The sequence below is a fragment of the Dermacentor variabilis genome, chromosome 11, assembly GCF_050947875.1.
Source record: "Dermacentor variabilis isolate Ectoservices chromosome 11, ASM5094787v1, whole genome shotgun sequence".
NCBI lineage: Eukaryota > Metazoa > Arthropoda > Arachnida > Ixodida > Ixodidae > Dermacentor > Dermacentor variabilis.
In genome coordinates this window covers 41,569,938-41,691,833 of record NC_134578.1, presented here as the reverse complement: position 1 = coordinate 41,691,833, position 121,896 = coordinate 41,569,938, and the positions used below count along the sequence as shown (strand labels likewise).

The following is a 121,896-nucleotide window of genomic DNA, read 5'->3' as shown; positions in this document are numbered from 1 at the left end:
TCCTCTCTTGGACAGTGCCACAGGGATATTTGCTCAACCGTGGAGGATTTTATAATTGCTACAAAGAGATTGTCTTGAATTCTTAAACATTTTATTTTTGTTCATTTCCTCCAGTTAGCTTTACCATTTCCAGTTTTTTAATAAAGATAGCCTAATTTCATCCAAATCTTGGCCAATCCCCCACAGTGGGTGTGCGCCATCGCATAAGGAATACCATACCATACCATACCATCTATGCCCCTGCTCAGGAATGTCCACCGAAGAAACGACTACTTCGACGTTCGACGACGGGCTGGAAAACGATGGCGATGACCTCAGTGAGCTCAGCTCCCTGTTACAGAGAAGCTTCGTTCCCGAGATCACAGAGGACTTCGAGGTTTGTCATTTCCAAGGTTCGCGATCTCTGTTGTCTGGTACAGCTATAGCATGTTGATCTTATAAGCACACAAGGAGCCCCTTGATGTCAAAGCGCTGTTAATGCCACAAAGCTGACGCTTATAACGGAAGTTAACGTCTGTATGAATACGAATTCTGCGTATCGCTACTTCTGGTTTAATTACTCAAATGATATTGCGCAACAAAGAACGACACGGACGTAAGAGAGGACGACACACCAAGCGTCTCTCTTACGTCCGTGTCGTTTTTTGTTGTGCAATATCATTTGAGTAATGGATTACCAACTTGCCCGGAATTCTGCTCTCATTAAGTTTTGGTTTAAAGGAACGCCACTGAGCAACACATAGCCTAAAGTGGCAGAACATTCGCCTAAATCTTTATTTACGTTTATCGGGCAAATGTCCACTGTTAGTGTAGAAAATGGCGGAGTAAGTTCCTTTTCTTCAATTTCACGCCGAAGTCACGTCAACGGTAACGTCAGCGTGATTCCGGGTTTATCGTTCTTTCTGTTCATGTGTGGTTTATGCCTCCTTCGGAAGTGTTCCCAAGAGTTTCGAGATTTAGTACCTTCTTACAAGATGCCGTAATATAATATATCATATTGAAAAACGAATAAAAAGTTCGAAGCAGATGCTATCAAAATCCGTGACGTAACCGGGATTTGGTGTCAGACCTTAAAGGTGGATTCGTCCCTCCTTCATTGTTTCCGCATCTTCACTTGCATTTCAAGCCTTTCTTGCCTTTCTTAGTGGAAAAGCTGCACCATTAGGTATTCCAGGAACATAGGCTGTAAGCGCACCTTTCATCATCATCATCATCATCAGCCTGGTTACGCCCACTGCAGGGCAAAGGCCTCTCCCATACTTCTCCAACAACCCCGGTCATGTACTAATTGTGGCCATGCCGTCCCTGCAAACTTCTTAATCTCATCCGCCCACCTAACTTTCTGCCGCCCCCTGCTACGCTTCCCTTCCCTTGGGATCCAGTCCGTAACCCTTAATGACCATCGGTTATCTTCCCTCCTCATTACATGTCCTGCCCATGCCCATTTCTTTTTCTTGATTTCAACTAAGATGTCATTAACTCGCGTTTGTTCCCTCACCCAATCTGCTCTTTTCTTATCCCTTAACGTTACACCTATCATTCTTCTTTCCATAGCTCGTTGCATCGTCCTCAATTTGAGTAGAACCCTTTTCGTAAGCCTCCAGGTTTCTGCCCCGTAGGTGAGTACTGGTAAGACACAGCTATTATATACTTTTCTCTTCAGGCATAACGGCAACCTGCTGTTCATGATTTGGGAATGCCTGCCAAACGCACTCCAGCCATTCTTATTCTTCTGATTATTTCCGTCTCATGATCCGGATCCGCCGTGACTACCTGCCCTAAGTAGATGTATTCCCTTACGAATTCCAGTGCCTCGCTGCCTATTGTAAATTGCTGTTCTCTCCCGAGACTGTTAAGTATTACTTTAGTTTTCTGCATATTAATTTTTAGACCCACTCTTCTGCTTTGCCTCTCCAGGTCAGTGAGCATGCATTGCAATTGGTCCCCTGAGTTACTAAGCAAGGCAATATCATCAGCGAATCGCAAGTTGCTAAGGTATTCTCCATCAACTTCTATCCCCAATTCTTCCCACTCCAGGCCTCTGAATACCTCCTGTAAACATGCTGTGAATAGCATTGGAGATATCGTATCTCCCTGTCTGACGCCTTTCTTTATAGGGATTTTGTTGCTTTCTTTGTGGAGGACTACGGTGGCTGTGGAGCCGCTATAGATATCTTCCAGTATCTTTACATATTGCTCATCTACACCCTGATTCCGTAATGCCTCCATGACTGCTGAGGTTTCGACTGAATCAAACGCTTTCTCGTAATCAATGAAAGCTATATATAAGGGTTGGTTATATTCAGCACATTTCTCTATCACTTGATTGATAGTGTGAATATGGTCTATTGTTGAGTAGCCTTTACGGAATCCTGCCTGGTCCTTTGGTTGACAGAAGTCTAAGGTGTTCCTGATTCTATTTGCAATTACCTTAGTAAATACTTTGTAGGCAACGGACAGTAAGCTGATCGGTCTATAATTTTTCAAGTCTTTGGCGTCCCCTTTCTTATGGATTAGGATTATGTTAGCGTTCTTCCAAGATTCCGGTACGCTCGAGGTCATGAGGCATTGCGTATACAGGGTGGCCAGTTTCTCTAGAACAATCTGTCCACCATCCTTCAACAAATCTGCTGTTACCTGATCCTCTCCAGCTGCCTTCCCCCTTTGCATATCTCCTAAGGCTTTCTTTACTTCTTCCGGCGTTACCTTCGGGATTTCGAATTCCTCTAGACTATTTTCTCTTCCATTATCGTCGTGGGTGCCACTGGTACTGTATAAATCTCTATAGAACTCCTCAGCCACTTGAACTATCTCATCCATATTAGTAATGATATTGCCGGCTTTGTCTCTTAACGCATACATCTGATTCTTGCCAATTCCTAGTTTCTTCTTCACTGTTTTTAGGCTTCCTCCGCTCCTGAGAGCATGTTCAATTCTATCCATATTATACTTCCTTATGTCAGCTGTCTTACGCTTGTTGATTAACTTCGAAAGTTCTGCCAGTTCTATTCTAGCTGTAGGGTTAGATGCTTTCATACATTGGCGTTTCTTGATCAGATCTTTCGTCTCCTGCGATAGTTTGCTGGTATCCTGCCTAACGGAGTTACCACCGACTTCCATTGCACACTCCTTAATGATGCCCACAAGATTGTCGTTCATTGCTTCAACACTAAGGTCCTCTTCCTGAGTTAAAGCTGAATATCTGTTCTGTAGCTTGATCTGGAATTCCTCTATTTTCCCTCTTACCGCTAACTCATTGATCGGCTTCTTATGTACCAGTTTCTTCCGTTCCCTCCTCAGGTCTAGGCTAATTCGAGTTCTTACCATCCTGTGGTCACTGCAGCGCACCTTGCCGAGCACGTCCACATCTTGTATGATGCCAGGGTTAGCGCATAGTATGAAGTCTATTTCATTTCTAGTCTCGCCGTTCGGGCTCCTCCACGTCCACTTTCGGCTATCCCGCTTGCGGAAGAAGGTATTCATTATCCTCATATTATTCTGTTCCGCAAACTCTACTAATAACTCTCCCCTGCTATTCCTAGTGCCTATGCCATATTCCCCCACTGCCTTGTCTCCAGCCTGCTTCTTGCCTACCTTGGCATTAAAGTCGCCCATTAGTATAGTGTATTTAGTTTTCACTCTCCCCACCGCCGATTCCACGTCTTCATAGAAGCTTTCGACTTCCTGGTCATCATGACTGGATGTAGGGGCGTAGACCTGTACAATCTTCATTTTGTACCTCTTATTAAGTTTCACAACAAGACCTGCCACCCTCTCGTTAATGCTATAGAATTCATTTATGTTACCAGGTATATTCTTATTAATCAGGAATCCGACTCCTAGTTCTCTTCTATCCGCTAAGCCCCGGTAGCACAGGACGTGCCCGCTATTTAGCACTGTATATGCTTCTTTCGGCCTCCTAACTTCACTGAGCCCTATTATATCCCATTTACTGCCCTCTAATTCCTCCAATAGCACTGCTAGACTTGCCTCACTAGATAACGTTCTAGCGTTAAACGTTGCCAGGTTCATATTCCAATGGCGGCCTGTCCGAGGGTTAACCTCGAGATGTAACGGAAAGGTTTCACAGAATACCTAGTTCACGAATTTAAACGCAACGGTGTGCCACACAACCAACCATCAGACAAGAGTTACATATTAGGACGGCATCGGAATGTTGGAACCAATAAGACGTACTCTGAAGACGATGCCTTTCTTGGCGAATTACCCCCACTTTTCAGTGCCAGGTGTATGTCTAACCGCACTCGCGTACCGATCCCGGAGATAGTGCAGCCAGACTATAAATGCCACTAGGGTCCCTGAATATGTGCCATTGAATATGTGCAATTGGGGCCACTGGGAATTCGATGACTATCATGATAACGATGGTGACGGTTGTGATGATCATAATTACAACTTATGACAAAAATTTGGAAGGATCGCGTTTGAACCTCTACTCGACGTCGATCAAACGTTGTTGCTCCCCGGCGGCTTTCACAATGAATTACCCAGTTCGTACATCCCGTTCCGAGCCCCGAGTCGCTCACGAAGGCTTCATCTTTCGTCAATGTTAACTGGAGGTTCAATCGCCTGTCAATTTTCTATCTGTAGACTGCGAATATAACGGGTGACTTCTGTTTTTCTTTGTGTATGTGCACTTGTGCTGTCTGACAATTTAAGACCAAGACAAGCTCAGTTCACAAACTTCGTAGGCTGTGTGCGCTAGCAGAGGATACCCAGGCTGTCGTTTATTAGAGATTAGGTGACAGAGGTATAAATGTTGGCCAATGGTGCATATACAAGGTGCCCCAGGTAACTTGTGCCAACGTTTACAATTATGCAAGCTTCATGTACCTGAACCAAGGTAATGTTGTTTGTCGTCGCTTGGAGCAAGTCAGACTATTTCTGCGCATTTCGCCTAATTACACAATTAGTTATGATTAATTCAACTGCTCACATATTATAATCAGAGCAGAGGTGTCAGTGACAAAATTGCATACCGTCCTGAAAGATTCCCGACTCAGCTTTCTGTTGCTGAATACGTGCTACATAAAAGTCTTTTCCAAGCCTAAGGAACGCCCGCGAGATACGAAAAGCGCCACGCGGCAATATTCACATCGGCAATCTGTTCTATGCATATACGGTCGACCTTCTAAAGTTCACTTTACAAGCTGTATTCCCAAGTAAAACATAGCCTGCCTGGGTTTACTCGCTAATCTTGTCTCTTAGCTTTACGCCTGTAATTTCCCGTTCCGCTGCAGAATTGTTACCCAACCATTTGTTATCTTTCAAGTTCCCACTTCATCCTTTTAGTGCCGGCTCCATTTCCCAGCACTGGCAGGATTACATTCTCGTGCAACTCATTGTATATTAAAATGTGCGTAGCCTCTAATCCTTGTCGACAATAACCCACGAGCGATTACGTATATCTTTAATCCAAGATATCCAGCCAACTGCTTGCAGTGCGGAATTGTAGGACAGTAATATAATGATATTCTAGTCGACTTTCTTGCTAATAAACACTAATTGACATGACCAATTGAATGAGACAATTGTCTCATCCTAGGCGACGAAAATCACTTGTTAAGATCGTTTCCAACGTCACTACACATGCAAACGCAATATGTAGCATCCAGATGCTGACTTACGTAAGATTTTACACCCGTCATCTGTGTTTCAGGCAAAGAAAAGCTAGTTTCATGGCAGAAGAAAGCACGGCGAAGGGATTGCTTTCTTGTGCACACAATACTCAGCCACCAGCACCTACAGCGGTGATTTAACCCAAAAGTAGGAGTAACGAGAGGTTCGATTTTCACGTCCATAACATGTCAGTCGCTAACCAGAACCTAGTTGATAATCGACTATTCACCTGAGCCACCTTCGCGTTTTAGCAGGATGCAGCTATTCACTGCAGAACTGGTCACTTTTGCGTCTCGCGCAGGCACAAAGCCTCATTGACGAAGATGTCATCAGTGAGAAGACCATCGAGAGAATCATGAAGCTGGTAAAAAACAAACTTTTGTTCGGGTACGACAAGGATGACTGGTGGAAGCCGGTCTGGGTGCATTTCTCGACAGCCTACCTGCTCGCGCTGCTGCTTGGCACGATAACGCTCCTAGCCGTCTACGTGTTGGTCATCAGGCGCACGTACCCTTCGATGTTCACAGTAATGGTCAGTGCCGAAGAGTCTGCGGACCCTCCCACGGCGGCGATGTCTGACGCCAAGCACTGGACAAAGGCCAGCGGCCAGCAGCCTGCAATGGTGGCGCCTTTGTGGCACCGACTGTTTACCGAGCGCAAACCGGATGAAAGGCAACATGCCGATATGGAACCGAAGGCTAACTCGGCGAAGACTAGGTACATACCACTAATAGAGTGGTGATGGGCGCTTCATTGTCAGGTGCCCAAAGCTGTATTATATAACGATCACTGTACTTGTTACTGACCGTTGCGCCCATGGGAGAGCCCTATGCGACGTCAGAGGTAGTGAAGATTTCCTAGTCTTAACGTAATAAAGTTGCCCTGATTTGACCTTACACGATGAAGAATGGGTTGGAGAGTATTTGCTGGCGCCACTAACAGGCTATCACACGTCTTCGAACTCACGTGTAAGTGAACTCAGCCTCAGATCGACTCTGTAGTTTACGCAATCCGGTCGAGTTCAATTAAGCGTCGGTGTGAGGGAGGCTGAATAAGTATGAGTGTGTATGATTGAGTGAAGGCGATTCTGAGTGGCCGCGAGTCTCATTCTGAGTGAGTCACGGTGAATAAGTATTCTCTTTATCATGGTTCAAGAACGTTTTCGACGTTTCAAGAACGTATTTTTCGGACTGGCTATTTCGTCTTTATGATAACCGGAATAGCAAGATATCGCGACGCTTCTGTTTTCTCCTGTTGTCTACTTATACCATTGTAACACACGCACTTCTGATCGCGATCGGCGCAGATCCGGACCCGATTTTTTTTATCGTGATCAACAATGTTCGCTGCTACGTGATCCAACAATCCGGATCAAGTTATTATCGTCTGCTGATTGTCGGCAACTCTCAGAACTGCATAATACTCCTTTGGATACAAATCCAGATATATTAAATATGGTTAAATTTAGACAATATTTCCATTTTACAGCTTACTAATTATTGCTGATAAAAAAGGTTTTAAATAATGCTTATTGAGGTGCCTTCACTTTTTTTTTCGTTTTTAGCGCTTTCAAAATACTGCGCTAGATGGCGCAGACGTCAGCCTCCGGTCGCGATCAAGAGGCCTCATCGCATCTCACGGATCGCGATTGTCCGCATCCGTATTCTGCAAGATCGCTATCGCAACTGACCATGTAGCAACACTATGGAGCTTTTGTCTCTCGCGCACATATATAGCTTGACCATGTTACCAGACCGACCTGTAGCCAGGTGCCAGGTACGGAGTGCAGAGCGAAACGAAAAATACGAAACCTTTTACCCTTTCGCCGTGCGACTTTGGAGTACTAGGTTTTTTTCAACTGTGTTTATTACGCGCTGTTCCATCGTGACCCTCTCTCGTCCCGAGTGAATGACCCTGTCCATCTGCGCTTGCATAGGATGCAGCGCCACTCATGACAAAGGAACGGATTGAGCCTTTTACCATCACCTTTATTGTAATGTATTATTGCAAACGATAATAGAGCGTCACACGGTGAGCGCCGTAGTTTGATCTGAATTTGATTCACTAAGTACTGTTTGGGAATGCAACTCAAGGGTGTGGTACATCGAAGCTTTGAACGAAACATTATTGTGCTGCATAGATTTAAAAAAAAAAGCTTTTATCAACATGTAAAAACCAATCTATCTCGAATGTAGCAGCGTGGTTGCACGCATGCATGTCTCGTCTCGTCAGATAAGACGAATCCACGCAATTAACCATGCTTTATTGACAAGCTGCAATGCTTAGCATTCTGTGGTGAGCGGTGCATTTCGGAACGCAATGCAAAATAAGTTTCCCGTGTCGCTCGCCAGGTACTTCGCAACATACTGATGCCATGCTCAGATTAGAGCGACCTACATAGTCATTATAAGATACCGTGTACACTTCGGAAATCCAAAACACGACAAAGAAAAACACATCTGCCTCTTGCCAAGCAGGCGGCCGACCATGTGTAGAAAATTTATTCGCTGAGCGTCGATTCCATGCAGTACCACTCACACTGAAACAGCAGTTTTCACAATTGTCTATGTCACACTGCACTCCTCGCACAGTCCAGCCCGTCTTTCATTCTGCACAACTGTACTACGCTTAGTCAGGAGAATGCCCTCTCGCAAATTTGTTCATTCAAAGGAAGGAGCCGCACCGTTGCGAGTGTGCCGTAGCACTCGCCTCGCTTCACTCGCAGTCAGTCATTCAGAAAGTAATGACGTCGTCACTCTCTTCCGTGCTTGGCTCAACATCTTCAGCAACAGGTTCATCATCCGATGAGAAGTGGAACAGCGAAAGCGCGTCGCCGCTACTGGAACTGGCATCGCCACACCGCGAGCAGGTAGATATATTGCTCTCTGTTCCGCTCATGTTCCTAGACCTATCTGCCGATGAACTAGCCAGTGCACTACTGGCTTCAGCACCGTAACCGCTACAAGAAGCGCAACCGTCTTCCAATGCTGCCTGTAAATTCCTAGCAACTTCCGTGCTGGATAGAGCAGCTGTTTTTCCGTCTCCTGCGCTTTCTGTGGGTGACTCATCGCCGCTCCTTGTAGCAAAGCACCTTGCTGCAGCTTCGTTCTTGCCTTTCTTTTCACTACTACAGCATTTAGGGCTCAGCTCATCGTCTTCGCTACTGCTGTCACTGCAGGTAAGACTGGCGCCGAAGCGATCAGCCTTCAAGTCTGGAGTTTTAAGAAGGTTGATCGGCGTGAATAAAGCATCTGGATGATCTGGTTCTCGTTTCACTCCAGCGCGGCTAGTACTGTCAGTCTCCGTGTCACCGCTCTCCGTAACTGCGCTACTTTTCTCAACTGGAGAGGTACGACCGCTAGGCTCACTTCCATCTTTCACATTGCGTTTAGCCGGGGTACCTCTGAACCAGCCTGCGGCGGTTTTCAAGCCGTCCGAATCACTTCCTGAAGATATGTCCTCCTCTTTAGGCTGTTGCTCGCTGTCACCGGTAGTTGCAGAGCTACTAGTCGAGGGCACCGAGGACGCATCCATATCGGTGCTCGAGCTGTTACTACTCGCCGTGACACCATTATCTGACGACGATGAGGCACTTGTGCTCGAATGCACAATCGATTGTGGTTGCTTGCCCACAGCGGTGCCTTCTGGGGGACTCGTCGACGGCTTCTTTGCAGCCTGCTGTGCTCGCATAGGCACCGGACGCGATATCGAACCCTGCATTCCCGACGTGCCAGCTACGGGAGCCGTTTCAATCGCTCGGAAAGCGCTCTGATGTGACAGAGCTTGAGGGGATGGAATGCTATCATCAGAAGTATCTTGCTGCTCTCCTACACGTACTGCTTCTTCTGCACGCCTCTTTGATTCGGGAGGCCTAACAGAGGACGTCTCGTCAGTTAAGTCGGGGTTGCTACTCAAGCTACGCTTTGCGACTGCGCGTTTATGAGAAGCAGTTTCTTTTTTCGGGGAAATCTTTAGAGAAAAGTCAATACACTTCACTACCGGATGCCCTGCTTTCTTGGCCGGAGTAGGATTTTCGCGGGGAAGCTCGACGGTGGATGCGGACGCTACTGCAAGAGGCGAAGGCTTCTTTTCAAAGTCAAGCTTCCGGAAAACCGAGAAAGCCGACGCTCGGGACTGCCGAATAAGATTATAAGCTGATGCCTGCTCACTGAAAGCGGAAACTAATTGCTCCTCACCAACTTGCGCTGACGGCGGTGTAGAGTGTCGCGACCGCTTACCCTGGCGATAATCAGGAATCGTTGCAGTTGTCCTTGGAGGTACGGCACGAGACCCCACAAGAGCTGCTTCAGTTGGTCGCGGCGGCTCGTCCTGGCGGTCCTTAGGAATCGTTGCAGAAGGCCATGGCGTCTCGTCCTGGTGATCCTTAGGAATCGCTGCGGAAGTATTTGAGGACTCCCTGAGACCCGCAGTTACCAGTGAAGCGGGATGCGACAGCGTGTTCTGGCAATCCTGAGGCACTCTTGGATGGGGACGGGACGGCATGTCCTGGCAGCCAACAGGACTCGTTGGAGCGGGTCCTGGAGGAATCTCCATGAAGCCCTCAGGAATCATTGCAGTTAGCCGGGACGGCTTGTCCTCACATTTCTGCGGAACTGTTGCAGCTGCTTGTGGCTGCCCATCCTCACTTTCCTGCGGAGTCGTCGCAGCGGCTCGTGCAAGCTCTTCCTGACATTCCTGAAGAGTTTTGTGTCCAGGCACACGCAACTCGGGCAGCATTTCTTGCATGACACTGTAATTTTCTTCGTTGCGCTCTCGAGCAATGCTCTGCGCGGTCTCTTGCCTCTCTCGGAAGACTTGAAGCAGCCTCTGCCCAACCGCAGTAAGCGATAGGGGTGGCCCGGCTGCCTCTTGCGGCGGCCTTCTCCGCACGGGCATACTGAGTTCGTGAGAGATGTACTGATTCCAAGCAGACGAGCGGCCTTGCACGCTGCTTTGTTTCTCGCTCGCCTTTGATCCCAAACTTCCAGCCTCTGCATTCACCGCGTCCCCAGCACTGGCGTCAACTACTTGAACGTTTCCCACCGTACACTTACTTTTCTTATCACCCTCCATCCTGTGCCCAGTGCTGCACAGTTCGCCGCCGCTCGCGCTCTGTGCAGTTTGAGCCAAGTCATTTTTGCATCGAGCAGTAGTCTTGTCGGCGACGGGCTCCCCATCCAAGATATGTCTGGAAAGATCTCTGTCAGTCGATATCGTGAAGCACTTGTCTGCCTCTGTTCGTTTAGTACATGCTGCCATCGAGGCATTCCCTTCAGGGGTGCTCCCTTCCTGTTGCTTGCGTTCACGCTCCACTTTTGAAGCACTTTCTCGGCCGTCCTCGGACCTAGACGAGTCAGTGCGGGCAGCGCCGGTGGTTCCTACTAGTCCAGTGCCTTGACAGTCGAGAACATTTGTCCGAGCCCCTGTTCCTTCGGGTACATCGGCCGCAGCGTTCCACTCAATTCCTTCCATTTGGTAGGCGCCACCACATTCTTCTGCGTAGACCTCTGGGGACCGCGTGGTCTCCTGTCGCTCCACGCTATCCGATAACTCTGAAGGAAGCCTGCTGTCCTCCAAGCCTGACTCGGTTTCAGCGTGTTCCCTGTTATCGTCGTCCGCTCCGCGGGGAATTTTCAGATGCTGGGACTCCCGGTCCATATTAACGAATTCCTTAAATTTCGAATTTCGTTTTTGTCGCCGACAATGTCCCTGAACAGGCGGTCCAGAACGTGAGTTTGTAGGTGGCGCTGTCTGGTCGTTCCTTGTGGCGCTGAAAGAAACGTATAGAATTACCTAGCTGTAAACGAAGACATAAACTTTATTTAGGACTTTGTAATAATGTCCACAAAGTAAAATTCGAATAATGTGGGCGCAAGAGCTGCTGTTGTATTGGTCTCCTGTCTTGTTGGCTCGCTGTGTATAAAGTTCTGCTTCTGAGAAAAAAGTCTCGGGATCAATTCCCGTACGGGGTGGCTGTCTTCCCAAGGAGGCAGAATGCGATAACGCTCGTGTTCGTGGAATTCGGTGCACGTTGGAAAACACCCGATGCTCGAAAGTAAGGAGGCCACCTGTGTAATTTTCACTGCGATAATCCTTTAGCCCATGATCTTGCGCCTGAGCTTATGCACTTGAATGCTGGCAAGTGAGCGAAACGGTGGCAGTGACAATAAGCGTTATTGCTAGGCTGTATCTTTACGCTAATGTTTATGTATTGCTGCAATAAGCAGGGAAAAATTCTAGAATAGTATCAGTGACAATTGGTGGGTCACGCTGTGCTCAAGCAATGAGTTTGCACAGGAATCACTCCAATATGAGTGATAGCATTCCGGTTATCTCTTGATGTAGATGCATCGGCAGTTGTGTAATCGTCCTACAGCTGTTTCTGATACCCGCCTTCGAAAGGTTTCACTAGTTCCACGACATCACCCGCTTCAATGTTGCATCACAGCACGTGGCCGCCAGAAATGCTGCTTCCAACTACTTGTCAGCATCACGCTTATACGCTGTGCATTGCGGTATACCTTTGTCAAAATGAGCAACGCAGGAAGTTTGGCGTACGTGTTCGAAAGCGTGAGACTATAAGCACCTAAACTTGTCTGTAGCTCACACGCTACACTTATCTCTTGCACGTGCACGATGACTCACCGCATGCACAACCTGCGTTCACTTGAACGCTTCTATTGTACAATGCGTTGACAGAAAATGTTAAACTGGGCCAGCGTTCCCTATAACTGTCTTTCTTATAGAGGCACAACTATCGTTTCTGAAGCAAGAACGCCTGCGCACAGAGGCATAGCGTGAAATTTTCTCTTTTCGCTCGCTGTAGCAAGACCATTCACCCATTTCTATTCAACCATGCTGTCTACTTATAGGTTATAAATGTTCATATATTTTCTTACCATGATGGTCGCAGGAAACTATGGTTGTACATATATGATGCTTTTTTTTTCCTTTTCTCTATAAACTCAGGTGTAAACTCAGGTGTAAACTACGCTTGTCTGTCGTCTTCTTACTTGTATCCCGTTTTGCGACGTAGTAATCAATTTATTCGTAACAACTCCGCTGCTATCAACACCCTCAGCCATTTCCGTGTGCGATATTTCACATGCGTCTACGAATGGGAGTTGTATGTAGAAAGTTTCTTAGTGGGCAACGAAAGCACTAAAACGGATATTTTTTTCTCAAAATATTGTCATTTTGCTACCCCACGTGTTCAACACTACACATTTTCCGGCGAACACATTTCGCGGTCACACAAAAATACCACAAAACTGATACTTGAGGCATTAGAAAACCTAACGAGGGGCAAAAAGCAGATTCTTTTGTGAACCTGGCGCAAAGCTGTATATATATATATATATATATATATATATATATATATATATATATATATATATATATATATATATATATATATATATATATATATATGCCGCCCGGCCCACAGTGCCCGCGGCCGGTAATAGGCGCTACCATATATATATATATATATATATATATATATATATGGTAGCGCCTATTACCGGCCGCGGGCACTGTCGGCCGGGCGAAAAGTTGCCGGCAGTTCGTTCCCATTGGCTGCCCGCGATCACTTGACTTGTCTGCCGGTAAATTTCCTCGGAGGTATTGTGCCGGCCGAACCCGAACAAATTCGCAGTAACAACGTGTCATTCATTGGTCTACGGCGACTAAAGTGGCATCTACCAAATCGCCCCCTCCCTTCGCGCTGGGTCGCTCCATTCCTTTTGCAGGAAGCCTTCGTATCACACCTGGTCGCGCCTGGTGGTGAAGAATAGGAAAAGGAATATGACGGCACCTGCCTCTGAAATTCTGCCCGTAGACCCGTCACGTGGTTGCGGGCAGCCAATGGCAACGAGCTGCCGGTAACTTTTCGCCCGGCGTACTCTGTCGGCAACATCATCATCATCAGCAGCAGCAGCTGCCTAGCTACGCGCACTGCAGGGCAAAGGCCTCTACCACACTCCTGCAACTACCCCGGTCATGCGCCGATTGTGGTCATGTTGTCCCTGCAAACTTCCTAATCTCATCCGTCGACCTAACATTCTGCCGCCCCTTGCTATACGCTTCCATTCTCTTGGAATCCAGTCCGTAACCCTTAATGACGACCGGCTATCTTTCCTCCTCATTACATGCCCTGCCCATGCTCATTTCTTTTTCTTGATTTCAACTAAGATGTCATTAATTCCCGTTTGTTCCCCCACCCAATCTACTCTCTTCTTATCCCCCTTAACGATACAGCCATCATTCTTCTTTCCATAGCTCGTTGCATCGTCCACAATTTAAGTAGAACCCTTTTCGTAAGCCTCCAGGTTTCTGCCCCGTCGGTAAGTACTGGTAAGACACAGCTGTTATATACTTTTCTCTTGAGGGATAATGGCAACCTGCTGTTCATGATCTGACAATGCCTGCCATACGCACCCAAGCCGATTCTTATCCTTCTGATTATTTCAGTCTCATGATCCGGATCCGAGGTCAGTACCTGCCCTAAGTAGATGTATTCCCTTACCACTTCCAGTACCTCGCTTCCTATCTTAAACTGCTGTTCTCTTCCGAGACTATGTTGCCGGTTGTTCAACGGCCGGCAACATAGCGAATGCCAATTTATTTATTTTAGCTTCGAGTGCTCCACATAGCAATGATCGGCGTGGGCAGAGCACAGGTATTGAAACGCAGCAGCGAATATCAAACGAAGACAGCGCTCGTGATTTATTTCAATGCACGCAAGATTATGAAGCTGCACAACGTTCAGATGTGAACAAATGCGGCCATGCGTTTAATAAATGGGGAGTGGCAGAGAGCAGGAATTGAAGGGCAGCACTGAATGTCACAATAAGAAAGTGTTCACTTCATAAATTTATAATTTGGGATATTACGTGCCAACACCACAATCTGATTATAGCGCACGATGTAGTGAGTTACTCCGGAATAATTTTGTTCACATGGGGTTCTTTCACTTGCGCATAAATATTCACGCACGCGCATTCTAGCTTGTTGCCTAGTTGAAATGCGATCGGGGATCGGACCTAGGACCTCAAGCTCAGCAGCACAACGCCATTGCCGCGAAACTAACGCGGTGTATAAAAAAGAAATGTTCGCGATCTAATACAATGCGCTCAAAATAACAAAACTGCAGAGAGTTCAGGTTTAAGCAAATGTGGACACAAATTTCGAGCAGAAAAATGACGTTAAGCCTCGGGTCTCACAGCGACTCGCTGCCAGGCACTTGTGACGTCATCAAGTTTGAGTTAGATTTATTTACGAGAATGTGGCGTTAGCGGGTCGAGTTAGAATCCAGAACGAGACAGCCCCTCTCGCAGGCGCATTCGTCAAATTCCTTTACAATCATCAAGATCGCAGCTGCAATTTAAATAAATACGTTCTAACACACGAGAACATTTATTTTTCCGTAGCCTTGGTCCACAGACGCAACACAATCGCTTTAAATGTAGATCTTCGCTAGCGGGCCAGGCGCTGGTCTTGAAAAGCGTGGACCAATAGTGAGCGCCTTCAGTTACCCCAGCTGCTTTTTACAAGCCACTGACCTGCAAACTCCAGTCCCAAAACCTAAGTCAAATCGCTTAAGTTCGGTTCACGTAAGGCTCACCGAGTTGGCAAAAGCTTGAGCAAAGCAAGCAGCATCGTGCGACGAGCGCATTGGTGACGTGACCATTGCAAAGCTATGCGATATTTTATTGGTTTCGTATCATTGTTGCTGACACATTATAAGCAACTTGAACTTGCCTTTGCCCCGCTATGTCCATTACGCATTGGGTTATGAGGCTTAACTGCGCACAACCATCCTTACTACAAGTATTAGTAACCTGAACGCGCCTGGTCCTCAAGACCTAGAGCGCCAAAATACCTTCTAGCGCGAGAGTGAGCCTTGGGCAAGTGTACGGGATAGGCACAAACGTAACATTGCCGGGTCGAATAGTCAACTACGTGCACTGCCTTCTCCTAACTGTTTCCCAATCTGCCTTCGTGAATTTTGACGCGCGGAAAAGAGCCCACCGCGGTATTTCGACAGAGTTCAGGCATTTGTGACCATCCATCACCCGCAGAAAGAAAAAAAAAGACGGCTTTAATGGTTGCAAAGAACATCGACGCCAAATTGTACGTAACGGTCACTGAAGGACGCTGCGTCCACTGGTGTATGATTGGTGGAATTCAGCTCTCCTGTGACATTATATTGTAGTGGTGGTGGTGGTCTCGAAACCGGCTGGGTTTGAAAAATGAAAATTGAATTCTAGTGTTTTACGCGCCGAAACCACGATGTGATCTTGAGGCGCCATAGTGATGGACTACGGATGAATGATAACCAACTGGGTTTCCTTAACGAGCACTTAAATCGCAGTACACAAATGTTTTCGCATTCGCCACTTCGCGAAATGCGGCTGCCGTGCAGCAGGCGAGGTTAGTCCGATGTGCTTGGCCTCCGAAGTAATGCAAGCTCTTAAGTATAATATAAGTATCAAACGAAGTAACAACGGAACGTTCCCAGCGGATTCACTTCACGCCACGTACTAGACTACTAATCCATAGAAGATGCAAACAGGGCTTACCGTAAACTCGATCAGCCGTCGGAGTGCCCGGGCTTCTTTCCTCTGACAAAAAGGTTCGGCAGGCGCCTAGCGAGCAACAATTGCCCCTGCGAAAGCTTGCTTCACCAAAGTTGTGTGCAAAAGCGTTCCCGCGCTTCCAGATTAGCGCCGCTGTTTTTGCACCCGTAAATGATGTCAGTAAGTTGCTACTACACGCTGTTTTTGTTTCTATCAAAAAAGGTGAAAACTTCGATCGCTGCAACCGCAGATTGTTGTGGTATTTTTTAAAGAGTGAAGCATTTCTTGCAGCGTTGTCTATCGGGTCAGAAACATGAGTTTCACTTTTTCTTTTTTAAAAGAAGTTGTGTGTGTGGCTGAAAAATTGTGACTGCAATGGTCCAAGGCTATGACACAAGCTTATCGCGCATTTTCAACGAAATTTGCGCTTCAGCGCCAAACTGCGCATGCCTTAATCGATTTCGACACGTGTTTTCCGGCTTCTTACGACCATGGCTCTCTTTGCCAAGCGAATAAATAAAACACCCGGTTTTACGTGCCGAATTCACCGACAATTACGATACCGCCCAATGCGAAATTTGAGCGCAGCTGCATAGGTGTTTTCATTTCGCGATGTACAGCCTAACGCGAACAGTCTGTCTCGTGCGGCACGTGGCGAACGGAGCGATGTGTGGCGCGACTTCCTCGCTAATCCGGAGATCTCGAGAGGCGTTGCGTGGGTTACGCGTGGGCGCGATTCACAGCATCCACCGCGGACAGACTTCCGCTGATGGAGCGCTTTGTTTCCGTGCAGACGAGGCGCGCTACTCAGGCGCCATCTCGTAGGCATCGTCACCGCAAAGCCCGTCTTGCGCGGCACTGCGCTTTTCTCTCGCCTTCGCCATACTCTCCTCCTCCGCTTTCCACCTCGTGGTTTCGCTACACCCTCCTCCTCCGTTTTCTCCTCGCTATCGGTGGCTTTCATCTAAGGCTGCGTTCCGGGTTCGCTTCAGTCCTTCACTGTGTTCGTTCGCTCGGTTACGAGGGACGACGCAGACGCTCACAGCAGGAACGGGCGCCTAAGAGCTACGCTCTAAAACACGATCCGATTATGAGGCGCGCCCACCTGGCGTTCGCCCACCTGGGGTTCTTTATGGAGCACCAATATTATAAGCACATGAGCATTAATTCATTTAACCTTAATCAAAATGCGGCCTCCATAGGCGGGATAAGAAATGGAGGACGCTTATGCTTTGCCTTCGAGAGTGGAACGGGACAGCATTCAAAAATCCCAGACTGCTTCTCAAGCTTCCCGGCAACTGCAGCTTATGTAAACGTAATGTTTACCGGCAAACGCTGGCAGCGAACCCTACGCAAGAAGGCAAGCTTTCTGGTAGAAACACGGCCTCTTGCTTGGGCCGATCGTGGAGGTAGTGCACAGCTGCGCCAGAAAAATTACACGTTTCAGGCTTTCGTCATTCTTTCGCACATTTAATATTTCTGTCTGAGAGAGAGAGAAAAGCAAAGGAAAGACGGAGCTTAACCAGAGATTTTCTCCGGTTGGTTACCTTGTACTGAGGGGTGGGACAAAGGGATGCGATAGGAGAGAGGGAGAAAAGAATTTAAAAAAAGCAAAACACAGACACAATACGAGGCCTTCGCAGACTGCGTGACAGTCCCCACAGAAACAGTACTGTATTGTATGTACGTGTGTCGGTCTGAGAAGATTTAACATAAAGTGCATGTGCTGTCGGTGTTTTGCTTCATGACATTTGGTTGCGGGCTGTTCATTCTCAAAATTCAGAGGAACGACTTTGCCAAGAATGTAAGACAAGGTGTGAGCAAGGTTAGCGACAAAATGGTGCAGCAATATAACCCGGATGTACCGCATTTCACATGGCGAAGCGTGGCATATACATATAACTAAACATATATCGAAATTTTCGCTCATGGGCGCCGACGCAGAACGCCAGCACAGCATTTTCGTCGACACAGAGCCCTTAACGCCATCGCGTTAAGACCGCTACGTCGAAATCGGCAGCTCAATGCTATAGCCACTGGGCTATCGGCAAGTGTTTTCCTCGGCAAACAGACTGACTTGGTCGTCGCTGCAGGAGCACAGGAAGCGAACGCTCAATTTTCAGGAAAGGAGCACACCGCTTGACAAAACTATGCCCAACCAAATTTAGTTTAAAAGAACTGTCTCGATTTCCCATAACGCAGATTTCTCGCATAACACGCGCGTATCCTCACAGACTGCGATTCTTTCACAGAGACAATGAAAAAAAAAAGATATCGGACAGTGTCTGGTACCAGGGCAGATGCGCTGTGGTGACCATATATTTTGTCTGTTTAGGCGGACTGCAACCTCTTTGTTGTATTGGCGCAGCGAGGCGCTGCGCAGCTTAGGTACGTTGGGAAAAAAATATCTAGACTACATAATGCACCAATTGATAACAGTGAGCCCTGATTTCGCCTGTTTGTAGTTCAGGGCAACGCATAGCATGAAGAAAGTTATGACTGACATCTATGTTATTTAATAGCATTTTAGGCTCAAATAGAGCTAACTGTAAGCAAACAAACAAACAAAAAATTCGATAAGCTGCCCTGTATCCTTGAGCATCTCTCTAGTCGACCCTTCACCTCGACTCAATGATGATGATGATGATGATGATACGATCCTCCTATTTGGAACCGGACACTAATACATGCTACCTTGTTTGTTCATTAAAACTTCCTGGCGCATTTTAATAAACTAAGCCGCATTATTCACCGTAGAAAGTACACTCGTTGGGCATTGTACACACTAGAATTACTATGTGTGGTATCTATATAATGATGGCCATTCCCGTAGATTTTTTATTGGCGTCCTCTTCAGAACGGGCCGGTGAGAAATTGTCAGTTAACCTTCTTGAATTAATCAGGTTTTGCTACATCCATTCAGAATAGTGTGTTGCAATGGCTCTTTGATCTGTGCGGTTACCTATACCTGTATGACCCTGGCTCCAATGGTGTCTTCCCTGCTTTTTTTTTCACGAATACTTTACGTAATCGTCCTTTGCTTATCTTGATGTTTGCTGATACAGTAAATGCTTCCACGTTCTATATGTCGCAGCACTTCTGGAAAATGAACGTTCAATAGGTTCTGGCTGGGTGATGATCGTCCAATTGTAATGCGCCGAGTCGTTTCCAGACATTTGTTACGGTAGATACATGCCTCGTCCTGTGGTGAAAATTTCAACCTGTATCTCTTTTGTTCTTGGGCAGCCAGGGCGGGCCACACTTAGCAAGGCACTGTACTTCCTTTTTTTCTTTAAATTTTTTTAAAATCGCAAATCTAAAAAATCGCACCTAAGTTGCGACAGTCACCGAAATTTAGGGGCAAATGCAGTCAATACTGAGACTGAGCTTGTCCCGCTGAACGTCAGACGTCAACGCCCCGTAAAGAGAGCCGTAATTAACTGAATAATATAAAAGGTTTTCTACAACCAATTTCGGTTTTGTTTCCCAAGAGGATACCTTGTCCTGACATCACGACAAGCTATTCTCTTGGAAATAGGAAACACGGAAAGTAAGCCGAAATAGGTCGTAGAATTAATTATTTCAATTCAATTATTTACGGCGCTCTGAGGCTTGTCAGTGTTTCTTTAAGGTTCAGAGGACTACAACAGTCATTCATGGAAAAAATGTCTAGCTGAAAATTTCATGTTACTACCACTTTAGGAGAAAGCTGCATCGAGACTACAATTTCAATGCATAGAAATGAAAAAAAAATGAAAAAATCGTTTTTCTCAGCAACCACTGCACCCATATCGGTAGACTGGTGCATCTGAAAGAAAATGTTGCAGTATAGTGACTGTACAAAGCATTGTTCTTATTTTGTCTGTCATTGTTTTTTTAATTCTGGAAACACGCTTAATTTTGAAAAAGCTCCACTATCAAGTTTAAGACTATTTAACTCAGCAACAAAACTATACTCAGTCCTGCAAAACATCACCTAATGATACATCTAAAGCAATCAAAATTAATGTACTATGCACCACTACAGCGCCCTTAAATATACCTAGACAACACACTGACGTCCTTTGTATGTCCTGCTTATGAGTTGTGGGATGTCCCACACAAGTTCCCAAATCCTCCCTAATGAGAAAAAAAAACGACATCAACAGGATGTCCATTAGATGTCCTCTCCATCAGAATCTAGGATCATATCTGGATGTTACATATTCCGCTAGCTGTCCCCAGAAATTGCCGGTGCATGCACTACTTAAAGGCCACATACCCATAAATGCAAAAAAATTGTCTGTTTGAAAGTTGTACATTTCTTCGAAGAGTTAAATCGCCTTTTACATACGCTCCCCGAGGTGCAACTCACTTGTTTTTCTGCCTTTTCCCAACACTACCGGCTTATGGCGTTCAGCGGTTCTGTTGTTATCCTCTCTGTTTGCATATTTACCAGATCTTGAAATCACTGGAAAGGGTGGTGCGTGAGCAGAAGCACACACATCTACCTACACAGCGCTGAGAGCGTGCAAATTCTCAATGAATAATGGGACAACGGATCCGGTCCTCCGTGTTTCAATTCCAAACCTCAAACAACAGCTTGATGATGCTTTCAGGAGAAGCAACAAGTAGCTAATGGCAAGAGCACTGAAGGCCGCCATCCTGTAACAGTTCCAGAACAGAAGCGAGTAATAAAGAAAGAGATGGTACAAGTGCAACGCATGTTGCAGTTTTCTGGAGACGGCTAAATTTTAGAAATGTCCAGACAGAAAAATAAATTTTTCAAACATTTTTGTTATTTTTAGATTTCTTGTGAGTTCACGACTATTTTCATGTTAAACAATGTATTATAAATTAGACAATAGTTCACGACACTAACAGCTTCGGAAATGTAATTTTTTGTTGCACACTCCCCATATACAAAGTGAACACATACATAATTGGGACGAGGGGTGCGCGAGTAGTGATTTTTTAGACCGAATTCAGTCGAAGAGTGCCAGAAGCGAATCGAAACGAATACTTTTCGAATAGCTTTCGAATAATGAATAGCCGTTATCCCAATACAAAGAGATATTCACATCCCAGTATTCTTTCTGTTAGCAAGTTTCTGTCATCGCAGTGCATCATGAGGCGTTGTTTCCCGACATCACAAATGGAGCGTTCGAAGCAAGCAAATATTTTCTTCGCAAGTACAGGGCTCTCAAAAGAGCGCGAATGATCGCTGTGCAGCCTTTAAAATAAATAAGTGACGTAGCCTGTTCCACTACGCAAGTTCTCATGTTTTATACTATGCCCACGGCGGTGAAAATTTGTCGTATTTTTCTCCAAACTTATTATTTCATTATTTGGGCACAGTTGACGTGACATATTCGAAAATTATTCCAAATATATTCGCATTTACGAATAGTGAGTATTCGATTGGAACGCCGAATATGACAGCCTTCAATTCGTTATTCAAAAAATTCGAATGTTCGCACACGCCTAATTAAGACACATTCTCGTCACAGCCACTCTTAACGCAAAACTTAAATAAATCATCGTTTTTGCTCTGTTATTTCCTGCGTTTGACTGAAATGTCGCTTCCCGAAACCTAATTTCTTTACTAGTGCGCACAGCCTGCTTAACTCTCATCTAGTAGTGCAGAATTCGAAGTAGTATTTACTTTGCTAAGGTGCTTTTGTGTATATTGCTGTGAACTTTTTAAACATTGTACAATAGTGTTTCCAATTACACCAGTGATCTCTTGACCTGCCGTAGTTGCTTAGTGGCTATGGTGTTGGGCAGCTGAGCACGAGGTCGCGAGATTGAATTCCGGCCACGGGAGCTGCATTTCGATGGGGTCGAAATGCGAGAACACTCGTGTCTTAGATTTATGCGCACTTTAAAAAACCCCAGGTTGTCCAAATTTCTGGAATCCCCCACAATGGCGTGCCTCATGATCAGATCGAGGTTCTGGCAAGTGAAACCCCATAATTTATTTTTAGTGATCTATTGGCACAGTTAATTACTCTTAATTCTACACCACTGGAAGAGAGTTAAGCAGGTAGTGCAGGCCGCGCACACCAGTAAGGAACTTAATTCTCAGGAAATAAACATCTTCAGTTAACCATAGGAAACAAATAAAAAATGATGGCGCTGAAAGTGGCAAACATTAACATTAAAAACAAAAGAAACGAGCGATACACTGGTGAAATAGAAACAAATGTTCATACAGGCAATGCAGAAAATCTGCTGCAAAAAAAGACTGACTTTCAGCATGATCATATTCATATGGACAATGAAAATAAACAAAAATTGTTTGTTGCGCAGCAAGCCGCTCGGCATGATGGCGGAACCACTTCATGGCGGCCCTCTCGACATCCTTTAGGGTGGCATCTGTGTGTCTGACGTCATTAGTAGCGACATTGAAGGAGCGCACTTACATCTGACATGTACACGCACACATAGAAAGAACATGCACAGGCGCTGGACTGCAACATTAGCCATTGGTCCTGCATGCATAAGCAAAGTTAATCTTCCCATAAGTTTCGCACACCACACAAAACTTGGACCAGTACGATACTTCACTAAAAGGACAACATTAAATACCAGTACTAAACGCAGCAAAAAGTATAATACGTTCATAAGCCATAAGCTGTTACAACGTCCGGCATTATAAATATTTTGTGATGGAAAATCCATGTAACTAGGCAATAAGGGGTCCATCCTGCCAATGCAGCCTGGGTATAGTGAGTACGCCGCTCGACACTAGATTAAAAAAAAAAAAACTGATGCCAAGCTTGGTACACCTGACTCGCCCCACATTAGCTTGCACAGATGCAGATCAGATAATTTTTTCCCCTTCGTACCAAACCAGTTTAAGGGGAAGCTTTAGCTCGGGCCCAACTCCGACCTGGCCTATTCAAATACATGTAAAACGCAAAAAGGCTTTGCTGAAATAACACCAGGACGGATTTTAATGAAATTTGTTGGAGCATTTAAGAGCAAAATTTAAATTCCAGTGACTGTTGGAAGCGGATTTTCGATTTAGGGCCTAAATTTTGTTAAAAGAATCTTAAAGGATTAGCATGTTTGAGAAGAATAGACGCACGAATTTTATAAATTAATAGGTCTGCATCAAGAACAGGTATCGCGATTCTGTAAAGGCACCTATTAAATGATTCAAAGCAGACACATTCGCTATGTCAATTTATATCTTACTTGAATTACGTTGTGTACAAGGGTTCTGCAAAAGCTGAATTTCCATGACTGAATTTTTTTAGATTCATGTGTAACATATCAATTTTGTCCGCTTTAGATGTACTACCATATGCGATTCACACAATTGTGATATCATTTTTCCTTGCTGAATTACAGAGTTATAAACTTCGTAGTTTGGTTTTCTGAATATTTTAGATATTTGCCAATCTTTAATAAAAGATTGACGACCTAAATCGAAAATTCGAAATTAACACTCACTAGGTTTCCAGCTTTTCTCTTAAATGCGACGACCCTCGTCAAATTCAGTGCAGTGGTTGTCGAGAAAAACGAATCCGCCTTTTACATGTATTTATATAGGAACACCCGAGCTAAAGCTTCCCCTTAAACTGATTTCGGCATTTGAGCTCAGGAGGGACTGCAGTACGCGTGTCGTTGTTTGTTTGGCTGCGTCCCCTTCCTTGGTCTGCCATGTGCTTTTTATGTTAAAAAAACAACAAAAATGCAGCTATAAAGAAAAAATAGCATCCAGTTAACATTAAAAGTTTCGGAACGTAAACAATTTCTTATTTCTTGGCAATGGAGGAGTGCTAACTGGCTGCTAGTCTTAACTCAAGTTCTTTAAAATTCTCATAAGCAGTTAATGAACGAGAAGAAGAGGAACCGAGGGGCCCGATTTCTATTAATCATAGGAAGCCAAGAAAGACACAAAGGACAACAAAGGGGAAATTACTCGCGCTTGCTAATTGAATTAAAGAAATGATAAATTAATGTAAATAAAAGTGGATGAAGAAAATGACAGACCCTTATCCTACAGCAAAATGTGGGTAAGCCAAGCTTGTCCTGGGTGCACCTGATCTTCGTCACGGTTAAGTAACCCATAGGTAACGGTGCCGGATTGCGTCGGCCTCCCGATAACTCAGCTCGGGATCTTGTTCTCGTTTGTGTCGGATTGCCTGGGCTCGGGCGGCCTTACGGCTGGATCGGCGAGCCCTTCCACACGCGCGTTCTCGCCGGCGTTCGTCGAGGGCTGCCCGTTCCTCGGAGCAATGCACAACGCATGGCCGTCCCATCCGGTTTTCGAGACTGAACGGAAACGAAGCCGGCGCAGCGCGCGAAACCGTTTCCCTTCCCGGCGGAAGCGAAACGGCTCTGATCGGTTGCGCGCGTGGCGCGAGCGAGCGCCTATGCAGCTGGAGTCCTTGCTGATGACACGCTCCAGCGCCGGAACAGCTGTCGACTCATCAAACCGCCCTTTTCCGCAGCTGCTCTGGGAGCAATTGCAGTTTTTTTTATTTCGCGTGACCACGACAACGCCAGTTGTCAGCCAATACAAGTTTCGCTTGAAAACCAACTGGCCACTGGTGGGTCACGAACCCACGTCTTAGTATTATGCGTGCGATGCTCTTACCAACTGGGCTACCGCGGCCCTCTTTTCCCAGCCACTTTCTGGGGTACTCATGCTTCACTGCTAGAACAAACCCTGAGGGTGTTAGCCAGCGTCACCACTCACAAACTTACGCGGCGGATGTGGAACATCCTTTCTTTTTTCTTTATTGCCTGGCTTTGGTACATAACTTTTCACGACAGACAACCATCATAATAAAGACACACAAAATACAGCGTACAATTACTGAATGTGTATTCAACGAGCATCGTGCGGGCTTCGTATACTTAAAATTCACGCAAAGCCACCAGCGGCTCTACTCTTGAGAGCCACACGGGTGCTTCTGCTGCCGCTTTATGGGTAGCGACAAAGCAGTGCATGCTTTCCAGAAAATACATTCGTGCAGGCCGCGAGTCCTTATCAACATGATATCCTGCCATAGGCGGAGTTTTCATTTTTTCGTAGGCGGGGGGGGGGGAACTGGATATATATATATATATATATATATATATATATATATATATATATATATATACATGCGAACCTGTTACGACAATCACAATAGCAATTTTTTTACATGTAATGTTGCTTTGTAACGCATTCAAGCTCCTTACAGCAACAATGTACCGTGGCAATCGATAAGTGCATCGGGGGGCCCCTATGCCATCTAGGTATTTAAGGACAACGCTGTGCCGTTTCACGTACTCCCTGACGAAGCCCGATCCCCGGTCGAAACCTAGAAAATAAAAGCATAGTTTACATTCGTACGTTCGTCCTCAACGTACAAGTGCCTGTTCATATATATTATGCGAAGCCAGCAAAGACACAAATGACAACATAGGGGAAATTACTTTTACTGGCTAATTGAACAAAAGAAATGATAAATTAATGGCAATGAAAGCAAATGCAGCAGCGTTCCCTACTTGTGGCAAGTTGTTTTTTCATCCGCTTTCATCGCCATTAATTTCTTATTTCAATAATTCAATTATTGAGCACAAGTCATTTCCTCTATGTTGTCTTGGTGTCTTTGTTGTCTTCTCATGATAGGATTAAACAAGATCCGGCCCTATATATATCTTACCGATTACACTTGAAGAAACTTCGTGATACCTCGAAGAATTGTTCATTGATGTTACCGCCCTATATGAGAATTTGCAGGACCTCACAGCCTGAGTCCTGTCGCACCACCAAGCATATGGCGTCTCTCAGTGGTGTAATCTTCCTTCGAGAAGTTGTCGTATACTTCGTTATCACTAATATTGCCTCGCCTTTCCGGAGAAACTGCAGCCTCTTTCTCTCTCTTTGTTTAGAGTGAGTCCGATTATAAGCGCTGCTACGCATGACTGCTGTTGATTCTGATTTCGAGTGAATCCGGCTTGGGCTCATCCCGGTTACTGAGTGAATTGTACAGAGTGTCCCAACTATCATACACCGCACCTTTATTAAAGAGCAATTGCATTACTCAAAGAAAACCTAGTGCATATGGCTTCCGGTACAATGGAAAGCCGTAATTGTTTTCCTGTATGAGATTTAATATGGTAATTTTAATTAATTATCTAACTCGAGTACTGTCCTAATTATGAAAGTGTCAATGAGGCATTTGGAGGCACAGCCAAGGGACATCAAACTGCAGTATCTTCAGCGATGTACTAATTGCGTACACATTTCTTCCGACTTGTAAAGAAACCCTACGAAATATAAAAAAACACCATGTGACTGCGCTCCCACCCGCATCATAAAGCAGCGCCTTCAATTAAGCTGATTGAAAGAAACTGCTTTGCATTTTCAAACGCGAAGAAAGAGACAGAGCATCACCTTGATAATGATACGGAAGGAGCACCAAAAGCAGGTTTCACCGCTTCACGGTTATTCCTTCTTGTCATTTCTATGTTACACTTATTAATCGCATGCGGCAGAAATTGTCAGCTCCAGAGTGGAATCTTACCATTATCATTGAAAGAGAAGGTGTACAATCAGTGCATTTTACCGGTGCTGACATATGGGGCAGAGACTTCGAGATTCAAAAAGACACTTGAGGCCAAATTAAGGACTGCGTAAAGAGTGAATGAACGAATAATGCTAGGCATAATGGTAAGAAACATAAAGAGAGCGGTTTAGATCAGAGAACACACGGGTATAGCCGATAATCTAATGTACTGTCGGCCAAAAAAGTAAACGGACCACGGCTCAAGTTGCCGGAGCGGCTGCGGGGCCACACCGGGGCGCTGCTATCGCGCTCCGCGCGCTGACGACGAGAGTGCCCCGAGTGACGCCAGGCTTCGGGCTCATTCTCACGCGGTATCTCATCACGCTTGATAAATTTCTAGTGCACCTTTCGGTTGCTCTGCTGCTGACGGTCGCGACGAAGGGGACCGTGCGTCGCTGGTAGTCCAGCACATGGCGCTGTCGTGCAGTAGCGGGCTGCCGCAGCGCATCAAAGCGCGGCACTCAGAAGGAACGAAGACCCGTTCTGACTGTTGTTTTGCTTATATTTACCTTGCGTTTCATATTAGTGAATGTCGCCGGCGTCCACCACTGCTCGAATGTAGGCAGCATAACGAAAGTAGCCGCAACGGCGGCTACGGTGACGCGCGCTCTTGTGCTCCTATTTTCAGGATTTGCAAAAATAAAGCGAATATATATAATATATATACGTGAATTCAAAGCTATGCACGTCCGCGCCAACGGTGATGCAGTAAGCTATTGGCCACAATAAAATTTTAAGAGAAAAGGTAAAGGCAAACCAAAAGAAACATCAGATGATGTGGGTGACCAAAATCTGGTAATGACACTTTGGGTGTGTTTCGGGGGGGGGGGGGGGCGTGTAAACCTTGGCATCGCCGGGGGGGGGCGTGCCCCCCCCCCGGGAAACTCCAGAGGGGTCTCGAGCCCCGGAGCCCTCCCCCCCCCCGAAGTCGGCGCCTATGTATCCTGCCATTCTGGACCAAATACAACGGGAGCCCATGAGCATAATTAAATCAAAAGGTAGCCTATCCTCATTATCTATGCGTAAGCACCGAATGCGATACGGGTCTAGTGGAAATTCTTTATTGTCTTCTGTAATATATCTAAGAAAAAGCACCCTTCCTAAAAGTATTAAAAAAAACGGGATCTATTGTCTCTGCAAATTCAACAGTGCGATTCCCACGATAATATAATCCCATTTTTTCAAAAAACTTAACTGGTAATGTTACGGCGTGCAATTTAAGAAAGTTTTTTGTTTCTGGCGAGACCTGCGTTTTCTTCACTCGTTTTAAAACATCGCTGCCTGGGCCTCCACAGTACAAGGACCTGTACAAGGGCGATGGGAAAACAATGTCGCACTGGACACACTGGGCAGGTAATCATTCGAAAACCGCCACGAAAGTCTTACACTCGATACAATTTCTTTGTAAAAACCGAGGGGCCCGATTTTTATTAATCATAAGAAGCGAACAAAGAAAAAGGACAACATAGGGGAAATTACTCGTGCTTGCTAATTGAATCAGTGTTCCGTCACCTAATCTAATCAGGATCGGTGCAAATGGAAGGATCGGGTTACGTCGACACGTTGCCTTCGCATTGCCTTAAGTCGGAACATAAAGCGTATGAAGCCATGGCCTAGCGAGTCTGCGTCCCACAAGGCCGAGCACTACACTCCAAAAAAACAATTGTCCAGGGGTGCTAGGCGGATGAAATGAATGCCGCAATTTCGTCGAAAACGCAAAACATCGATTTCGTTAGCAAATTAGTAGACCGACATACGTAGTTTTATCGGCCGTATAAATTTGAGTTTCATATGCTACTTTACCAAGCATGGTATGTGATGCGCCAGCACGGGCAAACACATCTCACTCGATGACCGCGGACACCCGCTGACGAGACGCTAGCGTGAGGGAGAGCTGCCCTTCGTGCTGCCTCTCGCTTGAACGCGAAGTGCGCGGCGAGAGCCCAGCGCACACGAATCCGCCAGCCCTTAGCGCGCCAAGACTCTGTATCCAATGCAGATGGCTTTCAAGGTACGCCCCTTCCCCCTCAAATGCGCGCGAGTTCGAGCCACCATCCTTCCAGACTCCCACTCGCACCCAGAGGACACCGCGGCGTTATCGCACTTCGACTTTAGATGGATCACATCGACGTCGAAGACGACCGCCGAAATTTGCTTGGGGCACCCATATAATAGCTATCACAGTGAAAGAAATGAAGCGCGACTAATTTTGGTGCATGGATTGCCTGGGCAATGATAGAGGAAGCCCATGTGACTTTGACCATCTATAGATAACGGGGGCCCTTCAAAAAATAATGTTGGTATGCCCTATCAAGTATTCTTGCACTCAATTCCTAGCACAAGGGCGTCATCTTAACCCACCTTTCCAAAATAAGCTCGCAGCTTCCAGCACTGTGGAACCTACAACCTTGTTCTGAACACTTGCAGATACAAACAAAGACAATTTTTTATTGCAAAAATATTCTGCGTTGCTTTTCGCAAGAGCATGGACGAAACAAAGAGTACAAAACAGTTCTTCCAGAACGTAGAGACTGACAACCGGTAAACTATGAAGGAACATATGAATGAGTACAAACAATGAAAGCCAGAACACACAAGCAGCAATTTTAGGCTGTTTAGACCAAAGCATGATGTTAAACATTAGTACAGTACAACCAGCGAACTTTACCAACAATAAACTTGACCACACATTAATACAGTAACGTCCACCTTTTCAACATCTATCTGCGGTGTAGTCGGTACAGTTGTATACTCAGGAACTTGTTCAGAGCATTGCTTCAATGGGCATTCTCAGTGTTCCACCATCAACATTTGTTAAAACACATTAAGGATCACAGCATCTATGAAAGCAGTGACTACATTTTACACATCTTTCGTTTATGTAGCCCATTTTAAAACAGCAGTGCTGGTCTATGGTTACATTATCACAATAATAAATCACAGCCACTGTTAGCTACTATGGAACACACTTGGGCGAAAAGTGACTATACCCATATAAATAACCATCAACATAAAGGAGTAACCGAGAAACGAGTATTTCAAGACCCAAAGTTCTCATTAGGTATTCCTGCTCTGGAACTCTCCCCTCTTGAGCAAAAACCACAACACCATACAATACCTTCTGTAAGGTAGTAATGAATAGGAAAAACCTACTGCCATCTGCTTTTATCAAAGTTCACTTAACCTATGTAAAAATGGCAGTTAAGAAAACAAGTGCACACACACACACATAAGCAGGAACAGGAGGTCCTCATTAAAAGCCTCTCTTCAAGTACAGTAAATGACGTAATGACAACACACGGAAGATATGGATCGGCGTTTGTTACTCTGGCAGTCTTATTAGAAAAATCTGACTCGACTAGGCTTTAACATCAGCCTACAAGAACACTGCATCAATTATAAATGGTGCCCAGATGAAGAACCAAAATATGCTAACATTCCCGTTCTGATCCCACAGAGAGATTGGTCAAGTGAGTAAACTGACACACATGTAAAGCGATATTCAATGCAAAGGCAGCACCTTCCAAATTTGCAATATGACTGCAGTTCGCTGATGTGGTTTGCATTGAAAAATGTAAAATTTTATCAAAATGATCTGCAGATTAAGAAAATCATTGGAAGATTATTGCGCCATTGTTGAGGAGTGGCATGCACAAAGTATACAGCTTTGTGATAGAGCACTCGCAATTTTGTGCCTTGAAAAGGAACAGTGAAAATACAGTGTATAACAGAAGCTGACTGGCTCTGCCAATAACTGTTTCAATAAAAAAGCTAGAAAGCAAAGTATTTGTTAACAAATAACTTTCAATCATAGTGCCCTGTCCTTTCAACTTTTCAACTAAGAATTGGAAGGTGCACAGAACTAAAGAAAGAAAATTTAGCAAATGCTTTCGTCATAAATTAAGACAGTGCAACTGGTCATAGTGAGAATGGACCAGGTCCCACAATGATGCCGTGTCTTGAGAGCATCATTCAGATGTGTTGGTTAACTAACCTGCACAGGCGGTCACCGGGTGGTTCTAGAAGTCTCAAAGGACTTTGTTGAGCGCCTGTGACCCTTGTTTTCTGTGCAGTAGGACCTCTTATAACTCGGTGCCCATATGGGGTACCTGGAATGTGGAGAACGTGAGGATGATGAACTCTTGGAGTAATTTTTCTCACATCGCTTTGACTGGCGTAGTGATGAGGAACGTGGTGATTCAGACAGCCGTAGTGGAGTCGGAGGTGGCGGAGAAGATGGCAGTGGGGGCTTTCTGCACCTTTGGGAGTTTAGTGGTGGTGATGGAGCCGGTGGTGGAGGCGGTGTTGGAGATGGTTGTGGAGGCCGTTCAGGTGGTGGCGACACTGGCGGCGGAGGCACTGACGGTGGAGGTGGTTTGCTGGGTGGTGGGGAAGTCGGCAACGGTGGCATAGGCACTACTTCAAGTGATGGATGCGAAGCCGGCGATGGTAACTGAAAGGTCGTCGAAAAGGGGACTGCTCTGGTTGGTGGTCTTGTACCTGGTAAAATAGGCACAGCCGGAGAAGTTTCATGCGATGCAAACTGCTGATTCAGGCAATGCATCGCAGGAAGTGGCCAGGGTGCAGAACTTTGAGAGGCAGCTACGAGTCCAGTGCAAAGTGGAGTTAACGGTGGTGATGGCATGGGCTGTTTTGGCAGTTGCACTGTTGGAACAGGATACATCAACTGCGTAGGCCCACATTGTACTTGCTGCATTCCTGAGCACAGTTGTAAAAAAGGGGCTGCTGATGTTGAAACTGGCTGCTGTAGGAAAGGTCGCGTTGGCACTGCACACGAAAGCTGTACTGACGACCGCACCACCTCTCCTTGCATCTGCATAGTAGGCTGTAGGAAGTGAGGTTCTCCTGAAGCGGTCACATACCCAGTATGGGTTGAGTCTAGTTGTGGATACATGTGCGCGAATGGATGTGCTCCCAAGGATGGCATTGTGGGAGCAGCTGCTGACTTTGGACTCTGATGCATGTTGGGATATGTGAACAGTGGTCCCTCTGTCCAAGGTGTTGCAGAAAGTGCACCAGCTGGTAGATACATATGTGTGCAACTGTGTTGAAGTGTTTCTTGCAACGGGGCTACCCGAAACTCTTCTGGCTGGGATTGCAGGTGGCAAAATGAACATCCTTGAGGTGGCACTTGTTGATCAAAGCCTGACTCAGCTTGTGGTGGCCTTTCAGGATGTTCTGAAAAAATTTCTAGTTGCGGCACTAAAGCAGCAGGGCATGATTCTGTAGGAAGTTGCATTTCTGAATATTGTGGTGGAGCTAGTTCTGCAAGCCACGATTCAGTGTTCGGTTGCCAATATGGTTGTTCATAAGAATATTCTTCTTGCCATTCTGTTACTGAATAATCGTAAGGTTCTTCTTGAGGCCAATCTTCTAGTGCTCCAGCTTGTGTACCATATTGCATATATGGAACTACGGGTATCCCACCTTGCTGTTCATATGAAAGTTCTTGCCACTGTAGTGACTCTGCCATGAGTTCTCCCTCCATTTGTGCTTCACTTCGTGGACACTCAGATGAATGGCTGCCTTGTGGCGGCAATGATGGTTCAAGTATTGAATCTGATTGATCCTGCATTTGTTGATATTCTAAGGGCAGTTCTAGTAGAGGAGCTCGTGGCTTGAACTCCGATCCAGCTTCTGGCAACATTTGTACATCTCGATATGATTGTTCAACTGGTTGCTGTGCCATTGTTCCCATTGGCATGTTTGCTTCTGACTGCATTTGCGAGTCTTCTAGTATATCTTGAGAGTCGGCAGGTGAATCTTCTAGTGCCACAGCTTGTGTCACATTTTGCACATATAAAACTTCAAGTGTCCCATCTTTCTGTACATATGAAATTTCTTGCCACTCTAGTGCCTCGGCCACTTCTCCCTCTGTCTGTGCTTCACTTTGTGGACACTCAGATGAATGGCTGCCTTGTGGTGGCACTGATGGTTCACGTACTGAATCGGATTGAGCCTGCATTTGTTGATATTCTAAGGGCAGTTCTAGTAGAGGAGCTCGTGGCTTGCACTCCGATCCAGCTTCTGGCAACACTTTTACATCTCGACATGATTGTTCACCTGGTTGCTGTGCCAGTGATCCCATTGGCTTGTCTGCTTCCGACTGCATTTGTGAGTCTTCTAGTATGTCTTGCGAGTCTCCAGGTGAGTCTTCTAGTGCCCCAGCTTCGACTGGTTGCTGCGCTAGTGTTCCCACTGGCATGTCTGCTTCTGACTGCATTTGTGAGTCTTCTAGCATGTCTTGCAAGTCTCCAGGTGAGTCTTCTAGTGCCCCAGCTTGTGTCCCATTTTGCACATACAGAACTTCAAGTGTCCCATCTTTCTGTACATATGAAATTTCTTGCCACTCTAGTGCCTCAGCCACAACTTCTCCCTCTGTCTGTGCTTGACTTTGAGGACACTCAGATGAATGGCTGCCTTGTGGTGTCAATGATGGCTCAAGTTGTGGATCTGATCGAGTCTGCGTTTGTTGATATTCCAAGGGCAGTTCTTGTGGAGGAGCTTGCGGCTTGAACTCTGATCCAGCTTGGGGCAACATTTGTGCATGTTCATATGAATATTCAAATGGTTGCTGCACTAGTGTTGCCATTTGCATGTCTGCTTCTGGCTGCATTTGCGAGCGCGTACTTTCTGTTCCCAGAGTTTGTGGCACTGCTAGAGCCTGTAATGCTGGTGGCGCAATCGAAGTAGGTTCGTAATAAGCCGGTGACTGTGAATATGCAGAATGCACTTGCGGCTCGGTAGGCAGAAATGAAAACTCACGTTCTTCTGGCAGCTGATGAGGCACCGATGTTACAAGGGGCAACTGTTCTTGTGATGGTGGTAAAAATGGAGGCGGCACTGGATAACACTGTGGGTACTGTGGTAGAACTTCTACTTGCCGCGTTGTTGGCGTGAAGTCTGAAGGGTGCGGTGGCATGTTCGGTGCCAGCAAGGGCAGCGATTGCACCACAGGTTTTGCTGATTGGACCGTTAAGGGAGCTTCTGCTGCAAGAAGAGGTCCAACTGATGGTGCTTCACATCGCATTGGGGGATGCTTTGCAGCCACACATGATTTTTGTGCTGATGACATGTGCGGCCACAATGGTTGCAGTGGAAACCAGTATGCCACTGGAGGCCAATAAGCGAAGCTCCCGGAGTCGCATTCTTGACGGAGTGGTTGGGACGGCTCTGGTCCTGCTGGCGCTGGCTCATTGTTTTGCTCAGGGGGGTCTGCTTGACTTTTCTGCTTGGACAGCACTTGCTTGCTTTCTTGCTTAGCTGGTGTTTGTTTGTCGCTTTCAGGATGAGTCACTTGCATTGGTGGCTGCCTTCCTATCGGAGGTGACACTGATGATGGTGACAAGAGGACATCTGGCGAGAATAGTGGTGACAATACAGAGCTTGGAGAATAAACTGACTGCAGCTGCTCTGATGGTGCCTCCGGTGAATGAAGGAAACTGCGATCCCACAGCTTTCGGTTCGCAGCTAACCATTGTTCAATTTGGGCCTGCGAAGGCACGCACTCATTCTTGTTGTCTTTCATCACTGTGCCAATTTCCTGCGATTCACACTTGACATTAAAAATATCTTTCACATCGTTTCCTGCAGGGGTAGCTCCAGAAGTTCCGTCAGACTGACGGCCAGAGGTGTCGACCAAGTCACCTAGTCTGTTGTCTGCTGACGAAATTCTGGTCATTCTGCCATCACTGAACTCTCGGCCAAAAGCAACATACTTGTGCTGACTGCTTTGAAAGTCATTCGGTCGCAAGGTAAACTGCCCAACACAAGTACTGCGGAAGACAGGAGGTGCAAGTCGGGGGTCTTGCAGTCTCTCTTCAGTCACAGGATTAAGAGGTATTATGCGCCCAGGCCACATATTTCGTTCAGATGGGTAGCTTCGCCCTGTCTCACTAGAAAAGGTAATATCAAGACGACTCTGCCAAGAGAGGGCACTGTTGCTGCTATACTGTGTTCCATGAATATGCCCAATGTCAAGTATGGTGCTATTTGCAAGCTGATTATTTTGACGCTTGTGCAGATGTGTGCCACCAACAGGACTGGCCTCGCGAAACTTGGCAACCTCGTAGGATGGTGGGTTAGCATGGCCATTTTCAAGCGACTCCTTTTCTGTGCCAATTGGATTAACCTGCTCTCCATGATTAGAACTGCACTGCAACTTGGAGCCACTGCAATTTTCAACATTTACACTTGGTGAATGCCACGCAGGTTCAGATGGTGAGGGTTCGGATGAAAATCTCGGTGAGAGAAATGGAATGTTCAATTGCGGCTGAAGTGCAGGCAAACAATGTTCTGCGTTCAAATTGTCATCTGCTTCAGAGCATTCCAATATGTTGACCTGTGCAAGCGGCCATTCTTGATTACACTGTGTTTCTGGTTGAAGATTATTGTCCACGATCCCTTGAGGACAATGACTGAAACATACCGGTTTCAAACAATGCTCTTGGAGTTTACTTTGCCCTTCGAAGATACGCCCGAGCCGTGGGTCTTGCAAGTTTTCACTCCTTTCAGCAAAGATGGGTATTATACATTCAAGGTGCATATTTTCCAGAGCCATAGCCAGCCTCTGGTTAGTAGAAATGTGATCCACAGTGTCAGGATGATATTTCAATGAATGATTAGTCATAAGTGAATTGAAGAAGTCTTTTTTTATGAAGCTTCTTAAGATTTATAGATATGCTGCTTTCGGAGCAAAAAATTGTTCTTTATATTACACAGTGAAAAGCAGTTTTCTATTCCTTAGAGTTCTTTTTTTCAAAAAAGTTCTTCCGTTGTTACTACGTTCCTTCAATCAGATTTAGCCTGATCAATCTTCTCAGGATACTCTGCCTTCCCATGTTAAATGTTCAAGCAGCTCTTTTTTTTTGGAACTACAGCATACTTACATAAGCACCACTGGAACCTGTTGTCTATGCTCATAAAGTCCACTATACTTGAATATTCACAGTGCTGGTGTTTTTGTCTACATCACAATGTAGTGCTTATCGATGTCACTATCGGATTCAGTCATCGCCAGACTTTTGTAGTGTCACCATCCTTCAGAAGACAACGGGATGATGTACTCCAATGGTGCTTATAAATATGCATGACACCTGAGGTGCATGCCGCAAATGCAATGAACTTGATCATACACTTTTCGGTGGCTTGAAAAGTAGACGGCATTCACTTTCAACAGTTGTCACGAAGGCACAGATTGGCTTTGAGAGGCCTGTTCAGGATTTCTTGACACAGACTTTGCTTTGGATCTTGGTGCATCATGGCATTCCTCACTTCTGAAAAAGAAGGCAACAGGAGCATTCAATAAGCAAAAGTTATGTCTCTTTTACTGAAGGAAATAAGCACAGCAAGATATGACACAAAGAATTACAGCAACTGAACAGGAGCTTACTTGCAGCTAGAGAGAGAAGGAAGGGGGGCTAACAAGTTGCGAGCTTTCATTTTTCTACCCTGGAATGGGGCGGGGGTAAAAGGCACCACATACCACACTCGCAACAAAAATTTTATGGCAAAAAGTGCTTCACACACGTCAGCTAACAGAAAAGCAAATTATGGGGTTTAACATCCCTAAACAGCACAGAAGTTTATGAGGGACACTGCAGTGTAGAGCTCCGGTTTAATTTTGACTGCTTGAACTTCTTTAATGTGTGCCCAAAGTGCGGTGCACAAACGTTTTTATACTACATTCTCATCGTGAAGTGGCTGCAGTAGCTCAATATCAAGCCTGCGACCTTGGGCTCAGCAGCATGTCACCTTAGCTAATGAGCAGGTTGTATCTTACATTATACCTGCACCTACCCATGCAACGTCCTGTCGTGGTGTTATGCTGAATATTATGCTCTTTATGTGATGCATGCAAACAGTACTTCCAACTCTGAGAATTTGTTACTCTATGGACCAAAGGGTGGTCCAACGACTGCATCAAACAGCAAAACATTAAATTATTAAGTATATTCTTCACGCACATGCTTAAGACTGACAATTAGTTCATTACAGATGAGAGTTGTCAAAGGATTGACTCAGGGGTTAGTCTAGCCAATTTTAACAGAGACTCAGGATTATTCCATTATAACGAAATTCAAAACAAAGCACAAGATAAAATGATATACAAACAAAACTTCCTAGAACTAGGAGATTGCCAACGATACAAGAACATGCACTGGGCCTAGTTGGTGTTTACTAAAGGACATGTTTACTGCAGAAACGGACTGGAAGAAAATTGAGACAGGTTGTAACTTGCAGCTGTAAAATGACAGCCAAGGGCATAGTTCCACAGCAAGGTGTCGGCATTTTTCGCCTTCTCAGTTAACCAACCCAGAACTCTTGAGTAACATATGATGCAAATCCAATTATTAGGCAGCCAAACATAACACCACCCTGAAAAGCTGATCACTGTTAGATGCTTCGCTAATAAAAGGACCGAATGATGCAACTATAACCACAGTCGTTTTCTTAGTGTGGCAAGTTACAGCCCGCATCATTTTTCTTCCTGTCTGTGTTTCATCTGGCTTATAATAAACACGTCCTCTTGCTCCAGTGCCATTCATCACAATTTAGCCTCACACAAAGGTGCCTGTGGGGCAGGTATATGGATGGATGGATAGATATTAGCAGCATCCCCTTTGAAGCAGGTCAGTGGCTGATGCTACAAGCTCATTATCTTTACTTTTCTTGTGCACTTATAAGTGGTCCATACGACTCATGGTTTATGTTAACAAATCATGGAACCTGATAAAAATTTCATGCCCTATTAGAACTTATGTGTTTTCATTCTGTGTGTTCCCTTCCCTTATGCCACAAATAATCTAGCAACTATTTCTCCAATAATCTAGCAACGATTTCTCCATATTTCTTTCTATTCTCCATGGAAGATTAATTTACCTTTCCTCTATCATCCATAAAGCCCTATGCCTCAGGCATAGTAACCAGGGCCTCATTTACCTCTGGACGTATACCACCATGCATGTCCCATCAAAGTATGTTCAATCACTTCTATACTTTGTCCACATGTGCATCATCATCAGCAATTTTTTTTAATAAGGCATGCTTCAGTCATATTAATCTGGCTTTCAACAGCGCTGCACTGCCCTTTGTGTTGCTGTACAACAGTACCTGTTGATTTCAAGTTTTGCTTTTTCATTAAGTTCAAATTCTGGTTTCAACATGGTGCCTGTCCATTATGCCCAGCCTATGCCTTCTTATACAGCCACATTTGTAGTTCTACGCACGCCGAAAGGTAGCCTCCACATAACCCTTTAATTGTTCATGCTTGCAATGCGGATTTAAACCGCAACGTTCAGTTTCCGCATGCAAGCCCACGAACAATAACTTGTTTCTACACACTTGGCACTTCCAAGGTACCTGCACCTACTCGGCGGTCTGTTTCATTATGTCAGCATTTCTGTTCTTTCTTTAAATACTTGTTCATGTTTTTCAACGCACTTCTTCCTGTCTAACTTATGCTACTAGGTATGTATATTTTCAAACCTTTGTGTTTCGTTTCACACTATGCAACTCACTGATCACAGGCACTCGTAAACACCACATAGTACAATTTCTGTTCACTGAACCTAACTCCTTGTTCCACCTTTTCTTTACAAATATCTGCCAGAATATGAATATATCACTGACTCCACGAACCAAATAATGTCAATAGTATACATCAAATCTGGAAGATGTTGCTCCAATTCCACGTCATCGTGCTTATAAGAGAAATTGTAATCTAACTTACTTGACCCTAAGCTCCTTTCCAAGCCTACCTAGTACACTATAAAGAGCCAAGGTGATAGTAGGAACCATGGCTCAAGCTTATCTGAATGTCAACTATCTGCCCACTAGGGAAGCATTCTCATGCTACCTGTACTTAATCATTCCCATATGTTGCTTTGGTTAGCATTGTTTTCCCCCCAGACTTTCGTAACAAGTTCCACCAAATTTCCATTTAGATTGTCACACACACCACATATGTTTAGAAATACTAACTATGGAGGTCTATTCTCTGCTCCTGCAATTTGTATAGGCTGTGCAATTACAAATGGTGTATTGTCTATATGCTTGCTAATCCTAAAGCATCTTGGTCTGTTCTGCAGTTTTCCCACTGCCTCCTCCTGTTCTGCCCATACCTATTCTTGAAATTTATGGCTTGCACTGTAAACTTGTATACTGCTGGCAATTCCTTAACAAGCCCACGCAATTTAATGTTGGTTTTCTTTTCATTTGTAATTTAGATTCATTCTAGTTTCACCAATTATTTGCTATTTGCTTCTCTACATTTTTTTCCAGTGATTTTATTATAGCTTCCTTCCTTTATTGCTTATTGATTTGTATTTTCAGCATTATATACAGTCCAATAGCCTTACATCTTGATGTCTTCTCTTCCACCTTTGTCCAGTGAAGTTGTCTAGTGCTGTGAAGTGCTCAGATCAGGCCAAGTGGAGACTCCATGAAGATGAGGAAGATGACCAAGACTGGAGGCTGGAGCAGAAAAGAAGAGGAAGGTTAATAAAATGGTCAAACACATTGCTCCATTCATATTTAGGCTTCTAGTGCAGCAATTACAAATTGAAGATGATGTAGGTCCACATTAGAACCCGGTGAAACTATGATGAACACAGGATTGTAGAGCTAATAGATCAACACTGAAAGGCCAGCTGGCTTGGAACCCAGCGCCAGCTCAATGGAGTTCCTCATTTAGCTAGCTACCAAGCCAGGCACAACAGCCACAGGACTACTTGTTGAAGATGCCACAAAAATTTGACAGCAGCAATTCTGCAGCTTTTCCCGGTTAGTGCAAACTAAAAGGCAAATTCAAATTATGTGTGCCATGGTGCAAGTGATGCAGCATAAAAACCACCAGCTAGGAAACATCATAAAGACAAACAAACTCAGTGCCCTTCTGCTCTGTGAAGGATGACCATCGAAGCTGTGTATGTGGGCCCCTTAATGGCAAACTGCACCTTTGCCGTCGGTAGGCAAAGCACTATTTTTGGCATTGGACCACATGTGGAGAGTGCATAACCCCTGCTTCAACCTTTGCCGCGGGTTAGTCCGGCATTGCACTATCTTCGGGATCGGCCCATGTATGGGAAGTGCTTAACGCCTGCTTCACCTCTGCCGCGGGTCGGCGCGGCATTGCACTATCTTTGGGATCGGCCCATGTATGGGGAGTGATTAACGCCTGCTTCACCTCATCCGCGGGTCGGCCAGGCGCGGCACTATCTTTGAGATAGGCCCACGTATGGGGAATTTTGTGTCTACACACGGGCACGATCCTGGGGATCCTAGCCCTTAAAAGGCCCCTCAGCAGGCCTGTCTGGCCATTTTGAGCTGACAAGCACAGAGCAAACAATGCGCAATGATAATCATGCCTGCAAAGTATTACATCGCTACGCGCCACGGAAAGATCTCAAATTTGAAACCTAATGCCATTTTCCCTCCTTCTGGCAGCCGGCGCGCTCCAAACTGGAGGATGACGCACACGTGCTAGTGTGGCTACATACGCGAGTTTGTGCTGTGACGTCTCTCGTGGTGATATGAGACTTCCGAGAAATATTCAAGTGTTCTTTGTGTAATATGTTGCTTAAATATACAAACTAAAGCTTATACTATTATTATTCGTTTTGATCACATATATACAATTAACAGGAAAGGGAAAGCGAGGAGCAGGCTGGCAACTGCCACCGGAAGGGGCACAACACCTGCCTACTCTTCAGAAGGGAGGTGACAGCAACACAGAAATGGAAGGAGGAGGGAAGGAATGAGGAAAGGAACTGCAACAGGACAAATCTAAAGAATAAAGTACAACACGCTGTACAGATGACACAGTAGGACCGTCACTGAACGTCACGCTACTACAGAATGTTGAATATAATAGTTTCGACGTTACAAACGTTAACCTAAGTTAACTCTAGAAAAGTAAGTAGAGCACGATGAGCATGATCACATTTAGACGCACAACCACTAGGGTACAAACATTCGTCGAGTGTCGTACACCGCAGGCCTAGGAGATGATAGTCTCTCACCAACGACATGCGCTGCGCACTGAGAGCGAGACACTCAAATATAAGATGCTGAAGCGTCTCGCAGCGACCACAAGACGTACACGACGGTCTCGCCACACGTCCTTATCTTTATAAACGTTCGTGCGCGTTCACACAGCCCACCCTCAGCTTGAGTAATTAGGCCCTAGCACGTCGAGCCAAGCCTCGACCGCGAACACGGGGTGGGAACGTTCCATTTGCGCCGCGCTAGTCTGGATGCTGCTTGAGTAGGTGGCGACGAATCAGCAGACGAGCATCATCAAGTTTGCACAAAATTTCTGGGCAGTCACAGTTGTGATGAGCGCTAGTTGAAGCGAGCCGATCAGCCTCTTTATTTCCGGCGATTAGTACGTGGGAAGGTATCCATTGAGCAACGAGAGATACCCCACGTGAGGAAATTTTGCTCGCAGAGTCAGTAATACTGCGCACAAGTGGACGATCAATCTTCATTCATTCATTCATTTCATTTTTATTTCCTTAAAGACCCCCGAGGGGGTATTACATAAGGGGTGGGTTTTTTTTTTTGTTAGACAGAATATTGTTGATACCGATCAGTGCGATGTTATATTTGATATGCTATGCGTGAAGCTTGATGGGCAGGTGATAATGGCGATGTTTCGAGAAAGGCCGTTCCAGTCTTTTGCTGCTCTGGGAAAAAATGAAGCAGAAAATGTTTTAGTGCGGGCACGTGGGCGAGAAACTTGCAAGGAATGACCAGTGCGGTGAGATATGTGAGCTTTGTAACCTGTTAAGAGCAGCACGAGAGTCTGTAAAGATGAGAATCTTTGATGTAGTTAACTCCCTTGCACGTATTTCAGTGCCACATTAATCGCTGCTAGCTCAGCAGTTGTTGACGAAGTTGGATGAGGTATATGAAAGATACGCCGTACTTGAGTCAAAGGGCAGAAAAAAGCTGCAGAGGCGCCTTGAACTAAAGCTTGCAGAACTTAAAGCTTACAGAAATAATAAAAAACGCAAACCAAATGTGTGCGCCTTTTTGTTTTACTTCGCACCACAGCAAGAGAGAGGCGCTTCCGTTTCGTCTGCTTGTCGCAGACACTGAAGCTATGTCATTTTCTACCGTGTTCTAGCGCGGCATTATGCTCTATGATCCGCTTGTGTCTGCCTCAGTATTTCTGTAGCACTGACATACCATTGTTCAGGTGTCCTCGTGCACAGCGCGCAAAATCGTGCTCTACGCGAAACGAGACAATCATAACAGCTCGCGCGCAACGCTGTCAGCGGAAGTGCGCCAAGCCGCAAGAAAACCAGGAGAAAAAGAGTGAAGGCGGGGCCCGGGGAGTATGCGTCACGCGATCCGCGAGGTCCGGTTTGGGAGAACACAGGGAAGGAATTTCGCTTGCGGAAGCTAGACGGGGCAAGTGAACAGAGTGTCGCGCTTGGCAGTGGAGCTCGCCTCCTGAAATGATGGGCTCGCGGCACTGAAATATTTCTATCTCAGCTATTCATGAGACGACTTGAAAGATTTTTGCGGGAGAACGCTTCCTAGAGGACACGTGTAACAACCACCTGCCTATAACCGAAGTTTGCTGTGTGGCCGGCCTGGAGAGGGGCCTCTAACAGCTTCGCTTTAAAATTGGTTACGCCTTTGTGTTTATTAATGAATTATTAATGACGACAGCGAAGGCGGGAGCACTGGCATGAGCGCGGTAGCGCCGACGGAGGCCAACGAGCCAGCCAGCTGTGGAAGACGCCGACGACGCTGGAGCCAACCCTGATGATGATAGTGTTGCGTTAACACACGCACACAATCCTGGGGAAAGTAGCCTTAACAGCTTCGCTGTAAAAATTTTGGCGAGACAACAGCAGTTCCAACTTCTTTACAAAGCCAATGCGTCACTGGAGGAGACAAGATCTTTAACGTACATTTCCTTCATGACATTAAGATTGTGGAATGCACTATAGCAACCAATGGGGTGAGTGAAGGAAAAGCAAACTCGTTTTTATTTAACTTCACACTCCCACAATGAAGTGCCATTGCATACATAAGCACAAATGTAGCAGTTTTCTCGACTACTATGCTGAATACAGACTACTTTGAGTCACTGCTACAAATTTTTCAGAAACATCAGTCATGCTTCGTTTGTTGCTTGGTATGAGCAGGTTTTGTCAAGCACGATGGCAACATAGGCAGATTAGGACTGCCAAATGCATTCTACAGTGTTTGAAATTGTTAAAGAAACCACTAACACCGTGGAAGCATCCCAACGGGACAGCCAAAAAGCTGTCGTGGAACTGTACCAAACACGCAACTTCGGTTTCCGACAGTGGGGTTTGTAACAACCAAAAATGTATACTGATCCCATACCCAACTGGTGAGACTACCGAATAACATGCAGCTAGTCCAATAGGCACCAACATCCTGCATGAAAGAACCATAGCAAACAGAAAGCAAACTGATGTTGAATGTAAAGAAAGAAAGCACTTATGTGCATGGATAGCGGCAACATCTGATCGAGCTGATCGCCGCACTTCTGCGGGCCACTTCTGCGTGCCGAACGGTACAGGTAGCACATTTTCAGCAACCACGACATCGCCGGCGTCTCTTCGCCGGCCGCTTGCCTCCTGACGCCAGACCACACACACACACACACACACACACACACACACACACACACACACACACACACACGCACATATATATATATATATATATATATATATATATATATATATATATATATATATATATATATACGCCTTCACAGTCCATCAAAAATCTATGGGCACTTCGCTGAGCTGAACTGCGATAGGCGAAAGCCTATCTATGACTGCCTCCGTTGCTGTTGTGTGAAGTGTTCTGCGAACGGACGCCGCCGTGGCCGCGAGCATGGGATGCAATGAAAGCCATATGGCTGCAAGGTTTGTTGCCGATGTGTGCGCGGCCCCACGCGCATGTCCGCACTCTCCCACGCGCCCACTCGCACAGCGCATCTGGCATGGCGCCTCCTCTCCTTGCTTCCCTCGCCGGTGACCACCGCTTTCCTGCGTCCACCACGGACTGCGCCCAGACACTCGTGAGACACTAAAGGCTTGCGCCTTAAAACAGCAGACAGAAACGTGCACGCACTTCTCCCACAATACAGCAGTGCGCGAGTACTGTCGCCTCGACGACCAATGGGTACCTGAATACATCGGTGATTTTCATCAGAATCACGTGCAGGTGCGCTGTCGCGGCGGAGCTTGCAGACACAGCGCGACCGCTTCAGCCTCATTACCCGTTGCACATCTCGGATACCGCCTGAAATTATGTGCTCGGCGTCAACCGCCCGCTTTCATGACACGAAACAGCGTAAACCGACAGCACCCTGCAAGAAAAATCGCCAAAGACAGCGGTCACGTGGACGCGGAGATCTCGGTGCATCCGCCATGCGCTGCGCAGTGTAGCCAGACTTTCGCACCGACCCCGAACGTTCATTTCATTTGGGAATAGCTGTTGTGACTCCAGGTGCTTGCGAGGACGCTGCATGACGACAGTGCGAAAACGAGAGCGCGCGATTTTTCACCGCTTTTGATACGAGCTTGCAAATTCCCTGCGGCATACAGTGGCACAATACCGACACAGATGTTCACAGGACCCTCACTAGCTGATCGGCAACGTTTTCTTACTATGTTTCAGGGCTCATTTAACAAAGCGAACCGTTATACTTTCTATGCCTATCTTGTAACTATTAGGCAGGCACGAAACGGCAAAAAGTATGACCGCAACGCAAGACTCCTCGAACCACTTACATGTTTACTACCTCTACAGGTCTTCAAGTTGTCGGCTATTTTCCTACAATATTGCTCGGCGAGAAAAAAAAAGTACCCATCTTAATAAAGCAAAACATCTAACCTTTTTATGCCTGCTTTTCGATTATTAGGTGGAAATAAGGCAAAATATCTCGCGTATTTGCGTGATAACAACTGGGTGAAGTACGCATATTGAACAAATTTTCCCCCCGGTGAAAACCGACATAAAATTTGCAGATCCCACGCATTGTGAGAATCGCTGTAAGCGAAGCTTTCCGCGCTGGATGCTTTGATTGACGTTAATTAGCGGTGATGTTTACTGCTAAAGCTTGATTTCTTCAACGTTTAGTCTAACACAAGAGTGGTGAGTTGAAGTTCAACTTCACCTTGCGTGCACCCCTGCCGTTTGTCTGCGTAGTACACAGAACACACAGGGAGAGGTGTTTGCTTGATGCACTGTGCGCCATATCTCATAACGTCTCGGAGGGTTGAGCATTGCCATTGCCTCACAAGGCCCATCCCGCCATGGCAGAAGTATCAAACTTGAATTGGATTATGGGGCTGTACGTGCCAAAACCAAATAGGATTATGAGGCACGCCATAGTGGCGGACTCCGGTAAAATTTTGACACCGCGATGTTATTTAACGTGTCCCAAAATCTAAGTGCCCGTGCGTTCTTTTTTTTTTTATTTCTGGGCTCTTACGTGCCAAAAACCACGATATAATTATGAGGCAGGCCGTTGTGAGATCGTGCAATCGCGAGAAAAAGGTATGGTGCTTTTGTGGCCCACATGGCGACGCCATCATACTCCGAGCCACAGTTTCGGCAGTTTGTCTACGTGAAGGCTTCTCGTTTGACGTTGTGTGCACTTACGGTAACTAAGAATCAAACATGCACATGCATGGCGCGCCATACCACCGTGACATCATAAAGAAATTGATTACGGCACACGCAGGAAGTAGTGCGCAATCGGCAACACTAGAGTGATGTACATCCACTTCCAGCTTCGCGCTATTGGCCGTGTCGCTCATAGCACTTCCGGGCGACGAGCGACGAATTCTAGATTTGCAGAACCGAGCGATCGCGCGACAAGAGCGAGAGATCTGTTCAAGCGACGGCCCGATCCATCGCTCGAAGCCGTCGCTCGTCGCTGTAGCGCACAAATTCACGCTCATGAGGTTTAGCCTTAAGAACCTACTGCAAGACCCTTAAAATTATGCTGCTTTCTTGAGTAAAATACATAAATTTAAATTAATAAAGCACGCGTCACGCTAGTTTCGGCGCCTATATTGCTGCCCTCATACCGGCAACACCGGGGAGACGTCGCTCAATATCGTCGCTCGCATGGGGTACGACTTCTAGGCACGCGTGAACGCGACAGCCATCGCCATCGCGTCGCTTTTCGCTGTCGCGCGCAAGATCGTAATGCAAAATGTGGCAAGTAGCCAGCACTCAGGTGTTCAATAGACAACAGTGGTGAAACGATGACGGCTGCACGCTTACCATCTGCACGTTAGCAAATTTCGAATGAAGAAACCTTCTAATGCACCAGGCAGCTTCAGGAAGTACTTGCTCTTTGTTCATGCCGTGCTAATAAACCAGAGGCATGCATTCGCTGTCACGGTAGAAGCTCGCTTTAAGTTTTGCACAAGCGTCCGAGTGACAAAAGAATTCTAGGTTCCTAAATTCTGGCTGAATGAACAAACGCCGCTGCTTCACTTGATGAAGATAGGCACGTCCAAATTTACTGACACGAGCCCAAAGGTACAATTAAACAATCACTTACCAATTCGCTCCACGATTACTTCGGGTTTCGTGCAACACGCGGCACCAAGACCGTTCAAAGCGCGAATCGCGAATAACACTTTCGCGACTGCCGACTTGTGGCGCCAGCGTTCGGCCATGCGTTGAAGCTTGTGCGCTCATAGCTTTGAGGCCTCCGAGATTGCCAACAATACGCAGCAATGACCTTCAAAATGTGTGGTGTCCAAATCCACACCCAGCGACGGCATTCTCTGGGTAACAGAAGCTGGCAGGGAAGGTCATAATTTTTCTATCTGCATACGCCAGCAGCAATTGTGTAGGGAGAGCTTATCACAGACTTTCGAACTCTCATAAGAAATACGTGCCCCAATGATAACAATCTCTCGATAATGCAAATCTCGAAGGCTATGCTTGTGTCTGGTTGCATAAGGCAGAAACGATTGCTGGAATCGAAAATACGTCATAGATATCGGGTTTTGAACATCACTTATTAGGCAACTAGAGTAATATCAGTGCAAGGGGTAGTTATACATCTCTGAACCCTTGCCATGCCGCCGATCTTTGAATACTCTTGTCAGCTCGTGTGGGACTTCGCTATTGTCACTACAATTGCACCGAAGAGAACGCTACTCTGGGAGGCCACAATAAAGGACAGAAATATCCTTAAATACATACATACATCTGTGAGTATCCATATAAATACATATATAAAAACCCAAAAGCGGAAATCGGTAAAAGATGCGACGTTGCACCAGTCAGTTGACCTTAGAATGTATGGGAACATTGTAAAAAAAGTACGGCAGAACTGGTTAGCGTCCCTGTATGAGCACATTCAAAAACAAGTTGTTTACAGTCGAATGTGCATGAAGAAAATTGCTGGTCACGCTGAGGAGGTGACACTGGCTTTGGCATTTGCATCACGTTACGCGCTTGGTACTGGACAGCTTCAGGGACAATGTGTCATCCCTTTGAGTTTAGAACAACAAAAAATACTCGAGATTTCAAGTGTTCGACCATTAGTACGGGGCAATCGTACTTTGTTCACAACGTTTCGTCGTGCGTGAGCTTTGCATGAAAACTCCATGACTATGGAAGCAGGTAATGACGGCAACCAAACGTTCTTTTTTTTCCCCTGCATTGTGCAGGTCAGTTATCATTGCAGTTTATTCCGTAGTGACTACTGTCGTTGCACTGTGGTCCTGGCGCGCCCCGCACAGTGTCCTTATATAGCGTACAAGTGTTTTAATGTCTGAAAACTACTACTGCAGGGCGACGTAGAGCTAAACCCAGAACCCACTCAGAAGTTTTTGAACAGTTACTAGATGGAGAGAGAGTATAAACATTAGACAAAAGAGCACGCCAGCGTAGGTAGCTCATCCGCTACGCAGTGGGTGGTCCGCTCAAGTCTAGTAGTCCAGTGGCCTTAGCCGCCTTTCTCGCTCGGTTGATCAGGTTGAGCTGGTCCGTCGAGTGGGAGCTGGGCAGCGCTGCCTTCCATTGCCGTGTGGTGGGGTGTGTTATGGGTGTGAGCACTGGTGATGGACAAGCTACCCTCGTCGATGAGATACCATAACTGAAAAAATTCAACGACGATTTCGATATTTCATAATGCGAAATTTGAGCACAGCTGTATACGTGTTTTCATTTCGCGATACATTGGCTGGCGGGGACAATCTGATTCGTGCGGCACGTTGCAAACGGAGTGCAGTGTGGCGCGACTGCCTCGATAACCGGGAGATCGCTAGGGGAAGCGCTCGGGTGAACGGAGAAAACCTCCGTTTATGCAGAGCTTTGTTTCCATACAGATGACGCGCGCTACTCTGGCGCCATATCGTAGCCGTCATCAACGCAAAGCCCCTCACGACCTGCACTGCGCTTTCCTTCTCATGCTTTCGCCATACCGTCCTCCTCCGCTTTTCTCCTAGCGCTCTCCTCGCTCTCACCGCTTTTTTTATTCCCCGCTGCGCTTCGTGTTTGGTTTCATCTTTCGATGTGCTCGTTCGCTCGGTTACGTTAACACTCGCCACATGAAAAATGCGCCGAAAAGCTGAGCTCTAATACTGAACTTGCACAAACTGAGGAAGCAGTCAGAGAATCGCAACGTGTGCTTTTGCAATTTGAACGAAATCTTTCTGAATCCTCAGCTATGGCTGAACAGGCCAACTAAGTGCAGCCATCACTCAGGTTGTCAGATTATTCCTTTAGCTTCCAGACTAAGGAAGTGGCGGACCTTGAGGATCAAAGCAAGCGGTCTAACACTGTTATTCGCGGCTCTACGGAGAGCCCGCACGAAACGGAAGCATTGCTCAAAGAAATAGTAGATTCCTATGTACTGTTTCTCTTGATCACTTCCTTATAGGGTACCTGAAACAGTTCGAACAAATTTTGTAGACGCGTAGAGTACGGTTACAATAAATCATTCGCACCCCAATTAGTGTGAAGCGTCTCATATTAAGAAGGCTACGGAAGATTACAAGTTACCCTCCGCCTATAGGCATGCACTTTCTCCTCAACTTGTTTGCCGAGTGATCGGGGCTAACTTCGCCTTTACTGACTCGGTGTCATGATATGACATCGTGCGGTCTATTTCCGGCTGTCTTCGAGCCAGCGCGCGAAGCCGCTCCCTCTCCACCAGCCACATGGGAGCCGATGTCAAGCGAGAGATATCGAAGCAGCGTGCGTTGCGAGCTCTCTGTCGCAGCGCCGAGCGCGTTCGGTATTCCGGTAACCAAAGGCGAGCTGGCTGTTTCGACGGATGGGTGCAGGCATAAACTAAAGCCCCTCGATACTACTATTGCTGTGATGAAGGAGCTGGCCGAACTCCATTTAACAAAGTATTTTTCCGAGATAAATGACTTGAAGAGGCGGCGATTTCTTTCTAATTTTGACACAGACATATTTTTCTTCGAACGTGCACTCTGTAGCTAACACGTTAAAATGTCTAGGCGCCCTAGACGAGGCCCTAGCTCATTTTTACGAGGCTGCACGCCGCGCCCACGCACGGAACTGCGGACTAAACGGTAGGTGCGGCGGGGGTCTCTTTTGTTATTTCATCACGTAGCGATAGATGGCTGGATTAGCGGCTAGTACGGTGTCGTGGTAGCTTTTGCGTGTCGCTACATTGCAATTTTAGATTTCGAAGGACCGCGAAATTTTTTCTCGATTTTAAAAACTTTCCGATTTAACGAAATAATTCGAGCGTGGTCATCACTTCCTTAAATGGAGATTTACGTGCACTTAGATACTATTTTTTCGTGCACCATTAATGGCTGGAACAGCTTGGCTTTGCGACAAGTGCATTTGCGCTTTTTTGTGCAAATGCACTGTTCATCGTTTTCCTTTGCTTATGTTCGCCCCTCCGGCGTGAACCTCGTTTCTGCAGCACCTATGAAATGAAACAAAACGAAAAGATAATACTCACTGAACTCACGTTTTCTCAGCATTCCCTTGCGTAATACGAGACGTCCGCGGTATCAATGGTGAACTAAAGCAGCCATCTTTTTTTTTGCTATATTTCAAAGAAATAACGAGAAGGGTATAGAGGATGTGTATGCAAAGTTCAAAGCGCGTGGGTTGAATGTGGTTTCTGTAGTAACTTATGTATTCACGCACTTTGGAGCTTTATAAGTGCATTTTCCGAACGGCGGAGAATTTACCTATGTCCGGAAATATATATATATATATATATATATATATATATATATATATATATATATACCGGCCAGCGGGACCAAATTTAACTAGGGAAAATCTTATCTACGTACATGGCAAGTTAAATATGCATATAGATTACTGCCTTTTTACAAACTACCTTCAGCAAGTACTCGAAAGCACTATACTGCCGTAATCTGCAATGTTTGCAAGTGCCACGGCAGCACTTCACGTATATACATTTACATTAAGTGTTAAATATCTTGATGGGGCAGCGCAATAAGACGAAAAAAGGGTCACGTTGTGTAAGCATGCCATTGTTAAATTTGCATGAAAGTGAATTTGAATTTTTGAGCCGCCTCATGGTGTATAGCATTAGATTACAGGGTTTTGCGCTTTTTGCTTGTGCACTGATAACGTCGCCCTCGATGGGAGAGCACGTGGCTATGGGTTGTGCACATAAGTTTGTGTATGCCTTCGAATAAAGTCAGTTGTGAGTTCAGCGCTGTCCTCTGTGTTCCTGCCTTCTGTCATCGTCTTTTTGCGCCGCCCCTTCAAGATGTTGATCCAGTACCAACTCGCCCAAATGTCGATCCTTCTATATTAAGTGTTAAATTATTATTAAGTGCAATGTGTTGCGATGTGCGTCAGAGCTCTAACGTCTCAGCTAAATTATGACCACTTCAAAAAATTAATTAGCTCCCGTTTTCTCCCTATTCCTCTGAGTTACTCGAGGGGCACGTGGTGTCCTCGAATAACTAATAGACTAATTTCCTTTTTATTTCATGAAAGTGGAAGCACTTTATGAGTAATATGAAGGCAATTAAAGTTGTAACTTTGTGTATTACAGTGCTTGCTGTGAATTACTTGTGCACGCGCTCCATGACATAATGAACGTGCTTTCAAGAACGACATAGAGGTTATCTAACTGTATCGGAAGAAGTATAGGATCCACTTATGTCAAGTTTGCCGAAAATAGGGGAGAACGAGACTTATGTGCACGCGAAGTTAAAGGTGCATGGCTGAAGCGTGGCTTTACCTAAAAATTTCTTTAGGCAACGTTCTTTTAGATTATGTTGTTTAATGACGGGCAAATAAAATTTCCAGTGAATGTGTTAAAAAATTCGGTAGAACCCATCTCAAGATTACTGTCGACGGTAATGCGTTTAGCATGGAGTCAATATAGCGACACGACATATTGTCACCAGCGAAATGAGTTATTAATTTCTGAGGTATTAATTACCAAACCCACCATCTCTTTAAGAGTGACTCCCGATTAATTCTGACCACCTGGGGTTCACTAAAGGGGCCCTTCAACACTTTTCAACGCCACCGTTGTCCGGGAGCGGGTTGTGTGGATTGGTGGTTGGAAAGATAAATGCAACAAAAGTGGCAGCGATAGGGGTGCGCAGTCTGAAATGATTCAGCCGAGAAATTTTGAAATACAAGAAAAGTAATGCACGCCCTCAACTCAAATTTTGCGCGGTCTTCTGTACCCATTCCTCTCACCCGTAGACGCGGCCCGAAGCGCTTACGTAACGGAAGTTCGCACTCCATGGTTGCCTACATGTTCTGTTTTCACAGATTCCGGTTGCCCCGGAGTGCTGCTGAAGCTAGTCTGGCAACCTCTGACTGCGCAACACCTCTCTTCATCAGCGCAATCAGGGTTCTAGTTCAGGATTAGTTCAGCGTTGCACCGCGAACAACAAAATGGGTGCAGCCAAAATGGTGCACTGAGGTGGGAAATCTGTACCAAGAGAGCAATGTGCAGACCGAGGCAGCGAGGCGGCAATTAAGGCTGCTCACGAGCTTACAGATGCGAGGAGCTGTTGTGCCAGTAGCGAGAGAACAGCCAGCGCCCCTACCCAGTTCAGTGATTGTAGTGATATATTTTACGACCGTATCTGCTTGCGTTAAGGTAACGATTACAGCAAACAAAAGTAAAACCCATTCTTGATTTATTCTGTTTATTTTTTCTGCCACGCAGTGATAATCAGCAACTTAGTTTTTTAACCAATCCCGGAGCCGCGAGTTGTGATGTCAATGATGTTTCTCGTGAGCAACACTGGGCAATGATGCGGTACGCATCCTGCAACAGGAAGATGGTGGTTTGAAAAGTGCTCGAGGGCCCCTTTAACGTGCACTGATTGCATGGGCGTTTTACAGCGAAGCTGTATGTGGCTAGGGTTCCATGCATTTTTTGTGCTTGGGCATCATGAATCAAAAAGGGGAGCGAGGGACAATCCCGAAGATAGAGTAATACCCGGCCCATTTGCAGTGGAGGTGAAGCGGGCTTCAAGCACTCCGGCCCTAAGAATAAAAACCCAGTGCCCTTCCACTCTGCGAAGAAGGATGACCAGCGAAGCTGTGTATGTGGGCCCCTTAATGGCGAACTGCACCTCCGCCGCGGGTCGGCCCGGTACAGCCCAAACTTCGGGATCGGCCCACGTACGGGAGAGAGCTTAACGCCTGCTTTATCTCCACCGCGGGTCGGCCCACCATTGCACTATCTTCAGAATCGGCCCACGTATGGGGAGTTTTTTTGCTTACAACGACACGAAAATGTCCTTGCACGGTTGAGTTATACAGCTTCGCTATAATAATAATAATAATAATAATAATAATAATAATAATAATAATAATAATAATAATAATAATAATAATAATAATAATAATAATAATAATAATAATAATAATAATAATAATAATAAATGAAATAAATCAATTGCGTTGTTTCAAGTGGATGGGTATAATGTAATCGCTTGTGAACAGCGCAAGGGCTCGCGAGCAAAAGGCGTTGTCATATATGCAGACGGTAAAATGTATGTACTACAACCTTACACCCTTGACTCGCAAGAGGACAGTGCCATCGACTGTGGTGATGTCTGTGCCGTACAAACGAAAGACGGTATTCTGATATCCACTGCGCATACATATCCAGGCCCACCCAAGTGGGATATCGAGAAGTTCATGAGCAAGCACTATGCATGGGTTAGCCGTGATGACAGTCTATACCCCTGTCATTATAGTCGGAGACTTCGATGAGGTCATTTCAAAACCAGAGAAGGAATGGCTTACTCATTTATTGCTGGAAGTATTTGGTTTGAAGTGCCGCAGCAATTCAAGTCACCCAACTGCTCAACCACGGTGGGGTATAGATATAACTTTGGCCAAGGATCAGCCTAAAGTTGCAACCGAACCAATCAGTGCATATAGCAGTAATCGCAAAGCTATCGTTCATACCATTCCCAAGTGATGAAAGTCAAAACATGTACCCTTGTCTAACCCTGTGTGATGTGCTACAATTTGGCTACCCGCCGCGGCTGCTTAGTGGTTATGGTGTTGGGCTGCTAAGCACGAGGTCGCGGGATTGAATCCCGGCCACGGCTGCCGCATTGCGATGGGGGTGAAATGCGAAAAGACTCGTGTACTTAGATTCAGGTGCACGTTAAAGAACCCCAGGGGGTCGAAATTTCCGAGTCACCCAATACGGTGTGCCTCATAATGAGAAAGTGTTTTTCGCACGTAAAACCCCATAATTTAAATTTTTTTATAAGAATTTGGCTCGTCATCCCCCTTCACAATGTGAAATGACTTCATTTTTTTTTTGCATTTCACCGCCATCCAAATTCGGCCGCCGCGGTCGGGATTTGATCCCGCGACCTCGTGCTTAGCATACAACGCCAAAGCCACTATAAGCAACCACGCAGGTGAAACGAGTTATGTATGAGGCGCGTACTGCAGCAAACTTCCCCTTTCCCACAGACTGATAGCACGGCGTCATCTAGCGACGCCCCCGCGGAGCCTGCGCGTGGCCTTGGAAATGCATGGTGACCGGTGCGCGCAGACTCTGAGATCAGCGTCATGCGTCAACCGGGCTCCTCTCTCTCTCTCTCCCTTCCTTCTGGACACGCTGCGCCATCTAGGGGCACTGTCGAGGAGTCCGCGCCTAGCCTCCGAGACGAGAAGCCTGGCGTGCCAGTGCCTGCGAACGCTGAAAATTGTTCCTTCGCTTGGCCTAGTGTGACACATTCAGTGACCCAAGTAATAATCCAACATGGTGGCTTAGGGGCTATGGCGATCCGGGCCGAGTTTGAAGTCGCGGCATCACATCCCGGCAACGGCAGCCGCAATTCGATGGGGTCGAAATGCAAAAATGACCGCGCACCTTGCATTTATTGCACGTTAAAGAAGCCTAGATGGCCAAAATTATTCCGGAGTCCCGAACTATGGCGTGCTTCATAAGGTCGTGGTTTTGGCACGTAAAACGCAAGTATTTAACTTTTAGTGATCCAAGTTGGCGAGAGGTTCATTGAAGAGCGGCACATACCAGTACATTTGTGGCACCACCTGCTAAAATATCGAGTTGCTGTCCTTGAGGTAACCTTGTGACGTGGCTTCGATTCCGCTCAGCATCGGATAAATTTAAGAGACATTGTTGGTCATTACACAGCGCCACATTGTCAATGGGCTGTACGTAGTTACCAAATTAGAATGTGTTGGTGGGCTAGTTGGTTTGTTTAAATGACCGACTGCTAAATGTGCAAAATTGGGAAGCAGTACACCACTCAAGAAGAGAGACACAGCAAAGTCGAGCAGTATAATACTGCGCTCGATTTTGTGCATGTGTCTCTGGTGTGGTGTCCTCTTTCCCGGTCTGTCGCATTTAGTAATCAGTCACTATTTACTCATGTTGGTGTCAAATACAATAATTGAAGGGTAGCACGCACCTACTGCCACATACCCAGTGATCTATGAAGGCAGTAACAGGTTCTCTATTAGTGCTACAGTGCTCGAGGTTGGCGTGAAAGAGTTTCATCGAACAGCGGTGCCTACAGTGTCCGGCATCTACAGTGAGCATGTCTGCGTGAAAGAGGTTCATTAAATAACGGCAAATATATATATACACATTGCCACATGTTCATTGGCCCAAGTTAGCCCGACTGTTCGTTTCAAACCTGTGCGCAGAAACATTTCTGTATTGTTTTTTTTTCCTTTCCGTATTCTTTTTCTCTCATATCTCGCATTCCTTTCGCCCTCCTCGGTACAGGATTGCCAACCGGAGATATATGGTTAACCTCCCTGTTTTTCATTGCCTTTATCTCTTTATATCTCCCTGTCCCCAGCACAGCATCCCTTTGCGCTACCCATTTGACCATGGATTACCCAGTGACTCAGGTAGGCGGGAAGGCGGTTAGATGCATACATAGTCCTCGGAAAGCGCATGAAGTATCCTAACAATGCTAACGCAAAAAAAAACTAATTCTGCATGCAGTCACATATGTTTGCTTCTATACATTCTCTAATATGCCTCCATGGATCTAACGTTAACGCACATTTTATTAGGATAGCAATTGTACAGATAATCCAGGCGCATTACCGCCGTCGCCGTTGCCGTGAGGTTCTCTATAAAATCCAAAGGGGATAAAATCACCGCCGCGCGCCGTACGCTGTGTGTGTAAAAGCATGTGAGGGTGAGCCGGTGATGGTGCCTCAATCTCGCGCACGCAAGCTAGGGAAGTGGGGAGGAAGCACGCCCTTTACCGTCGCGCGCGAGGATCCGGAGGGGGGTTCACTACTGACGGGCCCGTGCGACTATCCGGGCGCTGTACTTTTGAAGTCATTGGGGAGGGGTGCAAAGTCCGCGCTACGCTGTGTTTTCGCGGCTTAGTTCGCGTTGATGCGAGTGGCAGCACGAAGGTGAATTCGCTCGCTGCTGCTGCCGCGTTTCCTCACTGAAGCGTTTTGACGGCGACTTCCAGCCGTCATCATGTCAACGTGTTCATGTTTGCTGGTGCGCGCTTGACACCATGCTTCTTAATTTAGTAACAAGTCTATCTTTACAAGTCTATGCGGCCGATAAATTACTATCCTTACTTCGTATTCGTCCACTAATTTGCTATCTCAATCGATGCTCCGCCTTTCGGGCGAAACTGCGACTTTTTTTCCTATTCCCAAACTATGAATAGCTTAAGACGAGTATAATGAACCCATCTAATCATTACAGCGTTACGCCGCACGACTTGTTTAGTTTCGGTGCTACGTAATTTTGAAGTTTTCAGAAGTAGCCGGAAGTTATTTCTTTCCACGGTGGTAAAGCTAAATTCACTCAAGCTTTCCTCAAGCGGTTACCTCAGGGCTCCAAAACTAATTGCAATGTGTACAATTGTCATCATTACCATTCGTGCAACATAAGTTCCCCCGCCATCTATACGTTTATTAGCCTACCAGTTCCAACTTAATACGATGCCAGACGTGCGGTTATGTACTACACCTTTCACAATCAAAGCTGGAATGCAAACTGCGCGCAGTTCATGCACACTGAGACGTAGGCGCAGTGATGTCACGGGGTCGAAGTTGATGCGCGTCGAGTAGCACGCAATTTTTTTGTCTACGTCTGCTTGTCGACGACATGAGAGCTTATCGAAAGATGCGTGAGACGCGGTACTGACCGACTCGCTGATAAACAAAATCAAACAGGTGAAGTTAGTACATACGCGTGCCGTAAATTCGGCACTCGCTTCGCACAAATGCGGTGATTTTCTTTTCATTTTTTTTTCATGAGTCGTTAGGCAGATTACAAAAGCGCTAACAATGCGAGCGCGATTCGCTAGAGCCGCCAGGAAAAAAATAAAATGCTAAAAAAAATTGTTTCGCGTGCCTAAACCATGTTCTGATTATGAGGTATGCTGTAATGGGGGACTCTGGCATGATTTTGACTATCTGTGGTTCTTTAACGTGCACGGCACCACGGGTCTTTCTGCATTTCGCCCCAATCGAAATGCGGCAGCCTCGGCAAGGATTTGACAACCGGCGACTGCTGCAATTGAACTAAACTTCATTTCACCAGCAAAACACTTCTTCCAACGCTACGGGAAAAAATATACTGCGCAACTTTTCGATATACCAAGCGAATATTTGTCAAAGATATGTACTTTCCCTGATTGCATTGGTGCTAACTGCGATTCACCAAAATTAATTTCCCGACGCTATATGCTTCCTTAATAATGAGCAGCGAAGGTGCCTTTACCCCATTCACTAAGCGGATGATGCGCTACTCTTGGTAGAACTGCAATTGTACCCATGGTGTCATTTCTTTTGCCCTGGCTGATCGACGTACGTCTTTGAGCCATGAGGCTATCAGTGACGCCGCAATGGAGTACTAGAAATTTGTTTTGACCAAATGTACTCCTTAATCCAAGTGTGTGCGCGAGCGTTTTAATTTCGCCACAACCGAAATGCGCTTGCCGTGGCCGGCAATCGCACCCGCGAGCTCGTGCTCGGCAACAGAACGACGTAGCCACCCCGACGGGTACCATATACGTGCTGATAACGCTACGCGCTATGATAACGCTATGCGCTATGCTCCGGATGGCACGGCTGGCAGGCGTGGACGGCGAAGGAGGCATCTACGAGACGCGGCTGACTTTACCTTTTCCAACAAGAGCTCCTTGGGTGACACCATAATGACCACTGCATGGGATCATGGCCCCCGAGATCGGCGCCCGCTATTGCACAGCGCACGACTGCCTATCTCGGAGGCCACGTTTGGATATAGGCGGTGTTCAAATCTACGTCCCCTAGGGAGGCACCCTCTGAATTTAGAATGCGTATCCTAAAGCACCTCAGTGTGGCACGTGCCTTTCGAACTCACGCGAAACGGTCCAGTGAGGAGATGCTCTACTTACGATGGAAAGTCGCAAGAAAAAAAAATCAGCAGATTTCGTTGCAATGGTGTTGCTTGACTCCAAATGATGTGGTGAGCTCTGCAACTACACGATGCTGCGCTGAACTCGACGGAACGTGCCGATGACGAGCGGATAGGCACCAGAATTCGCGATCGAGGGAAAACAAATATTTTTCGAAGGCACTGAAAGCAATAGAAAGGTTTAGCATAGCGCTGCAGAAAGCTGACATGATGAGGAGCACCGTCGAAGGCGTTGCAGACGTCGCATCTCGACGATGCAGGAGACGAGACCGAAGGAAAACCGTCGGCGTTCGTTCAGCGGCCGAAGAAAGGATTAGATAGATTTGCCTTGACGTTCACTGTCCCTTCCGATCGCGCCAATGCAGGTACCGCGGTGTGGTTTGCACACATCTGCTTTGCAGAAACGTAAATGTGCGTGCGAATGGCGCTCATGACAGCAGCGCAAGCCAGAACACTGCCCTGGCTCCGCAGGGGCGACTGAGTGCAGCATGGCTTCGCCGCTCTTGCATCCAATCGTGCTGTGCGTTTCTAGACATCCTAACACTTCACTCGAAGGCGCCGCATGCACGGCGGTACCACTACAGCGCGACAAAGACAACGGCAAAAACGCGCCTCTAGCATACCTGTAATTGCTATCGCAAAAAGAAAAAAAAAACAGAAGTGTTGGAAGTTTGAGAAGGTGGTCGAACCCAAACGACGGACGGGGCATAAACGGTGACAGGAAGGCCAGGGCGTTTGACGCCAACGTGGTTTGAGAGACGCAGGGCCTCATGGTACAAACTTTTGCGGCTTAGGAATGACTGAGGATCGTTGTTCAAGCTGACTAAAGTACCGGGGCACTACCCTTTACTCGACGGATAGCCGTGCAAGCTACGGACGGACACTAGCTTGGGAATACACAGGTTGTACTTTCCGTAACCGGAGCGCGAAAGAAATGTGTCGCGAACACCTGGCTTCTTGGCGTTCGTATGGGGTAGCACTTTACATTGAATCACAGGTGCGACGAGTTTGTACGGAAAAACAGTGTGCAACGCAAGCGCCAAACGGCAGCGAAGTATATTGAAGCCAATCATGTTTTCCACTCTTCCGGGCTCCTGGAAGGCGGCAGCAGCAGATGCGAAGGACTTCGTAGCTTGTAGCGGGGACCAAGAAGGCGCTGTGCTGCGGAGGAAGGGGCAGGCATGCAATAGAAAATTGGAAGTCACGCTCACCGAGACTCCGGTGCGTTTGCTTCTTCGAACCGACGTCGCAGTGGCTTGCAGTTCGACGCGTCGCGCGTCCCAAGCGATCCTCCGGAGACGTCGGCGTGAACGAAGTTAAAAAAAAAAAAAAACAGTTTCAGAGACGCCCGCTGACAATCCGGTCGCTTTCGTTCGTGGCGTGCTGCATCATCGCGGCGGTTGGACGCGCGCTATCGGCTAGCAGACGAACAATTCCGTACACGATAAGGTTTCGAGGTGGCTTTGAGTCGCGATAATACAATTACCATGAGGATAGTCTTGTACGCAGGCGAACGCGTGACGCCTCTTCACTTGACTAACATTTGCGGGGCTTCACGTATCGCCGAGCGGGCCGAATTCGTGGCGGCGCTGCGACGCCAGCGTTTGGCGAAACCCTTGCTGTGCAATCGAAGTCCTGTCGTTTGATGCTTGCGAGGCGCCAAATTAAGAGCGGTGTTGTACAGCTTACGAGATAGAACGTTACCAAGGCATAGTAGTACGCATCAAAATTTCAGTGAACACCTAAGTAAGACCTGAATGCTCACCTTAAGATGCGAAGGACGTTCAGAAAGTAAGTATCGTCATTTATTTCGCACGGAAACTTTATTGCATTGCCCCCCCCCCCCCCCACCGAGAGAAATACAGATCCGACGCACTGTTCGAATCGATGTAAGCGAAGCTTTCTGTGCTGTTTGCTTTGATTGCCGATAATTATCAGTGATTTTGACTGCGAAAATTTATTTTTTCAACGGTCAGACCCACACGAGAGTGGCGAGTGGATGTCAAACGTTACCTAGCGTGCAGCACTGTTGTTTGTCTTCTACTGCACAAAACAGCCAGGGAGAGGTGCTAGCTTAAGGCATTGTTGTGCGCCATATTTCATAACCTCTGAGAGTGCTGCAGAGCCTTGTCAGTGCCTCACGTGGTATACATAGCATTAAGCTTTAATTGAATTATGGGGCGGTACGTACCAAAACCACAAATAGGGATTATGATGCACGCTGTAGTAGCGGAGTCCGGATTAATTTTGACACCATGGCGTTCTCTTAACGTGTCCCTAAAGCTAAGTGCATGCGAGTTTTAAAGCGAAGCTTTCTATGGGTGTCACTGATTCGTCCGTGAGTGCAAGGAACGCACTGCAGGAAAACGAACTTACACATCTGCGTAAAAAACTAGTTTACATTCGCAGTTGTGCCGATAGGAACAATGGGAACAATGTCATGCTCTCGGCCAATGGGAAAACGCCGCGCTATCCAAACATTATTATGCCGGCTGACCAATCGCAACGCCAGAATTCTCTCTAGTAGTTATTGTAGAAAACTCTATAGCTGAGTTCCCTGCATACAATAGCGTGCGGACTCACTCGCTATTCCTTATACATTTATCCCGTGCTTTATGCTGCCAAGTCGCAATACAACGCGATGCACGCCTTTATCAATAACGGTGGGATCGAGGCCATGTATTAATTCGTGTATCCTTCGCGATATACGGACATTTATGCAATACCACTGACAGGCAGAAGGGTGCTATGTACAGTCGAGAGCGAAAGTCTGAGGTCCACAGGTTCTATTAATGGCGGCCTGCGCGTGAAAGATGAAATCACGTGCTGCAGCATATATGAGCTTGTTCAACCAATACCGAGCATTGACTCAATTACAGGTTCTGCTAGAAGATTCCTTTTTTTTTCTTTTTTTGCCGACGTCGTGGTCTGTAGACTTTCGCTCTCGACTGCACCTGTACGTCGGCCAGACGGTCCTGTTACCACGGTAACTTTTCGGTGTGAAAGAGGCTATGTCAGGTGCTGACGAAAGATCACGGAAGCTTAAAACATGCTGGAAAAAAAAATGCAAGAATCTCATATATAAGACAGTTTTTCTGTTCTTATATGCGATGCATAACTAATCCATCTTTCAAGTGGGTACATTGATGGACGTTGTGCCGCTTCGATTCCCCGCGGTAGCCCAGGGGCTATGGCGTTGCGCTGGTGAGGTGGAGGTCGCGGGTTAGAGTCCTTCGGCGGTAGCAGTTTCAATGGGGGCGGAATACAAGAATGCCCGTGCACCGTGGATTGGATGCATGTTAAACAAATCCCGAGTGGTCAAAATTATTCCGCAGTCAATGTGGCTCCTTGATATAAATGACCTCATTTGTCTGGTCCTTGAAAGTGCCGCGTCACGGTTGTATTAGGTTAGAAGGCTCAAATGGCTTGCGTGCACAATATAAATTAAGGCACGAATATTGATTAACGCGTTTTGATATACGGGGACATATATTTTACGCTTAAAATCGCCGAATTACTTTAAGTACCCGCAGCTTATTTGCGGACGTGAACGTGGCGTCCCATAACCGCTGTATTCAACTAACACAGGAGCTCAGAAAAGCAAATTGCAAGGCACCATGAGCGTCCGAAAACACGCGGTCTTTACGGCTGCCAATTAGTTCAATTATTTATCGTGTACCGAGTGTTTTGTTAGTCATTAATTTTTCTCACGCAATATAGATGTCGAATGCACTACCGAACTCTGTTGTTAATAAAGAGGTTATCCACGAATTTCAACGTGAATTACATATGCACTTTAATACTTCCTTATTTATGTGTTTCTGTACCTGAGTGCGTATTTCGACCATGCATGAGTAATTATGACTGCAACTCTCCTGTCATGAACACAGATAGGGGTTGACAGTATTATGAAAATAAAACTAAAAAGAAATAATATTCCTGTAATGGTGTTGGGTCACTTAGGGAGCTTAACCAGCACCACCTAGGCAATGGTGTGCAAGTATTTGAAACTTTGGAATGAAGAATGCAATAATGTCCTATTTTATTCTGTCTTCGAATCAAATAGTCACTATTAGTAAATGCGAAATTTTCTCGAATGCTTAGTAATTACTTCAAAATGTCAACTAAATTAAACATAAAATTGGATCAAAAGTACTGTCAATTTTCACCCTCGCGAGCATAGTATAGACACAAAACACAAGAACTTGCACAGTGGAGTGGGCTACGTCACTGAAGTAGCCATATTTTACAGGCTATACAGAGAGAATTCCCGCTCACTGAAGAGTCATGGGCATGGGAAAGAACTACTTAATTGCCACTAGTACTCCATTTGTGCTTTTGATGAAGAAGGCTTCATAACATATGTAATGACAGAAAGCTGCCAACATTAAGAATACTAGGATCTGAACACCGTTTTATATTAATTGTGAAAATGGTTGTAAATTATCCGAAAACAATTCGATATTCGATTCGTTTTTGGAATTGTTCAACCCGTATTGGGATTTGCTCTCGAAAATCGCTATTCGCGCGCCCCTACATCTAGGTAAAATAACAATGCAAGAAACTTCGTTCTCTAACTGGTACCATCACCCTATGCCCTGCGTAAAGGATTATTTTGCTGTCATGGCCGCTTGACCGAGCGGCCGTGTCTAGCTGGCACAAGTAAATGTAGCGAAGAATAAAAAAAAATAGATAGAATTTATCGACAGGAAAGACAGAGAGGTCTGTGTGAGCTAGTCCGCTCTAGTCTGCTACTCCGCACTGGAGAGGAGGGAAGCGGAAAGAAAAAATAATGGATGGCCTTACGCGAATTTGCTTGTACTGTATGTGCATGGTCAATCTCCGGCTATAGTCACGGGCGACATTCGATTTTTTTTCATCTTGCAAAAATAATGAGTCTAGTAAGTTTAATTACGTAATTAGAGTTATCATACCTGATGGAGAAGGCGTCATCGTAAATGTTGGTGAGGATGTGGAGAATTGACCAATAACAGCATCTAAAGCAATCTAGTAGTGTTGCTTTTTTTTTTGACGAAGAGAAACAAAGCCGGCGGAACAAAAAGAAGAAAGAAAAGTCGCTATAGAACGTGCAGGCCATTCAGGTGACGTTGGCCGACTCCTCACTGCGATTTCAGAGATGCTTCTGCCAAAAGGGCAGCAAAACTGTACACGCTGACAGTTATATAAGGTGGCGCTTCGTCGACGACATTCGCTGTTGCGCCCGTAAACCACTACAAGTCACCCCAAACAACTCGAAGGCACGGGATTGGCGTCAACATCGGATTCCCTACCTTCCGCTATGGTGATCTCTCTTCCTTGTCGAGTACTAAATCTGTTAGCGCGTGAACGTACGTCAGTGCCCAACGAGACGTTGGCGCTCTTGCCGGCAAACGCCATTAAATTCCGCTAATCAGGACTGCGATTTGTAGCTGCGTTCTGTTGCCCCCACCCGCGTAGTGTAATACACGTTACAAGAGATGACATCAGTTGATTGCGAAAAGCAGACAAGCAAGACGTGAAAGAGCGGGCCCGAGACCTCACTGCAAAAGCGGGCTAGCATAGGCGAGACAGAAATGATGGTCCTTTGCATACGGACCAACCAAAGGCTTTTACACAGGAGAGGGCACGTGCGTGATCATGTTAGTGCAGAGGCGTGTTGAGACCTGATAAGCGCAGAGTGCAGCGCGTGATCACTTTTTGAACTGCCAGAGGCGGTTTGGGTCCCTTGATATCAGTGGAATTACGAAGTGGTTGTCAAAGATGCGGTCATGTCGTACAGCTCCAATGTGCATCATGGCACCGTACAGCTTATCACAGAAAAGTGGCGGCCGGTCGACTGTTGTTAGAAACAGCCGGCTGGTCTCTTTCCTTGTTTTTGCGATATTCCGTGCGTGTTTTCAGCGCATAAGCAATACGAGGTTTTCCACTTGAGCAAGGCACCGCAGCTGAACGGCACCGTCAATAGCTAAAAACACATATTACTATACTCAAGTTTCTATGACAGGAGTAATTACGTATCTGTAGGTAGAAGCGTCGTCGCGTGCTTCTAGAAGTTGTATTACTAATTACCGATGTGCACGGCCTTGTTTTATTGCGCAGAATTGCCCTTCTGCAGTTCTCATTTAAACGATATTCTCGCCTCCGCAGATTTTGTGCGCATCTTTTATGTTACCCGACGGCACGTGCTTTACGTGGGGTTCTTCTAAAGACTGCGAAGCGTATGCTGAAATATTTTGTAATATATGATCACGCGAAATGCAGTCGCTTTTGAAAATTCTTTATTGTAAACACAGTCACCTTATGACGGGTGTCACGTGTACAGAGAATAAAAGGGAATAGCTCATCTAGGTTTCACAAGTACTCGGTATGCTTCTGATACTTGCCACCGGTGGTCCAGCTCTACTTGTAAGGCCACCTCTGGTCTTCTCGATTGACACCGCTTTGTCCTATTTTTTTTCTTTATAGTATACAGCGAGCATGCCATTTAGTTATCCTGGTGGACATTAGTTAATTGAACCAACGATGTGAAACAGTGGCGAAATTTGTAGTCGTCGTCTAGTCAGCTTTAGTCGGTACCCATGCTGCAGCTGTGGACGAAGTAGTTGCCCCCGCAGGATCAGTAACAACCGCTGCTGTACCATGACTTTCCTGATCAGTAGCTTAATCATCTGTCGAGTCCATATCGATTGCGGATTCTTTAGTCGAGCCTTCCTGGACAGATTTCTTCCCGCGTTCTGTGGCAGCACCGGTATTTTCACCGCACTCTTGCTTATCTTTTTCTGAACAAATCGCTTGAGAAGCAGCACTTTCGCCAGACTTCCTACAACCGGGATCTCGACGGACCGTGACGTCCGCAGTTCTAACGTCCTGTTCTGGAGGATTCTCTTGAACGTTTGCACGACCCTCACGTATGTCAACAGCAGTGCGGTCCGCATCCCGATTTTTACGAAAGCTAGCCAACTCCTGCGGCGCTTTCGATGAAGGCTCACCTTTGTACTGACTCGAAGCGTGGCGTTCGCTTCTCTGGTACACACTACGTGATCCGAGTTCCGCAGGCTGATCCGATGTCGACAAAGCGGGACTGCGACGTGTAGATCTTCGGCCTATTTGGCCAAGCAAACATGCCCGCAACAAACTACGAGGCTGATTCGACGGATCAGGTTGCTCCTGTTCGCGTGCTTCAGCCGAATGGTCGTCACTTGAGACGTTGTGTGGCTGCTGGTGCTCACCCTTGCTTCCAAAATCCCACGCCTGCGTCGGTGTCGAACTCGACTGCGGAGCTACATCTTGTGAACGGGAAGGCTGTGTTGAAGTGGTGCGCTGGGACTCTTCCGAGGAAACCATCTGGAAGTGATCGGCGCTGAATAGGTAGGAAGGTATTTGCGACGTCGAATCCAAAGCAGGCTGACGTTCTTTGCGACCCGTTATTTTCCTGCCCCATGGGACTGGCGGCGGAGGCATAAGCAGCTTGTCTACATCGACGGTGACTTGGCTTGTCGACGACGGCGGTCGTTGTGGTTCCAGCGGCTCGTGCGCTTTCGGCAGTCTGAACCAAGGTTGGCCGTGTTCCCCGGCAGCCTTAATTCGATAATCAACTGTCTCTTCTGACACCAAATCGAGCTGCGAGGGCGCCCTTATACTTCGCTCTTTCTGTCCGGAAATATCGAAATATTCTGCCGCAGAAGCCTCCTGCAGGGGAGCCTTGACCCCAGATTTCAGGGCAACTGTGGTTGTTTCTTCGGCGGCTGGCGAAGCACGCTTCCTTGGGCTAGTGCCGTCCCCGGAACCATAGGCAGGTCCAGGATTGAGCGACCTCCTACGGGCGCCTCCCTCAGAGTTGTCATCGTCGTCGCGTTGTGTCAATCCAGCTGCACGATCCGTCGGTACCGGATTGCTCAGTGTGACGCTTTCGTCAGCGCCTGCGCTTGCTCTTTTGCGTCGTGAACCGACGAAGTTGATGACACTAATGTGAAGAGCGTTACGGAACGCTTTAAAGCAGCCTGCCTGCAAAGAAGTACCGACGTTTTGTCTACCAGGCAAAGGACGACGTGCTTCGTCGCTGCCCGTGATCCTACTGCGTTCTTGGGTGCGCAGCGCGGGCTCTGGGCAGCTGGGCGCCGAAACTGTTGCTTCAGGCGATATCTGGGGGTTGCTTTGGGCCTCTTGTTCATTGGAATCCTCGGAAGGAATTCGAGGCGGCCGGGCAAGTTCTTGCTTGCGTTTCAGCCAAGCTTTTTTCGGTGGCAAACTGTCTTCCCCGTCCATATCGTAGCGGAATGTTTCGACCTACTTGTGCAACAGGACTTGGCTTTGTGCAAAAGAGGAACCATTCACGACAGCGACCGCTCGCTGACCCGTGCCGCCGCTTGCCACTTCGTGCCTAAAAACGATAAAAATGATCGTATATGTCAAAAAATTGGCGTAAATTCAGTGAAATGCTCATGTGCACAAAAGTAAGTTAAAATCAAAAACACAAAAAAGCCGGGGACCACAAACAGTGGGAATCGGTGTTAACGGAAGCTTTGATGTTTATCCAATTTTTATGCGAATGTAACCCCAGGTAAGTCAAGCAAATGTTCATGAATGTAACATGGCATCGCGAATGTGTCCCAATGACGAAAATGAGAAAATGTCACTGCAATTCCTTCGCAGCTGCGAAATAGGTGAGTGCAGAATCCAGTCAGGCGGCGCCTGCCAGGCCGCTTATAGAGGGCGTCGTAATTGAGTTAAGGATATATTCATGCGGTTTGACCTCCCACAGCAATTCTGAGGCTTTGGTAGAGGCCATAGCGGAGGGGCTGCAGGCAAATGTTGACCACCTGGGAATCTTTAACGCGCGCCTAAATCTAGCTGCACGAGCAAGAACATTGCGTTTTTGCCCTTATTGAAATGCGGCTGTAATGGCTGGGCATCGAACCCTCGATTCATGCGCAGCAGCAGAACGCCGTTGTCACTGGCCTACCGCGGCGCCCGTAAATAGAAGCGGTGCAATTGTGGTAACATCAGCTTAGACGGTCACGAGAAGAAACGTCCAGCGAAGTTTGACTAGATGCTGGGCGCAGTCGCTAAGCCCACATGTCTTCTTGCGAAGCGCGAAGTATTAGCTGGAGTTCTGGCCGAGATGCTAGCCTATCGGAATGAAAAACGCTTCGATTAAAGTAGCACAGTTGGTCCAAATCAACCTGAAGCCTTTCGTTCGAGCGTACCTTGGCCTGAAAGCGCAAAAGTAAATCAGAATAGAAAACTGGATATATCATGAAACTTACCGGTTAATTAGGGGAAGTAATCCGACAGGCCCGAATTCGGTGATGCGAAAGCAGGTTAGAGCCACGAGCATACGCGGCGAGATACGACGCTGAGGGCTTCGAGAAAGAAAAGAGCGCCAAGTTGTCGTCTCCAACGGCTTTCACAGCACGCACTGTTCTTTCAAAGTAGTTTACTTGGCAACCAAATAAGAAGTTTGTAGGCGCACAAAAGAAGAGCGCTTATCATTGCTGTCACAAGGCCATGTGACCATAATCTTGACGCGCAGTCGAGCACCGCTTCTATGACCGCGATATTAGACGCAGAAGCGTCGGCTGACCTGTTCAAACCTCGCCATAGCGTCTGCGCATGCATGGAGGAATGACCTGTTGTTCACCGTGCCTAGGATGACGCATACTGGCGCACTTTCTCGCCTGTTTTCTGCGTCATATGCGACATCTATGCGCGTGAATTTCCCCGCATTAGGGCCTCATTAGTGCCTATTATAAGCACAAATTGAAATAGGAACAGCAAGACGGGACACATCCGGTACAGAGCTGTCTACCTGCAAGCGGTGCACGTGATGACTCATGGCAGTTGTGATTCGCTTCGTCCGAGCCCAGGTCGGTAGCATCGCGCCAGGTCATATCGTGTCTGCTTTTCACGCTTCCGCGAAGGGCGCTAGTCAGTTTATCTCTATCGCTTACAGCTTAGGCGTTGGCATGTAATGCCCTCAGCACCTCCTTGTCTGTCTACTTATATATTATTCTTTTTTCTTTCGAATGCATCAGTCGCACTGAAGTAGCGTCAGATTAAGAAACTAGGGTGATGATAAGTACCACTGAAGTGAATGATTTATTAAAAGTGAAGTCATTTTCGCATACAGACCAGAACTCTTCTCAATAGCGCACCCTTGTTTAGAGATGTGGGCGCGGCCAGCGCAGGAACGGTGGGTCTGATGACGCACGTCTGAAGACAACGTGATGACGAGCGAACGCTGGCTGCAAGCGTGCAAGAGGATGAACTGGGTGAGCGCTATCTTTGCCGTTCGTTCCGCCAGTCCTCGCTGTACTTTGAAAATTGCGGCTGCCAGCTAAATTCGCTGCAGAGTCTGGTGTATAGACCTTTTTACAGTGAGCAGTAGTCTGCGCAGTATAGGGCGGCCACAGGCGCTCCTCCATTGAAGGCCTTCTGAATCGGAAGCAAACGGGTACCAGCCGCCTATGACCGCTCCGGCAACGTCGTGCCAAGAGGCCTGCAAACGCTTAGTACCATTTAATTAAAATTTGGACGAGTAGATGGAAGACATGCTCTGTCGTGAACTGCAAGAACTGTGACAGAGAATTGCTCGTGCACCCGCCGTGGTTGCTCAGTGGCTGTGGTAATAGGCTGCTGAGCACAAGGTCGCGTGATAGAATCCTGGTCACGGCGGCCGCATTTCGGCGGGGGCGAAATGCGAAAACACCCGTGTACTTAGATTTAGGTGCACGTTAAAGAACCCCAGGAGGTTGAAATTTCCGGAGACCTCCACTACGGCGTGCCTCATAATCATAAAGTGGTTTTGGCACGTAAAGCCCTATAATTTAATTTAGTATAGCACGTGTGGGACGAGACCACGTGCGATTCGCCTCAGCGTCACACGACCGTTCTTCGTGCAGACATTTCCGCAAAGCGAGCCCAACAAGCTCTATTGATAGCGCTGGCCAGCCAATTACCGGCAATGACTGCCAGGCTATAGCAGCGCCGGTAGCAACAGCAGCTCAACCACCACCGCTTGCACAACAATGCAACGAAATGTTGTACTTCGATAAGCATGCCAGTAATTGCGACGTCCTCCCTGTGGAAGCGCGACGTCATTCGCAAGCCAGCGTGACTGGCACGCTCGAGCGTTGCAACTTGCCTTTCCAAATCAGCGAACTCAAACGTGGCGTTCGTCGCGAGTGTGATTACTGCGCCTTAGGTCTAACGGCCGGCGAGAGATCGCTTGGCCACTTGCAACATTTTTTACGGCGAAGCTGTCTACGGGATCTGGCGGATCGCGTCCGCGCGCAGGCCAACACTTTTGCATACGTGGGCCGATCCAGAAGATAGTGCAATACCGGGGGGGGAGGGAGGGGGCACCCGAGGTTTTTGTGCATTTCGCCATTAAGGGGCCCATATACGCAGTTTCGATGGTCATCCTTCTTAACAGAGTGGAGGGGCACTGAGATTTTACCGTGGTGGAGCTCCGAGGAGGCACATGATGTCACACCGCGTTCCTCATCGTTGCGCTCGCCTCCGCTCGTTTCGCCAGCTCCGTCGCATCTCTGATAACATGTCGGAAGATTCAAAAGGAGAGCTCGCGTGCGCCGCAACAACAGTTAAGGCGGCAGTATGGACGGCGACAATTCTGATAAGCAGGAGGAGGCCTGGAATCGACATCGGAACGAGACGAAGAGGAAACGAATCGCCCAGGAAACAGACGAACAGCGCGCCGAACGACTGGCTAAACGCCGCAACATAGCTAGACAACCAGACTAACCTGGACTTGCAATCAAGATTAACCAAGGCTAACCATGCTATGCCTTAGCTTTGGCTACGTGTATCCTGGCATAGCCAAGCTAAGCCACTGTCAATTTTTGTTCATGCCTTCGCGAATACATTTTAATCAGCGCTGTGAGTGTTAAGAAATTCATTACCTATAAGTTATTAGCGCTGGCTACGAGAATGACATTGTCGGAGCAGGTCGCACACAGGCATCTCCTGGGCGCGCACGCGTGTCTATTCACGAACAGTGTTGCCGAACCTACATTTAGCGGCCACAAGACGTGCACGGCCCATAACGGCCTTACACATAATAAAGTTTATGAATAAATAAGTAAATAAATAAATAGTGTAAAAGACGATAATCAGGCTAATATGTTCGTCGCATTTACAAAGTGAAGGGAAGCGTATGAAGCATATACACTTGCTCTGCGGCTTTGGCCGCAGACTTATGTCGTCTAAGCACTCAATGTTGCCACGGTGGCCTGAATAATGGCTGTCTGAGCCGTGCCTGCGGCCAATGCGGCTCGCGAGCAAGCAAACGCCGTTCAGAAGGCGCTCGATGACGGACTCTATATCACCTGATATGGTGCTTTAAAGTCAATAAATGCCGGCGTATCCATAATGTGATGTTAAAAAGGAGTGCTTTTTAATTGACATTCTGGTATTTTATGTTCCATATTCACAATCGGCAGCAGCGCGCGGCGCTCGACGATGGGCGGAGCTACAGTGCAATTTTAACCGACGACTGCGTCGCTCCTAAGTGAAAAATCCACCCCAAAATTTTACCTTCATGGTTTATGAGGTTCCCGCATCCGTACATGAGCGTCTTGTTGAATTCGACAGACTCTTCAGTTTCCCTTTAATGGGGGGACTCCGGATTAATTTGGGCTACCTGGGTATCTGTAACGTACACCCTAAGCACGGGCATGTTTGTGTTTTTGCCCCAATTAAAAAGGGGCCACCATGTTAATGCAGCCGCCGCAGCTGCGGTTTGATCTCGTGACTTCGTGTTTAGCAGCGTGAGGCCAAGGCGAAGTATAGCCACAGCGTGTATATATATATAGATATATATATTGTAAGCACCAGTACCAGACCATCCAACCTTGCGCCCAAATAACGCAGGGATAATGTAGACGTCTGCTTGCGCAAGGGCAACAACGTGATTGCACATTATCAGCAGGCACTAGATTGCGCAAGAGAACATGTTGCCCCACAAATTTTTCGCATGCTTAAAACTGCCTTTTTTTTGCCCGTCGATGGCATCCACTGACTATGATGTTGCGCTACTTGGTACGATGTCGTCGAGGCTTCAATTCCCAAGTGCGGAGGTACATACGGAACACGCGTGTACAGCGCCTTTGGGTGCGCGTGGAGTAAGTTAGGCTGGTACGCCCACTAAAGCGTCAGAAGAGCTCAAGGCTGGGCGAGTTGGTTCCAATTCATGCTTAATTATTAACTACGGTGTTACTAATAGCCCGACGCAAAGCGAATAGAGACTTCCGCTCGTTTTTGTAGTTGGTTGGTGCTCGGTGAACGGTTCGTTTTCTGATTCGCTCGCTCGTTCAAGCTATTTTTTTTACGCTGATAGCCATCGTCGACGGTTTCTCCACCATTTGCTTTGTTAGGTTAGGTCGGCTTTAATTTCTTTCATTTCATTTTGTAGTTGCAATTTTCTATCTTTTGTTTTATTTGATTATAATTTAATTGCTCTTTACCTCTGTTTAAAAATACCTTTTAATTTTCATATCTCTTGGCACTATACGTATTTTCAGACTTCTCCCTGGAGAGTAGCTAGGTCGCTTGACGGCACTATATGAGAAGAGAAAACTTTCTGGAAATCGAGTTCAGAGATGGTGCTGTGGTTGAAATAGCATATACGCGTCTGGTCCTCTAGAAGCAATTTGCTGGGGTTCCAGTTGAATGTAAGCGGCGCGGCGTTCTTTCAATAGCCACTGCCACCTCTTGCTTCGCAGACACCTCTCCAGTGCCTTGAAAGGGACCCTTCCGTTTCAGTGATTGGGGTGTATGCCGAAAGTGCCTGATTCGAAAATTGTTGCTCAGTAACCGCCAAACGCACTATTGAAGAGTAATGACATCATTCGCAGGGTGGCGCAGTCATTCAGGAAGCGACGACAAATATAAGCTTAGTACTGAGTCACAAGAGCTGGGGCTAAGCCATGAAAGCAGAGCCAACATACCTGCTGCTGGGTACGTACCTTTGCTGTCGCCGTTCATTGCTGTAGCTGTGGTTAAAATGACAATTGGAATTGAAGATGCTCTGTCGATTTTATGTACAGCGGGAGACCAAGATAACTGCACCGCCGTTATCTCGCTCAGACTTATGCAACAGACTGGATTCAGGACGATTTTAGAGACGCCCCTCCTGTCGCGAAGCATGCTAGTGGCATACTGTAGCATATTAGTGATCTGTGGGCTACAGGGCAACTAAGGTAAAGTAAGCTTGTGTTCGTATTGGGAAAATTTCCTTTGCCACGGGTATTCAAAGTAAAGTAGGTGAGAATAAAAAAATGAAAAAGAAAAATTATCAGCAACCCCGACGATCATTGCCAATATAAGCGAATATTCCGAACGAACTGGCCAGAGAGCAAGCGCGGGAGAACGCGCGAGATAGAGAGTGATAGCTCGAACGAGAGAGTCGGAAGAGAGCGGGAGAACGAGCGCACGCTTGTTTTCCTTGATGAGTCCAACCGCCTACCATCAACATTGAAAACGGTGAAAAGAGCCAATTAAAGCTATTCGAGTAATAGGAACTCTGGCCAGCCTGTGGTAGGGTTAAGAATCCTTACACCTTATTAACAACCGGCTCCAAAGTAGACTGGCAGCTAACTGCCACTCTCACTCCCATGTGTCCTACCGTAACCTGTGAGCAAATGAGTAAAGTTCCACGTAGGAGGAAACAACCAAAATATGCAATGTTGTTTCCCGTCGGTTGGAGCAAGTCGTTTTTTTTTGTATTTCGCCTAATTATGTACTGTTATTATACATAATGAACTTGTCAAATATCTTATTCAGAGCGACAAAGTCAATGGGAAAATTGTAGTTCATCCTTAGAAATTCCCAATCCAGCATCTCATTTCCCAATGCGAGCTACATATTTGCTTTTAAGTCTGGGAGAAAGCCCGCGAAACATGAAAAAGTACCGCGTGGCTTTGTCTCATTGACAATTTTGATCTGAATATATAATTTCGGAAGTTGAGTAACGCGTCATAACTAATTATATAATTAGGTGAAACACATAAGATAATCTTACTGTCTCCAGGAGACGGGAAACATTACCTTGTTTATGCCCAGTTACGTGATACTTGCATGTCTTTTTCTAAATTTTGGCACACGTTACCTGGGGTAAATTGTATCTGTAACTCTGTACGGGTGCACATTAGCTGGAAGAGAAGGCGGAAGACGAAGATTACAGGCAGTGACTGGGCAATCATGTCCGTGAACGCCCGTAACCTCCAACCTCCTGTTCATGTGTTAAACTGCTTTCAAGAGAGGACTACGAGACACGACCATAAGTCCAGCAGTGTTTTTTTTTTTAGCAGTCACCTCGCGCACGCTGGGGACTTTTCTGATATCACTGACAGGCTAGCCAGTCGAAATTGTTTTTTATATATTTCATATTTATAAATATATTTACTCGAATAATAACGTAAGCTTGAATCTCAAATTTCGCATCGTATTCGAAAACATTATGTTCAGTAGTCTACAGCTTGCAAGATTCTCCCTATAGTTATTGTTTCTGCGTGTCCAAGTTGAGGCCCAATATGCGAAAAAGAATGCGAAGCTACGGTAGGGCCACGGGTTTAGCCGAAGCCATCTGGAACAAGGTTTAGCCCGCGCGATAGCAGCGCTTTTGAAAGGGGACCGGTCTTCATCACGAGGTTTCGCGAATGTTTTCACTTCCAGAGCTTTAGTTGAGGGCGGAGCCAAAACGCGCGGTCAGTCAGGTTTGTGATCGTAAAATTATGAGAGAAGAAGGTACTTACGGCAGTAGTTGGAAGGGGGAATAACGAAAACAAGAAAGGAATAATACGGGAAAAATGAAAAAAAAAATGAGAGAAAAACGAGGGTCGCGAAATCGTTGCCATCACGTAATCGGGCTTCGAGTTCACGGAGAGTGAAGAACGAGGGCGTCGCAATACGACGAAGTTCATAATCACGAGCTACGGTTAGAGGACACAGAGGGCCTGCGGGTTGTCCCGAAGCAACGTGGTATACTTGAAAGCCGCACAGCATGTAAGCTGCGTCATGTTGGAGGCTTCTTGGCCCTTCATGGCTCATTTGTGGTTGTCTATTTTCGGAGGATGAGGCAGAATGCAAGCGTTTCCATTCAAGCTGGCCTAGAGAGTGTTCAATTTAAAGTAGAATTCGGCTTCTTTCCGTGATCCTGTAAACCCATGTTACGGTAGGATTACGTTAAATGCGTCAGTACTGTGGTTGTTTTCATTTCATCATCATCATCATCATCATCATCATCAGCCTAGTTACGCCCACTGCAGGGCAAAGGCCTCTCCCATACTTCTCCAACTACCCCGGTCATGTACTAATTGTGGCCATGTTGTCCCTGCAAACGTCTTAATGTCATCCGCCCACCTAACTTTCTGCCGCCCCCTGCTACGCATCCCTTCCCTTGGAATCCAGTCCGTAACCCTTAGTGACCATCGGTTATCTTCCCTCCTCATTACATGGCCGGCCCATGCCCATTTCTTTTTCTTGATTTCAACTAAGATGTCGTTTACCCGCGTTTGTTGCCTCACCCAATCTGCTCTTTTCTTATCCCTTAACGTCACACCCATCATTCTTCTTTCCATAGCTCGTTGCGTCGTCCTCAATTTCAGCAGAACCCTTTTCGTAAGTCTCCAGGTTTCTGCCCCATATGTGAGTACTGGTAACACACAGCTGTTATACACTTTCCTTTTGAGGGATAGTGGCAACCTGCCGTCGGGATATCGGGACGTTTGGTGAAGATTTTTTGTGTAACCGATTCTTGTCTAATCGAATGCGGAACGGGGCCTCAATTCGGCCAACGTACCCTTTACTAGAATTGTAGTTTCCATGTGTTTGCAGACTGCAGACTTTGCACCTGCTTTTTTTCCGCATGGCTGACAGCCTAACCGTCGTGTGTGAGCTGTATCGTAGCGTGCCTGGTAAGCTTTGATTTGTTCAGCTTATACTCTACGATATACCACGCATGGTGGATTGCGAAGATTTTAAGGAGGCGCACACATGATTTAACGCTGCTAGTCTTTTTTTGCAGGATTTGGTTTACATAAGAAGGGTGGTCCGTCATTTCTATAAACAAGAGAAGTACAGGTAAGCCATCGCGATCTTCTGTTGTCGCTTTGTTTACCGTGCCGTGAACACTTTCCCATTAGTATTTTTGTTTAATAGGTTCTTGCGAGTGGTTAGTGTTGTCTGTAAATTCTTCACAGTTGCAGCCCATTCTTTTAAACCTTAATGCAGTTCTGTGGGCGGCAGCCTCAGATGCGGTTGTCGGTAGGTGGTTTGATAAGTGACGCTCCACTTAGATCAACTTGTACGTCGATATAATTGAAATTTGTTTAGGATGAGGAGGAGGAACCGTTTATTAACGAAACGTGTTTTCATTCGACGGCCGAGCGGCAGGAGCGTCACCCAGCTCGCGCGTTCAGCGATGACGTTTTCCCGATCACGGAGGCAATGCCTTGTCACACCAAGGCTTGGTGATGTGGGGTGCAGAGCTCGTGCTGAAGGGACCTCGAGGCCCAGAAAGGCCTCTTGGACCAAGCTGGGCGGGTCGCGATGGCCACTGGAGTCTTGGAATAGGGACCCACCCTGCACCGCTCCCTTCCGCCATTTTTTTTTTGCCTCATCAATAAATGTTTATTCCTCCTCCTGGTTGGAGGACACATCTTCACGCAGGGACACCCCTTCATCCTGCACAAATCTCAGCCGAACCCACAGCCGCCGTTGGGGCTTCGGCTGCCCCCTACAGCAAAAGCTTGCCGTTCTCCGACTTTAAAAGTCGTTTGAGCTTTATAGAAAATTTAACTGATATGTGCAGTTCAATTAAGCCTGTATTCGCTATTTCTTGACTTCTCGCGATTTTACGCGAATTACGAATGGAAGTTGTGCAGACGTGCGGCGGAGCAGCATGGTAGCTATCCTTTTTTTTTTCATTTCATATTTCTTTCTTGTTTCTGGTGAAGGCAAAGGCTTTATTTAAGATGTGATTATTGCGACACTGGTAAAGCGGCAGAGAAAAAGAGTTGCTTTTTACAGATGTTCCAGAAAATGTAGTGTCTGAGCAAGTGAGTGAGTGGGAAGCGCAAGTATAGTTTGCGCGGTCTACCGAGAGCCATCGGCGTCACCAGTGTGATCACCGGTTGCACGGCTGCAGATGACGATTATTGGCAGTGGCTGCAGGAACGCCAGCTTGAATGTCCCTGCTGTTGCACCATGGCACGTGGTCATTGGCGTAAGGGCAAAGAAATCGGTGCGTCACAATTTCTGCGGCAGTGCAACATGGGCGGAACTGCCGACTTTCGGGGCTTTTTGTGTGTACGTACATTAGAAATTATTCCGGGCGGCTAGGGCAAGTGTTGTGTGGCCACCCGATTTAAAGGGAATAGTTCAACATTGCGCAGCGGGCCATGAACAGTAGTGCGTGCAGTAGCCTTTGTAAGTGACAACCCACAAGCTGCATCCGTGGTAACGTATCCTTGTGCGAATGTTTGGAACTTTTGCATAACCTTTCTATAACCAATATAATATTTTCGAATGCAGTTCGGTTCTCGAATCGAATAGTCACTTTTTGAAAACTTCCTGCCGTCGACTCACGATCCAGCGTGAAACTGAATTAAAGATGTGACTCATTCCAACTGTGGAATGTACTAGAGAACGCAGAGTTGCTCAGTGAAGCTGAATTTCTCGGCGAAATCAGAATCAATAGCAATTCTAAACATGATACGCGTTAGTGGACGTTGCATGATTCTATTTGCAGAGGCAGCACTGTGTCCTCACCTAATTAAATCTGAATAGGTTTCGTTTCAATTTTCTTGATTCAAATGGCGCAATCTGCCGTGGCTATCCCATTAGCGCAGAAAACACATCGATGGTTACCTTTATGAACTTTGTAGTGACTGATCGATTCTTTATTGGTTTATCACAAATAGATGTGATGTGATAATGAATGGCCGGGTATGCTGCGAAGAGCCCCGAGTTTGCGATGAAATTGTTTTTTTTCTCACTCCAAAAAATAATAAAGCTTGCCACCATCTGAGGCTTATCTGCCCAAACAATAGTTGCCATCTACCTTTTGTGCCTTTCCTGTGTGCTACACGTGCTGTAATTCCAGATCGTGGATGACATGCACGTCACGAGCATGTCACGATCATGAATGACATGAGCGTGACATGACTTTCTTGACAGGAAAGTAGCCGCGCCAACTTTTCTAGAAAGGAAACGCAAGTGAGACATGATGATCGTTTGGGGACAATATAGGTCCACAACAGTGTAAGTATTTATTCTCATTTTCTGGATTTAGTAAAGCATGTCTGGCAAAGTGATACTTAACTGCGGGAACGAAATAATGTTGCGAGTACCAGGATGAGAAATCTTTTCCATTTATAGTGGCGAGGATGCTGTACATTAATCGCAACCTAGTGAAAACATATATTTGATATTTATTTCGTTTCTGGCAGTGTACGATTCGTTCTCAAAAACTATTCGCGCAAAACTACAGGGACGCAGTGCCCCTTAGATTCACCTCTGAAAGATAGCCGAGCCAGCTGTAGTCCGCTCACAGCACGAGTGATTTATCTCTGCTAACGCAGTAAGTACTAGGCTGGTTGTCAAATACGAGCGCCTTCTCGCAAGCTAAAATCTTACCTCCGGCTGAGCGCTGATATAAGATCATATATCATGGTCATTAATTCAATTTGTAGAACGTTCAAACTAGCCTTGACGTCCGGGAAATAATCGAACCTGATTATCTTGCGCATCCATACAAATTTTGTGAGTTGCACAGGGGGTACACACACGCCACTGTATTTTTAGGCTATCACTAATTAGGTTTCGATGATTACAAATGTGTTTCACAATAGCAAAACGCAAATGGCATTGTTCTGTAGGCCTATAAGGGCTCTGTACTATAATAAGGCTGCTGTTGTGCTGTCGAACTTGCAATGTTTGGTTACCATACGGAACGAGCCATTTAAGCAATCAGTCAATGGAGTGAACCATTGCATCACTTTTTGAAAACGTCTCCCCTGTTCTTTTGCGCGAAGCGGATTTTTTTAAGTGTAGACGTTGGGCACCGCAGAACACGCAATGCCGCATTATGTATAGTGCGAGACTTGTCTCAAGTCTCCCTGCTTAATCTCATGACATTTAGTTTTAGACGATAACTGAGAGCGCATACTTCTACTTAGTATACCGGGAGCGCACTCCCTGAGCATTTAAGCAGCAGCGGAGCAGTCGGGCAGGCAGAAGGTGTGCACTAATTCAGCTCAACAACCGAAGTGATGGTACCTTTTATTCGTCCTTAAGATTAAAAATGTGATTGAGCTAAAAGATAAAAGATGGTAGACATCACTTGCTTCAGCTAGCTCTTCGACATAACGTTTAGCAAACAGGGGTGGTCACCGTATGTCTTCATAGCTTTTTCGGTCAAGTCATTTTCAGCAGGTTGCGGTGTCTTCGGTCTTTTCCAGGTCAGACAATTCATTCTTACTGCACTCCAACAAGTACTTTGTGAGCCTTTTCCGAGAAACCGAGGAAGTTAGCACCGTGCTGCGGGGTTAACCACTAGGATGAGTCATTTCTGTATACGAAGTGGGGTCAACAACGAACTTTCTCAAGCCTGATTTCTTGAACAAGTGTGAACTGCTTTGAAGTTCTGGCGTCTACTGGCTAATTCTCGATGGTATCTCATTTTTGTCAGGGCTGAAATTATTCCTGGTGTCGTTCGGCACACAATACGGAAGGACAGATTGGTATATGGCAATAAGGGTGAATACTTGTGTCGTTCTACACGCCAATTCTGCACAGGAACCATCGCCGACGTTGGTTTAGTTGAAATGATTATGGATTCTGTTCTGTTACTTTCGAGGTGCGCGACATTTGTCCGAATACAGAGGCTTAGCTGCTCTGCTTCGCGATTCCGTTTGCCGATCGTTCGGCAGCGGATTGTTGTTGCTGGAACCATCTCGCTGTCCACTTGGTCCTGAAGATGTGCGATACATATGAGAATGTTCAGGGCGCTGCGAGGACATCGTAGGCTCCGGATTCGAGTTACCATTTCCACGGCGCGAAACATGGGCTGGATTGGGGCCCGACTGCACTCGCCTGCTGCTTGGTTGGGAACAGACGGGTTCATCAGCTGAACGTGACGAAGGAGTTCCCGCTTGTGATGAGAGCCGACGCCAGTTCACTTGCAGAGGGTGATTAGCAGTGTTCTGACTCCCATTTCTGCTCACTTCTTTAGAGGGTCCCCACACTGATCCTGAACGCTTCATTTCTACTGACGGCGGCCTTTCGGCAGGCGAGTCAGGTTTTGATGTATGTTTGGCCGGAACTGTGCACACAGTAACTTTCTTCTTTTCTTTTGACTTTCTGGTGTTGTCTTGAGATTTCTTTCCCTCTCTGGTTTCTCGAGAACCCAGGCTTTCCTCAGTGAACTCTCGTTTCATGTGTGTCTGCGTGTGTATGTCAGACACTGTTTGTTCGCGGGAAGTCGACGCTCTTGGTGAGGCTGTCGTGGTAGGCTGACTTCCTGAATTGTTCGACAGCGTCTCTTCATCCACGCCCATCATAGTCATTGTAGGCGACACAGCGCCTTCAAGTGGAGATCTCTCCTGCAGAACGTGATCAGTTGTTGCACGCTGTCGCGAAGGAAGTTGCTCAAATTTGAGCAAGCAGTTTGCAGGAGCGGGAGATTCACTGTCTCTTTTCTTGATGTATGCGCTTGGTGGTGCTGTTACTCGGGAATAATGCTTAGTTTTCAGGGCTATGTCATAACAAGGTGCCCAATCTGCGCTTCTCTGGGCCACAGTGTGCAGTTCATGAACTGACGAAGGGTGCTCTATATCTTCAGAGAGGCTACTGTCTTCAGATGATTCTGCCGTGAGGGCTGCTTCGTCCCCTGTCTGTTCCGATATTTCCGACATCTTGCAATCTACTACTGGATTGTGACACGGCAGCGCTACTCTTTGTGTCTTAATAGCACGACTTCGTGACTCGATCGTTTGGTCCTCTTGTTTTCCAAAGTTGTCTGGTGCAAGTTCTCTGCTGTTTTCCTGGAACGTTTCGTCCACGTCACCTGCCAACGACGTCTCCTCCTTGCCTGATGATGTAGCGCTTCTGGAAACTTCTGGGATATTCTCTCTCTGGACGAGTGACTCTTCGGGAGGGCTAATTTCACAGCGCTCGTCCTGAGAAGGGAGATCTGTAGGCGAGCATACATATTGCCTGCCACTGAGACTGGCTGATGGTTGCGGGTTCTCCGAGTCCAAAAGCTGGGTTTGGCAATCCACATGTTGTCGAAAGCTACATGTAACAGGACAGGGAGACAGCCAGATATCCCACCGATGTGAGTCGTCCCTGCATTCTGCAAACACCAAATGCACCCCAAACTTACGCAGCACCTGATCAAGCGTCGGCGAAGACTCCGCATTACAAATCTTATCTCCGAGAAGGTCCAACCAAGCGTCTGTAACGAACTGCCATGCCTGCTCAAGTGATTCCAGCTCCTTCTCCAATTGCATCGGCTCTACCAGTTCTACCGGACCTTCAGGCGCTAACGCTGGGTGGCTCACTGGCCACTGGTAGTCTCCACATGTCCTTTCACTGATAAGCGGCAGTGCTGTTTCGGCAATTCTTATTTCTGACTCAGCGAATGGCGCGCTCAGACTCCCATTGTGAACGCTTGATGCCCGCCCAGGCCGTAGCTCCTCCGCGTTTGTCTGCCTCCTCATTGCATCCAAAGGTGGTTCTCGGCAGGAATAGACGTCACCCGGATACGAGGCACCTTGCCGCACATGTCTGGCTTCTGTATACGGTCCAGTGAGGTGTTGACGATGCGTCTGTTCTTCCTGGCAGTGTCGAAGTTGCTCCGGGACCAAGCTGTAAGGTCCAGCACGCACGTTGCCGCAAGGAACAAGTGGCTGTTGGAAATGCTGTCTTTTCTGTTGTGCCTCGAAGGCACGGTACAAGTGTTGATATTGAATACATTGAGGTGTGTTCGGATGACTGACTTGTTCGTGACGGTGGTACGCCGAAGGAGAATCTCGGGTTTCTACACAGAATGGTGGATGAGGCACGACAGCCTGGAAATCGCCGACCGACTGCTGCTGAAATCGGGGTGGCACTTGTGGTTCGCATGAATGCAAATTACACGGACGTGAGTTCTGCTGCGGCTCGGTCCTGAATTGCTGATGATGAAGCTCCTCTAACGGATTTGTATTCGCGCCAGTCGGTTGCCCTAGGTGAGGTGGTCGCCCAGATCCTCGTCCTCTGATTCGACGGGGCTTCCCCTTGGGCCGTCTCGGGCCTTCCATGGTACTTCAGCAATGTCTGTCTGGAAATACTGGCATCTTGTTCAGGGTACTGGTGCTTTAAAGGTTGCCTGGTTGGCCTGGCGCCACTTGTCCTGCGTTTAAAAAGAAAAAGTGCTCGATGTTTTGAAATGAACACGCGGAAGAAAACTATTGAAAAGAGACCTTGCTACGTCTACTCAGGCAACGATAATTATATCATTTCAGTGCGTTGCAAATCGTCTAGTTGGAAAGAAGCGCTCTGTCTCGGTTGCTTCTGCAGCGTCATGAAATGTGGAACGATTTCCTTAGCAAGCGAAGTTAATAAATATGCAAAAGCACGTTAAATTTGCCCCACATACGGTGTGTTTACCGGCGTTTACAGGCATTGGACCTATCGGCATCGTCGCACGAACGGTACCAGAGGGTTCGCCTAGCCGCACGAGAAGCAGGCTGGCCAGAGCCAACCAAGTGCCGCACTATGTAACCAAGTCGATTCAGCGTGAAAGCTCCTAAAGCAATGTGTGACGTCAGTGAAAGTGGCTATAAGAAATATTTTTTTATTTTATGCCTCATTTGTACTTTGCAAAACCTCCAATTAGACACTTTCTAACTTTGTATATATTAAGTGCTAGTGCTTTTCAGCTTACCGCGCATACCCGCCAAATAAAAAAAAATATCACGTGACGTACCCCCTTGCGCGCCGTGATTGCAGCTCTCTCTCAAACTGTCCGCGTACGAACTAACATAGCATCCAGCAGGGCGTGCTGCCGTTTAAAACGGCAACAGCGCAGTAACGAAGGCGTTGGCTGTGCGATTTACGCCAGCGATGTGTTTCCCTCACGGTTGTTCATGATAGTGATAAGCAGACAGCGGCAGCACACAAGGCTAAATGCTGTGTTCGGTTGTGCGCGAAACGTTTGGGATCAGTGCAATCACGACGCGCAAGCGCGCATGTCACGTGGTGTTTTGTATTTCGCGGGCTTCCACAGTGGGCTGAAAAACACGAATACTAAATACGAAGAAAGACAAACTCTTTATTCGGACGTTTTGCAAACCGCTCTGCAACTTTCTAACTCAATTTTTTTCCTGACTTCGTTGCTTCAGAAGTTGGTTAATAAATCTTGACTAATGAACTAATTAGGCGAAATACACAAAAAAACAGCATGACACTACATACAAAAGTGAGCAACATTGATTTGGTCGTGTCGTCTTACAGTGCATCAGCATATTTTTAAACTGAAATGAAGAAACAAGTAGAGAGCTGCGCTCGAATTTGGCATGAGTAATATCGTAACCATCGGTGATATTTTTTTAGAGCAGGCACTAAGTGCTGCCAGGATACCCGCTCTTCGCAAACAGACGATTACCGCTGAATCTACAGTGTCGGAGTAAATTCACGATCCAGCATGGCTACTTGTTTTACGTCCCCCTACGTACACATTGTAATACGGTGCCTCAAAGTTGTCCAGATGTTGCATGTCTGGATAGTGATGGGAATGGGAAGATTGTGTCACATGGCGGAAACGAGCGTGCTTTCATTTCGCAAACAACGAATTATACTTTTAACCTGGCCCTGAAAGTGGTGCAAGAATAACACAGCGTCTATTAACAACGAGGCAGTGTAAACCAATCTGTGCAGCGTAACGAGATCGTCGAAGAGAAACATTTTCTCGTTCCAGTTCAGCGAGAACTTTTGAGTTCCGGTTGAACTTCGGAGTGAAAAATCAACGGTTCGAACGCGTCTACATTCATTTGCATAATCGAAGAATAATTAGAGAACTGCATTAATTCATTTCGTAAAAGAAAGGGTTGATGTGAACTGCGTGCGACAGTGGCAATGCTATCATTCACTCGTTTCGCGACTGCGTTGGTTTTACTATTTCAATTTATTCTATAATTTATTTATTGCTAAAAATACAGAAAATTACATGTGCGTAGTATACATAAGGAAGTCCCATAGTCGAAGCCTATCGGGACCTCCTGTTAAAGACACTGATCATGGCATACAATGTTTAAAGGAAGAGCAGCACAGACGAGAGCCAAGAATAATATCTAAACATGTTTGTAGCATATGAGTAATGACAACACTCGCTAACAGCATGACAGTATAAAAACAGAATAAAATTAGAAAAAAACTTACAGGGGCTTTAGATTGTACCCCATTCTATACCTCCTCTCCCCCTCCTCTACCGTTCTCTCGATGTCTGAGCACAGCGTATAATAAATCGACAGGGACTGACAGAGTAACGACACCACCACCGCTTTGCGATGTCGTTTATACTGTCAGTCACTGTCTATTGTGCGCTGTGTTCAAGCAGACGTATATATCCAACTAGACCACCAGTTCGTCCTGAGCATATTCTATCTAGCTTCCCTCTGGACTTGCACGTTAGTCGACAAGTAAGCGCTGCAATTTCTGATAGGCTTTTACGGTGTTCTCACGGATAATTACAGCTGTCAAGAGCCTAATTTGTTGGCGCCCAGGGAGCCTCAAAGGGTATTGTGCCCTTTCGACACGGTCCCAAGATCCGAACAAGTTTCTCACGTGAGATTTCCTCTCTGCCGCTCTCCTGTCATGTATACACAAGCTCTAACTAAAGCCCCTGCATCTACGCGCCACCGCCGCTTTCTTAAGTAGCGACAACCTTTGCTGTGCGCCGCCTTTTCCCCTCACACCAAATCCGGTTCCGGTATTTCCGGTTCCGGCATTTCCGGTTCCGGCATTTCCGGTTCCGGCATTTCCGGTTCCTGGAGTTGCGCTGCGGGAATTTCCGCCTTGACTTCTGTTAGACGATGGCTGTGGACGATGGTGAGACGCCCGCGCGTGCTTAGCATAGCTGTGGCAGTCACCATAAGAAAAATGCAAAGGGGACAAGCTGTTGTATTCCGCTGAAGTATAGTTCGCGGTCGCCGTTGTCCAAATGCACGAAAAACGGCAGTGGTCTCCAAGCGCCCAGGCACTACATTCCACTGTACGTTGTCGCTCGTGCCACAACCCGTCGCAGGTTGACGCGAAGAAGCGAACACGAGCAGATCGCTGGTTACAGTAGGCGGTGGTTCTTGGATGGAATCGCATTCAGTTTCAACCGCAGCTAGTGCAATTATAGCCTCTCCAGCGGCGCGAAAGTAAACAACGCTAAAAAACAGTGTCACTTCCACTCTGAACAGGAAGCTGCAGCTACGTAAGTTCCGCTTGACGCCGGAAGCTAAGGGGGTGAGTGGGAGAGGAACGTGGAGGAGGTGGGCAGGTTGGCGGTACTTAACCTGGTCGGCGGAAACGTGTATGGAGGGGCTTTAGCTCTAACCACCCCGACACACCCCTCCCCGACGTGCCTGACAGAAGCAGCTGAGAGAAAGTCCAAGGAAGAGGCAAAGAAAGCTTCGCCTTAAGAAACTAATGACTTATGCAACCGATTGCGCTGCGATTACGACTATTGGGGTGATCATTTAACAGAAGTATTTGACAGAAGCAATCCTTCCTGCAGAAACCCGATGCGCTTCAATTTCCTCACTTTTACCGCCATCTCGTTGCCATCCCATCCACTAAGTTCTGTTGGCGTCCATGCAGTTGTAGGAAGATAATTTACAGGTAGTTAAATTTCAAGTTGCTTTCCAAAGAGTAAATTCTGCGTTCAGATACTTTAAATGGTCAGCTTTCTATTGCGCTAAAGAATAAAAGGCCCGTATAAAATGGTAGCCAGTCCCTTCGGTGCTCTTTTGGCCCGTAGTGGAAACATATGGCGTAGAAGAATACGCGAGCGATGAGATGACATGAAAGCAGTATTTGAATTGCAGCGCACATACACATGGAGCATGCGCAACAGTTTTTTGGTACCATGGCGAGACTGTGCTGATAGTAGTTAATACCTAATGCCGTACTCCTGTGTACACGTCTAAAGAGATCAAGATAGTACCGGAGTGTTTTTTATATTCCCCGCCCCCACTAGAATGTGGCAGCCCTCCGAATCGGAGGGCTGGTCATCAGCACTAGAACCCCGCAGCCACTGAGCCACCCTGGTGCGTTCACCGGCCGTAGATAATCTTATTTGGTGAGCGGCAACTGGAAGCATTAACGAAGCTTAACACCGTACATTGCTAATTTTAGATTAATGCGCAAGCGGCCGTCGTATCACTCCGTATTGCGCGCTCGCAGCCTTTAGACGTAGGGTTGTTTCATTTCAGCGGAAGCTCAATGAAGCTGATGAGCTCAATGTCGCGAGTTGTTCTTTGCTTGTTTTTTGTTTCTGCGGCCGCATTCCGACGGGCGCAGAATGCCAGAACCCTCGTGCACATAAATTTAGAGGCATCTTAAATAGCTCCAGGTGGTAAAAATGAGTGCAAAGTCTCCCACTACCGCGAGCTCTATAATGAAATTTTGGCTGTCACACACAGAAGACAAATACAATTGCGACTATCACTTCGGTGACCAAGTCGCGAAATTGTGCCGGTGGCTTTTGAGCAATATCCCCATCTATGTGCATGAGAGATCCAAGATGTGCCGTATAACGGTGACCTGAACACTCCCCGAAGCATTCTGCCGCGCAACCAACTATCGCTTGGCCCACGCAGGTTTAATGTCGTACCTCATATACGAAACTGCACCGAGGTGCATTCTGAAAAAAAAAGACAAATGCGATGCTGTCTATGGTTAAGCAATGTAAGCACGCAGTCCTGAACACGCGATACGATTGATGAGCAGCCACTGTGGAACGCTGGGAATTCTCGAAGGTCCAGCGTTCCTTACTAACCTTACTAAAAGCTCACTATAAGTTATGAACAACGTCACGTGGTCAAAACTATATTGCAGCTCCCCGCTATGGCGTCCCTCAAAATGACATCGCGGTATTGGCACACAAAATCCAAAATGTTATTGTTAGCAGAATGCGTTGTTTGGCAAGTTGGTTCATTGTATTTGGAAAGATTGGATGGACGATCACGAGGAAGAAGACGGGACAGGCGCAATACTAGTGCCTGTCCCGCCTTCTTCCTTCTGATCGCCTGCAAAGCGCATCCAATCATTCCAAATGTTAGCTTTAGTTGTGCGGCTGCGTTGCTAGCTGCTTCACGTGCGAAGTTTCCGTCTCACGGCAGATGTGAAGCTAGACGGCTAGATTTGAAATAAACCGATTTGCCCACAAGACGTGTTCCGTCGCACCACAGTGTATCCCGCAGCCAAGCTTTCGCAATTAGTTAAATTAAATGTTGATTACCGGAAATACGGCGGGGAACTTGGTGGTACAGCCGAGGGTGCGGCTGGGCGCCCACACAACTAGCGCAACAAGAACGCCTGCTAACGCAAGAATACACTGCGGTCCCATACAAGGCCTAGGCGTTCCGCGCCAATGTGCCTGCTAAATGTAAGAGGCTGGGCAACTTTTGAATTAGCGCATATGCTCCCTACCAACGGGAGCATTTACGGTAACTCTAGGAAATTTGCATGAAAAGCGACACGGATATGCCCACGAAAAACTATCCGCGCCTTTACGTGTACTGCACAGGCAGAGCCAAATGACCAGAACACAGCACATGGTGTGGGGACATCCGGCCGTGTCAAGGTCAAGCTAGACTTGGGGAAGGGTGGAAATATAACCTTGTCGCTACCAATTTTTCTGTGTTTTACTCCTAGATACTTGACCTCTTGCGGCTGCTCTCAAAATTGCTTGTTGCGGAAGCGGAAGACTTGTCTTACAGGGAGAGAAAACAGCGTGACCAGAAGGATCAGCGGAGGTCACCTTTTCACGTGGTTCTCCCAGCTGCCTCTAGTGGTTTTGTCCCATCCCATGCGGTGCGCTTTTGTACGCCTTTTTCGCGTGTGTGATTGTCAAGAACTACGATTTGTGAGTAGATGGGGCTACCTATCCCAGTACACAAACCCGAATTGTCCGAAGTCGGAAAAGCGCATTTTCGGCGAAAGCCGCTGAGCAAGAAATAATGGGTTGGGGACATGTGACTTCGCCATTGAGGGACCAAACTGGCCGTTCAATGAAGCGGCGGCTCGCACTTCATCTGGGAAGAAAAAGGAGAAAACGCGAACTGGACACACCGAAAAAAAAAACACGCACGTGTTTTACCATATTCTTGAAAGGTATTTCTTATGCTCCGCGCACCGGTTGTGCGACTTTCGGCGGATGAAGCGAATAAACTTTTTGTATTAGCCTTATCTCACCTGTAGAGTGTCCCAATTAGCATGCATCAAGCTTGAAACATATGCAAATGCCACGTATCTAGACAGAACCAAGATAATGTTTGCCGTCGCTTGCACATGTCCAGCTTACTTTCGTCATTCTGCATAACTACGTAATTATTCTTAATTAATCAACGCCTTAAATGTTATATTTAGATTGAACGTGTCGATTAGAAAATTGTAGAGCGACATGAAAAACTCCACGTAAAGCTTTCTGTTGCTCAATACGCGCTGCATAGAAGTGTTTTTCCGAGCGTCAAAGAAGCCCGCGAATACACACGCAATGTACCTCGAGCGGCCGGTTCTGCGACAACTGCTCGGCAAGAAGGGGCGGGTTTCAAATGTTTGGTACAATTGAAGAACACGCGTCCATGTGGGTGGACGTTAAGAACCACAGGTGATAAAACAATCCGTAGCCCACCGGTACGGAGAGCCTCCTAAATGAGCACGCTGTTTTCTGCACGTTAAGCCCCCAAATTTTAGTTGGGGTTGTCAGTCCGGCGACCGCTGTGATGGGTAACCGAAGCTTGTGACTTTCAGCCGTATGCGTTGCTTCGTGCACAAGTGATCGAACACGTGCCATATAATACCAACGTGAACCCTCGTTGGGCAGGATTACGCCGTTCTCAGGAACGATTTGAGTGGCACTCTTGCTATCAAAATGATATGTTGAGTAATCGCAGTTTTGGCACTTTTGTGTAAAATAAATTTCGATGCCTACGAACAAGTTTAAGCAATACAAGCGCGGACTATACCGAACACACTTTTTGGCTTTGACAAGCAGCTATTGCGGATTGCTTGCGAATCCCGAATGGCCAGGTGACGCCAAATTGTGTCATCCTCGTGTCAAAGTGCATAGGTATGAGAAAGAAAACCTTGCCGTGGGAGTGGGGAACTACAATACAAAAGCACAACGCCTCGAGGCCGAAGCAAGAATATTAACTAGCAGCAAACACTAACGCCAGTTGTCTAAACTGGTGTCGCGACTGAAATCAGAATCAGTTTTATTTTCTTCAAGGAAAAATGGACCCCAGACAAAAAGCTACTCATTGAGCCGCTTGACGAAGCCTGGGGCCCTACAGGCAGTGGCAACAGCGCCAAACAGCAGCGTATGTCGTACGCCCTTACAAGAAGAAAAAAAAGCAACACGAGAACAAACAAAAAAAAAAAAGAAAACCTGTTCGCACCAAGCTCTGAAGAACGAGAAAAAAATATCTACATATACATACACCAAGAACAAACCAATATTGTACATTGACATGTTATATTCACACGTACTGAATGAAGACTCAATCCGCGATACAGAATTGGTGCTGCGCGGTTTCTCATTAGGCACACAGTACGAATTTAGTGTAACGTGGATGAGGTTTACAGGCGGATCATTTTCGATCAGCACTAATCAGCGGATGTTCAAGTGGGCGTAGTCTGAAATTCAAATGCCGCCGCAACAGACAACTCATTGTGAAGGATCTAATAATAATATTTGGGGTTTTACGTGCCGAAACCACTTTCTGATTATGAGGCACGCCGTAGTGGAGGACTCCGGAAATTTCGACCACCTGGGGTTCTTTAACGTGCACCTAAATCTAAGCACACGGGTGTTTTCGCATTTCGCCCCCATCGAAATGCGGCCGCCGTGGCCGGGATTCGATCCCGCGACCTCGCATTGTGAAAGATCTGCCGCCATATTATGCATAAAGATGCAAGTCTTCTGACGTTGGTAATCGTCAAGGACTTGTTGAAGTAAACTATTACTGTCCCGAGAATGGCTCATTCACTTGGCGTTCGCGCGACCGCAAAGAAAGACGTCCTGCCACCAGCTAGTCAGGATGAACACTGAAGTTTGAAGCCGACCGTGAAGAAAGAGCCGACTCGTAAGCAATGTGGGAACGCCGGGAAAGCTTAAGATTGGTGCGCGAATAAAACGATCAATCGAAGATGAAAAACTGAGCACGAAACACCATGCAATGTTGTAAGAACATGTGGCCTAATCGAGTCAGCCGAGTTCTCTTATTCGCGGTGCCCAGCACCCAGGCGCTAGGTTCTAATTAGTACACCGGCAGGAAACTCTTTAGTTACTTGTACATGAGGTGTTTAATTAGCGGAACATGAGGCAACCACCCCAATCGTAGCAATTGCTGCAAAGGAAATCCATACGGGTTTCTCGAAAGAAAAGCCTCGTAGTTGAAGAAAAATTCGTCCTGGTCCGGTACTCGAACCCGAGACCACCGCCTTACCGGGGCCGCCGCTCTACCATCTGAGCTAACGAGGCGGCTAGCAGAGGGCACGGCGAAATCGAACTTCTCAACAACTCGAAGCAAAGGCAGGAGTTTGATGTGATAGTTCAGTGGAATCCCGCAAGGTGCAGAGAAGTAATTATTTACGGAAAACGAGACATCCACCCAATTGTAGCAATTGCTACAAAGGTATGAGGAACGTGAGGTATCTTCACACAAAATAGAGGAAGCAGAAAATTGTCAAGGAAATATTTGGACAGCAGAGGCGGGTGAGGGGGGCGTGGGCAGACCAAGAAGCGTCGGTTGAGAAGAATGTAAAAGAAACAGAGAGGGCTTTGAGGAGAATGGGGACGCAGACGGAATCTCCACTCGTACCATTCACAACTTTCAAGCGGGAAATTGCCAAAGAAATCTACGTGCAAAATTCTAGGGGAAGCTCTTTGTTGTTTGAAGCCGGGGCGAGAGTATTGCGGACTAAAGCCCCTTCGTCCACGCACCGCCGCCAATTTTGCTAAGTGGTGCCAACCTTTCATGAGTGCCACCTTCTCCCCTTACACCAGTTCCGGTTCCGGCATTTCCCGTATTTCCGGTTCCGACACTTCCGCTTCCTGTAGTTGCGCAGCTAGAATTATGACTGCTGTTGGACGCTCACAGGCGCTTATCAGCTGCAGCAGCGCGCGCTAACCTGAGTAGCTCGCTAAGCCCCTCTACCTACGTGCAGGCATCATCCGTGTTCGCCTGTGGCAAACCACACTTCCGCGAAGGCTAAATTAAGATGAGCCCTGGATGTATAAGTCGACCAGCAGATTCGCTTCAAAAAGAGGTCACATTCAAATTTATTTTCACGTTAGAAATTGAGCCGCCGGCACTGTAGATAACCTAGCACGTTCATGAATGGAGTCGGCAGGGTCACGGTAGTCATTATAATTCATAAACGCGCCTAAACATGTTCATGAATTTCTGCGCACGAAACAAACTGTACAGAGTTCGTACAGAGTTCGAACTCTAAGTTGTTGCATGGAACAGTAGATGTACACGTTCTAGCTTGCAAATTTGGTATTCGTCTCGTGCTGTTTCTGCTGTGTAGCATGCTTGTGGTGTACGAAGCCGTATCCCAAATTTCGCATGCGCTATATGTACGCGGTAGGCTATTCAGTGTGTCTTTGCGAGTGCTAAGGCCTCAAAGCTTACGCCAACCTATTTTATTATACGTTATATTAGCTTTTAAGTATGGGCAGCGCGTGCGTCCGTATACCAGTACGCTCCCGCTCACTCGCGAGTACTTATCAAGGCAGATAGTCGGGCGAATTGGTTCAAAGTCATGGTGGAAGAGAGCGCAACTTAACCCGACATGTACGAAAGAAAAGAAGGAGAGCGCAGACTCACAAATGAGACGAAGTACATAGGCTAGCCGCATCTGTTCGTGCCGCTTTTCACAAATCACTTAATCGTACTCGCATATACTCAGAGTCACTCAGGGACGAGCGCGAAAGAAAACTGCATTCCTTATATTTTGCAGCCTCAGCGAGGCCTGCCAGCACATCACTGGCCTTCTGCTCAGCGTTGCAGAACTGGCAGGAGATGACAAGGGAATGGAAGTCGCCTGCACAGACCACAGATCCTAGAATGCACTGTTAGCTGCCACGGCGTGCCGTCCGGGTTCGACCGCTTCACCGCTGCCATCCACAAAGTTCTCCACATTAACCTTCGCGGGCGGAAATCTGCAGAAATTACTATTTCCATTTCCATAATAATAGCTCGTGCAGCCGAAAGCGACGCAGTTGGCCGGCATGTCACGTCCGAGCTGCGCAGTTTGCTTTCAAACCACGGAGACGGCGCTCACGAAGCGCCGTCGTGCGGCCGGTTTTGGCGCATGCGCAGTCGTACTTCTGCAAGCGGTCAATTCAAACATACACTTGTTCAACTGCACTTAGGCGTCTCGTGCAGCATAATCCTGTGTGGTCTATGTTTTGGTCATTCAGAGCCTCCCGCAAATTTTGACATGGCGCCGTTGCGGCGACAGCGTGCCGGTGTGCTCTGCGTCCAGCTTCTTTACCACGTCGGCAGTGAAATAAACACGTGCACGCGTCCGGCACAGCCATGTTCTGCGTCTGTGTGACGGCTCGTCTCAGCTGGTCTCCCAAGTTCCCGTATACCGCGAGAGTCACGTGGGTAACGTGACCTCTTAGGGGCAGCGATGTTGTCGGCCGCCCCTAAACTCAAGGAAGCAAGTAAACGTAGCAGTCTGCGCATGCGCAGTAGTGTGACGACTAGTTCTTGCATACGCCGGCCGCTTGCATCCCCTAAACGAATACTCGCTAATAAATAGACCGTACCAGCGCGAAAACAAACGCCAGAAACGACTGCCGCGCGTATGATTCTCATGCAAGACGGAGCGCTCGCCCAAGCAAGCATGCCGACTGCCCATAGATGGCGCCACTGCGTAGCAATATGGTGGCCGGCCCTCCGCGACACTATGCCGGACAGCAGCAGCCACCGCACCAAAGGAAAAGGCAAAGAAAGCTTCGCGTTAAAAAGTACATCGACGGCGCCCACTGCTGTTTGGAAACAGTGTAGGCGAGAAAAAAGTGCGCTACCTTGGAAGTCTTTGTTGCAGTCCCTGTTTTAAACGGGCCCGGATGCGTGTGTAATTTCAATTCAAAGTTCCCTACGCAAACAAAAGGCATCCACTTCAGTGACTCTCCATAATTTAACTAATAAACGCGCAAATAATTTACGTGGTCTTATGTGCTAAAACCACGGTCGAATTATCAGGCACGCCACAGTGGCGAACTCCATATTTCGGTGACCAGCTGAAGTATTTAGCGTGCACCAAATGCACGGTACACGAGTAATTTTTTCATACCACCCCCGTAGGAAAGCGAATTTCGAATATGTCACAAAGCCTTTTTGATTATGAGCGTGCCACGACAAGAAATTTGACGAGAGGTGTAACTACTTACCGTACGCAAGTGACGAAGGCCCGCGTAGAGCATGCTCTTCTAGCGCAGCAAGGAGGCTATCCGGCTGCAAGCACGACTGAAAGCACAGAAGGACGAAGGACGCTGCCCTGGCAGCCGCACCAGCGCAACGGACGAAAACTGGCATATTCAGCATGGTATGGCCGATGGCCAGCGTGACGGGACTTCTCAGCCACCCATTGGCTGTGTCGATAGCGTCACAATGACGTCACGCATACGACTGGCTCCGCCTCCTTTAGGACGTGACGGCCGAGGCGCAGTGCCGCCGAGTTTCACCAGAGGGGGGGTCCGGTTTGTGCACACGGCACGTGAGAAAGCACGTCACTGCCGCCTCTCTTGATTTAGACTCTTCACAGTTTCTTACCACGGTGCAATGCTGTAGCTGAGCCTTGCCACCCCCTTTCCCCTACCTCTCCTTATTTCTCTTCTTCTATCCCCTTCCTTTTGATGCCGAGCCATGCTCCCTTACGGGTAGCTGATTAGCATCTTCCTTGCACGGAACCACGTTATACATGTCTTTCTTTGTTGGCGTCTTATATATGTATATATATTTATAATGATATATCGTAAGTCAAAACTGAAAGACACGGTGCCGTTTGCATTATATATATATATATATATATATATATATATATATATATATATATGGAATGAGCTACCATCTGTTAGCACTTTCTAGTTCATCGCCGAAAATGCTATGGCATTTTATCAGTGGGGATTAACACTGTCTAATAATATGAGGATACTTGTTTTTCGATACTGTGAGTTATTGAACTGCGATGCGCGCTCATGTCAGAATTATTCCGGAGCCCCTTACTACGACGTGCCTCCAAATATTATCAAAATCACAGAACTCAAATTTTAGGCACTTTTTCTACCGCTTTCACGTTTTACTTGCTAAGGTAAGTAGCTCATTTATGTAATGTAAGCGCACGGAAAGGTACGTGTCAATCCTCTTTGATCGTCTGCGAAAGGTGATACGTATTGGAAAAGCAATTTTTTTTGTCCGCATTCCGACGTAGTAGCACTAATGCCGCCTTTGTTCTAAACTTTACTCATTTGGTGAAACTGGGCATCCTCAGAAATGATATGAGAAATAACGTGCAACCACTGTGTAGGTAGCCCAGTGGCCAGCGCGCTCAAGGTCCTGGGTTAGGTTAACATTGCAGAGGCCGCTTTTCGATGGGGGTTGAATGCAAAACCGCCCTTGTATCGTGCATGGGCTGCGTTATGCCAATGACCCCGGTGATGATGGGATCGGGCATTCGTCAAGAAAAAAAAAAAAACATGCACGAGAAAACACGCCCACTCGCGCGTCTTGATTGTCGGCCCACCAGTTGCAGATTTTTTTTTAGCAGATTGAGGAAATGTTTCTTTTTGTGTGTGCTTGTGCTCAGAGAGTTTGAATTTATTTTACGCAATATATCGCGGTATTCTACGTGCCATAACAAATATATTTGAATACGAGACACAGCGCACATTACGTTACAACCTCACATTAATTTTGACCAATCGATTTCCTCCATGTGACACCAGCGCTTTAGAGCGACAACATTGGTAGCCTACCAAAGTCGATTTCGTCTGTCTGTGTGAAGCCTCTTCATGCGCGTGCTTCTTCAAGCGCGTTTCGCCTGCCCAGCCTTTTCTTATTCTTTTCACACAAAAGACCGCGTGCGTATGTGTGAACTACATATGGAACGCGAATCGGTATCGTCGCCGGAAGCGTTCAAGGAAGAGACTCGTCGCGCCAAGCACCGTTAACAACAGCGATCTCGGTGAATCTTGCTCGAATAGTAAGAGCTGCAGGGCGGCACGCCTTGACGGACACCGCGGCAAGAAAGCCGGCGTTCCGAAATTCCTTGCTTTCCAAAAGGCAAGGACTCCTCTTTCTTTTCTTTTTTACAGGTTTGAAGGTGAGGCATACCGTGCAGGTTTTCTTTTTACAGCGAAGCTGTCTATGGCTAGGATCCAGGAAAAAAATTCACCGTCAGTCAACAGACAACCGAACCCTGATGGCCCGATACCGGCCCACCTGGGTTGCGTGCAAACGGGTGCAAAGAGCAATCGCTCACATCCCCCGTAAGGCGGGGGCGTGAAAAAGCCGTCAAACCACGTGGCTGATGATAATGCATGCCCACTTCCGCCCATCTTAAAGGTGGAAACAAGGCAGTGATTCACTAGCTTAGTCGAAGAGTTTGGCCTCGATTACTTCAACGATCCGAGTAGAACAAACGTACACGGGCCGTGCAACGATTTAACACTGGCCCAAAAACATTTCTCATATGAGAGCGCAAAACATGAGCGTGCATCATGGCGACCACGAAGTAATTATAGCAGTCATAAAATGAAGGTTTTCTAACCTGCATCGAAGCGTGTGTTTGTATGATATATATCACTTTGTAAAACGATGTGCGTAATGGGCGCACATCACGGGATCGGTGTTTGACGTCAAGGCTGTCCTAAATTAGGCGCAACATATCTACATATACCTACACATCTGCATATCGGGCATATCTACAGCGAGGCGAAGCTGTAGATATGTCCAACCACTTTTACAGGAGTGAAGTGGCGGTGATTTTTTTCATCATTAGTCAGATCGCGAGGGCGTAGAAATTCATTAGGCCCGTGTGGAATGTTTGAAAAAAAAAAAACATGTGTGACGTATAGATGCACGTGCGAAATATATGCGCATGTGCTGCGTATGAAAACTCGTTCTTGCATCGTATTGGGTCACTCTTGGCCTTACGGAGGCTATAGATAGCGACATGCAGGTGCCGTTGCGGTTGCCGCTTTTTCTGTGCCGCTTTTTCTTTGCAGTGTGTACGCTAACAATGCATGCCAAAATTATTAGGAACATCGGTTAATATTTTTTATGGAATACATTACTGTTCAGGTTTAAGGGATAATAAATTAAAAGTTTCGCCGCCTAGAATTTTAACCTTATTGAAAAAATGGGTAATCGAGAGTGCTGTTTTGGGAAAGAAATTGGTGGCGAGTAATGCATCTATTTATTTTTTGATAAACTACCACACCTAGCAGCCGCGGTGCGAAACACAGGATGTGATAGGAATCCTGCCGCCGGATACTGCTGCGGTGTCCTCCGAGACCACACAAAGTGATCTCGGAGGCCACGCTGCTGTGATCGCTCTTTTCGCATCGACGTCGGCTGCTCACGTATGGAAAAGTATAAAATTCTGGTCAAGAAAGGGGGCGGGGGAGGAATGACATCTACCGACGGAATTGCTTCGTTTTACACGAAAACTGTCTATAAAACCACGCTGCTGCACGCAGAAAACACATTACAACGGGGCGCCATGAACTTACGGCTGCACTGACAGCGGCAGATGAGTACCATAACGCTAGCTGGAACAAGGGCCGATAGCGCTTGCCGTCCATATTTATATCTTGTCAGAACAACCTATTTTTTCGCAACACTGTATGCGCATGTGCAACTACATCACGCGTAAATAAATAATTGGTTTTCCCGATGACGCCGATACCAAGAACAAACGTGCAAGCCAGAGGTACAAGCCATTTCGCTGCTGTGAAGCACCCTAGAACCACGACTGTCTACATCACTAGCGGTTTAGTTTTTTTTTCTCTCAAACAGGTGCGCTTTCAAAATAACCTTATTAAGTGAGTCGCTACTTCGATTCAGAAAGCAATCGTAGCCGATCTTCATGCCGCTGGAAGCAGCGAGGATCAGGTCCACCGACGCGCCTGGTATGTGTGGCAGGCAACGCCGCTAGCAATCTATGCTATTTGTTTGGCTGCGGCGGTCCGATCTCTCTCTCGCCGTCGTATCGCCATGGCCAAGTACTTCGTCGGTCGTTCGATGTCCGATTCGATGCCTCATGCGTACTGTAGGAATTTGCTAGAAATCGTTCGCTTGTTTATTGTTGCTACGACCAGTTGGATGCCCGATCCTGCCGTGTCGGTGCCACAAATCAGGGGACATACATGCACGCGGTACGATTCGGTTTCCGATCCGACGCGCGGTGCCGCTTATATACTGCTCCATGCGGCATACGAGGAATCAGGACAGACGGTACGTGCAAAGGAACTAGCGATTGACGCGTTAAGTCTTGCCCAGATCCAGCGGCCCCGGTTTAAAACCCGCCTAGCTAATAGCAGCAGCGTGATACCTTCGAACACTTACTTACAATATTTTTTTCGAACCTTGTATGTGATCAACACTCATTTAGCACCACACATAAACTTGGTGTATTATTCACCTTATGTTCGCTAGATTTGACCTCCGCTGTAATTATTCCAGCGCAGCTGTCTAAGTGTTAAAGCGCCCTGGAGCCAGTCTGACAACGTGTTCTGCTGGAAAATGCGCAGTTAACCCATCCAGTTGGAACATTGCCTACACGCTGACCATACCATGCCTCTCATTTTCCCCAGATATAAAGAAGATGCCTTCTTTACCTCATCGAGGACACGGTAGAAACAAACTACGAATGTGCATTAAGCACGAAAGCACAAGCAAAAACGGGGGTTTAGTAATTATTTGCAACACTTCCACTTAAACTAGGAAAATTGAAGTTTCGCAACGGATTGCGCTTAAATTTCTCTATAATTTCCCGGGTTTCAACCGCCTGTTGTATTGTTGTTTTAAGAGTCTCGGAACCATTATGATTCGCGGCAGTATGACACTTTGGAACACTTCAACAAGTAACTTCCTACAAAGGCTGTAATGGACCCACACAGAATAAACATCTCTCGCTGGTCACTCAGAACATTGCTTCGTACTTCGAATAAGTATACAGACAGTTCTCCGCATATTATACCGAGGATGTAGCGGAAAACAACGCGAACAACGCATAAAAATTGAGAGAAAGCGACTCTTCAGTAAATGATTTCAAAGAACATTCATAAGCAACCTACAGAGGGCAAACATAGTACCGAGTACACGTCGCCACAAAAGTGGCCTTCATTTCTTTTTTGAAGATACAAAATATCTGCTGTTTTTTCAACTGCCGGGAAAGACATAATGGTGTAGCTCTTATTGCGAAATAGCCTGAAAATCGTCAAAATCAGGAGTGACACATTCTTTTATAAAACAAGCTAAGTCAGTGTTCTAATGGTTTCGAGGTGGCTCTGCATGTTCGACGACGGTCATTTTCACGAGCATATCTACGATAAGTCTTGATTCCACGAGGAAATTCGACAGTTAGACTGGTAGGAGGCTTGAGTACATTTTTGACGGCGATATGATACTCAGACTTCAATGCTATGTAGGATATCTATGGGCTGAGACAAGTAGTTCTAGCATTTGGCAATCGAACGATATAATGACGTAAGACGCACCACTGGTTGGGCGCTGCCGACTATAATAGTTTATCCGGGCCTCCTCTTCGCCTGTAGGTGAAATGTGGAAAGCCGATTCGAAACGCTGGGCATGGTGCGCGTTGCTCGAGGTGACAATTGTTATGGCGGGAACTGTCCAGCCCAGGTGGTCTCCGCATCACGTTCGTGTATGGGGAATATATATATATATATATATATATATATATATATATATATATATATATATATATATATACAGTGATTCGGAGGAAGGAGAAAATGATGCTATTTGCTGCTACCCGTGAGGGAGCACGGCTGCAAATCGCGCCGACAAAAAAAATATCGGGTCCTTGTTCCTTCACAGAGCGGCGGTTTGATGACCTGCGGCCGTCCGCTACTGCGCTACAGTGCAAAGTGCTGAAGTAATGACGATTCACGCGCCCCTTCGTCCCAACCGTCAGCAGCAAAGCAACCGAACGCCGCACCAGAAATTTATCAAGCATGACAAGCACCAACGCGAGTGCGAGAGTGCGGAAAAGTTTGACGTCACTTGGAGTACTCTCGTCGTGAGCGCGCTAGTGTTCCTGTATATTCTCCCGCAGGGAGCAGAGTTAGCAGAGTTGCGCATAACTTTTCCAGCGCCACTCGCAACGCTATTCGCCGAGCGCGATCACATGGTGGAAAATGACGTCAAATGATCAACTGCGCGCTCCGAAGCCAACTTTACGGAAACGGCGCCGACTCGTTTCTGTCAGTGCCATCGAAATTGCAATCAGCGGACAGTCGAGCATGCGTAGCAACCATCGGCTCCGGTTTGCAGGTACGTTATTCGAGGATATTAAGTTAATGACTTTGGTGAAGTGCTACGAAGCAGAAGATTTTTGCACTTGTATTCCAGTATGACGGGTTGCAGCACACCAAACTGTGCAAATCGCACGGAAAGTGGCAAAGATTTCTACGCGTTGCCGTGTGGACGGACGAGAGCGGCCTGCTCCAAAAGGGACTACGATGGACGTCAGACTCTCGAGTTTTGCAAGACGCGTAGCGCCGCCTGCCGGTGCGAAGAGGCAGTAATTGAGTAGTGCGAAGCCCGACTCCCTTGCTAAGTTGCCTATGCAGCTAGCGACTGTGAAACAACGATTTAACTAGATTTTGGTCCATATGGCGAGTGTTTTGCGCATTTAACACCCAGACAGAGAGCTATGAATTTCTACGCTAGTCGGACGCGCCGCCGAACTGCCATAAAGCGCTTGCTGGCTCATTCGTCAGACTGATGGCGGAAACGACGGCAACCGCGATAGCTCCGCGCGCTACGAAGAAACGCCGCAATCGACGCTACTGTTGTGTTGTAAATTGCAGTGAACGGGAAGGACCGAATAACAACGTTCAGTTTTGCCGATTTCCATCGCGATCGTATGAAGGGGAAAGGCGAGAGCGCTGGATACGGGCCGTTCAACCTGTTGGGTAATCGGATTACTTGCATTCCCCACAACACAGCGGCTCGCATGAGAAAGTGCGACAATTTTTTTCTTCTGTAATTGTGTTGCGTAGCCCTGACGGAGGACTGTGGTAACCAAGCGAAAACTCAAGAATCTGCAGCCGCCACTTCGTTGGTAACAGAAAAAAACAACGTTGCGAACCATCCTGCTTATGTGCCATCGATATCTCCGCCTTTTAACAGACGTCCGCCTCCGCTTAACTCAACAAGTGGAACGGAGAGATTTGGCAGGTCACTTTTACCAAACATTTTGGTTCGTTTATGAATTCAAAATCCTGCTCTAGAGCACTGTTGTATCGCGAACTCATTTCTACTTTCGGTATTTTGTATGTCCTGCGCCGATACAACAAGCACGCTTCGCAATGTGCTGAGCCTGCTCGACTGCGTTTTACAAATGTGAGCAATAAAGTTCTTGTAGAAGCACTGGATGAGTAATTGCGAAATAACGCACGTGTGTAAAGAAAAGAATGTCGCGTTTATTTACATTTATTTGTGCGCGCTTGTTGCTCGAAGCGTCTGCAAAAAGTTCAAATTAAGGTACTGGGCGACGCTGTAGCTCCTGCGAGAAAGAAAGATGCAGCGCGTAGGCACTGTAGGAAGCTTACTTTCGTTATGTTCGCACGCTATTTGCTGCCTTGGAAAATGTTTTCTGTTTGTTGCCCTGCAAAAGGCTATGAAAGGATTTACTCTTTGTAAATAATTGCGAGACAAAACATTACGATAAAATACATAAAAATATAGGAGATACTTAATAAGTCTTGTGTTCAGGACATATTCAATATGAACCAATTTGAAATGCTTAGATTTTTATGCTGATATGCCTATAGACAAACCTGATGCTCTCTGTATATACTTGCGATTTGCAGCACGCCGAAATAACACTTGAGCCTTTATTTTACATTGTACACGTACTTCGCCCTGCTGAGCTTCCTTTCCGAAGCGTGGACGGGCGGAAGAAGCTTTCCAGGTCCTTGATTTTTAGGAAACCGTGCCTCAACACAAACGAAAGAGAAGGGTCCATTGTGGCCTATGCACCTTCGCTTGCGGACAGCTCTCCTTGCACTACTCAGTTCGCGCCAAGGCTCCGATGGGGGCGCTGGTGACGGGTTTTTCCGCAGCGCCGCCTGGGCAGAGTCTGAGGTCTATATGCGAGGTCCGTTCGCCTTGTTTACAGTGGTGAGCTCGGCTTGTTTAGACGAAAGCGGCATTTATCTCCAGTAAAAATCCTGCACACGTGCACGCTGAAATGCGTACACCTGGCATGAGAGGTTGTTCACTTGTGCAATTCTTGATGTATATGTGCAGCGCGACGCAGACGCGGTACAAAGAAAGGATGACACGGCTGTGTCGCGCTGCACATATAGACCGTTTTTTCGTAGGCGCCGCCATATTGTGAACGCAGTGGCGCCGCCTATGAGCAGCGCCATACTGGCTTGAGTGAAAGCGGTCTTTTGCATGGCAGGTATACGCTCGGCGGTAGGTGCCGGCGTTTGTTTTCGCGGTCTGTTTAGTGTGATGTGCGTCTTCTACGTGGTAAACGGTTTTGTGAGACGTGCTGAAGTGGTTTAAGGCGTCATGGCCGGAATTTCTGCTGGCGTTGAGGTGGACGGAACACGCAGCGCGATTTGTGCGCGCATATTTGAGCCTACGATCGGTCTAGGAGATCAAGTGTGTATTTCTGAATGTTCCAATCACTAAATGTGACCTTATTGCAGTATTCTCCTCTATTTTCAAGCTGCAGTTTAGGAGCCATGGAACATACGCGACGATCGTAACAGCGTGGGTACCGTTCTGCTACGATAGAAGTTGTGATATTATACTTTGACAAGCGTTCAAACTGTTCAATGCAGGTTACATCGTGTGGCTACTTGGTTCGATGGATGAGGTATCCGCCCCTGAATAAAATAGTTTTGGCAAGTAATAGCAGCATACCTTACAGACTGAATTAAGATTTTCCGGTTGAGGGACTGTTTGCGAACTGCGCGAGCGTCCTAAGCAGTGGTAGGTGCTGGACATCGCTTCAAGTATGCCTTCCTCACCAATGCCATTGTTGCAGATTGCCACGACATGGGCCTATTGCTACATCATCTTCGGAGCCAACCAACAAGGCGACACTGGACCGCTCCCAACCTGTGATCTGGCTGCGCACGCAAGGCATAATATGGATCGTGCTCGACTACTCGTCTGGCAACCTGGAACTGATACTACAGTCGTCACAGCCAACGGGGGATTTAAAAGCCAGCCAGCCACCGTCCGCTTCGGGCACGACATCGCTTCAAGTATGCCTTCCTCACCAATGCCATTGTTGAAGGTTAGTTACCTGGCGGGTGCTGCTTCGGTTAAATCTAGCGATTATTGTATCATAGCGATGTCGTGCCCGACAGAGTGGAGTGACGCGTTTAAGCGGTTGGTTACTTTGTTTGCAAAAATGTACTTTACTTTGTTTGAGCTGTTACTTGTCCTCGCGGGTGACGTCGAGCCGAATCCCGGCCCAATGTCCAAGGTTGAGGCAGACGCCTTCGCTGCTGCCTTAGAACGAATAAGCTTGAAGACGCCGTGGCTGCTATGCAAGCCGATTGTAAAAATTTCCAAAAGGGACAGGCAGCTGCTTTGGAAACTGCACGCAAACATGCAGAAAATGAGAAGGCTTTGCGCAGTGACTTGATACGAGCGAACGAGGAACGCGCTGCCGCCGTAAACGAAATCAAAGTGCTAAATTCGAAGCTAGTAGCGTTGGAATCATCTGTGCCGTCTCAACCAGCTGGGGATTCTGGAACGTGTTTGGAAACATTGCGTGACGTTTCCAATCAGCTGTATAAAATATCTTCTAGATGTGAAAATGCAGAAAACCGTATGCGACGATCCAACCTGCTCTTCTTTGGAATAGCTGATGAGGCTAAGGAAAACTCGGCAGCTTCAGAAAAAAAAGTGATACAATTTTGCTCCGAAAAATTGGGTACGGAATTCACGACTGCGCAGTTTGAGAGGGTGCACCGATTAGGGAAGTTTGCGGAAGGCAGGGTGAGGCCCATTATTGCGAAAATGACGTTTTTCAAAGACAAAGGCCGTATCTTGTCTTCTGCACGCAAACTGAAAGGGTCTGGTTTTTCAATACGCGACGATTTTTCGCCAGCTACCCGGCAAGCAAGAAAGCAGCTAATTGCTTTTGCGAAAACTGAAGCAAAGCCATTTACGTTGTCAACCGATCGACTACGCATTGGGGACGCCATTTATATGTTTGATAGCACTCGGAATACAGTTGTTCCTTGTGTTAAATAGCAGCAAACCACACTGCATGATGTGAACTGCAGGAAGTCAAAGCCACCTGTCATCGCACCATCATTGTCAATATCTTTCACAAATATCCGAAGTCTGTTGCCTAAACCCGACGATATTGCCTCATTTCTTGATGACTGCAGTTCAGATATTCTTGTTCTTACTGAAACATGGCTACACTCTGAAATAACAGATAATGAAATATTTCCACTTGATAGCACATATAACATTTTGAGGTGTGATCGGACCGAAAAGAGAGGTGGTGGCGTACTCCTTGGTATCAAAAGAACAGTTACCTCACAAGTTATTAATGTAGATTCCAGTATTGAGATAGTATGGGCTGAATGTCAAACCTACAGAAACAAGCTACTGATAGGATGCTGTTATTGTCCTCCCGATGCAAACCAGTACTTTCTTGTCGATCTGCGCAATAGTATTTCTAAAGCCCTTGAGCTCTGTCAGGCTGATATCGTCCATGTTTTTGGCGACTTTAATTTTCCATTGATCGACTGGAATAACCTATCATCCTCTTGTCATACATCAATGGAGTTCATTTCTTTAATGTTAGATTTCAATTTATTCCAAATAATTACCCAGCCCACCCGTGGCACTAACATATTAGATTTAGTTTTCACTAACACCCCTGAAACAATTGGTGAAGTTGTTTGCTTAGACGGTTTCAGTGATCACAAGCTACTACAACTTACTCTTAACATTCCCTTGAAATATACAGGCGTCTCAAACAAAACCATTCGTGATTACAACAGGCGAGACTATGGCATTATTAACAAAGAACTTGATACTTTTCTTTCTGGCACCTTTTTAGCTTCGTTTTCTGCTCGGTCAGTCAACGAAAACTGGCTTCTGTTTAAAGAAAAGCTGTGTGCTTTAGTGGAAACGTATATCCCCCAAATAAGAATAACAGGCGATAGACAGAACCCTTGGTTCACCAAGCACCTTCGACGGCTCAGAAACAAGAAGAAAAGGCTATACGCAACTGCAAAGCGTACAAACTCACCCGTGGTATGGGATAAATATAGCTCATTTTTGAAAGTTCACTGTTCATCTTTAAAAGAGGCTAAAGAAAAGTACTTCTCTCAAGATCTACCTTCACTACTTAAAAACAACCCCCGAAACTTCTGGCAGGTGGTTTCAACCAATAGTGGCTCACATCACATTTCACTAAGTGATGGGAATCAAGCTCCAATCAGTGACAAGGAATGCCCAGTCGTCTTTAACGAATTTTTTTCATCCATATTCACAGTAGAAGACCATTCTAATCTGCCGGAAGTCACTGATCTAGATTACCAGTACATGCAATCCATCGACATAACAGAGGATGGTATCACAGGTCTCATAAATAACCTTAAGTTGACTACTTCTTCGGGTGTCGATAATATTAACTCAAAAATTTTAAAGAATACAGTCACGTTATCTAGCAAATTTTTATGCAATATTTTCCGCCAGTCGTTGTCATCAGGCCAGCTTCCCTTAGACTGGAAAATTGCAAAAGTGATACCAGTCCACAAAAATGGTAGCAAGAATTCCCCAGAAAACTATCGGCCGATATCATTGACAAGTATTTGCTGCAAAATGCTTGAACATATCATTGCATCTCACATATATCATCATTTGGAATCAAATAATTTTTTTCTTTATTAACCAACATGGGTTTAGGAAAGGTTTGTCATGTGAGACGCAGTTACTAGAATTCACTACAGACTTGCATTTTAACATGGACCATAATCTTCAAACAGATTGCTTTTTTCTCGACTTCTCCAAAGCCTTCGACCGTGTGGCTCACTGCCGTTTAATTTCCAAATTATCCGTTCTCAAATTAGACTGCTTAACGCTCTCCTGGATTCGTAACTTCCTAACAAATCGTCAGCAATTTACAGTCGTTAATAATTTTACGTCACCCCTTGCATATGTCAGTTCCGGTGTACCGCAGGGTAGCGTACTAGGACCCTTGCTTTTTCTTATTTATATCAATGATCTGCCCAATAACATCTCATCCTGCATGCGTGTTTTCGCCGATGATTGTATATTATATCGACCAATTCGCAGCCTTGATGACCATCACATTCTTCAAGAGGACCTTCATCTCGTTACCAAATGGTGTGAAGACTGGCAAATGAAACTTAACTCATCTAAATGCCAACTAATGACATTCACGCGAAAAACATCAACTCATATGTTTTCCTATTATATGAACTCAAATATAATATCTCAGGCATCAGCATATAAATATCTAGGCGTAAATCTTACACCCAGCCTTTCCTGGGCCTTTCACATTGCAACCATATGCGCAAACGCTTCCAAATCTCTTGGTATACTCGCCGCAACTTGCGTAATAGCCCGTCTAACATCCGTAAATTAGCATTCGTATCATTTGTACGCCCTCAGCTCGAGTTCGCGTCCCCTATATGGTCTCCCTACCATGAATACCTAATCCACATGATAGAAGCCATCCAAAACCGAGCTAGTCGATTTATTTCCCGAAATTACAGCTACCAGTCAAGCATTACTCAAATAAAACTCGACCTTTCCCTTCAATCACTGAGTAGCCGACGTGACATAGCACTCCTGTCCTTGCTCCATAGATATGTTCACCAAATCAAGCCACCAAACTTGCCACTGGAACGCGCGTCTTACACATCACGACGACTTTATAATGATTTAAGTCTCACTCGCATTTATGGCAACACTAACGCATTTAACTTCTCGGCTTTACCACGAGCGATTCGGTTATGGAATTCGCTTCCTAATAGCACTGTCGCTCAAATGAGCAATGATAAATTTAGACAACTACTGAACCTACAGTCTTCATCATAACAAATATCTTCATCTGTACATATGTCATGTCATATAATACGTGACTTTCTTTTTCTTGTTATTGTGGTTTCAATTTTGTTTGCTTTATGTACTCGCGCTATGTACGTTATTTTGCGCAAGTGTTACATCGCCTTTTATGTTAGGGTGAAATGTACTTTTCATTCCTTTCCCGATAACTCTTTGTATTGATTTAGCGTTTTTTTAACACTGTTTTGGAAGCATGTGAACATTACAAACATTTTTGACTCTCACATTTTTTAGCGCTCATATATCTGTTTTCTCTTGTAATTTGTTCAATGACGCCCCCCTTACTCAATGCTCCCGTTGGGGCCTGCAAGGTACTTTGAAATAAATAAATAAATATATTTGTCCTATATACCGCATGGTCCAAGCATACGGCATCAGCGGTTATATATCTATAAACGTTGTGCGGCGTTAGCCCGTTTTCTCTTGCTTGTCCGAGAAAGAGGATGATAACTGATTTTTTTTTTTCGGTTGTGTTCGTTCCATTCTCTACGACGCACTGACGCGTATTACGGAAATTTCGTCCTCAAAAATGGATGGCATTCTTTTTATGCGAACCCTCTCATATATTATGACTGTATACAAGCCAAAAAGGCAGTGCCGAAGCGCACAGTTTACATGTGTATCGTGCATGCTGGTTCACCAACCACAGTGATCGCTGTGATCGGCCTCGTGCAGGAAGGCTAGCGTAGACATATCGTAATTTGAAGCCTACTAGACTTGATATGCGCGAGAACGATGCCGGTGCATCAAATATTTGATAGCGCCTGCCTTTTAGATGTTTCGTGGTTGCCTTAGGTTGGCCGTGCACGAGCACGCGCTCTTATGCGTTGTTTTACTCCTTACGCCAAGCGATAAGATAGTGAGCAGATTTACCATTTTATGCTGCTAACACAGAGACACCGGTTTTCTTTGTTGAATTAAAGCCGATATAAGCAAAATGGTTCACAACACACACACACCGCGACTGATAATGTGCGTACACCGCGGCTGATAAAGCGCGTCACAATTTGGCGCCCCCAAGAGATATTTCCGCCTACTGTAGTAACCGATGCAGCGAAAGGCTTCTCTGACAACCTTATATGAACCGACATGGCGTAAATTTTACGAAGCAGCATCTAAAACATCTCGAAATCGTTCCGCAGCACGCGACAGCATATACTTTCCAGCAGCGCCGCGCTGGATCGCCCAAGCCAGAGAGGAGGAAAGGCTCTCCGCGCGCCCTATCCTCCTCGCCCGATGAAAAGGTTTATACGCGAAGAATGTTAACTTACCAACTCGCTCAATTCGTTTGTTGCTTTTACGATTGCTCTGACTATGCGGCTCCAGAAAAGCGTGTTCAGAACAGAGTAAATACTAACACGTGCAATTTGCCCGCTGCACCCTGGCTTTTCTCCGCTCCGTTTTTTAAAAATTTTTTGTCGGCGTTCTAATTTTTCGTGTAAAGTCGATTGATGTGCTGCTGTTCATTGTTTTGTAGTAAGCGAAAACACCGTGCTCTCCCGCTTATGAGAGAGCTGCTATAGCTTATTCAGCATTTACCGCCCGCAATAGATTGCTTGTTCGGCCACCCTTATAGTCGACGTGAGGTATGTGAAATTATTTTCGTACGTTTAATAACCGCTGTGTTATAGTAAATTAACCTGAGTAGTATGAAGAGATAAGGAAAAATGTGCTGTCATATTACAGTCTGCAATGTGTGAATAATTATTTTGCCAGTTTGTCATGTTATGTGATTCGTCCAATAAAAATAACCTGTTGTTGCTCTTAATAACTTGTTGTGTTTCCAGTGGCTTTGAATTCTGCCCCCCCAAGGCTCCAAGAACCAGCACTCATTCCCTGACGCCACCAGCCATCGCTCATCCATTCCCTTGTAGGAAATAAATTTGATCTAGAAGCTGGTGCATGTTGAAACTTTTTCCACTTGCAGATCTGCTTCTACGAAGCAGCTGTTAAGTTTGCGGTATAAATCGCAAAAATAAGCTTTGCATAAGATGTGCGCATATGAACATTTGAAATGCGTTTAAATTTACGTGTCTGCACCGCATACAGTGAAAACGCGCAGCTGCTGGGAACGACTTTTAGTGATGAATGACGGTCAACGGTCACTGACATTATTGCAGGCACGATAGTTCTGTTGGCGACATTCATTATTCGTCTCGTTTCGGCAGCCAAAATGTGCTCACATAATTGTCTACTACACGTGCATGAAGTTTTTTTTTTTTAAACATGCCCTTTAAATAATTTCTTGCCTTCCACCTCTGCGGGAAAACTTCATATACATGCTGAAAAACATTGCACCGCTTTTTGTTGCAAGGCAATGCGCGTGTGCACGTGAACTTTTGAGCTGTTCGAGCCACGGGCGTGGTCAGGATTTTATATCGAGTGGGCTCCTATTCTTTATATGTACATTCGTGCGTGTGTACACGGGAATTAAAAAATTTCGGGGGGGGGGGGGGGTTTGACAGCTCTCCGGCTATGCCAACCGCTCGAGCCTAGCCTGCATTAAATAGTGTCATCTTGCTCAGCGCTTGCGTACAGTTGCCGCGTGTAGCTGGCGACCAACAGACGAAAAAAAAAGCAAGTGGAACACCGCATGGCATTTGCCTCCTGCGTGGCTCCACTGCAGAGCTGGATCATAAACCGGACCTATGCGCAACTCTGCTCCCTGCGGGAGCATATACAGGAACACTAGAGCGCGTGAAGCGCGATAGCAGCGCCCTGGTGTGCGGCCCCGCAGCCGCTCCGGCCGCCATCGCCGTGGTCCATCTTAATCTGACCGCGACTGTACAATCAATGCGTTCAGCTTGAATGAGTGAATTTCCATAAATATACAAGTTTATGGAGGATATAAGGAAAAAAAGTTACGAAAGAGCAACTTGACTAGTCCTTAAACCTTCTCGTGACAGCAGCAGCAGGAACCGAACACATGGCAAGAAGGGAGGGTAAAGAGAAGGAACAAAATAAAAACAATAAACGCTCTAATACAAGTGTTCATACAGCAGATAGCAATAGAAAAAATACATAAGTCAATAAAAAGAAGCCTACTTATACAGAGATTAAAGGCTAATAGGCACCAAAGTATTTCATTAACTTGTTTTTACTGCAAGAAAGAACATCAATACCATCGTTCATTAACTTATTTAATAAATGCGGTAAAGTGTATGAAAGCTTTTGTTTCGCATAGTTGGTACGTGGGTATGGCACAAACCGATATTCCGGAAATCTTGTAGCATAACAGCTTCTATTTCGTGTGCAGTTGGCTATAGACCTGGCGTGGTTAATGTTTTTCTGGCACTCCTTACCGTATGTTAACGCTAAGCGAAAATTGAAGAGATCAGGAGCTTTAAGTATCTTTAGGTTTTTAAATAATGAATTAGTTGGAAAGTCAAATGGTACTTTGCACACAACGATAATAGCTCTCTTTTGCAGGCGAAAAATACGATTAATATTAGTGGCAGATGTTGTGTCCCAAACCAGGCAGCCGTAATTTAGGTGGCTGAAAAATGAAGAGTTATAGAGCAGAAGTTTTACCTTCTGTAGAATCTGTTTAATAGTGAAAAGAATACCTGAAACTTGAGAAAGCTTGTTTGTTAAAAAATTAGTATGACAGTTCCAAGACATGTCATGATCAAAGAAAACACCTAAGGTTTTAATGGAATTCACGAGCATGATTTTTGAAGAGCCAATTTTAATGTCATCCTTCAGGAGAGCATTCTTATTCTTGGCATGAAACAGAATTGCTTTAGTTTTTCCTGTGTATATTTTCAACCCATTTTCGACAGACCAAGCATATATTTTTTTAAGCACGCAATTCGCAACTGTAAGCAGTGTTACAGCATTACTTGAAGAAAACGACGCGGTTGCATCATCAGCATATAAAATAAACTTGGTGTGGAAGTCTACATTACCAATATCATTAATTTAAAAAATGAAAATTTTGGGGTTTTACGTGCCAAAACCACTTTCTGATTATGAGGCACGCCGTAGTGGAGGACTCCGGAAATTTCGACCACCTGGGGTTCTTTAACGTGCATCTAAATCTAAGTACACGGGTGTTTTCGCATTTCGCCCCCATCGAAATGCGGCCGCCGTGGCCGGGATTCGATCCCGCGACCTCGTGCTCAGCAGCCCAACACTATAGCCACTAAGCAACCACCGTGGGTAACAATATCATTAATAAAGATATTAAAGAGAAGAGGGCCTAAAATGCTACCTTGCGGAACGCCAATATAAATTGGTTTAACTTGGGATGAAATGTTATTAATTTGCAAAAATGGGCATCTATGACACAGATATGACCTAATCAAGTCTAAAGCGATGCCACGAATACCATAGCGATCGATTTTGTGTAACAGAAGCTCGTGGTTACTACAATCAAAGGCCTTGCTAAAGTCTATAAAAATGCCTAGAGTAAGAAGGCCTTTATCAAAATTATCTAAAAGGAATTCTTTTTGCTGAAGCAGGGCAAGTTGAGTACACCTATTTTTACGAAAGGCTAACTGACAATCGCTTAAAAAGTTTTTGCTTACGAGGAAGTCAGGAATGCGTTGAAAAATAATTTTTTTAAACCTTTTGAAAATACGGGGAGAAAACAAATTGGTCTACAATTTCTCAACAATTTCTTGTCTCCTTTCTTGAATAAAGCCGAAAGTTTTGCAGTTTGCATCTGACGTGGGAATACACCGGAAGAAAGGCAGACATTGTAGACGTGCATTATTACTCTAATCTTTAATACTTAAGGCTTCAATCCCATCGACATTATATCGTTGCCAACTTCTATGGGATTGTAGTCGTCAAAATGGGGTGCAAGTGACAGGAAAATCAGGAGGTTGATGAACGGCAAGAAGGCAGAAGCTCGCACAAGATCTCAGAGAAATAAAATGACTTTTTGAGCAGCGTGGTTAGGGGCAATGCAATGATTTGAACGTCTAATAAAAATCCGCCAAAATATGAGCAGAGGCCGACAAAAATGCGGGCCTTTTAGGAAAGGCGAAACCGCTGGAAATCTTAAAGCGTTAGCATAAATATAAAAGATGACCTAAAAATAAGAAACCATAACGTTGACAGGGTGCCCAAATTTTGGCACAATTAAACTGACTTTTGAAGCAGTTCAGCTGAAACGTGATGGTGGAAAATAAGGCGAGAATGTCCGCAAGTGCTGAAGAGAGGTGAAGTAAACGTAGGTCCTGTGGCCGACGCCAGCGCCCGGCAGCTGTCAGGCGACGTACTGCACGTATAAGCGAGATGCCTGGTCATCCGTCGTTACAGTGCGATTATGGTCTGAAATATTGGGCGCGGACTCCGTCACTTTAGATACTGTGCATTCTACGGTGTCGTTCTTCGACGGCTGGTACCGATTCTCGCGCAATGAGGATAGGAACAAATCGTCTCACGTGCCGGCTGTCACCTTCCTCAAACTGCCAACATTCCTTCCCCTCCGAAGTTGCATAGCTTTTATTGGGTTGGGCAGTTAGTCACGAGATCTCGAGATCAAATCCCAGCCACGGCAGCCGTATTTCGATGGGTGTGAAATGCGAAAGCACCCGTGTACTTAGGGTTAGGCGCACGTTCAAGAACCCCAAGTGGTCTAAATTATTCCCGAATCCCCCACTACGGCGTGCGTGCATCATAATGAGATCGTGGTTTGCACGTGAAACTCTGTAATATGTTATGTAAGATTCGTTAAGGATGTTCTTGCCAGTCGCACAACTCTTGAATACAGGTAAGTGTCAGGAGTTGCACCCGAGGTCTTTGAGTATGTGAGGAGCCCTTATGGCGTCCGATACCTGCTAATCTACAGTGCCGCTATTGTAACATGGTAACGGCAACATGGTAGACAATATGCAGAACATACAAATCCCGCATATATTGCTGCAGAATAATATTAAAAAGCGGTATTCCTTCGTGCATGCGAACAACCGTCATATAGGAGACTACTTTGGAATCTAACTGCAGGCACTGTATATGTCATACCCAAGGGTGTACCTGGCCTGGTGGCCAGTAAATGTGACTTAATATGGCGAGCAGCTTCGGCCATAGCATGCTAACAGACGACGACACAGACTGAAGTGACTAGCGCAAGAATGGACACGGGACACTAAAAATGCGGCGAGGAAAAACGCAAACTTCTAACGGGAAATTCGAAGTTTGCGCATCTCCCTGTCGCCCTTTTAGTGTCCCGTGTCCACTGTTGCGCTAGTCACTTCAGCATAGAATACCAGCTAGCCCGGTGTCAAACCCTGCGACGAGACAGAGACAGTTTGCTCAATTCTTGTGTCGTGACATTCGCGTCAAGGTGCAAAACCAACATATCCATATATATGTTTTAATACTTAATTAAGCACATCTCGATTTGCAGCTGCGGCGGTAGCAGATGAGTGCGGATAGGAAAGTCGCTAGCGAAATAATTGGGGACACCTTAACGAAATCATGAGGAGTTGGATTGCGCAACATTTTGACGAGACACACAGAAGAGAAAAACACGCCACAGAGCACAAAACACACCGCAGAGTGTTTCTCTTCTGTGTCTCGTCAAAATGTTGCGCACACCAACCTCTAATGCTGTATACCAGCACGCCCCGTCTTCAACCTTAGCGAAATTGATAGGTCAAAATAAAAAGCCGTCCACGACGGCGTCTCTCGTAGACGCTGTGCGATGTTCGGACGTTAACAATGTGTGCCGACTGAAGAAAGGCTGCCACGGAGTGCTTCTGACGGTTAGCCTAGTTTGTTTACTCCGCAGCATAAAAAAAAACAAAGTGTAAAAGCGAAAAAATGAAGAACCGTATCAAAAGCCCACAATCAATCATCGCTACTAAACGCTCTTAGGATGATAAGTCATTTCCAGGCGACGAGCGGCTACGCTTTATCAAGAACACTGATAACGCCGGCGGGACAAGCACTGTGTCGAACTTCAATGCGAAGGGATATCTTTTAATTATTTTATTTTCCTTTTGTTGACGTCATCACGCGTCACCGCGGGAAGTTTGAAACGTTTAAGGGCAGTACGCCACGAGGTGGCAGTCATGCGCACTAACCCGTCGTGTCCACAAGAGCTGGATATGCACGCATTGTGGATTGTGAAGATTTTAAGGATGCGCGCACTTGATTTAATGTTGTTCGTCTTTTCGCAGGATTTGGTTTACGTAAGGGTGGTCCGTAATTGTCGGTATATTTATTCGATTATTGTTATTTCTCTAGAAAAGATATGTACAGGTAGGTCATCGCGATCTTCTATTGTAGCTTTGTTTATCGCGCCGTCAACACTTTCCCGTGGGTTTTTGCGAGCGGTTAGTGTTGTCAGTAAATTCATCACTGTTGCAGCCCATTCTTCTGAACCTTAATGTTGTGCCATGGCTGGCAGATTGAGATGCTGTTGTCGGTAGGTGGTTTGATAAGTGACGTTCGACTTATTTTGGACGCGATATGATTGAAATTCGTCTAGGAGGCGGAGGATGAACCGTTTATTTGCGAAACCTGTTTACATTCGGCGGCCGAGTGACAGCAGCGTTACCCAGCCTGCGCGTTCTGCGATGACGTTTTCCTGATCACGGAGGCAATGCCCTGTCACACCAGGCTTGGTGACGTGGGGGGCGGAGCTCGTGCTGAAGGTCGCTGGTTGGAGAGCACGCAGCGACACGCCTTCCTCCTGCACAAATCTCAGCCGAACTCACAGCCGCCACTGGAGGTTTGCCTGCCCCCCACAGCAAAAGCTCGGCGTTCTCCGACTTGTGTTTGAGCTTCATAGAAAATTGAACTGATATCTATAGTTTATAGCACAGTTCAACTAAGCCTGTATTCGCTCTTTCTCGACTTCGCGCGATTTTACACCAATTACCAATGTAAGTTGTGCAGACGTGCGGCGGTACAGCTGGCTAGCTATCGTCTTGTTTTTTTCCGTGATATTTCTTTTTTATTTCTAGAGAAAGCGAAGGAGTTATTTAAAAAGTGATTATTGCGACACTGGTAAAGTGGCAGAGGAAAAGCGTTTCTGAGTTTTCTGGAATATCTCTATAAAAGCAAGCGAGTGCGATGTGCAAGTATAATTTGCGCAGTCTACCGAGAGCCATCAGCGTCACCACTGCGATCACCGGTTGGACTGCTCCAGATGACGATTATTGGCAGTGGCTGCAGGAACGCCAGCTTGAATGCTCGACTGTTGCACCACGGCACGTGGTCATTGGCGTAAGGGCAAAGAAATCGGTGCGTCACAATTTCTACTCCAGTGCAACATAGGCGGAACTGCCGACTTTCGGGGCTTTTCGTGTGTACGTACATTAGAAATTATTCTGTGCGGCTAGGGCAAGTGTTGTGTGCCCACCAGATTTAAAGGGAATAGTTCGTCAACATGGCGCAACGGGCCATCAACAGGAGCGCGTGCAGTACCTTTAGTCAGTGACAACCCATGAGATAAAGTACAAGCTCCGTCCACGGTAAGGTATCCTTGTACGAATACTCGGAACTTTTGCATAACCTTTCTATAACCAATTTAAGATTGTCGTATTCAGTTCGGTTCTCGAACCGAATAGTCACTTTTCGAATACTTCCCGCCGTCAACTCACGATCAAACATGAAACTGAATTAAAATGGGACTTATTCCAACTGTGGATGCGTACTAGAGTATTGTGGAATGTACTAGAGAACGCAGAGTTCCTCAGTGAACCAGAATATCTCGGCGAAATCCGAATCACTAGCGATTATAAACATGATATGCGTAAGCGGACGTTGTATGACGCTATTTGCAGAGGCAGTACTGTGTCCTCGCCGAATTAAGTCTGAATAGGTTTCGTTGCAAATTTCTTGAGTCAAAGGGTACAATCTGGCGCGGAAATCCCATTAGCGCAGTAAACACATCTATGGTTACCTTTATGAACTTTATATTGAATTATCGATTCTTTATTGGTTTATCACATATAGAAGCGCTCCCACGTCGGTACAGAGAGGCCTCAGGACCTAAATAAAGTTATTCATACCATACCATATAGAAGCGATATGATAATATATGACCGGGTATGCTCCGAAGAGCCCCGAGTTTGCGATGAAATTGTTCTTTTTTCACTCCAAATAGTAAAGCTTGCCACCATTTCAGGCTTATGTGTCCAAACAATAGTTGCCACGTACCTTTTCTGCCTTCCTTTCCTTCCTGTGAGCTACGCATGCTTTAATTCCAGACCACGAACGACATGCGCCTCATGAGCATGTCACGTTCATGAACGACATGACATGAGTGGCATGACCTCCTTGACAGGAAAGTAGCCGCACCAAGCGTTCAAGAAAGGAAACGCAAGTGAGACATTATAATTATTATCGTTTGGGCACAGATAGGCCCGCAAGAGTATTTATTCTCCTTTCTGGATTTAGTAAAGCATGTCTGACAAAGGGATACTTTACTACGGAAACTCCATAATGTTGTGAATTGCAATGTTTGGTGACCACAAAGAACGAGCCATTTAGGCAATCAATCAATGGAGTAACAATCATTGCATCACTTTTTAAAAACGTCTCCTCTGTTCTTTTGCGCGAAGCAGATTTGTTTTGTTTTTCAATATAGACGTTGGGCAGTGCAGAACACGAAATACTGCATTTTGTACAGTTCGAGACTTGTCTCGAGTCTCCCTGCTTTATCTCATGACATTCAGTCTTAGACGAATACAGAGATCACATACTTCTATTTAGTATAGCGGGAGCGCCCTCCCTGAGCATTTAAGCAGCCGTGGAGCAGTCGAGCAGGCAGAAGGTGTGCCTTCAACTTCAACTCAACATTCAACTCAACAACCGAAGTAATCCACAACCGAAGTGATGGTACCTTTTATTCGTCCTTAAGATTAAAAATGTGATTGAGCTAAAAGATAAAAGACGGTAGAGATCACTTGCTTCAGCTAGCTCTTCGACATATTTAGCAAACAGTGGTGTTCACCTTATGTCTTCATAGCTTTTTCAGTCTTTTTTTATCAGGTTGCGGTGTCTTCGGTCTATTTCAGGTCAGGCAATTCATTCTTACTGCAGTTCAACAAGTACTTTGTGAGCGTTTTCCGGGAAATCGAGGAAGTTAGCACCGTGCTGCGTGGTTAACCACAAGGATAAGTCATTTCTGCATACGAGGTGGGGTCAACAACGAACTTTCTCAAGCCTGATTTCTTAAACAAGTGTGAACTGCTTTGAAGTTCTGGCGTCTACTGGCTAATTCTCGATGGTATGTCATTTTGTCCAGGCTGAAATTATTCCTGGCGTCGTTCAGCACGTAATACTGAGGAACAGATTGGTATATGGCGATAAGGGTGAATCCTTGTGCGGTTCTACTCGCCAATTCTTCACAGGTACCATCGCCGACTTTGATTTAGTTGAAATGATTATGAACTCTGTTCTGTTACTTCCGAGGTGCGCGACATTTGTCCGAATACAGAGGCTTAGGTGCTCTGCTTCGCGATTCCGTTTGCCGATCGTTGGGCAGCGGGCTGTTGTTGCTGGAACCATCTCGTTGTCCACTTGGTCCTGAAGATGTGCGATGCATATGAGAATGTTCAGGGCAGTGCGAGGACATCGTAGGCTCCGGATTCGAGTTACCATTTCCACGGCGCGAAACATGGGCTGGATTGGGGCCCGACTGCACTCGCCTGCTGCTTGGTTCGGAACAGGCGGGTTCATCAGCTGAACGTGACGAAGGAGTTCCCGCTTGTGATGAGAGCCGACGCCAGTTCACTTGCAGAGGGTGATTAGCAGTGCTCTGACTCCCATTTCTGCTCACTTCTTTAGAGGGTCCCCACACTGATCCTGAACGCTCCATTGCCACTGACGGCGGCCTTTCGGCAGGCGAGTCAGATTTTGATGTATGTTTGGTCGGAACTGTGTACGCAGTAACTTTCTTCTTTTCTTTTGACTTTCTGGCGTTGTCACGAGATTTCTCGCCCTCTCTGGTTTCTCGAGAAACCAAGCCTTCCTCAGTGAATTCTCGTTTCATGTGTGTCTGCATGTGTGTATCAGACACTGTTTGTTCGCATGAAGTCGACGCTCTTGGTGAGGCTGTCTTGGTAGGTTGACTTCCTGAATTGTTCGAGAGCGTCTCTTCATCCACGCCCATCATAGTCATTGAAGGCGACACAGCGCCTTCAAGTGGAGATCTCTCCTGCAGAAAGTGATCAGTTGTTGCACGCGGTCGCGAAGGAAGTCGCTCAAATTTGAGCAAGCGGTTTGCAGGAGGGGGAGATTCACAGCCTATTTTCTTTGTGTATGCGCTTGGTGGTACTGTTTCTCGAGAAGAATGCTTAGTTTTCAGGGCAATGTCATAACTAGGTGGCCAATCTGCGCTTCTCTGGGCCACAGTGTGCAGTTCATGAACTGACGAAGGGTGCTCCATATCTTCAGAGAGGCTACTGTCTTCAGACGATTCTGTCGTGAGGGCTGCTTCGTCCCCTGTCTGTCCCGATATTTCCGACACCTTGCAATCTACTACTGGATTGTGACACGGCAGCGCTACTCTTTGTGTCTTGTTAGCGCGATTTCGTGACTCCATCGCTTGGTCCTCTTGTTTTCCAAAGTTGTCTGGTGCAAGTTCTCTGCTGTTTTCCTGGAACGTTTCGTCCACGTCACCTGCCAACGACGGTTCCTCCTTGCCTGATGATGTAGTGCTTCTGAAAACTTCTGGAATATTCTCTCTCCGGACGAGTGAGTCTTCGGCAGGGCTAATCTCACAGCGCTCATCCTGAGAAGGGAGATGTGTAGGAGAGCATACAATTTGCCAGCCACTGTGATTGGCTGACGATTGCGGCTGCTCCGAGTCCGGAAGCTGGGTTTCGCGATCCGAATGTTGTGGATAGCTGAAACATGGAGACAGCCAGATGTTCCACCCGTGTGAGAAGTTAGCCCTCTCATCCGTGCATTCTGCGATCATCAAATGCACTCCCAACTTACGCAGCGCCTGATAAAATGTCGGACATGCGCCCGAATTGCAGGCGATGGTAAACAACGCGTGTCTAAGGAACGGCCATGTTCGCCGAAATGATTCCAGATCCTGCTGCAATAGCACGAGCTTCTGTACCATTTCTACCGGAACTCCACGTGTGCATTCACTGATAAGAGGCAAAATTATTTCGGCAATTGTGCTTTCTGACTCTGCGAATGGCGTGCTAAACCCCAAACGCCCATTGCCAACGCTTGATGCTCGCCCAAGCCGTAGCTCCTCCGCGTTTGTTTGCCTCCTCATTGCATCCAAAGGTGGTTCTCGGCAGGAATAGACGCCACGCGGATTTGAGGCACCTTGCCGCACATGTCTGGCTTCTGTATATGGTCCAGTGAGGTGTTGACGAAACGTCTGTCCTTCTTGGGAGTGTAGAAGTTGCTCAGGGGCCGAGCTGTAAGGTCCGGCACGCACGTTGCCGTAAGGAACAAGTGCCTGTTGTCCTTCCTGCTGTGCCTCTAAGGCACCATATGAGTCTTCATGGTGAGTACATTGAGGTGTGTTTGGATGACTGACTTGTTCGTGACGGCGGTACGCCGAAGGAGAATCACGGCTTTCTACGCAGAATGGCGGATGAGGCACGGCAGCATGGAAATCGCCGACCGACTGCTGCTCAGATCGGGGTGGCACTTGTGGTTCGCATGAATGCAAATTACACGGACGTGAGTTCTGCTGCGGCTCGGTCCTGAACTGCTGATGATGAAGCTCCTCTAACGGATTTGCATTTGCGCCAGTCGGTGGCCCAAGGTGAGCTGGTCGCCCAGATCCTCGTCCTCTGATTCGTCGGGGCTTCCCCTTGGGCCGTCTCGGGCCTTCCATGGTACTTCAGCAATGTCTGTCTGGAAATACTGGCATCTTGTTCAGGGTACTGGAGCTTTAAAGGTTGCCCGGTTGGCCTGGCGCCACTTGTCCTGCGTTTAAAAAGAAAAAGTGCTCGATGTTTGAAATGAACAGGCGGAAGAAAACTAGTCAAAAGAGACCTTGCTACGTCTAGTCAGGCAACGATAATTATATCATTTCAGTGCTTTGCAAATCCTCTAGTTGAAAAGAAGCGCTCTGTCTCGATTTCTTCTGCAGCGTCATGAAATGTGGAACGATTTCCTTAGCAAGCGAAGTTAATGAATATGCAAAAGCACGTTAAATTTGCCCCACATACGGTGTTTTTACCGGAGTTTAATGGCATTGGACCTCTCGGCATCGTCGTACGAACGGTACCAGAGGGTTCGGCTAGCCGCACGAGAAGCAGGCTGGCCAGAGCCAACCAAGTGCGGCACTATGTAACCAAGTCGATTCAGCGTGAAAGCTCCTAAAGCAATGTGTGATGTCAGAGAAAGTGGCTATAAGAAATATTTCTTATTTTTTGCCTCATTTATACTTGTGCCGTAGAAAATAAACGGTCGAGGTAGCGCGCAAGAAGTTTCCAGCGGCTGCTTTTCGCAGACGGCGCGACGGTGAAACTCGCACCCAGTGGTGGGGCATAGCGCGAACGGGAGAGATCTTCCCGACGCCTTGGGAGAAGCGAATCGTTTGGGGGACCTCGCTCGAGCGGTCAGAATGGCGCTGTGGCCATCAACATCACGATTCCGACCAATCACGAGAGAGCAAGCGAAACGTTCGCTTTTAGCCCCCTTATCTCCCGTGAACATCTACACCTTCTCTCTTCCCCTTCTCCCTTCCCGCAGCGTAGGGTAGCCAACCAGATTCTTGACTGGCTAACATCCCTGCCTTCCTATTTTCCTCTCTCTCTCTTGCCAGCAGCACCAGCGCTTCCGGCCGGCGGCGCCGACATCTGAGATGCTCGGCTTGTCGCCTGGCTCCCTCACTCTTAAAGAAGTTTAGAACATTTGGGCGTACCTTGTCCCCCAGCAATAATTGTCATCAGCCTTGATTGCGTTTGCTTTCTTTACTGTGCGAGCCCGGTACTTCCCGGTCACGAACAACATGCGTGTTGTCAGCGTGACAACATTCTCGACAGGACAGCAGCAAGCGCACATTTTTTCAGAAAGATTGTGGGGGTTTTTAAGTGAAAAGAACACAATCTTATTATGAGACACGCCGTAGTGGGAGACTCCGCAATAATTTGGCCGCCTGGGGTACTTTAAACTGAACTTAAATCAAAGTACGCGGGTGTTTTTGCATATCGGCCCCATCCGTCTGATGCCTCTGTGGCCGGGATTTGATCCCGCGATCTCGAGCTTAGAAGCGCAACACCGAAGCCACTAAGCAACCACAGCGGGTGATTTTTCAAGAAAGGAAACGCAAGCAAGGCTGGTTCCCGCAGGGAGTTATGCAAAGGTACTCCATCTTGGATTGAAAAGTTATGTGGGCAAGTCACCTTCAGTATGCGCAGCACCCGCACAGGCGCGATCTGCACTGTCGCGAGCCGCTTTTCTTAGTAGCACTGATTTCTTTCCTCACCTCAATTTTACGTGCCTCGTTTTTAAGTTTAAGTCTAAGCGCGTAAATGTCTAGTTGCGAGACTATGGATGCCGAGCATCACGCATGGTAAAAGTGTGATGGCAGCCGATAATTAAATTATCGGGTTTCACGTGCCAAAAGAACTTTCCGATTATGGGGAACGCCGTAGTGGAGGACTCCGAAAATGTCGACCACCTGGGGTTCTGTTGCGCGCACCTAAATCTAAGTACACGGGTGTTTTTCGATGGAGGCGAAATGCGGCCGCCGTGGCCGGGATTCAATCCCGCGACATCGTGCTCAGCAATTCAACACGACAGCCACTGAGCAAACGCGGTCGGTATTTCATATTTCTATGCTTAGCGCCGAAAGTAATATCAAGCTCTCAAAGTAGCTGAATTTTTTGGTAACGCACAGCCGAAGCCAATGACGCAGCGCAAAGCCATTTTGCCCCTTTGCTGTTATGACAGCTTGTTACGCTACGCCGTCATACTGCCAGAGTTGTCGCTGCATTGGGCAACAGCGATCGTAAAAGTTAACCGATGCTGCGCCATATACGTTGAAATGCTTGCCAGCGCCCGTTAATAATTCAGCAGGAAATATGGCCGACATCAGTTGCGCTAGATTGGCTGGATCATGCGGAGTGCTGGCGTCGCCGGCAAGATTTGGTGTTGGCTTCTCCGCAGCTCATACGAACTGGTTTGAACACTGAAATATGATGGCGAGTTGGACTAGTTGGTTGACGTTCATGTTTGAAATTTTATTGAAGCGCGCATAAGACGGGGGATACAAATAGGAAGGTAAACAGGACGGCGCTCCAGTCTCAACTCCACTCTCACCTGTTAAGCATTTATAAAAATGCTACGGTATTCTCGCGCATGAGCAGCAAAGCAAGATGAGACGCTCATGACGCACATATTAGGAATAGAGGTAGTGATCGCGGTAGTCCAACAACCATTAAGCTGCACGATAAAGAGTACGCGTTGATGGACAGACAAGAATCACGATAGAATTTTGAGGAGTCTGAAGTCTTGGCGCTGGTTTCAAGAGTGTCTCATCTTGCTTTGATGCGCATGCACGAGAGAACTGTAACATCTTCTTAAACGTTTTTTCGGCCATCAATAAATTATGTGCGCCGCGACAAGCGACGCTATACATGGTGTTTCAGCTAATTTTAGCCAGAGTTTAGAAATATGCCGATGCACTGTAAGATGGCGCGACCAAATGCCTGTTTCTTACTTTTGTATGTAGTGTGTCAAGCTATTTTTCATATTATTTGATTAGGTAATTAGTCAAGACTAATTAGCCAACTTCTCAGGCAACGAAGTTAGGCAAAAAATTCCAATTAGAAATGTGTAGAGCGCTTTGCAAAATGTCCTGTTAGAGAGTTTCTAATTTTCTATGTAATAAGTGTTAGTGTTTTTCAGCGTACTGTTGATGCCCACGAAATAAGAAAAAATACCACGTGACATACCCGCTCGCGCGCCGTGATTGCAGCTCTCAAACTGACAGCGTACAAACGAAGATAGCAACTGGCAGGGCGTGCTGCCGCTTAAAAGGCGACAGCGCCGTGACGAAGGCGTTGGTTGTGCGATTTACGCCGGCGAAGTGTTTCCCTCACGGCGGTTCATGATAGTGATAAGCAGGCGCAGCGGCAGCACACTCGGCTGAATGCTGTCTTCGGGTGTGTGCGAAACGTATGGGAGCAGTCCAATCACGACGCGCAAGCGGGCATGTCACGTGGTGTTTTGTATTTCGCGGGCATCCACAGTAAGCTGAAAAACACGAATACTTAATAAAGACAGACAGACCCTGTTTAGTCGGACGTTTTGCAAACGACTCTGCAACTTTCTAACTCAAAGTTCTTTTCCTAACTTCGTTGTTACAGAAGTTGGTTAATAAATCTTGACTTAGGCGAAATTAGGTGACTTAGGCGAATAATTAGGCGAAATACAACATAACAGCATGACAGTGCATACAAAAGTGAGCAACATTGATTTGGTCGTGTCGTCTTACAGTGCATCAGCATATTTTAAACTGAAATTAAGAAATACGTAGAGAGCTGCGCTCGAATTCGGCATGCGTGATATCGTAACCATCGGTGATTTTTTTTAAGAGCAGGCACTAAGTGCTGCCAGGTTACCCGCTCTTCGCAAACAGACGCTTACCGCTGAATCTACAGTGG

At 46.5% G+C, this 121,896-nt stretch overlaps 2 protein-coding genes and 1 long non-coding RNA gene across 4 annotated transcripts; 1 reads left to right on the top strand and 2 right to left on the bottom strand.

The window, feature by feature from the left end:
* The first annotated feature begins 250 nt into the window (after positions 1 to 250).
* LOC142563218 (uncharacterized) lies at positions 251 to 6,493 on the top strand. The gene is made up of 2 exons (XM_075673767.1): positions 251 to 376; positions 5,942 to 6,493. The coding sequence occupies exons 1-2, from the start codon at positions 251 to 253 to the stop codon at positions 6,380 to 6,382; spliced, it is 567 nt and encodes a 188-aa protein (XP_075529882.1). The 3' UTR covers positions 6,383 to 6,493.
* Positions 6,494 to 31,797: 25,304 nt separating this feature from the next.
* LOC142564422 (uncharacterized) lies at positions 31,798 to 59,011 on the bottom strand. Of its 2 annotated transcripts, none has more exons than XR_012824572.1 (3): positions 58,922 to 59,011; positions 39,154 to 39,268; positions 31,798 to 36,069 (listed from the first exon to the last, which is right to left on the bottom strand). It is a non-coding gene; the product is annotated as an uncharacterized LOC142564422 (long non-coding RNA). The 2 variants fall into 2 exon arrangements; XR_012824573.1 differs by lacking the exon at positions 58,922 to 59,011 and adding an exon at positions 46,374 to 46,459.
* A 4,960-nt stretch (positions 59,012 to 63,971) lies between these two features.
* Positions 63,972 to 67,213, bottom strand: LOC142564948 (uncharacterized). Its single transcript, XM_075676163.1, has 2 exons — positions 66,977 to 67,213; positions 63,972 to 66,090 (listed from the first exon to the last, which is right to left on the bottom strand). Exon 2 carries the CDS (start codon positions 65,973 to 65,975, stop codon positions 64,371 to 64,373), a length of 1,605 nt encoding a protein of 534 aa, XP_075532278.1. The 5' UTR covers positions 65,976 to 66,090; positions 66,977 to 67,213; the 3' UTR covers positions 63,972 to 64,370.
* Positions 67,214 to 121,896: the final 54,683 nt, after the last annotated feature.

Excerpts from the sequence above, each read along its gene's own strand:
- LOC142563218 (XM_075673767.1), top strand. The coding sequence starts at position 251 with ATGTCCACCGAAGAAACGACTACTTCGACGTTCGACGACGGGCTGGAA. Across the intron at positions 377-5,941 it reads AGATCACAGAGGACTTCGAG|GCACAAAGCCTCATTGACGA; the intron begins GTTTGTCATTTC and ends CGTCTCGCGCAG.
- LOC142564948 (XM_075676163.1), bottom strand. The coding sequence starts at position 65,975 with ATGGACGGGGAAGACAGTTTGCCACCGAAAAAAGCTTGGCTGAAACGC.